The 141,720-nt window shown below is 45.0% G+C and overlaps 9 protein-coding genes and 1 long non-coding RNA gene across 35 annotated transcripts in view; 4 read left to right on the forward strand and 6 right to left on the reverse strand.

Annotated features, from left to right (window-relative positions):
• Nucleotides 1–2,712: 2,712 nt before the first annotated feature.
• LOC130198159 (ras-related protein Rap-2b-like) lies at nucleotides 2,713–5,983 on the reverse strand. Its single transcript, XM_056421276.1, has one exon. The coding sequence runs from the start codon at nucleotides 4,523–4,525 to the stop codon at nucleotides 3,977–3,979; it is 549 nt and encodes a 182-aa protein (XP_056277251.1). The 5' UTR covers nucleotides 4,526–5,983; the 3' UTR covers nucleotides 2,713–3,976.
• Nucleotides 5,984–6,074: 91 nt separating this feature from the next.
• On the reverse strand, nucleotides 6,075–54,459 carry mbnl1 (muscleblind-like splicing regulator 1). Of its 21 annotated transcripts, none has more exons than XM_056421260.1 (12): nucleotides 49,639–49,888; nucleotides 41,973–42,916; nucleotides 26,921–27,136; nucleotides 26,508–26,729; nucleotides 25,113–25,352; nucleotides 23,998–24,051; nucleotides 22,680–22,833; nucleotides 21,813–21,848; nucleotides 20,969–21,057; nucleotides 20,415–20,456; nucleotides 9,736–9,807; nucleotides 6,075–9,588 (listed from the first exon to the last, which is right to left on the reverse strand). In XM_056421260.1, the coding sequence occupies exons 2-11, from the start codon at nucleotides 42,144–42,146 to the stop codon at nucleotides 9,751–9,753; spliced, it is 1,284 nt and encodes a 427-aa protein (XP_056277235.1). In that variant the 5' UTR covers nucleotides 42,147–42,916; nucleotides 49,639–49,888; the 3' UTR covers nucleotides 6,075–9,588; nucleotides 9,736–9,750. The 21 variants fall into 21 exon arrangements, with proteins under 21 accessions (XP_056277235.1, XP_056277237.1, XP_056277241.1 ...); XM_056421262.1 differs by having other exon boundaries at nucleotides 20,415–20,438; nucleotides 49,639–49,886; XM_056421258.1 differs by lacking the exons at nucleotides 6,075–9,588; nucleotides 9,736–9,807 and adding exons at nucleotides 19,851–20,036; nucleotides 43,041–43,070 and having other exon boundaries at nucleotides 49,639–49,892.
• Nucleotides 54,460–63,411: 8,952 nt separating this feature from the next.
• Nucleotides 63,412–64,020, forward strand: LOC130198160 (uncharacterized). The gene is made up of 2 exons (XR_008832573.1): nucleotides 63,412–63,525; nucleotides 63,726–64,020. It is a non-coding gene; the product is annotated as an uncharacterized LOC130198160 (long non-coding RNA).
• A 205-nt stretch (nucleotides 64,021–64,225) lies between these two features.
• LOC130198154 (cullin-3-B-like) lies at nucleotides 64,226–73,355 on the forward strand. Of its 2 annotated transcripts, none has more exons than XM_056421251.1 (16): nucleotides 64,226–64,516; nucleotides 67,220–67,417; nucleotides 67,543–67,656; nucleotides 69,211–69,371; nucleotides 69,552–69,666; nucleotides 69,764–69,992; nucleotides 70,177–70,322; nucleotides 70,411–70,587; nucleotides 70,723–70,893; nucleotides 71,032–71,139; nucleotides 71,220–71,344; nucleotides 71,437–71,532; nucleotides 71,648–71,786; nucleotides 71,957–72,143; nucleotides 72,467–72,612; nucleotides 72,797–73,355. In XM_056421251.1, exons 1-16 carry the CDS (start codon nucleotides 64,457–64,459, stop codon nucleotides 72,926–72,928), a joined length of 2,304 nt encoding a protein of 767 aa, XP_056277226.1. In that variant the 5' UTR covers nucleotides 64,226–64,456; the 3' UTR covers nucleotides 72,929–73,355. The 2 variants fall into 2 exon arrangements, with proteins under 2 accessions (XP_056277226.1, XP_056277227.1); XM_056421252.1 differs by having other exon boundaries at nucleotides 64,227–64,516; nucleotides 71,437–71,533; nucleotides 71,652–71,786.
• Nucleotides 73,356–73,874: 519 nt separating this feature from the next.
• On the reverse strand, nucleotides 73,875–78,728 carry LOC130198543 (dehydrogenase/reductase SDR family member 12-like). Of its 3 annotated transcripts, XM_056421734.1 has the most exons (11): nucleotides 76,859–77,019; nucleotides 76,588–76,694; nucleotides 76,352–76,485; nucleotides 76,194–76,276; nucleotides 76,001–76,096; nucleotides 75,810–75,891; nucleotides 75,671–75,732; nucleotides 75,427–75,531; nucleotides 75,224–75,314; nucleotides 74,181–74,318; nucleotides 73,875–74,118 (listed from the first exon to the last, which is right to left on the reverse strand). In XM_056421734.1, the coding sequence occupies exons 2-11, from the start codon at nucleotides 76,647–76,649 to the stop codon at nucleotides 73,967–73,969; spliced, it is 1,005 nt and encodes a 334-aa protein (XP_056277709.1). In that variant the 5' UTR covers nucleotides 76,650–76,694; nucleotides 76,859–77,019; the 3' UTR covers nucleotides 73,875–73,966. The 3 variants fall into 3 exon arrangements, with proteins under 3 accessions (XP_056277709.1, XP_056277711.1, XP_056277710.1); XM_056421736.1 differs by lacking the exons at nucleotides 76,588–76,694; nucleotides 76,859–77,019 and adding an exon at nucleotides 77,439–78,728; XM_056421735.1 differs by lacking the exon at nucleotides 76,588–76,694.
• On the forward strand, nucleotides 77,263–81,041 carry ap1s3b (adaptor related protein complex 1 subunit sigma 3b). Of its 2 annotated transcripts, XM_056421737.1 has the most exons (6): nucleotides 77,263–77,390; nucleotides 78,746–78,924; nucleotides 79,075–79,183; nucleotides 79,386–79,523; nucleotides 80,200–80,261; nucleotides 80,421–81,041. In XM_056421737.1, exons 1-5 carry the CDS (start codon nucleotides 77,388–77,390, stop codon nucleotides 80,239–80,241), a joined length of 471 nt encoding a protein of 156 aa, XP_056277712.1. In that variant the 5' UTR covers nucleotides 77,263–77,387; the 3' UTR covers nucleotides 80,242–80,261; nucleotides 80,421–81,041. The 2 variants fall into 2 exon arrangements, with proteins under 2 accessions (XP_056277712.1, XP_056277713.1); XM_056421738.1 differs by lacking the exon at nucleotides 80,200–80,261.
• Nucleotides 81,042–81,171: 130 nt separating this feature from the next.
• Nucleotides 81,172–84,400, reverse strand: scg2b (secretogranin II b). The gene is made up of 2 exons (XM_056421220.1): nucleotides 84,351–84,400; nucleotides 81,172–83,828 (listed from the first exon to the last, which is right to left on the reverse strand). The coding sequence occupies exon 2, from the start codon at nucleotides 83,809–83,811 to the stop codon at nucleotides 82,012–82,014; it is 1,800 nt and encodes a 599-aa protein (XP_056277195.1). The 5' UTR covers nucleotides 83,812–83,828; nucleotides 84,351–84,400; the 3' UTR covers nucleotides 81,172–82,011.
• A 7,709-nt stretch (nucleotides 84,401–92,109) lies between these two features.
• Nucleotides 92,110–102,352, reverse strand: acsl3b (acyl-CoA synthetase long chain family member 3b). Its single transcript, XM_056421451.1, has 15 exons — nucleotides 102,116–102,352; nucleotides 99,425–99,918; nucleotides 98,435–98,612; nucleotides 98,220–98,329; nucleotides 97,919–98,057; nucleotides 96,960–97,110; nucleotides 96,660–96,783; nucleotides 96,320–96,391; nucleotides 96,001–96,140; nucleotides 95,589–95,761; nucleotides 95,379–95,453; nucleotides 95,108–95,299; nucleotides 94,916–95,030; nucleotides 94,661–94,818; nucleotides 92,110–94,464 (listed from the first exon to the last, which is right to left on the reverse strand). Exons 2-15 carry the CDS (start codon nucleotides 99,773–99,775, stop codon nucleotides 94,307–94,309), a joined length of 2,136 nt encoding a protein of 711 aa, XP_056277426.1. The 5' UTR covers nucleotides 99,776–99,918; nucleotides 102,116–102,352; the 3' UTR covers nucleotides 92,110–94,306.
• Nucleotides 102,353–113,291: 10,939 nt separating this feature from the next.
• pax3a (paired box 3a) lies at nucleotides 113,292–131,309 on the forward strand. 2 transcript variants are annotated; one of them, XM_056420913.1, is made up of 9 exons: nucleotides 113,292–113,376; nucleotides 114,142–114,377; nucleotides 114,817–114,946; nucleotides 115,154–115,297; nucleotides 124,235–124,434; nucleotides 125,558–125,723; nucleotides 125,842–126,062; nucleotides 129,555–129,818; nucleotides 131,292–131,309. In XM_056420913.1, exons 1-9 carry the CDS (start codon nucleotides 113,292–113,294, stop codon nucleotides 131,307–131,309), a joined length of 1,464 nt encoding a protein of 487 aa, XP_056276888.1. The 2 variants fall into 2 exon arrangements, with proteins under 2 accessions (XP_056276888.1, XP_056276889.1); XM_056420914.1 differs by lacking the exon at nucleotides 129,555–129,818 and having other exon boundaries at nucleotides 115,154–115,303.
• An 8,972-nt stretch (nucleotides 131,310–140,281) lies between these two features.
• Nucleotides 140,282–141,720, reverse strand: part of LOC130198425 (zonadhesin-like) — a 13,564-nt gene continuing 12,125 nt past the window's right edge. Inside the window, exons 24-25 of the mRNA XM_056421588.1 lie at nucleotides 141,089–141,218; nucleotides 140,282–140,933 (exon numbers count right to left, since the gene is read on the reverse strand). Of these exons, the coding sequence (XP_056277563.1) occupies nucleotides 140,791–140,933; nucleotides 141,089–141,218 (273 nt within the window). The 3' untranslated portion in view covers nucleotides 140,282–140,790. The remainder of the gene's footprint in view (nucleotides 140,934–141,088; nucleotides 141,219–141,720) is intronic.

The raw sequence follows: 141,720 nt of genomic DNA on the forward strand, positions 1-141,720 counted from the left end.
CATTTGCTATCACAGATTTCTAGATGAAAGGACGTATAGTCCTCGGAGCATGAAGGACAGGGGTCACGGTCACCCGGGAAACGACTGTGACAGTGCAAAATATTGCATTTCTAAATGGTTAAAACTGGTCGGAACTGCATGTCTGCTTCAACATCTCATAGATCTGAGGTGAGCTTACCGCAACACAGGAAGCATTACATCATCCACCCTTCCTTTTTCTCTCCTAAAAAAGCAGAATGTGTCAGTGAGCTGTGGCCGACATAATTGCAGGCAATGAAACGCTAATGTGGCACAGATTGTAGACAAAGAGGCTTCAGTCCCAAATGGATTAAATGTTGCAGAGGAAATACAGAATGAAAGATTGCTTTTGTCCTACATGTATTACACATGCTGTCTGAGGCCAGATCTTTGACATTCAGGATGAAGGTTGGTGTAATATTGCTGTAAGCTCACGATGGAGTCAAATGTGAGGCAAACCTCCAGCTCCAATGCACAGTAGCAGTTTGAAAACAGTATTGTCATGAGGTGTCACAGCGAGAGAGGACCCAAATGCCGACATAACTTCAGCAAAAAACAAAATTTATTCCAACAAACTAGACAGGATGACAAAAACGCTGACCAAACAGTACGAAGCCACACTGGGAAACATAACCTTCCGGCATTTTCAATGCGAAGGTAATGAGACGAACAGGGTTTACATACACAGGCAGGCGGAGGTGATTGGACAACGGGGAACGAGACACAGGTGAACACAATGAGGGCGGGACCAGCAATCACAGAAGGAAACAATCAGGGACAGGGCAGACAATCACAGAGACAGACGACACAAGGACTTCAAAACAAGACACAAAACGAGACACAAACTCCAGATCATGACAAGTATGTGTCACATATGTGGATAGATTGTTAGCGTTTCTTTACAGTTATAGAAGGAATGCTAAAATACGATTAGCTGCTTTTTCCAACAAATGTAAAGTAAGCAGCACTTTGCTTTTGTAGAATTCGCGTAGAATAGAAAGATAATCAGTAAAACCACTACAAACTTCTAAAAATGTGTTCACGGATATCATTGCTTCACCATTTTGAGCCTTTAAAAACAATTAAAATAAAACAATCGGTGAAGCTAACGGAGAAAATCGCTCTTTGATCGGAAACAACATCCAAAAAGTAATCTCTGAAAGTTGATTATATGTTTTCCTGATGTAAAGTCTTAATCTTACAGAAGATGTTAAATGAATATAAATAGAGCAAAAAGTACACTATTTACCCTCGGAAATGTAATAGAGTATTGTAAATGACAAAAACAACTCAAGTTAAGTATAATGTTGAGGTTCTTGAACTTAAATGTTCTTTCCACTGAGGCTGTGACAGCGGTCCTTTGCTCATTGAGTCACATCGTATTTTACATCTGTGAAGCAAAGTGAACCCATTTGACCACTTGCTGGGATCAAAAATGTGTAGCTAGGCAACTAAATCAGGTTGCTCATTTTTCTAACAGCTTCCTTTGTGCTGTCTGTTCCCTTTTTATCTTAAAAAAAAACTGATCTACGAATATCTTGCCCTCAAATATTGCAGGATTGTTGCTTTTAGAGAGTGAACGTTAGCGCGAGCTGTACATGTGACTCCCACATGTCTGCATACAGCCCCTATCACTGCCAGATCATCTCCTGCTGTGTGTGTGTGTGTGTGTGTGTGTGTGCTTCTGCTGATCTGTGTGCACATTTTATTCATTTAAAAAGGGGAGAATTGAATAGAATCAAACAGAAAGAATCGAAGGCCACCTATTCATTCATCTGTCATCATTAAGATGCCATATCTATCGTATAAAAAAAAGAGCAATAAATAGAAGAGGCGATCTCTTGAAGGAAAGGGCTCCGAGACGTGGATGACTCGTTGCTCCGATAACGCCGGCTGCACTGCAGGAGCTCGTGAAAACAACGTTGGCATAGCGAGTCTCCTTGAAGCGAACCTTTCTTCACATATAGGACCTGAACAGTGTGAGCATGTCATCGGATCGAATTTGGGATACTGACCTTGAATCCCTGCGGTCAGAGGGACCCTCGAGGCAGCGGCTCATTGGCCCGTCTGAGTAACGGTTTACAAAGTACCAGCCTACAGTACAGATGGAGGTTTGAACTTGGCTGCCGACACTAAAAGCCCCCTCTGTCCTCCGCGCCACAGCCGAGAAAACATGCGGCGTGTCGAGGGGAAACTGCTCCCCCCGGAAAAACACTTACTGGAAACCCTACCCGCTTCCCAAACAACTGGAACCAGAAGCTGCTGTTTTTTTGTCCCCGTGGCCCACGGACCCGTCACTCAGTAGCACGCCCAAGGCGCTGCAGGCCGATCAGTAAACATTCAAAACCTGCAACTCGTTCTCATTTTTGTCAACAAGTGTCAAATATGGCCATCCAGTGCCGCGCCTTTCACCACTCTATATTTAAATACAGAGAAACGCCTCCGCTTGTAGGACACGGTGGAAGGGCTGCAAACAACAATGGTCATATGTTGATTACTCTATGTCCTTTTTTTTAAATGAATCTGAATACTTTGTGTGAGGCGTGTGACCATGTGAGAAAAGAGGCTTATCTTCACATTGGTGAAGCTGGAACTAGAACATGTTTTTATCTTCGGCTGTTAACCAATTCTCAATCAATACAACTGTCGACTCATCCATTCCTGGACTATGTAGGGGACAATCACATTCAAAGCAGCCCAAAAAGAACTCTTTATGTCATTAGCAGAGACAAGCACAGTACACAGCGTTACGTAAAATGCTTTTTGTATTACAAGTCTTTCAAACTGACAGGTGGATGGCAGAAGAGAACTAACAATTACCGTAAGTCAAAAATGTCACTTTGAATTTTTAAGAAAAGGAAAAAAACAAATCTAGGTAATACGGACACACCTGGCTTGCCTTTCACTGAACCATAATGCTAGTAGGTTACCGTTCCTCTGTTGTTCTTCTTGGACGAGTACCTTGAGAAACAGCCTGACCCTGACCCTGACACAGCAGGTCTGATCCGGGCTCAGCTTCCTGACCGTGACATAGAAAGAGGCTCTTTTCACTTTGACACCACATGGAAGTAGATTGTTCACCGAAAACTGCTAAAAAGTTCTGATTGCCATCAAGACGCACTGCAGGAGGAGGAGGAGGACTCATCAGTTGGCACAGTCACAGGAGTTTTTCTTGGGAAGGCACTTGACATGGGTTTGCGGTGTTCCCCATGCAGCGACAGCAGCGCACTAAAGGTCCTTGTTGTGCACACTGAGGGACACCAGCAGCGAAGTGCAAGTTCCATGATAAATCCACTTTCATTGGACCGGAAAGAGAGAGAGGGGGGTTAAAAACTAGAATATAAAGTCCTAACACAACTCCACCACAATCCACAGCTTAAAATACAGTATTTTAGTCCGTACTCTTGGATCACACCCGGCCTTTTGGGGAAATTAATTGAAGAGATCGTATTTGAGTAACCTGTGCAAGGCCTGAGTGATGATTGATGCGTTTAAGAGAGATTTTAAGCGCATTCATGGCCTGCTGCTCTCAGGCGTAAAGAAGTAAACAAACCCAAAGAAGCACACCCCTCAAAGTAACCCCCCCCACCACTCCTCCAGACAGATGGACCCGGCCTAGAAGATGCAACAGTAAGACTCAACAAATAAAAACCACACACCAAAAAAAAAAAAAGTGTCTCTTAGGTTTCACAATAAGACATTCCCCTTGAGGCACATTTCCAGAGAAGTGTCATATACAAAGCTATAAAAAAATCCAAAAACATTCAAGTACTTTGTCATGTAAACACTTTTCCAGAGTATAATACATCATCGATTGTTGTCTTCGTCGATTTGTGTTTGTGTGCAACAATAAGACAACAGTGTGAGGAGAGAGAATAGATATGCAAAACGCCTGCAGGACAAGTTAGAAGCTCAAATTCAGCGCGGATGCACCGCGTCGGCCTGCTCCTCTTCTTCTTCAGAGCAGCACGCAGGCGCAGCACTGGTTGCCACCACTGGGAACAGCGGAATAGTTCATCTGTCTCACTATTTCTGCAAACAGTTCGTCGACTGAGCCTTTATTTTTGGCTGACGTTTCCATAAACGGGCAGGTCCACTCCTGGGCCAGCGCCTTGCCTTCCCCGGAGGACACCTCCCGTTCCCCCTCCAGGTCCACCTTGTTTCCCACCAGGATCATGGGCACCCTCTCGTATCTCTTCACCCGGATGATCTGGTCTCTCATCGGCTTGATGTCCTGGAAGCTCTGCTGGTTCACCAGGCTGTAGACCAAAATGAAGCCCTGGCCGTTCTTGATGTACAGGTCTCGCATGGAGGCGAACTGCTCGGTGCCCGCCGTGTCCAGGATCTCCAGCACCGACGGGGACGAGTCCACCTCGATCTCCTTCCGGTAGAAATCCTCTATCGTGGGGTCGTACTTCTCGATGAAGGAGCCCGTCACGAACTGGACCGTCAGCGCGGATTTCCCGACTCCACCCGACCCCAAAACAACCACTTTGTACTCCCTCATGGCTGGAGAGAGAGAGGGAGCGAGAGGGAGAGAGAGGGGGGGGTAAAATAGACAGACACCTTCTTTTTTTCCCCTTTTTTCTTCTTCTCTTCCGCTATGTTCTCCGCCTGTTCTCTCTCTCTCTCTCCCACCCGCTGACCAGCCCCGATGTTTGTCAATCCGAGTCGGCCGTGAAGGCAGCCCTCGCGCTCGGGTAGGAGTCGAATCGCGCGCCGTCAGATCCCGCGAGCGTGCGCTGTGGCGGCCGCGCCGAGCAGATCCGAGGAGACCGACCGCTGCGGGACATGAGCGGGGACGATTACGAGCACATTGTGGTCGAACTGTATTGTGCAACGGGGCTGGGAAGCGTGATCGCTCCTCTGCTCTTGCATGGCGTTTCCTGCCCACATCCTCAGCGCGTCGAGAGCCGAGCGCTCAGTTCCGTTTTCTTAAAGGAGCCGTCACCCGAAACCAGCCACACGACGTCAGATGACCGGCAGATACTGCGCGCGCGTGTGCGGCCCGGGCTGCGTGACCTTTGCCCCTGTGCGTATGACATGCTCACGGTCATTGCTCTCAACAAGGGGCTCGAGAGATGCCCCCTGTAATTAGGATGATACAAATGATTGCCTCCTAATGAGGTCGTTCATTTGCTAATTTAGACATGCCATCTTACTTATCTTCGCCACATGGGCCTGTGGTGGAGGAATAACTTATTATTAGTGTACAAATACTACACATTAATGTCCTACATTTAGAAACAATCTCAAATAAAAGAACAACAGTTTCAGCATGAAAATATACTGAAAGTAGGCTACCAAAAGTATGCATTATGCAGAATATCCCATTTAAGAATTATATATTTATTGTATTAACATATATTTATGTGTAAACACTTGCAGCTAAAACGTTATAATCAATGTATATTTTGCTCTTTAGATTAACCTATAGTAATACATAATAACTTATTGATTTATATACTAGAAATAACAACAGGAATGAAAGTACACTATCGACTTCCAAAATGTCGTCTAGTATAAAGCATAACATGGAAATCCTCAGATGAGGCCCTTAAGTACCTCATAATTGTACTAAAGCATAATACTTGATTATATGTACTCAATTACTATCAGGTACTTGATTTAAAGCAGTAATATTGTAAAGTACGCCATAACAAATCCTGCATCGACAATGTATGTACGTAAAAGTATAAATAGTAGTACTCATAATGCTGTAAGTATTGTACTATTATACAGAATATGTTATTATTACTGATCTATTATGTTTGACCAAATTAAGCATTTTGCTATTGTGGTTGAGGCTACATTTGAGCCAATTTTAATTAGTTGGGAAATTTAATCTATGACCCAATATATTATATAAGGTCATCATATCTTTTGATGTCAAATCTCAATCAGTAAAGTATAAAAACATGTCAAGTAGTAAAACATATACATATTTTCCTCTGAATTGTTCTGGAGAAAAAGTACATAGGAGCATGACTTGGCGTGTTAACTCGACGCACACATCCAGCACACACACACACGGAAGCAGTGACTACAGACACCGGTTGCATGAGCAAATCAAATATTGTTTTATTCAGATTTCAGATTCAGAGTCAATTATGGCAGCAATAAAATGTGCATGAACAAATCTGAAGACAGAATAGGACATTATTGTGTGGCAACTGTTAGCAAATACATAATGGATGGTTGCACTTACAAGTAAAAAGCAGTCAAAGCATACATGTGCCCCCAGCAGGGAAGAGAGACCATGGCTCCAGCCAGCAGACTGAACATCTGGCTGGGAGAGAATGGTGCTTTGGTTCTGTAGCCTCAGGCCAGAAACACGCCGGCCAGCTGACCGTTACATTCATTTCAAAGACTAATTTTCCAAATATGCATTTGGTGTGGCGAGCCTTCGCCTGCTGAGTGCACGGCTATGATAGCAGGAAGAGCTTCCCGTGAGTCAGTGTCGACTGTCATTATATGGCTATGAGAAAGTATCGGGGGTGGATGAGTGCTAATATTTGATCATTCTTTAAATAACATGTTTGCATGGAAAATATTGTTGTTACACAAGAGTAAAATGACTTGTTTATGAAGTATTATTTCCCCCCCACCGTGGATGTTATCTACTGTACGTGTGTTTTGCAAAGAAAACCCAACATATGCATGTTCTGTAATCTCAATGTGTTATCTTTCTTCACATAAATACGTGTTTTTATTTTGTTTACATGTTTTTACTTTTACATGCAGTCAAATTAAAAATGATAATATAAAACACATTTTGAAGGTTTAATGTTTCAACTGTACCATGGGAGTGGCAATACTGTGAGACCAACTCTAACAAATGATATATGGATATTATTGAATATGTCATCCCACAGGAGGGGTGGAGTAAGCATGACATGGCGATATCTATTCCCCTTCGACGTTCCCTGGCAATACTACTGATAAAATAAGACAAAAAGCGCATATAGCTTTCTCTGAATGCATTGGCCAAGAAACTAGTGCCCTTCTTTGCAAGCAATATTTTTTAGCTGGTCTTCTAATTCAAGAATTTAAATTAATCTAACAAAATTCCTTATAATTATAGATCTTTTTTTATTCAAAATAATATCTCAATATGATACACATTTTTTTCTCTGTTCATTTGACTATATACAGAAGTGCAAAAAGTCAACCTTCGTCCCTTAGGTTAGAACTCCTCATCTGCAGCATTTCTGACCTCTCCAGTCTGGAAGAGTCTTTGCTTTCTCGCTCCTCATCTCTCTATCCAACAAACATCCAAAGACCCGTCAACCTCACTGCTTGTTTTGGCCTGACATTCAGGGCAAACTTAAGAAATATTCAAACAAAAGTACATATCGTATTTTTTTTCTTTCTTTAAATGGATACAGTAGAAAATAATTTTTACTCTAAAACATGGACAATCTATATTTCAATACAATATATTTTCAAACATGATCTTGACATGTTACAAGGGAAAAAAAAGTTAAGTTGGTTAAAACATTAGTTTCTTTCTCTGCTCGGAGATGCTGATCTCATTCCTTGTATCAAAAACATCTTTCATCCACAAAATCAACTGACAATGTAACATCATCTGAAAAAAAGACATCCAGCTCTATGAATGAAGTGACTATTTAAAACCGACTCAACACGTTATCCATTATATGGTTTGAAAAAGTTATGAATGTCATACTATCTCAAAATCTACTACGGCTATATCAATGTCGTCAAGTAATAATATATAGTAAGGCAAAAAAAGAAAGAAAAATCTACAACTACATACCTCAAATAGATTCAAATCCTTAAGTAGTACATAACACAGAAGTTCAATGAAATTTAAGAGAGTATTTGTTACTTGTACACGGAGAGAAAGAACAAAACAAAACAAGATCGTAAGCGGTACGTGACAGACCTATAAAACATCATTGGTGTTCTTTACCTGCACGGTGATTGAAAGTACATTTGATTGGGCTGGGACCCATTAATTGTAATCTAAGGCTTCGTTAGGTACATTACAATCGGTAAAGACACACGACACACCTCTGTGAAAACAGACCACAGAGATGTGATCATAGAATTGATGATAAATGAAAGATGATAAACATTTTTTTCCTTAATCAAGCCTCTTGGGAGATGCTTCTTTAACCATTGGTGAATATGATTGAGGAAAAAAAAGTGTGCTTTGGTTTGTGTAGTCAGATCTACAAGTGGATGAGAACCTTTGCGTTTCTCCTTGGAAACACAAACACAACAATATGCTGCTTCTCCTCGAAAGACAAAGTTCACATAGGATGAGATGTGAAATTAAAACAGGGTGACCAGACAAACGATCATTCAAGTGCACATGCGGTTTAAATGACCTAATAGACCCTCGGGCCTGTTGTTTTAAATCCCCATCGATGGCTCAACAGTGCTTCTTGGAGGCACAGTTTTAGAGTAGCTCCTCTTTAAACGAGGGACAACAAGGTAACACGGTGTCAACTGAAGCTACACCCTCTACTTCACCACGCCTTATAGTCGACGGACTTGAGCAACAACTTAATCCCAACAAAAACAACACTAGTCTATGAAAAGAGGTACGGCACTCTTTAGGGAAAAAAAACTCCAATTGGATATTAAAAGAAGAAGAAAAACATAAACAAATGAACGAATATTTGGCGAGAACCCCACTTCTCAAACTGATTAATTAGAGAAATGAAAAGTTCAAAAATAAAAAGAAGCACCCACAATGGAGATTCTGAAAACAAAACAATACAAAAAAAGAGCCATACAAAACTTTTACCTTCAGTAAACAAATAACACTGCTGAGATAACACTCTGGTTTTAGCTGTATGGCCTTGATGGCACATGACGAGGTGAGAAAAGCGAGCCTGGCGGTGCTTTCAAGGTACACAGGTATGTTGGTTTCCCCAGAACATTCATACGTCCACGACCCTCATTTCAGCATCTAGTTTCACTAGTAGCCGTAAAAACACAACACTGTACATGCCCAATTCGTTTGGCGAATACAATTCCTGTTAAAATCATTGTGCCTTTCAGATTTTGATTCAAATTCAAGCTGCATGTTTGCATTACACTTGTAAACTATTTAAATATGGCTATCAATCAAAACATAATCATAAAGCAGAACCCAAAAAAAAGAAAAAAAGGAAGGATACATCTTGGTCTAATAAACGTACCAGCACTGGATGTTGCTATTACGCAACCGCGCTCCTGACCTTCCGTGCGGTAATGATAATAATTAGAACAAATTGAGGGATTTGATTTACTCAGACACGGAGGTGTGATGTGAACTATTCCCACGGAGGGAGAGACACACCGACCCCAGCACCAAGATATCCTCTTCTCTCAGCTGGACTTTGAATTTGACAACAAATTCTTCTTATTGATATGTGGGAAGACGGCACGGGTCACGCGTCGCACCTCTGATGTTTACACATGTGATGAGACCATCATCGTGGACCGGCTAAGAGATGGCAGACCCTCCCCGTCCTGCTGCTTGACATTCTGAAGGTTATGTACATAAAGGCTGAACTCTTTTGGCTTGGACGGTGCAGCACACATTCATTTGATCTGGAAGACATGATGGATGTTACTGGAATACATCAAATGGGTGTTTACAGAATTTCTCACACATAATCAGAGCTCAAATGATTCACTCAAAATTAGCACAACGTTGCATTGAATAGAGAGATTATGAGCATTGAAATAGGAACTCACTGTTCTTGAGAGGAACTACATTTGAGTCAAGTACTTGTGACTACTCAGATGATCTGCAGATATTATTGGAATCTGGCGGAGAAAAGAGAAACATTTAAAATCGAGCATCCCGAACCAAAGAACACTCACAGTGGACGTTGGCTGACAACACGAACGCAGAGCAACACATTTGAACCGCATCCTCTCACATTAAGACAAGGTCATTACTGGGAATGGATAAATATGACAAAATAGAAATAAATAAATGTGGCCAGAGTTTCCGTTATTATGTATCCATCATTATAATCCACAGACACGTGTGGACAGCAGGGAGGGGGAGAGGAGGGTTGATGGGGAGGGGGAGAGGAGGGTTGATGAGGAGGAGGAGAGGAGGGTTGATGAGGAGGAGAGGAGGATTGAAGGGAAGGGGAAGAGGAGGGTTGAAGGGGAGGGGGAGAGGAGGGTTGATGGGGAGGGGAAGAGGAGGGTTGATGGGGAGGGGGAGAGGAGGGTTGAAGGGAAGGGAGAGGAGGTTGATGGGGAGGGAGAGGAGGGTTGAAGGAAGGGGCAGAGGAGGTTGAAGGGAGGGGAGAGGAGGGTTGAAGGGGAGGGGGAGAGGAGGGTTGATGAGGAGGAGGAGAGGAGGGTTGAAGGGGAGGGGGAGAGGAGGGTTGAAGGGGAGGGGGATGTAAAGAATATATATTGTAGCTTAGCACAGCCTAGTATTGTTTGCATAAATATTATGTGTAAGATGGAAAACACTGAATGGAAGTTAAAATCTCCAGCGGAGCACTCTGGCCCCTGACTGATCTAACGAAGATAACGGTGACATTCTCTAAGGAAGTTTTATGCACACACACCCCCATCCCCCGCATCACGTATAGCTTAGAAGTGGTCACCGACAAAGAAGCTCAGTATACTCATAGGTTAGAAAGAGCAGTCACAGTCCTTACCTCACCTTGGCAGATAGATAAGGAAGGGTCCAGATGCGGCCATTAGTCTCCTTCAGTCATTTATGGCCCCTCATTGACCCCTCTCACACTCTCATCTACTCTCACATGGGAATAGGCCCTTTGTCTGAACGACCTTCTGGGAAGATCCAGGCCCCATCCCTGCACTGATAAGACCCCCAGAGAGGAGTGAAAGACAGCTTCAAAGGGAGGAACCAAGTAAATCAACTCTCTGGAAAATTACTTACTTCTTCCTTCTCACACTTCTCTACAAACATATGAATTCATTGGCTGGCCACAAGAACCAATGAAGGAGCGACAACGATGGAAGCAGAGGAACAAGAACCAATGAGAAGACACCATCCTCTTTACCTCCTGACCAATTAGAACTGGCCTTGATGGCTATTTAAACCGTCGCGCCCTCTTCTAAGGGGCCTCTCTCTGGTCTGAATACTCTAGGTACCAGCCGGAGGGGGGTCCATGCATGATGTCTACTTGTATCCTGATTTCTGAATAAAACGCTAATAAATGTAACGTAGAAGTCTACCGCTCTATTTTCTTCCAGTGAGTGTCATCCAGGTGGTGTGTCGCTGTCCAACTCCAACAAAATGGTAGCAAGAGAATGGTTGTGAAAACCGGTCCAGAGACCTGAGGAGGACAGCACCTGAGATCCCAGACGATCCACTGCTTCCAAGGCCCACTCCGAAAAAACTGATCAAACCGCGGTTTACAAATAAGGTAAGACTGAACCTGTTTATTTCAAATCAGTCAAATTGAACACTCTAAATTTGATCAGGAGTATTGGATGTGAGTATTGGAACTGCCACATTTTTGACTTAATTTAAATAATAAAATAAAGCGTAAAAAGGGAAATCACGATACAGCCTGGCATTAGGAGTCCTCAACAGGAGGCCAGTTTGATTAAGCTGGAAGCCGAGTTCGATGAACAGAACCCGCATTAGGAGTCCTCAACAGGAGGCCAGCGGTTAAAGCTGGAAGACGACCCCAGAAGTGTGGGCCGCATAGTGAGTCCTCAAATTTACTGAGGCCGGCCACAAGGCTGGAAGACGACCCAGAAGTGTGGGCCGCATAGTGAGTCCTCAAATTTTCTGAGGCCGGCCACAAGGCTGGAAGACGACCCCCCGACGAAGTGTGGGCCGCATAGAAATTAAACACATGTGTATGTATAAACTGTGAATGAATGTTGAATACCGGTGGTGAATAAATGTTGTCAAAGTGGAATCAACAGAGCAAAGTCGAAACCTAACGGTGACAACGAAAGCTCTGGTCTGTTGAATTGCACGAGTGATAAATAAGGATTTAGTGTTCCGAAAGACACGTTGTCAAGTAAGAACACATTGTATGGCGATTGTGTACTACGTTTAAGAGCAGTTACGAGTTTGAGATTGAGGAGGATACTGAGAAACAACGAAGTAACTCGGCTTAACACGGCAAAAAATACAAGAGCAGAAAGGAGGGGGAGATCAGCAGAGCTGCTGCGCGGCCCCGCGGAGAAAGCACGCGCCTTCACAGAACAGCAGCCCCTCCCCACTTAGCTGCACGAGCCGTTCTTCACCCTGCAGGCACTCAGAGCGAGACAATAACAGAGCAAGAACAGTGACGGAAGAATTCCTTTTGAAGATAACTATTAATTAGTAGAGTGTGCGACCATCTTTTACTTTTTGAAATGATGCTTTAAAGAAATGCATTGTTTAACCAAACTTTTAATTTTTCTTTAAATTAACTGATCAATTGCCCGGCTTGCTCAGTCGGTAGAGAATGAGACTTCTAATTCAAAGGTTGTAGGTTATTCAGTTTTAAATTGATCCCCTTTATTATTTTATATAGTCATCTATTTTATATTTTTATTATAATTTTTCCTCAGTCTCTCTTAAAGATTTGACCCCTTTCAAGCATAACTGCAGTTTTTCCCAGCCACAAGGCACCTCTCTTAGCAGTTCAGATAAAATATAAAAGAACACAACAACAACAACAATTAGCCCCCTTCCTCCCGTCTACCCTCCCCAACCCACACGGTCCCCAAAGATGAATCCCCAGCCGTTGAATAACGGGGGGTACGGACAGACTGACGACACACGACACCATAACGACTCCAACTATGTACCTGGTAGAGGAGACAGGACAACAGGCCTGTACTATTGCTACAATTGTGACGAGCCAGGGCATTTTGCCAGAAACTGTAAGAGGCCTAGAGGTAACTATTACGGAAGAGGTGGCAGAGGAAGAGGAGGAAGAGGAAGATACAGAGGAGGAAGTTATGGAGGACCTGGAGGTTATAATGGACCCCAGGGAGCCCCTGTTCAACAACAACAACAGCAGCAGACTTCCCCACAACAGCCCCCCCCTCTGCAGAAGCCACGGTGCAGCAGACTGCAGCACAACTACATGGACCTTAAATCCCGTATAGTCCGTATCCAGCCCCTCCTCCAAATCCATAAGCACTGATCTATCAACAGCCACAGCACGCCACGTTTGCACCGCTTCAAGCTTAGTTCCCTCAAACCTTATGTCCTGCAACAGGCGGGTCAGCAGCCCATAAATAGGGCCCCACAACAGAGAGATAATATGCATAAAAGAAGCCCGTTCAGGAGTAAAAGGAGTAACAACTGGGGCAACGGAGGCTTTAGACGAGTATTAATAAATGTTTAATTATAGTCAGTCTGGACATTGGGCTAATTTTTGTCCTTATCCACCACAGGGTTAGCAGTCTCAGTCAGGACCGCTTCAGTACTCCCATAATGTCTACCCCGCCATAACAAGCACCCAACACATAGCCACAGCCACAAGGCAATAGTGATCCACGGCACCAGGCCCGGACCAGAGACACACAACATTAGGCGTGCCCAGATCCAACAGCTGACAGCGAACTGTATCCACTGAACAGAAATGTGCCACACCCACTAGTCACCCAATGATTCAACTGGAGACTAAAGAGACACTGAACAGGAAGCAAAGGGTCCGGTGGGACAGAGTAGATGATGATGACATCACACCTCTGCATGACAACATCAGCAGTGGAGACTTTGGTTCAAAGTCCTGCATCCCGACTCGCCACCAGGGGACCAAAGACATTGTGCCCTTAACTACACCTTGATACAAGATGAGATCTGAGATCCTGAGGGACTGCCTGCAACACGAGAGGTTCATGAAAACCCAACTGTGGAGGCTCTGAGATCTATGCAGAGAAGCAAGGAGTAGCAGCGGCTGTTGAATGAACACCAGATTGTATGCAGTCGTTGACGCCGCAGCTCCACATCACAGTGTTTGTCCAGAGTGGAGGCAAAGAGAAGAACAATGGTGAAAGCAGAGGTTGAGGCTACGGACTGGGTGCAGACACAAAATTAACACTTTCATTACTCCACATTTGAGAACATGTAAAGAACTGCACACACATCGGAGGTCCAGTTAATATTAGAGACACATGCTTAGACACATGCTTAGCCGCACACATAGTAGAGAGAACACTGATCATGGGGACACTGACAACATGCTAAACTTATTTTCAGACACTTTTAGGACTGAAGGGTGAACTGATGTGTGACTGATTCCGATAGCTCCCATAGAGATAGAGTTAAAACCGCGTACGATTCCAATTTAATCGTCACCAGCATCCCTTAAGGATGGAACAAACTGTAGATATATATTTTTTAAACCATAGAATGGTTGTTATAGGCAGGTGTAATGGAGAGGACGAGGGCTCCCTGGAATACATTAATTAATTAATTTCCTAAACCTGGAAAATGGGCCTTGATTTGGGGCCAATAAATAAATTTGTAACCCGTTCTTTACTTATTATACCGACTTATTATGACATTCCAAACCCAAGCACAATGATGACGCTGTGAGTTCAGACAAGACATGGTTCTCCTGCATTGATTTGACAGACCACATGCATTTTTTTATTTTATTTCTCTCCTTTCTTCTAGAGGTTGACTGTTTATTAAGACTATTATTATTATTGAAAAGGACGGATTTAGGAATTCCATCCTATTTCAAAAGAGGGATATAAGCACACAACAATCTATATTGACGCCAGAGTAGACAGAGGAGGGCCAGACAAGTACAGACTAATAGATCAGATAGCAGCAGGTTTAGAATCAGTGACGCCAGAGAACCATAAAAAATAATTTTTTGAAATCATAATATGCTTGATAAATGAAAAGATGTAATCATATTTGTGTTCCTTCCATAGTTGTGGTGATAGTAGATGGGGTTCAACGTCGACTGATTCGAAGAAGAGCCGCCACTCCTGTACACACAACTTGCGAGTGTTTGATCACATCCCATATAGTGCACACATGCACACACTTAAGGTAGAGAGTTACAAGACGCATCAGGTCCGACAACGGAACACATTTTAACAACAAACTGCTGGGGAAAGTTGATATGCACTGGGCATAACCTACAAGTTTGGGTCTGTATATCACCCTCAGTCTCAAAGATTGGTTGAGAGAGCCAATCAAATTATTAAAAGGAAAATGTGCGAAGGCGCTTCCACTAAGGTACTGATGACCATGAGATCATTACCAGGGGGGAAGACGTCACCAAGTGAGTTGTTAACAGGAAAAAGTATGCCAGAGCCACCCAGAGATGGAGGTCATATGCCACCTCTGGATGTCTGTAAAATTGAAATGTCAGAATACATAAAAGCTCTAATTTCTCTCTCACCAAAGCTCTCTCAAACCAGGTTGTTCGAGCCCAGACGAGCGATCAGGAGGCAGCAGAGCAACCAAAGTAAAAGTAGGTGACTGGGTCAGGGTCAGCGTTCACAAGAGGAAGTGGACTGAGCCTAGGTGGACTGGTCTGTACGAAGTGAAGGAGGTTACTTCACACATGGTCCAGGTCAAGGGTAAGGCAGAGGCACCTTGACACCACCTGACACATTGTGCCCCAGCTACCTGTCCAACAAGGACATTGACAGAAACACAATCTGATCTAAAAATGTTGATGCCACAGAGGTCGTTCCGTAGGTGTTTCGGGGAGCCTGATAGCCCAGCTCGAAGGTCCCCCCCGCAAACCACTATAGGAACAGCTGGAAGTCAGACAAACTGTTCTAATAGTCATGGGACTAACCCTTGCCACTATCGTAGGATTAGTCATGTGAGGTTTAGAGAAGAACCTGCCAAAAAAGACATTATAATAGAAAAGATTAGGGAGAACATTGTTTTTAATGTATGTTGCATGAGAGTGACTGCATGTTAGTATTATAGATTGACGAAGCCAGTTGAATTGCGTGAAGTGACTTAGAATAACAAAGATGGGACTCTTATTTTGAAAATACTTGGTTAGCGACTTGACCGGAAGTGACGTTTTGACCGTGGGTTAGTGACATTTGACCCCTCCATTGTTCTAGCGGAACTTTGAACTAATCACTAGGTGTTAAAGGCTGGACTCACCTTTGAGTGAGGATTGGCTGATTTTGAGTCTAAGACTCTGGGGATTAGAGATAGCGGGGTCTCATCAACAGATATCTCGATGCTGGAAGGCTGAGGAAGCAGAGGAGCCGGGAGCCAATGAAGAGCACGATCTACCACCCACGATGCTGCCCATGGGAGTAATGTCGTATCCAGGGACCATGCGACACCAGTGGAAGAAGAACAACAAGCCTGACCAGGACGATCCAGACGAAATCAAGTTCAAGACCACCGGATAAAGACCCCATCGACAGCCGGAGGAGACGCTGACGCGGACCAGAGGACCAGAGGAGCAGAGGAGTAGAGGAGCAGAAGGACCAGAAGGACGAAGCAGATGACGCAGACCAGACAGGGTTGAAGCAGATGGATTGCAGCGGGGACCGGATCGTCAACTGGTTATCAGGATGCCAACCTGCTACTCACCAGCCGCTAGGATACAAGACCCAGGCCTGCCTGACCACTCTCAATTTCACCTCTTTCCTTCGACACCTGCACATTACAGATTTAACGCACACAGACCTACTGACTTCCCTAGGATGGAAGATCTAAGAGGGTGGATCGGGGTACCACATGACAGAAACCACGCCCCTGTTTCCATCCCTAACAGAGAGAGACTCTCTCCCCGAGAAATAGGTATCTTACAGGTCTTATGGGACCTTAATCTAGGCAACGAAAGATCATATTTCAGGAGACTCATTCACATCAAGTGGCAGAGCTACGACAGGACGAGGAGACCAGGACACATAGCCGCTCAGTGCGGCCAGGCCAAGATGAAGATCTGGCATAAAGAGGGAAATAAATATTCCCGGAGGAAGGGTTCACATCCAGCGGATGTGAAAAGAGGGATTTGTAAAGAATATATATTGTAGCTTAGCACAGCCTAGTATTGTTTTCATAAATATTATGTGTAAGATGGAAAACACTGAATGGAAGTTAAAATCTCCAGCGGAGCACTCTGGCCCCTGACTGATCTAACGAAGATAACGGTGACATTCTCTAAGGAAGTTTTATGCACACACACCCCCGTCCCCCGCATCACGTATAGCTTAGAAGTGGTCACCGACAAAGAAGCTCAGTATACTCATAGGTTAGAAAGAGCAGTCACAGTCCTTACCTCACCTTGGCAGATAGATAAGGAAGGGTCCAGATGCGCCATTAGTCTCCTTCAGTCATTTATGGCCCTCATTGACCCCTCTCACACTCTCATCTACTCTCACATGGGAATAGGCCCTTTGTCTGAACGACCTTCTGGGAAGATCCAGGCCCCATCCCTGCACTGATAAGACCCCCAGAGAGGAGTGAAAGACAGCTTCAAAGGGAGGAACCAAGTAAATCAACTCTCTGGAAAATTACTTACTTCTTCCTTCTCACACTTCTCTACAAACATATGATTTCATTGGCTGGCCACAAGAACCAATGAAGGAGCGACAACGATGGAAGCAGAGGAACAAGAACCAATGAGAAGACACCATCCTCTTTACCTCCTGACCAATTAGAACTGGCCTTGATGGCTATTTAAACCGTTGCGCCCTCTTCTAAGGGGCCTCTCTCTGGTCTGAATACTCTAGGTACCAGCCGGAGGGGGGTCCATGCATGATGTCTACTTGTATCCTGATTTCTGAATAAAACGCTAATAAATGTAACGTAGAAGTCTACCTCTATTTTCTTCCAGTGAGTGTCGTCCAGGTGGTGTGTCGCTGTCCAACTCCAACAGGGAGAGGAGGGTTGAAGGGGAGGGGGAGAGGAGGGTTGATGGGGAGGGGGAGAGGAGGGTTGAAGGGGAAGGGAAGAGGAGGGTTGAAGGGGAGGGGGAGAGGAGGGTTGAAGGGGAAGGGAAGAGGAGGGTTGAAGGGGAGGGGGAGAGGAGGGTTGAAGGGAAGGGGAAGAGGAGGGTTGAAGGGGAGGGGGAGAGGAGGGTTGAAGGAAGGGAAGAGGAGGTTGAAGGGAGGGGAGAGGAGGGTTGAAGGGAGGTGGAGAGGAGGTTGAAGGGAGGGGAGAGGAGGGGTGAAGGGGAAGGGAAGAGGAGGGTTGATGAGGAGGGGGAGAGGAGGGTTGATGAGGAAGGGGAGAGGAGGGTTGAAGGGGAGGGGGAGAGGAGGGTTGAAGGGGAGGGGGAGAGGAGGGTTGATGAGGAGGAGGAGAGGAGGGTTGAAGGGGAAGGGAAGAGGAGGGTTGATGAGGAGGGGAGGAGGTTGAAGGGGGAGAGGAGGGTTGATGAGGAGGAGGAGAGGAGGGTTGAAGGGGAAGGGAAGAGGAGGGTTGATGAGGAGGGGGAGAGGAGGGTTGAAGGGAAGGGGAAGAGGAGGGTTGAAGGGGAGGGGGAGAGGAGGGTTGATGAGGAGGAGGAGAGGAGGGTTGAAGGGGAGGGGAGAGGAGGGTTGAAGGGGAAGGGAAGAGGAGGGTTGATGAGGAGGGGGAGAGGAGGGTTGAAGGGGAGGTGGAGAGGAGGGTTGAAGGGAGGGGGAGGAGGGTTGATGAGGAGGAGGAGAGGAGGGTTGAAGGGGAAGGGGAGAGGATGGTTGAAGGGAGGGGAGAGGAGGGTTGATGAGGAGGAGGAGAGGAGGTTGAAGGGAGGGAGAGGAGGTTGAAGGAAGGGAAGAGGAGGGTTGATGAGGAGGGGGAGAGGAGGGTTGATGAGGAAGGGGAGAGGAGGGTTGAAGGAAGGGAAGAGGAGGTTGAAGGGAGGGGAGAGGAGGGTTGATGGGGAGGGGAAGAGGAGGGTTGATGGGGAGGGAGAGGAGGTTGAAGGAAGGGGAGAGGAGGGTTGATGGGGAGGGGAGAGGAGGGTTGAAGGAAGGGGCAGAGGAGGGTTGAAGGGAGGGGAGAGGAGGGGTTGAAGGGAGGGAAGAGGAGGGTTGAAGGGAGGGGAGAGGAGGGTTGATGGGGAGGGGAAGAGGAGGGTTGAAGGGAGGGGAGAGGAGGGTTGATGGGGAGGGGAGAGGAGGGTTGAAGGGAGGGAGAGGAGGTTGAAGGAGGGGAGAGGAGGGTTGAAGGGGAGGGGGAGAGGAGGGTGGATGAGGAGAGGAGAGGAGGGTTGAAGGGGAGGGGGAGAGGAGGGTTGATGGGGAGGGGGAGAGGAGGGTTGAAGGGGAGGGGGAGAGGGGGGTTGATGAGGAGGAGGAGAGGAGGGTTGAAGGGGAGGGGGAGAGGAGGGTTGAAGGGGAGGGGGAGAGGAGGGTTGATGGGGAGGGGAGAGGAGGAGGTTGATGGGGAGGGAGAGGAGGGTTGAAGGGGAGGAGAGGAGGTTGATGGGGAGGGGAGAGGAGGTTGAAGGGAGGGAGAGGAGGGTTGAAGGGGAGGGAGGAGGGTTGATGGGAGGGGAGAGGAGGGTTGAAGGGAGGGAGAGGAGGGTTGAAGGGGAGGGGGAGAGGAGGGTTGAAGGGGAGGGGAGAGGAGGGTTGATGGGGAGGGGGAGAGGAGGGTTGAAGGGGAGGGGGAGAGGAGGGTTGAAGGGGAGGGGAAGAGGAGGGTTGAAGGGGAGGGGGAGAGGAGGGTTGATGGGGAGGGGGAGAGGAGGGTTGAAGGGGAGGGGGAGAGGAGGGTTGATGGGGAGGGGGAGAGGAGGGTTGAAGGGGAAGGGAAGAGGAGGGTTGATGAGGAGGGGGAGAGGAGGGTTGATGGGGAGGGGGAGAGGAGTGTTGATGAGGAGGGGGAGAGGAGGGTTGAAGGGGAAGGGAAGAGGAGGGTTGAAGGGGAGGGGGAGAGGAGGGTTGAAGGGGAAGGGAAGAGGAGGGTTGATGAGGAGGAGAAGAGGAGGGTTGAAGGGGAGGGGGAGAGGAGGGTTGATGAGGAGGGGGAGAGGAGGGTTGAAGGGAAGGGGAAGAGGAGGGTTGAAGGGGAGGGGGAGAGGAGGGGAGCAGAGCTAATTGTGTGAGTGAGGTGGCTCCCCCTGCAAATACAAGTCCTCCATGTTGTTGACCTGCACACCACAGGCGTCCTGCATCCAGACGGATCACACGATGATTCATCACACATTTCCTTTTCTCTGGTACGATGACATCGTGCAGCAGAACTAACCGCTCACAAAATGCCTTCAGCAGAACCGAGCGTTGCAGATCCTCTTCTGACTCCGTTGAGTTCAGTTTATTTGCTATCGACGTCACAGTGGCATTATTGTAGGACCATGTGCACTGTGTTTAGTGTTTGTAACAGACATTATAAATATATCCAGTTCTTAGAGAACACAAGGGACGTGGTAAAGCTTTGCTTTACAAGACGGAAGCAGCAGCGGAAAAAGCAAAAGGGCACAGATAGCGACTTTGGCACAGGCTGTGCGAACGGCTCTATTAATTCAATAAAACTACCTCATACATACCAATTGCATGTATTCGTTGGTCAACTTTGATAAGGAAGAGTCCTCAAAATGAGAAAGGACAAAAATCGAGGTTACAACGAGGACAAACATTAAATACAATACAGTGTGTGTTTCCAGAAAGACAGATAGCTCTAATACACGTATACATATTGTGGTTCGTTAAAACATGTCACAGTATATGTGCACACATGTTGGACTCTGGTGAAGGCCAACAAGAGGGAGTAGCCTCTTACCCAACCCACCCCTGGCTGTAAGACACGAGCATCCCCAGAGAGAGAGAGAGAGAGAGAGAGAGGAAGACAGACAGTGAGAGGAAGAGACAGGGACAGAGAGAGAGAGAGACAGACAGAGAGACGGACAGTGAGGGAAAGAGAGAGAGACAGTTAGAGAGAGAGAGAGGGAGAGAGAGAGAGAGACAGACAGAGAGACGGACAGTGAGGGAAAGAGAGAGAGACAGTTAGAGAGAGAGAGAGGGAGAGAGAGAGAGAGAGACGGACAGTGAGGGAAAGAGAGAGAGAGACAGTGAGAGAGAGAGAGGCAGTAGAGGTGCAAACCTGATTGGTGGAGGGGGTTGCGAAGGGGTTTGTGGCAGATGAGGCGGCTGCAGACATGGAGGCTGGAGAACCACCGTGCATCATGGGAACTTTTTTTGGAGGGAAAATCATGTAAGCAAAAATACACAGAGGAGCAGTGTAGCCACACACATACCAGGCAAATGAGGGGAGGAGAAGGAGAGCGGGGGAGAGAGAGAGGGATTCAATTTAACCGGTTCCCTTTCTTCCCTCTGCCAACACCGATAAGACGTCTTGTGATTTGAGAACTTGTTGTGACTCAGTGTTGCTGCAGTGACTTACTTCCACATTTGTGTGTATTATCAGTTATAAAATGACAAATACTTTCCTCTCCTGTAAACACCAGATGAGAGCAAACATAAATAAAGTCACGAGAGTCTTTATGGCAGAGGAGATAAGAGAGAAGGTTATAATTAAACTCCTTCCAGTTTTCTAAATCTTGTTTGAAAAGTTTCAATAAGTGTCAAGTGAGACAAGCCAGAAGCCAAGTTTAGAGCGTGTATGAGGAGGACAGGGCTCAAGCAAGATGTAAAAGGTGCACAGAGAATTATAACAAAATAAAGATCAGTTAAATTGATTATGAATAACTGTCATGAATAACATTTAAATGTCACAAAATGTGTCTTTCCTTATGCGGAGGACTCTTGCTTATGCTTCAAATCACGCAACCAAAACAGCGACTCTCAGGTCACCGAAATATCATTTCAAAATCTCAAAGTCGGCAAAAATACAACACAGTCAATTTCACAGGGCGGCTCAATTTTGATGACGTGCGAGTCACAGACACGAGGTTACAGACAACGGGAGAAGGAAAGCTGGAACCTACCAATGCTGGCTGAAGGTGTCATGCACAATATTGAGCCTGCCCATCATGCAGTGCAACAGGAAGTGGATTGGATAGGGAAGAGAAATCAAAACAGCCCATCACATGGTTCGTTAGAGTAAGGGGAGAGATAAGGTGGGGGAGAAAAGGTTAATATCTCTTGGACACAGTCATCAGTGATTGGAAACGGCGAAGTGCTGAACTCATATTTGCGAATCAAATGCAAGTGTGAATCTTAACTTTTGTCTGAAGTGCACTGCATCGTGAATGTGTAATACAACCAGAGTGATCGTGTGGTTGTGATCGGAACTATCAAGTATTAAACATCGCATACACGCTGGAGACAGAAGTGAGGAGAACAGCAGGCGAGGACAGAAGCCAGACCGGCCGCCTGCTGTTCGGGGCGGTTAACCCGTTGATCTGAGCCCCAGCGAGGGTTTGTCATCGCACCGCGGACACTGTCCTCTCGCTCACTGCTCACGCAGCTCTGCGCTCCCTACAAACCTCCGTGCCTGTTGGAGGAGCATTTAGCTATGTGGTGTTTTATTGAGGCGCTTATTCGACTCCTAACAGCTAGTTGCCGTGCAACGCACACTGCAACGCATTTGTTGACGCATTCTTAGCTTTTCAACTCAAATGTTTGACCCTGCGATGAAATCTAAAGCTTTCGAGTTACGTGCGTGACTATCTTCGCAGGTTCTCTCTATCTGAGGACAAAAGAAGTTGATAAACAGTCCACAACCGAACTGCTCTGTTTCCCGCAATCGACCCCCTTTGCCCGTCTCCAGACAAGCAGGGAGCCAGGTCAGAGTGATCCGGGCCTCCTCTGGGTGGTCAGAGCACTAGTGGTGGTTGCTTTGGAAGCCATACCTGATGGGAGGAAAGCAGCCTGCTGCTGAAACTGCATGCTGGCCAGGGCCTGTTGGTACTGGAGCATGCTGGTGTTAAACATGGCAGAGGCCCCGTTGGCCTTCTCCAGGGCTGCCCGCTTGGGCATGGGAGCCATGATACTAGGGGCGATACCCTGCCCAGCCAGACGGAGGGAGGGAGGCCAGTGAACAAGAACAGAGATAGAAAGAGAGAGAGAGAGGGGTGTGCGTGGAAGAGAGAGAGAGAGAGAGAGAGTAGGTGTGTTGGAAAGAGGCAAAAAAAACAGGAAAGAAAACAAAAAAGGTACACACGTTAGAGATCATCATATGAACAGCTCCACAACATCCTTGTGTGTACAACAACAATATCATCATATCATCAGTAGCAAGCAAGCAGCAGTCTGACACAAGGACTAGACAAGCAGGAGCACGGTGCCTACTGGAGCGACTGGCTGACAAGCATTCATAGATTCAATAGACTGCATCTGGAAGCTAACTTGCATTATTTACTTGGTACTGCTCTGAGGCTGACTAAAAGCAACGTGAGCAAGCATTATCTATCAAAACAATAAGGCTGCCAACAGGAGGAGGAACAGGGAGGAAGCACAGAGAGAGGGAGGCTGCACTGCTAGCTCCATGATAAACTGTGGAAGCCGTGTTTAAGTGATGGTTCACTCGCAGACACGGATCAAACATGGTCTCAGGCCAAGGGACACGAGTCAGATGGTGAACAATATTTTTTCCGGTGTGATTTACACCGTAAAACGCTCTGAATGTGAAGGTTGGTCTTGGGATGAGGCCATCCTTGAGGTGGTGGAGTGGACTACCATTTGAACTGTAATCATCTGTTATGGCGGGGTCACGTCTGTATGGTTTTAAAGCCGCTTCCTCTTCGCCCCACCCGTATCCCTCTCACATGCACGAGTAACGCAGACATGCAGACATTTGTTTGAGCTGCTCCACAACACTGACCACTGACTTGGACGTAAGACTGAAGCCATGCCACCGTTAAAGAAGCTCTACTTCCCTAGCCCTCGCTAACTTTGGTTAAATAGGCGACAAGTGATGAATTGATTGTGGCTTCTCATCGCAAATTCCACTTTAGAATTTCCACATGACGGTAGTTGTTTGGCGCTGGGTGCAACCTGAACCCAGAGAGCCACAATCATTTCATCACAGGCAATAATGACAGATAAACAGGAGGAAAAAACAGACATTGCACTGAGACGACGACAACAAAAATAGCTCGGTATCTTTGGTTAAAACACTGCTCAGCAACAAAGCCACATGCCAAGCTAAAAGGTGAAAGGTCATAGTACCAGGTCAAAGGTTGCGTCGAGGGGTCGCTTCAGTGATTTGACAGCCGACTGAGTCTTAATTAGCAGGCAGCGAGCACATGATGGCAATGGGCCAATGGGGTTCAAGCGCATTAACATAAACCAGCAAGCAGAGGTGCATCATGGGGGCAGCAGTGCAGTTTGGGTATAGGTGAGAAAAAACAAAAACAAATAAAAAAACAAATCATTGGAATGCAATATACAAGGGGATAACAGGACTAAGGCATGCACAGTGTGGACACTAGCTCTACTGCTCAACACTTAAATGCTCATCAATTATCAATGATAACTACCAATCTACATTAGTTATTGTCACACAAAGATGGGTGAATATAGCGGTGAGAATATTATTCAAACATTTCCTAGAGTGGTTCTTCAGTTATCGAAGAGGACAGACACATTGACAGAGACGCACGATTCACAGGTTTGTGTTTCTGTGTGCACATCATCGTCCGCCTGACAGCTCTCGGCCTCGCTGGGTCAATGAGAGCGTGTCGTAAACACTGCGTTCAACGGGCAGTGCGTCTCGACTATTGTTCACAGGTCCTGCTCCTGTGACACAGCCCAACGGATAGTCACTTTTAATAATGTCAAGAGGAAGAGAAGTGATAGATAGGAAGTACAGAAACAATGGGGCCATAAATAAGACCAGACCATGAGAGAGGGGGGAGGGGGGAGGGGGAGGACTGACTCTCTGCTTGTGGTCTGGGATGAGATGAACAAGGAACAAGACAAGTCTCTTTTTTTTCAGATTAGGATGGAAATGAACGAAATGTAATTTATTGAGACATTTCCCTGAGACATCATTTGCGACATTGTCCGATTCCTTCTTCGTTGCATCCTGTTCTGAGCAGATTCTTCCCAAACCAAGTCGCAGCCCTTTATAAGTTCACCTGGCAAAAGCAGAACTGCAAAAGCTACATTACACCAACCGGGAAGGGCAGACGCTTTAAAAAAAATGAAAAGTACGAGAGACACAGAACCTATTTCCCACTGGGCGGCTCACAGTAGATGGCGCTTATATAACGGCACGAACTTCCTCTCAGCCTGCTGTGTGGGTGTAAACGAGTGTGACCACGCGTGTCCAGACTGCTCACCATGGCCGCGGCCGCTGTGGCCTGGTTCACCTGGTGCTGGGCAGCCTTAATTTTGGCCTGCAGGTGGGCTGGCGGGTGGAAGTACTTGCACTTTTCCCGAGAGCATCGGCCCTTGATGTAGTCCATGCAGACGGTGACGGTGTTGTCGTTGGTGTCGATCATGGTGCTGTCTGAGGGGTGGGCGAAGCGGCAGTCGGTCTCCCCCCGAGAGCAGTTGCCCCTCTGATATTCCCGACACACCTGGGAACAAAGTGAGGGGATGGAACTCATGAGAAGACATGGAAGGCACACTCACAGTATGTGTGTCTTCATGTCGACTGCTGTGCATCGAGTGCGACTCATCAAGCTTCCCGTTGTCGTTATGGAGAGTGTGTCGTAACGAACATCGCTTTATCTGAGCGGGGTCGTGACTAAATATCCCACTGAGGAAGGGGCTGAAGCTTCAACCCTATAAACATAGAATTTATTTGGAAATATATGTGTTTATTGGAGATATTTTCTAAAGTCTATATGTGAGACACCAGAGGGCAGCACCTTCTTTTAAATCGGATGCAACATGAACACGTGGGTATTACTCATCTGCTATCCACCTTCCTTTTTCTGCTCTTAGTGTGTCAGCAGTGTATGTTTGAACTCCATAGAGACTTAAACATAACAGATTTAGCATTTATAATTTACTTTGACATTTTACTGATGTGTTTTAAAAGAAGAAACATATTTTTCAACATGTATGCTCTACAAAACACAGCATTTATGGGTCTAGACGAACACACCACCAGCTACGGGACAGGAGGAAGACACAGGAGACTCCATAGACCAGAATGCAATGCTGCCACAACAAACGTTACGTTTTACTTGACTAAAACGAAAGCGTTGCTTGACTGTTGATACTGTGGAAATCCTGACTGCTTGTTCTAGCTAAATACATACGAGTCACTTTCAGGCTCACATCTGCTTTCTGACGGTATTTTGCGAAACACACAAACTGTAGGAACCAGATAAGTTTATGTGAGTGTGTTCATGAAAAAAGGAGTCTTTAATACAAAGCAACTCCTAGAATGCCCTCGGCATCATCGTCTTATGAAATCTAACACTTTAAGAACTTCTGAAGGTTTTATTTTCATTTTCAAATAGCTTCTCTTTTGAATAATGGTACCTAATACCAAAGTAAATTTATTTGAGTTTATTCAAGTCCAGTAAACGGTGCTGTTATTCTTCTGCTCGTCAAACCACTTTTTAACAACCCTTGTCTTGTTTAAAGTTTTATTATAATCCTGGGCATCTCCCCTTCCCACTGAGAAACACATCCTGAAGTCTTCCTGGAACTTTTAGGAAGCATTAACTCAATGCTTCATAAAATGACAATAAAACCAGGTTATATGCATCCTCTGTTACCTCAAGTCTATCGGTTCTCAGCAGTTTCTGGGCTGCAGCAGCGGCAGAGTTGGGGACTTGGCCGACGTTGGGGTTGGAGGCCATGAGGACCGGGGTGCTGGACATCAGCTCTTGGGGCATCAGGCCTGGTGACATGGGACTCAGGTAGGGATTAAAGGCTGCGGCTGCAGCTGCTGCTGCACTGGCGCTGGTGGCCATGCCTGGACTCATTGAGAACATGGGCTGGAAGAAGAGAGAACCAAAATAAAAGCAGGAGAATGAAATGATCATATGCACACAGAAACCACGAACTGCGTGCTTTTTGTATGGATAAAGGTAGGGACTGACGGAAAGACAAATCAAAAGACTGAAAGAGCCACGCAGACAGCGAAGGAGCTGTCGGCATGTCAGCGTTTACATGTGTGTGGTCTCACCATGGGCAGTAGCTGTGGCATATTCATACGTGTGTGTCCTCTCACCATAGGTGATAGTTGCGTGCCAGGCATCATGGCGTTGGCGAGATGCATCTGTTGGGCGAGCATGACCATGTTCTTCTGCTGGATCAAGTTGTTCCTGCCATTGATCTCCAGCTGGGTCTTTAGGTGGGCAGGGGGGTGCAGGTACTTGCAGTTCTCCCTGGAACAACGGCCCTGAAGGCAGAGGTGACGACGTGGAACCGTTAGCATGACACAAATACCAAGATTTCAGACGACGGATCCTCATGATTGTGATCCCATGACTTTTTCCCCAGGCGCCACCATGAGGTGGACATGTCAACTATTGGATACATTGATGTGAAATGTGGTCCAGAAGTGAATCTCTGACTTTTCATCTCGAGAGTCAACATTTCCACTTGTCTAATACTTTGGTTTAATGATCAAACACTTTGCAAAACGTTTACCATTTCCATCAGTGTCATCTGTACTTTGTGTTGAGTGCCAATAGGCCACTGTTAGCATGCCAACCTGTTCAACTAAGATGGCCAAATACCTGCTAAACATCGGCATGTTACGTTGTCCCAGTGAAGAGGTTACTGTGCTGAGGTCAGCGTTTAGATCAAAGCAACGTTGCCCCTAAGTACAGTATCTTTCGTGGTCTTCAGGGACTCTGACAGCCCGTCATCTTTCCATGCAGACGATTAAAATAATACATTGAGAATCAACAAATCACGTTGTGAACATGACAGAAGCAAGTGTTTTTTTTTTTAATGAAATAAGTGAAAAATGGCAAAAATGGTGTCTATGCTTGATGTCAGACACTAAACTTCCCTTCAGGTCTGGGCTGAGTCTCTCACTAACTGGTGACTGCGTGTTCTTTACGTGTGTGTGTGTGTGTGTGTGTGTGTGTGTGTTTGCTAGTCCAAGTCACGCCGGTCCCCGTAGTGCTGCTCTCCAGCCAATTTAGCCACATTTACAACCCATGCTATATACACTGTTCCCTCGTATGATATGTATATTTTGTATCATCAGTCACGCAAAGGTCAGACCTGTTAAGAATATAAAAATACATACATAGTATAGCATACATAAGTCTTTGAGTAATCATTTAAGACATGGGTCCCCTTTTGCTGCCTGCTGTGAGTATCTAATTCAGTCCGGAGAGGAGGGGTCTCGTAAGAAGTTTAACACACATGCGCACACGAGCAGGCAAGAAATGCGTCCGCATCAATGCGCGCCCGTCGGGGTCATGTTCGGCTAACAGGTGGCGGAGACGCGTCTCGCAGACATGCGACAAAACACACACACAAACACATCCACAGTTTAACCCTCCTGTTACCTTTAGGGTCAATTTGACCCCACTCAATGTTTAATGTCGGTGTTCTTTGGGGTCAATTTGACCCCAGGCTGTTTTTCACTGTGTCAAACATATAAGAAATATCAACTTTTTATATATTTAAAGGGCTATTTAGGTAGTCAACAAACAAACATAAAGTACCTCACACTTAAACTTGGAAAACAATATTAATTCTAATAATTTTCTGGAGGTTTTAATTGCTGGGGTCAAATTGACCCCGAGGGTAAAATATGGTAGTAAATGTGAAGGTAACAGGAGGGTTGTGCGCCCTCGCTGACAGAGCGGCCCCCACTGGGATTCATGTTCATCCCCCGTCATGACTTCATACCCCTTTCCCATCTCCTTCACTTTCACTGACACTGGAGCGCCGGACAGGTGCGAGGAGGGAAGGGGGGGGGGGGAGAGAGGGACCCTTAAATGGCCAGGGGGCCTCTTTAAGATTTTTAGTTTCATCCACTTTACTAAAGTTGCCATCGCCGGTTCTTATTTAATCTCCTTTTTAGAGCCACTGCGCTGTTCCCCGATTATCTCTGCTCCGGCCTCATTGAACAGGAGGGAGCACACGGCTGACGGGTTCTGTTCTGTAAGGTACGGAACAGAGTCGACTTGATGTTAACGACTGTATGGATCATTTAAAGGAGCGCTTCAGGGGCAATGTTCATTGTTTGAAGCTAAATACAACCGAAGCAGAACTTCCCATGCCGAGATGACGTTCCCTTGCTTTAAGATCAAGGACTGCAGCGGCCATGTGCACATCAGCTGAGCCGGCACTCAGAAGACTTCTGACACTGACAACACTCGGAGGTGTGTGTGTGTGTGTGCGTGTGTGCGTGCGTGTGTGTTACGAGAGGAGCTGAAAGCAGGTTCTAATAGCACTCATCCAGAGAGCGACAATGGCATGCAGCTAGGGGGGGAGGGGGGTTGGGGCCGTGTGTGTTTGTGTTGCGTGAGCCTGAGTGTGTGTGCAGAGGGAGTTGCAAAGGCACGGAGGATCAGGTTGCGTTCACCCCATATGAACCCGTCTGTGGAGAGCTTGGGTTCACAACTGCGGCAGTTTATGTGTGGGTTCCGGTGGGAGGGCCATGCTTTGAGAGAGAAACATGTGGCTTTGGCTTCGGCTGCATTTGACTTTCTGCCGAATCACGCGACGAAAGATGGCGTGAACCATAAGGGCAGCCATTTTAAATGAAGAGTCGGGTCCCAGAAGAGGAAACGCCAGGCTGCATAAGTGGAAGAGAGAGAGCCATCGTGACTTAGAGCCGCGTCAGGGAAATTGTAGAACTTGCTAAGAGAGAGAGAGAGAGAGAGAGAGAGAAATGAAGATGCAGACGGAGAGAGAGAAGGAGAAGAAAGACACTGCCCCTTTCACATCATGTTTGTGGCTGTTATTGTGACATCAGCGGCCTTGAGGAGCAGCTAGAGACGGTGTCCACGGCAACAGAGCCGCCAGACACTTCTGCTCCGACAACAGCCTTTGAAGGTCTGCAGCCCGTGATTTGGGAGACAGCTACAGATTCACGATCACCGGCAGATACCGGAATGCAGCAGAAACGACAGATACAAGCAACCCGGTAACCACAACTGTTCACAGAGTCGAAGGCCTGTGTGTCTGTGCTGCCAACACAACCATCGAGAGCAAGCTGACTCTCACATGTCTCCATCGAGGGAGTCAACACTGAAACAACCACACTCCGTTATTATGCCAACCTTATTGAAAGGTATTTATGCAAAAAATAAATGCGTGTGCTGCGGAGAGCCACGAAAAGCCCAGTGAGAGAATAACCTGATCAGAATGTGGTTCGCAAAGAGACGTTTTTCATCGCTCCATGCTTGTGCCAGAAATGATGGGGGAAATGAAGCGAGCAGCTTCATGGTGATTCGTGCACAGCCTCAGTGGATTGCCCAGCGTCGGTGCAGGTTGAGCAGCATCGAGTAATCTGTGAATCCAAATGACGACTGATATGCACACATTTGTAAAATGACTAAATAAGTTGTGGATAATTGTTTTTAACAGCAGATTGCATTCAGACTAAATAACTTAACATCCAATTATTTCAGACCACTTTTTGTAAACAAAATGTAGATTTGCTTGCCATCATTACTTTGGCTTCACAATAATAAGTTGACATGTGAACGTCTCCTGCCTTCTCTACGTCCGGACGACGTTGTGTATTAACAGCGGGGGTGACCTGTGTTCTCCTGGTGGGGACTTGCCAAACCTCAGGGAACCGGGAACAAGAATCCCACTGGCTACCGTGCAGTCTGATTGAGGATAAGTTGTAATAACATGTCCCACCCGGTCCGCTCTCTCTTCCAACTCTGCCTCCCACCCGCGCACACACACACACACACACACCCGCCTTTTGTGCCTGTGTGGGATTTACACAAACAATGAACCAATGCGTAAAGAATGCAGGGTGGGGCCGCATCCCATCCCATTTTGAGGTGAAGAGATGAAGCATGTGGCAAGATTTATTAATGTGCATGTGTGTGTGTGTGTGTGTGAGAGACGGGAGGAGTGAAAGGCGCCGAAAGGAACGTCGACTTCTTGCTGTTGGTTTACGAAAGCGCCGAACGGTTTACGGCCGTACACTTCTGATCTGCTGCTCGCCATCGGCTGACTTCAAAATCAAAAGTGGTGATGAAACATAAGTAGAAATATAAATCTCTATTCATTACCTTCGCATTGAAAATGCCGGAAGGTTATGTTTTGATCGCCGTGTATTTATTTATTTATTTGTATGCGTGTTATTCGCAAAACTCAAAAAGTATTGAACCGAATCGCATGAAATTTGGTGGGATGATTGTTTATTATCCGGGGACCAGTTGATTAGATTTTGGGATCGGTCGGGTCAAAGGTCAAGGTCAAAGGTCATGAACAGGTCAAAATCTTTCGCAGAACTCAAAAAGTATTGAACCGAATCTCATAAAATTTGGTGGGATGATTGTTTATTATCCGGGGACCAGTTGATTAGATTTTGGGATCAATCGGGTCAAAGGTCAAGGTCAAAGGTCATGAACAGGTCAAATCTTCTTGCATCACATGGAATTTGGTGGGATGATTGGTTATTATCCGGGGACCATTTGATTAGATTTTGGGATCAATCGGGTCAAAGGTCAAGGTCATGGAAAGGTCAAAAAAAATTTTTTTTACCATAGCACGATAAATTTTTGTCCAATTGGCATGCAACTAATGCCAAAATGTTCATAATTCAATGCCCAATCTTGTGATATGCGAAGGTATGCGCTCTACCGAGTGCCCGTTCTAGTTTGAAGGATGTGTCGAGGTTGTCCGTGTATCCTGCGTGTCATAACGTTTACATATCTCTCTCAAAATGCAGTTAAATCAGCTTTCCTGCTGCGTTGTCGTGGGGTGACGTGATGGTGTGAGGCTCAGTTGTGCTGGCTCTGCTGTGAAGCGACTCTGTTCTCTGCCCTGCGTTCCAGAAGCTACGGTCCAAACATACGCAGAGATGAAAGCCCTTTCTCCTCACACACACACACACACACACACACACACACACACACACACACACACACACACACACACACACAGTGAAAGACACTTTGTTTTGCTGGTGAGCATCAGAGCCTCAAAGGGCCCGGCGGTTGGTTCTTTCTACTCGGTGCTCAAATATGACACGTAAACATAAAGCGTATCAGTTCCCCGACATGTCTCGGCAAACAGGAAGTAGCATGCAAATGACTGACCGAGAATATTCAGACGTGGAGGTGTGGTCTCGTCGTTGGTTTATTTGCATGTGTTAAATCAGTAACAAAGCAATGAGCAATCAATACTCTCCTTTTACAGTAAAGTACAATTGATTTTATTTTAGTTTCACGCCACTTCATTCTGCATTTCATTAGCAGTATAGTTTTCTCAGCAAAGGAGGAAGACATTAGAGAGCGACGCAGTCTCACTTGGTGCAGGAATGTTTCTCGCTGTGGCTCGCCGTTGTATTCCTCTCGTAGAGCACGAACGCCCCTCATACACTTGTAATTATGTCTCCCTCCGTGGGACTCAGTGTACACTGGGCTCCATGCTGCACAGCTTAGTGGTCGTGGAGTTGGTGGGACTGGTGGACCTTATTGAGATATGAAGGGAGTGTAAATCTGTGATAATAGTTACAGTATGCCCCCGGTGACACATTGCCACCCTCACCAATGAGGGAGACGAAAGGATGCAACACCGACCACACAGAGAGCGACAGGGTGAGCCAGACTTGTTACGGGCACGATCGATTATTACTCAAGAAATAATCTCAAGAAACACTCTGCAAACTGGAAATGACAGCGGTCCCAGATGATGTTTGGCCATAAACACACATGTGTGTGTGTGTTTAGTGGCAGCCGCACAGACCTCACTGTTGACACAGACACAAACAGGCCGGCGCACACTCAGCGAGAAGTTATTCACACTCGAGAGGGTGTTGGTTCTCAGAAATGCCTCGGTCAGATGTCACGTACACAGGAGCCTTCGCTCCAAACTTAGACCGCTCTGTCCCCCCCCTCCCCCCTTCTTTCTCTTGTCATCCATCTTTATCTCCTTTCACACAAAAACACACGTTCACGTGACTTCATCTTCGCCGCCAGTGTTTCCTCAACAGTCTCTGCTTCCTCTCCTGGACGGGCTAACGCGGTCAGTGCTGTGCTTTTCATTATCAGTAATAACTGAGCAATCTCCCAGGTATCGATTTGAGAAGCAGTACTTTATGAAAGCCAACCGGTGAATGCAGTGCGAGTACGCGAGGAGGCGTGGGAACGCTGATTTAATCATCTCTGGGCCTCCTTTTCCCAGAAGGAGAGAGACAGAGGAGTCAATGCGCAGAAATGACGAGATCCGGTCAGCAGCGAGGCGTCGATGACATCGCTCGTGTTCCCGAAATGACCGGCGTGAAAAAGACGCCGCTCATGGCGTGCCTCACAGGCCGGCGCTCAAAAGTCGGCCATCGATCTCAATGATCCATTTCGTGAACTTAAAAAGATTCTGGGGACATGTGATACTAAAGGTTAGACTTCGCTTCCAGTGTCTTAGCAGAGCATCCGCACCAAAAGCAAAAGAACATTTATGAATTTGAGTACCATTGTATTTTTTTAACCCTCCTGTTACCTTTAGGGTCAATTTGACCCCATTCAATGTTTAATGTCGGTGTTCCTTGGGGTCAATTTGACCCCAGGCTGTTTTTCACTGTGTCAAACATATAAGAAATATCAACTTTTTTATATATTTAAAGGGCTATTTAGGTAGTCAACAAACAAACATAAAGTACCTCACATTTAAACTTGGGAAACAATATTAATTCTAATAATGTTCTGGAGGTTTTAATTGCTGGGGTCAAATTGACCCCAAGGGTAAAATATGTCAGTAAATATAAAGGTAACAGGAGGGTTAAACATTGAATGGGGTCAAATTGACCCGAAGGTAACAGGAGGGTTAAATCATTACAGAGATGCTTGAAGGTGAGGACGAGACCCTTTCAGTCCTGGATAGCAGTAAGAATCACCTGAACTTGGTCACAGACGAAGGAATAAAGCCAAAGACGAGGGGAGGTGGCACCAAAAAAGAAAAGTCCTTCGAACAAGATAAAAGAAGTGTGTGTCCCCTGAGGCCCCCTCAGTTCTGGGACACCTGGATTGTAGAAGCACACAGAAATAGTCTCTTCCATCCACGGCCGAGAAGTCACCACCAGGCAGACGATTTGTTTGGTTTGCAATCACAGATTTAATCTGGCATGTTTTTTGCCAATCTGATCTCACAGACTGTAATACGACCCAAAGACCTGATCCCACTGTCAACTGGTCTAATCCTGTGTCAGCGTGCGATTATCTCCGTCCAATTTGGAATCTGGCACAAGCAGGGGAGGAGGAGGAGGGGGGGGGTGTCTCTACTTTAACTAGTCAAATGGTTTCTCTATTAATAGATAAGGAAGAAAGAGTGTGGTGGGATAATTAAATAGATTTCCGAGGATACGTGACTTTGTTTCACAAATTCTAATAATAACAAGACGAAATAAGGGATGCTTCTCTTCTCTAAGTGTATCGTTTCCTAACAACATAAATGGTGCTTTTCCCAAATAAATAGTCTACAACAGATGTAATTAAAGTAGAGTAGCGACAGCAATCATTGACGTCTACCCCACAACTCAGCCCAGACTTTTAAACAGGCAGTGTGTAAATGCAAGTGATGCTAATGCAAAGTGCTCGTACTGTTGATATATCGAGCAATAAATGATGAACCTGGTGCCAGAATGAGTGAAAAGAACTAGGTCGGGGATGCGTTGCAGTGTCAGGCGGTGCCATCAGAGCCTCCAGCAGTCGAATCAGGGCGAACACAGGTGGACCACAGGTGGTGGCACCGGTTCAGGTAGAGAAGAGACGAGGACACGCGATGGATCATAAGTAGTGAGGGTGTTGATGATGTGTTGACTTTAGCTCAATGTAAGAAGAGTTCAAAGGGAACTTTATAAAACGGATATTTAATTTGAAGGTTTGGGTTGGAATCAGAGAAAAGGAAAAGGTCGTGGACCAGACACTGGGATTTTAAGAAGGAAAGCATTAGATGGACGGCTGTCAGCTACGCCTCTCCTCGTTTCCTTACATCCTCGTGCCCTTCACCGCCAGCGGGCTTCTTACCGCGTAGCTTCTCTTGGATGTTTTTGCATGAGAGGAATGGGAAGGTCGACTATTAGACCTAACAGCTGGAGAGAGGGAGGAGCAGCGCGAAGAGGTGTTGAGAGAGTCGAGACAAACTGAGAAGCGGTGCCCTCGAGCTCCTCTCTCACCTGTCTCGTGGGAGGATAATGGCTGACTGAACGGCGATGTAACTGTTCACATGGCAGAGATGAAAGAGCTGATAAGAAAGAGAGGGAAACGAAAGAATGTGAGGGACAGAGATAGATGGAGGAGTTCAGGAAAGGCCACATCAGTTACACGCCTGAAGGTACATTGGGATTAACACCAGTTTACCCATCATTCATCCACTTTCCACTTTTTCCACTGAAGTAGCTTTAAAGTTCCTTAAAATCAAATCAAATCTATTTGTGATACTATGAGTGTCTTTGGATTTTCAGCAATATAAATTAAATGTATTCACATTGAATATTTATCTATGTATATTGGACTTAGCAAAGTAAGATTTTCACTGTCTGATAATATTTAATTCAATTCAATTCAGTTTATTTGTATAGCCCAATTTCACAAATTACAAATTTGTCTCGGAGTGCTTTACAATCTGTCCACATAGACATCCCTGTCCCAAAACCTCACATCGGATCAGGAAAAACTCCCAAATAACCCTTCAGGGGGAAAAAAGGGAAGAAACCTTCAGGAGAGCAACAGAGGAGGATCCCTCTCCAGGATGGACAGGTGCATAATATGACAATACAGTATCTTGAATCTTTAGAACAGTTAAACAATGTGAGTTTGTTTGGCTACACACATACACACACATATATATATATATATGTATGAAAAGTATTTGATCAGCGAGTGTTTATGACACTGTATATTCTGTGGTGCCTTGTTAGCGCTCTTTATTGAAGCTTTACGTCGTTTACACAAAGTAAATTATTCAAACCCAAGACACGTTGAAGCGCCGCATCACCAAATGTAAATATCTGAATTCTAGAAGTGAAAGGCTAGATTTACATATTATAAAATGACATTCATGCATTGCATCCATTTAGACACAAGCTTCATGAATACATTCCTAAAGTCAGTTTGATGTATTCGGTGTTAAAATAAAGTTCTGTGGGTTTGAGCAATGGCTGCGTTTGGGTTCAAAGTGCTGAAGGCAGATATGTTTTCATGTCTGCAGGACAGAGACAACCGTAATGACTTGAAGTTGATACTGAGACCGACGCAAAACTGGTTTGTATCAAGCTTTCATAAAAAATAATGCGTGACGATGGTTCATACCTTTCTCCGGTATGTGTGAATATCAAACAAAGCTTTGCCTTTGAAGTGACAGGTGACATCACCAACACCTGCTAGAAATGCATGCGGCAAGTAGTGTATGAGTTTTAGATTATGTAATACTGCAATCTCGGAGAAGCAAACAACCCTCGGGCTATGTACAGTAGAATATGTCTATCAGAAAGAGAGAGAGAGAGAGAGAGAGAGAGAGAGCGCGAGAGAGAGAGAGAATTAATCATTGTATCAGTTGCGTGATGAAGGGGCCCAGTGTGACGGGAGGGACAGGGACGGCTGACACCGAGAAGAAAAGACTGTTGTTGCTGATCTTCCGTCACATAGAAGACGCACAGCTAAACCGATCTGACGAAGATGCACACACCATCAAGGCATGAGCAGACCGAGGAATGTCTGTGTGTGTGTGTGTGTGTGTTCAGGCCTGGATTAGACTGGTCCAAACACAAATCTCTCCAGCATGAAAGTGAGAAGGACGTAACAGATCCCACTCGCTCAAATCAAAGCCCCTGCAATGTGACTCAGCTCTTATCTATTGAAAGCTGCTCATTTCAATCGGAGCGCAGCCAAACAGACAGCACTGTGGTATGAATAGCTCTCTTCTCGTAAAAGCTGAATGTTATGGATGACTGACACCCGGCCTTGTTGATTTAAAGGAGAGACACTTCCATTGTGAATGCACACACAGAAATCCCATTAAAAATCCAATTAGGGAGTTCCCACACGCCGACTGCAGCGGAGACGAACGCACAAGGACCCAGGAAACAGAGATCGTCTGAACTCCATCGCGTCACTGCAGCGCTAGCGGCACGAACGCAGAGCTACTCTGAACGAAGTCGCTGATCCCAGGTCTGACGAAAAACTTCCAGAAAACACATCTGTCCTTTACACTGTGCACAGGCGTCTTACTTCGTACTCCTCTCAAGGTTTTGGCGTGAAGCCATTAATGCAAGCAATATGAGAATAACACGACTCGATTCCGATATCATCACAACAACATGCAGATAAACCAACTCAACTTCATTTCATTTATTTATTCGTACAGGGACCGTACACATTAATCAACCCATGGGTAAATGTGTTAACATTAGCGAAGGCTACATTTTAGCTTTGGTCCCTGTGGCCAGATGTTACAGCCGATGTTACAACTCAACGACTGGCGCTTGGTCAGCGCCCCGTCGGGGCTTCCCACTGAGTCCAATGAAAACCCACCAGCTTCATTATTAGACGGTCAGAGCGAGATCGTCCACACAGGGCCACGCGCTATTCCTTCGCCTAACACGTGGGTTTGTTGCCTCAACCGAACTTCCTGTGAGGACAGAAGTTCATTTGCAAAAGACGCTCTTTGTAACGAGAAACTGAGGCGCTGTCCCTGGCCTGGAGGAGTTCGTAGAGCGCCACAGTTTGACCGAGCGTTGGGAGTGAATGTGTTTGAACTTGTGTCTGAATGTGACTCACACCCAAGGAGAAGTTTGATCTACTGTTTAATATATTTAAGACATAGTGTAACAGCATAGTAACTTAAAGAAAATAAGCTTAAAACTAGGATACAAATAAATCTACGCTTAGAAAAATAACACACCTAAACTAATTCTATTATTGTTGCCCTGGGTTTTATAAGTTGGGCAATGCAGCCTTCACCTGGCCACGTGCACAGTGTGTGACAGGAGAGTCAAATAGGCATTTACCCCACATATAGGTCCAGTCCGCCATCTCTCAGTGTGTGTGTGTGTCTAACCTTACGACTTCCATCTCACCGCTGAACATAAACATGCTGTCAAAATATGATCAGCCAAATGAGAGAAAAGACAGATAGGAAGACCAACAGTGAGAGACAGAGAGGAATAAGTGTACCCGCCCTCTGCTCTGCAGGAATGTAATCTTGGCTAAGACCCGCGTGGCAACACAAAGAAACCCGCTGCAACAGCGCCACTACAACTGAGACAACGCACACATGGTCACGCGCATGCACTTGGCCTCGTTTTATTCAGAACACAGACGTGATGACACTGGGTGTGTCAGACTGGCAGGTAGACAAAGTACAAAGTCTATGCTGTGTGTGTGTGTGTGTGTGTGTGTGTTCAAACTGTTATCACTCATAATTGTATGACATGGACAGCAGTGTGGGGGGTGACGGACATGCTGCTGCTTCTAGGTTCACACAAAGTCTCTAGTTGATGTCACTCCAGCTCCTAAACTCATGCTACATGGGTTTATAATGTGTGTGTGTGTGTGTGTGTGTGTGTAACAGGGCGTTATGTGAACCACCCTGTCCAGGGATGGGTGTGGCCTGAAGTAAATGAGGCAAAAACCAGACTGAGCAGGAAATCAAGTCGAAGGAGTTACCAAGACGGGAGGAGAATGAAAACATGCAACGGTGGACTAGAATAGGCTTGCATCAAATAAAAGTGGGATGGTACAGAACTTGAAATAAAGCTGGCAGTTTACCCCTGTGTGGGTGGAGCTGCAGTGTTACAGTTCATTTCCTGTCAAGCGTAACCTATATGAGTTCAGATTCATCCTCGTAGAAACCAGTGAGGCAGGCATTCGTGCGCTTGCAACCGGAGCCGATTACCATACTCCCAACGGACTGGGAATACTTGAGTGAAGCAAGGAGAGAAGTCAAGAGATTGTAACTACTGCCGGTTAAAACTAGGTTACTTCCCCAACATATTATTTGAAGCTCTTCCTGTAGTTTTGTGAGACTCGGTGCCGCACCACGCGTTTCCACCCGTCTCATCGGTTATTCTGTGAGCGTGTCTCTAAGGGCAGATCCCAAAATGTTGCCGGAGATCGTTTAGACGGATTTAGAAACAGCGTCCGCGTGAAAGTTAATCATTGATCGACAAAGTTACAGAACTGACTTTAAGCCTGGGAGCTCTGGCAGCCACTGCTCTTCTCCAAATATTTACCCTGCTCGGACATAGCTGGTCTGTCTGTGCAGCACCAAGCAGATACACCGGCAACGGAAAGGACTGCCCTCTGAGGTTAAGGCCTGTAGGTCGGAGGCCAGTGAACACACACACACACACACACACACACACACACACACACACACACACACACACACACACGCACACACACACACACGCACGTGTTGCTTGGAGACATGCACCCACACACCACCACCACCACCACCACCTACTTTCAATTGCATGCCCTAGATGTAAACTTGGTTTGGATTGATTGTCTTGCTTCGGGGTAGAACATCCACATCTGATTACCGCCATGAACATCTTCCAATGAAAAATGGTGATCTAACTCTTTTTTTTGCTATTTCTGGTACAATAATATTCCCTGCTCTAATTCCCTTAGCATTGACTCTACTAGCGCGGTTTAGTTTAGGTCACATGTGTATCTCTGAGGGTGATCTCTGTATGATAATTGGTGTGTGTGTGTGTGCCCCATGTAAAAAGAAGGGCAGAGAGAGAGAGAGAGAGAGGCTGTTGGGGAAATGACTGGGTTTGGGTGTGACCTGCTCAGCTATGCACTGGTGATCATGTGAGACCTGTTCTAATTATACACTTCTCAAGAAGAAGGCCGATCCTCTCTCATGGGCAGAAAGTGTGTGCATGTGTCCAAGAGGCTGCAGTGTGTGTGAGTGTGTGTGTGTGTGTGTGTGTGTGTTTGGGCGTTCGGGTTGAAGTCGAGTAATGGGGAGTGATGTGGCTTCATGCAACGCAACTAAATCTATGTGAAAAGTAGAATACCCAGGTGTGAATATGTGGGTCAAAGTAAGAGGAGAACTAAAACAATGTTGTGAATGTGTTCGTGTCTACATGTTTGTCACGACAAATTTCCCCTTGGGGATTAATAAAGTATATATCTATCTATCTATTTTAGGTATTTTCCTCTGTATACGTGACACTGAACTGCCGTTGCTTCTGTTTCCCTTCATTCTTCTCTCTCTCACTCTCTCTCTCTCACGCATGTTCCTTCTGTTTCCACTGCGAGTTCTTAGAGACCTGCTCTGTTTTTCATTACCAGTGGAAAAAAATGTGGCGTACAGTTAAAAAAAAAAGTATCACCCATCTCCATTAATACACAGGTCCTAGTGGAAAAATGAGTCCAAAGTACTAAAATAGGCCCCTTGGTTCCCTCAAAAAGCCTCCATATGTCTGCCAGCTACTCCTTTCCAGTGGTTGACCTTTACCTCAGTGTGAGTGACAACTTAAACGTACGTTGACGTATCAAGATCCTGCTGCCTGGAGATAAAAGCTCCGCTGTGTTGTCAGTGGACGTCTGCATGTGGTCACCCTAGTGACGCGAGGGGCCCGTGACATCTCAACAGGAGAACAGCTTGTACATGTGGCCGCCATTATTATCGGTTATTATAACATTTAAATAGAAATGTTAACATCACCGAACACAGCTTTCTCACTTGGACAAAGATAACATAGATAAGCATCCAGTAGAGCAGGTCGGATCACAGGTGGTACCGACTCCTTTACGAGGAGGTGAAGCCGAAAAATGAGCGGTTGGCTGAATGTCGGCCATCATCCCTCGTTGCAGAGGGAAATTGTTGCACCCGAGAAGTGGTGATGGATGGTCACGGATAATTTGGGCAATCATTTCATGGTCTTTGTTTTCTCTTCCTCATAATTGTCTGGACTGGTTTGAATCCTGTATCATCATGTGAGTGCTTCAGGACACAAGAGAAGGACTGTGGCTCTCTCCACCGATAGGAAGGAGGAAAAGATATTAAGACGTAACAACCAATAACGACTTCATCTGCTTTATGATTTTGACAATCAACGCACACGCACGTTGTGAGGAATCTCGGGGTGAGTTCAGCCCGGGCTCGACAATGTTCCTCTGTCCACATCTGGCCATCAACACTGTTCTCCGAGTCGACACACACACGCTGTCCTCATCCTAACCCTGCCTTGTACGCACACTGCCAAGGACCACGAGTCACCGGTGGCTGCAGGCGGAGAATACAAACAGAAGTAAAGCACGCACTCACACAAACACACAAACACACACAGCCAAACTTGGGCAGGGTGTGTGTCAATGCTGTAAAGACAGATTGTGAAAGAGAGAGAGAGAAAGAAGAAGAGGTGTTTGCTTTTCTGCTGCTGCCCGAAAATGGAGAAATGACTGCATGCGGTGCCCCAAATCTGCACATATACACATATAGAGACACAAACAAACCGCCTCCAACTGCCCCGAGGCCTCTGCACGGGAAATAGTTTGACTGACTGAGAGCTACGCGATGACGCTATCGCACGGTTCCTCGTGCTGTCGAAACGCGCTGTGCTCAGGGCGTCCATAAGGGTTTGTACGTGTGACCGCCTATTCGTCGGTGTTTCTCACTCCCAGACGGACTGTGCTGATACGGTCTTCTGCGTTTGCTGATGTGCAGTGTAATCAGTTGGAGATGTGGCTGCTGAAGTAAGTGCAGTAAATACCCGCCAAAACACTCCAGCCTGTCCGAAAAAAATTCCACAGTGCAGTGTTACAGACGCCCGACTGCTGCTTCCTGAATCTAAAAGGCTGCAGCCGCCCCGCCCCCCCCTCTCTGCACCCTTGATCACATGTTAGAGTCACCTGACCAGAAATAGGCGGGATCGACTGAGAGCACATGCCGTATCCAGATGGTGCGCTCTCGCGTGACGTAGACGGTCGACAACAGCTATTTCCAGTGTAACTCCATATATTCCCTCAAACTGCCGAGCCGGCAGTACGTGCTCAGTCTCGCATCTGTGGACAATCTGTACACGCGTCTCAGATTCTACTTCCTGTTTTGCACTTCTCCTCTCTTACCTTGAGCGAGTCGAAGCAAGCGATGACCCGTCCGTTGTCCACCTGGCAGCTCTTGGCCGGATGAGCGAACTTGCACTCCTGGTCCGAGCGCGAGCACGTGCCCCTCTGGAACTCCCTGCACACCTCGAGCGTCAGCCACTTTGTGTCGCGGATGTGTGCCATGTTCATCGCCATGGCAACACGCTGGCAATAGTTATTCCGAGCTGAAATATGTTTGAGCGTGAGTAAAGTGCGTGTGTTTTTAATCCACAACTATAAAAAGGGTCTTTTGCTGATTTGTCAGTTAAGTTAAAGACATGGAAATAAAACACTCAAACTATCGGGACTATTGTTGGAAAGGCCTCCTTTTCCAAAGTGAAATGTTGCAGGACGAATGTTATCGGATATCTTTCCCGATCAATCAACCGCCGCAGACGTGTTTGTATCCAGAAGACGACTGAGCCTAACAACGGAGCTGCTGCTCGCGGCCTGACTCGACGACGACGTTCACAAGCCGACGAGGCAAAGAGCCAACCGGGCCGAGCCGTGGGCCCCGTGGTGAGGGGCCGCGAGGCAGGCAGCAACGGCGAGGGTCTGGGCGGAGCCGGCTACAGGGAGGTCACGGGCGCCGAGGACCGAGCGGAGGCCCGGCGGGTCGAAGGCGAAGGTTAAAAGGCAAGGTGGGTGAGATGCTGGCGGCGTGTCGGGCTGCTGTGGTAAGGCTGCGCAGCTGGTGGAGGGCAGATGGCAGAGCTGAGGCTGGAGCCCCTGCTGCGAGGAGTGGGTGGCGGTGGTGTTGGTGGGAGATGGACGAGCAGGTCAGAGCGTAGGCCGCGAGGTGGGCTCGGCCGCTGTCCTGGCACTCGTGTTACCGTGGCAGCAAGCGAGCGAGGCAAAGGGGAGGGTGGAGCTTCAGCTGTGGAAGCAGGTTGAAGCTGCAGCAGACATCAGGGAAGGCACTTCCTCTGGGGAGAGAGAAAGGAAAGAAATATAAAGAAGGGAAATAAAAGATGAGCGTTGGTGAGACGCATCCAAAGAACACTTTCAGGTTTATTACTCTTTCATTTATCTTTCATAGGAGGTTCTGACCTGCAGCATTTTTTAATCTGTTGCAAGGCTCTGTGGGAATTAATAAAATGTAAAGATTTCAGAAATGCAGGGGTGTCAGCTAAAACAAATACAACTTTCACCCGCCCTGCACTCTAAACACACATGGTGCGCACACACACACACACACACACACACAAAGCAGCCATTTACAACTTTCCACCTCTCCGTGTCAACGCAGGAAAATCTGATCTAATCCCGTGTCACTTACAGTCGAGTACAGCAAAGCCGGCCATTGCAAATGTGTTCGGAGGTGAAAGAGAAGGAAGAGAGTGAAAGCGGAGGGGAAGTCGAGGCAGGGCAGGAGGGAGAAGAGGTTAGTCATTTCCCTTCTTGCAAAGCGGTGTGAGAGTGGGGACCAATGAGAGTTTGCAGAGTTGCAGCAACATTCTGGGCTGAGCGCCAGGTGAGAACAGGGGGCGGAGCCAAGAGGAGGCTGACCTGCCTGCTGCGAGCGAGCGAGCGAGAGAGAGAGGGAGACTGAACTAATAATTGTACTCATTATTTCTACGACTACCTGATTTCACACAACTTTCATGAAAGATTCCAGATCATATGATTGTCCATGAACTCATTTCTAAATAAAAAGCCCCATCATGATCACTGCTGCCATGAGGCCAAACCGACAGCAACGTGCCGACTGTAAAACATACGTGCAGTACGCTCATAAACCAAACTGTTTTAATGATTACATACAATTTTGGCAGACGATTGTATTTCTGGTGAATCCGTCGTACGGGGGCTTGCGAGGGGAATTTGAACGACTGGGCTCCCGTGGGCCGAGTCGGCTCTTATCGCACCGACGGGGCAACTCACCACACCCTGTGTCGAGAAATCGCTTTTCCCAGAACAGTATTTGCACCTTCAGCAGCGCTCTGAAGCGCTTCTAGCTTTACAGCACTGCAACGCTGCAACGCTGCAACACACCACATCGGAGCCCTGCAGCAGTGCAGCCCAGGTCATGATGACCAAGCAACACGGATATATGTTACAGAGTGAGGGGGGGGGGGGGGGGCTGCTTCAGTTCACCTTGGGTGACCCCTGCGATAGCAAAAGTAGCATGACTGCTAAACGTGACCTTTGGAGCGCGAGCGTAATCATACCACAAGCTCTACAAATACCCGAGCCCAACATACATCTCACACACACACACACACACACACACAATCCTCCATATCATGCACTTTAGAAGGTAGACAATACTAATTGGACAAAGTGTGTCCAGATTTAACTTTGGGTTCTGAAATTAGCGTTCACAATTTTATCTCCATTGCTGTGAAAATGCCGAGTCAGCCCGGTCTAATCTCTCGTGTAACACTGTATGCCCTTGAATAATATCACACCATGTTGATGTTGCGTGTGTTTATCGCTACAGCTCCGTCTGATAGGGCTGATGGCAACACCGTTATACGACCCAGATATACTCTGTAAGAAGTTGAGTTCAGGTGAGCAAGGATCTGTGAACTCAACCCACAGCTGGACAAGAACTGAAGGATGAGAAGTATCACAACATGTTTTAAATTGAAGGAGCTATTTGATTTGTTATTCAATCAAATGAGAAACTGTGTTGACTCTGAAAACGCCCCCTGCGTTCTGTCTGGCTCCCTAATCTGTTTCTATGGTTTCTATTAGAGTCAGATGAGCACACATATCTGTGAGAGAGACAACGTGATGCGGTATCAGAGTGATAATCAGCGCTCATTATGATCCATCATGTCTGGACACGGGTGTCCTTCCCCTATTGATTTCTTCACCTCGACGGTCTTTGTCAGTATGCCACTCCCGCTATCTAATTCCACTTAACTGCTGGTGCTCTTTGCGCTCACAGCATCCATTTCAAATAGATGACTTATTAATATGATCTACTTATCTACTCTAAACCGCAGGATTTAAACTGCTTTAACCAGTGGATCCGCTCTCCCCAACTCCATCCACGCCTCTGCCTTTGCGCCCTCGACGTAACTGTCTGGCCTGCATTCTCTTCGAGCATCCTCAGCAGCAACTCCCTCAGACTCCAAGGTCTTGCAAGCTGGTGCAAGGTCGACCACACTGGAGAGGGCAGATGGCGTGAGAGAGAGAGAGAGCAAACGGCCGTATACTTCCTCTCGACCTTTCGGACATGTGGCAGAAGCATGACATGGCTGCGAGAAGAGGAAGTGTGTGTCGTCCATACCAGCAGATCATCATCAGCTGACGGTCATGTGACCCCACCTTATGCCGAAATGGCACAAACGGTTTCTGATATGAAAAGCAAGCTCGCCCGCCTTTTACTTTCTGTTGGTTGTGAGTCACAAAACAAATCGGTTGTGTAGAAACACACGCTTAACCTCCACTGAAAGCGCAAACTATGCACAACTGCCACCGATTTGGACGGCGGACGGTGACGGATGACGCAACGGACATTATAATGTTTCCTTGAACACAGGCATGTCTCAACCGATTGAAAATGTTTGAGCAATCAAATCGAAACGCGTGTTTCGAACCTGCGGCCTGGTGTTGACGTTGTGACTAATGACTGGTTCACAGTTTTGGTAAGACTTCTGGAAAAATGGCCGAGTGCCACGTTATGAGTCAAGTTTAGCATGTCTTAACACCACAGGTCACGAGTTACTTGACTAGAGCTTAAGATGAAATGATACTCGTAACAAACCATCGCTTCCAGCCGGAGCGCCGGTTTCCAGCTTAGACTGCAGAGAAAGGAGCCGCTGGTTTCAGCATATCGACAGAGGTGGCGTCAGGGTGACAGAGTGCTGAGACAGGTCCTCTCCGTGGAGGACGATGGAGGAAATGCAACGCCACATGCCCCGCTGCTCCATGTGCTCAGAATATAGCATGTCGATATTGCCCTCACTGACCTTTACATACACATCAACACTCGCACATATATGCAGGGTTCTTACACATTTTGACCAATGGATTTCCAGGACTTTTCCAGGACTTTAAACCAAATTTCAATGACCAAACTAAAATCTCAGTATAAACATGAAAACTGTAGGAAATGTTGCGTGTTGAGAGCTATCGCTGGCTTATATTTTGAGCGTCTTTCTTTAAAAAATATATTCATTATTTCAAACTCGGCGTAAATGAACATGTGATTATAACACATTTCCATGACTTTTCCAAAACTTTTATGATTTAAGTTTTTTCCATGACTTCTCCAGGCCTGGAAATGACCATTTTAAAATGCCATGACTTTTCCAGGTTTTCCATGACCGTACGAACCCTGTACATGGTCAACGGAGCGTGTTCATCCCTCTGTTTCTTCTTCCTCCCTGACGCATATCGAGAGGCTGCGTCTCGATCCACCGCCGCTCCTCTGTGCCAGTAAAACAGCGAGGGCAACAGTACATTGCCTGCATTAAAAATAAATTATTGATACACGATTCATCTATATTTAAGTTTGGTTTGTTATCAGTGGAGGTTATGGATGAAATAAGTTCACAAACTTCTCAAATATCATCTCAGCTCATTTTCTACCAGATTGAATGACGTGGTTCTGAAAGTGAGTCTCAGCCGAGGAACACGCAACAAACAATGCCGATTGATTCCTCTGGGAGCAAACCTCTGAGACACAATTAGATCTCTTGTTTAGCACGCACACGCACACACACACACACACACACACACACACACCTATGTGTCCTGACAGAGGGTATTCTCAAGCTGTGGTGAATATCTGACTGTGTGCAACACTGCATGTTTGTGTGTGTGTGTGTGTGTGTGTGTGCGTGTGTCAGGATGTTGTGAAGGCAATGAGGATAATGGCTGGCCTTATGGTTTGATGAGTGTCTCATTGGCTCACATGTATGTTGTCTGTGTCAATGTGCCGGGACAAAGTGAGGCTGGTTTCCACTGACACAGGCCGGTTGCACGTTTTAGGAAAACTTGAATAAATGAGAGGAGAAACATAGCAAATGCCAGGGGTGATTAGTTTGAGGAGTACTGATTTTTCCACCTGTACATGCAAATAGAATATTTTCATTCCTGGACATACGCCACAGTGGTTATGTATTTAGGCTCTGTGCATTGTGGGTTTGGCGTGATTAGACATGTATGTTTAGCGTCTCTATCAGCACATTAGATGCAAACATACTTCACCAGTGATCAATTTTATCTTTCGAAATAACTATCCGTATCATTTCAATTGAGTCAATCATTTTCATGGATGACAGGCCGTACTAATGTGCCCACCACATCAACTGTAGTGGGACCTGCTTCTAACACGCCAAGGCCGACAGACCCAGAGCACAGACTCACAATCCTAGAGAAAAGGGCTAAGCAGCGAGGTAGAGAATGTGACTATTGGGGCCGGAGTGTGTTATTAAATGTTACAGGCATCCATCTCTACTTCAGAGATGGAGAGGTTTAAGATGACAGGGCTCTAAGCAGGAGCTCATGCAACCGGGGGGAAGAAAAACAAGGGCAGGCTTGTGTTGACAGGTGAACCTCTGGACACAACACAATGAAATGACCAGACACTTATTACTGACTCCACTGCTCGCCCTGCTTATTATCACTGTTGTGTAGTCCAGGCTTTATTCAACTATACTGCAATATCTGATACACAAGTATCACTGAAAAGAGTAGAAAAAGGGAAACATCCTGGCAACTTCACGACGTTACAGTGTGTCTGACCTTGGTTGAAGTCAATTCATTTTAGCTGAGCTTGGAATTACGTTAAGTGGAAGATGTCTCACTCAGCCAAAGCCGTGTCAAAGTGTCGCTCAGAGGGGTTGAAATGTGGTCATAACACAGTAGGAACATACAGACGAGCACTCGTCAACCTGTCAGCGCAAATTCAGCCATGCGTCTAATCCTGTCTGTATGGCAGATCCTAGATCAGGGGAAACGACGTAAATGTGGAGCAATTTGCACCCGAGTTTACACACGTCAATACGCGGAGAGAGCAATACCATCTTTGGCATTATTAGCCATAATATTTGTGTTATAAAACAGCAGCGCATTCCTCAAGCGTCTGCTCGTCATTAATTGATAGTCTACCAACAGCAGAGCCGGCGTGGGGACTTTAGAAGTCCCCACAATGCAGTCTGCCTCACATCTGCCTGTGCTGCGCATGGTTGCATGTGTGCACATACTTGTGTGTGTGTGTGTGTGTGTGTGTGTGTGCTACTGTCTGAGCCACCCTGAAACCCACCCCAAAGTCACAACAACAGCATTCCTCATCATCGCCCCAACCACGGCCACGCCACCAGGAGGAAACCCAGAGAGGCGAGGGGGAGGAGGGCAGAGGTGGTGAGGAGAGGGACAAAGAGAGAGGGGAGGGAAGGAAGGCGAAAGTTTAAAGCTCTGAAGATCCTCTGGCTCTTCGCATACCATATGGATTTGACCAGAATCATGCCCTGCAGTTATTCAGACAGTTTTTGGACTCTCCGAAAGAATAAATGCCTGCAAAATGATTACTTTTGACGAACCGTAAGAGACTATCGCAAATTTAAAAAAAACGTTCAGTCCGTTAATCTTAGCTTGATCCACACAGACAAACTAAACTCAACTCACGAAAGAAAAGAACAAAACAACAGAGCAATCACACGTCATCCCCCAAAGCCTTAATAAAGTACAGAACAACTTACTTTCACTCCAGTTTAAAAATCGAATCGTAAAATCCATTAATTTACTGGGTCTCCTTCCCCCTGTCTCTCTCGTTCGACCCCCTCTCTCTTTCTGTCTTCAACTTTCTTCCTCTCTCTCAGTCACTCCCCCTATATGTCAGACGCATGAAAACACTCACTTAGTCACACACAAACTAAAAGTACACACTCCCACAGACAGTCACCCTCTCGCACACTCTCGCCTCCCGCGACCCGGAATGCCTGGCAGGGTCCAACTGGACTGAAATACTGTGCTCACCATATAAGGTAGCAGCAGCCTCACATGTCACACGTAATTTACATGCAGCGGGGCGGGAGTTTGCTTTGCACACATACAGAGAAACACACATATACAAACGCAAAACCATGCTTCCCTCGTTGCACTGACGCAGCAGGGGAGGGAAGAGGTACAGGAGAACCACATGGACCGTCCTCCTTGTGAACCAAGCCCTGCCGGATAACTCCGAACATGTCCAACGTTGAGTCAGGCGGAGGGAATGAAGGCTGAGTGGGCGATCTATTGATCCTCTTCACTGCTTCCTGGAACAACCGTGGCCCTTCAAACACATACAAACGCGCGCGCACAAACCCCGGCACGTTTTCCTGTTAACTAGCGCAACCCTCAGGAAGTAGCTATTGTGTGACAGCCTGCTCTGAGCCAAGAATGTGTCTTTCTGTGCGTCTGTATTTGAACGTGCATGTGTGTGTGTGTGTGTGTGTGTGTGTGTGCATATATCCATAAAACAAGCCGTAACAAAACAAGGTTAACCCTGTGGGCCACATACTGAACACACACACACACACACACACACACGCAGCAGAAACTAAAGCAAACAATCCCCATATCTCGACCTATGGTCCAATGCACAGGCGCTTACTTTGTAAAGTAAGGACCGCAGCACACACACACAGGAGGAAAGATCGAGATAAACCAATGAGACAAGGAGGAGGGTTACGAACCAAGCTCTTACCTCTCACATTGCTCTCCAGTGTGTGTGTGTGTGCGAGCGCGAGTGTGTTTGCTTCCGCGTGTCGACCGACTCTGTGTTTTTGCGTGTGTTCAGACAGGCCGCGACGGCAGACCCCCAGGCACCGGCTGGACCATTCTCAGGCAGGCAGGCGGAGCGCAGCGAGGCAGAGCGACCGGCAGAAGACAGGCAAGCGAGTGAGCGAGTGAACCGACAGCGAATGAGTCGAGGAGCTGTGCGGAGCCGAGCACCACAGGGAGGGAGAGAGAGAGAGAGAGAGAGAGAGGGAGAGGGAGAGAGAGAGGAGGAGTGTTTGTCTGTGTGATATTGTATGTGTGCGTATGTGTGTGTGTGTGTGTGTGTACGTTGCAGCATTGGCTGTGTGCGCTAGTGTCTCCCCTCCCCTGCCTCCTGAAGTGGCTGTACTGAGCTGCGCTGAGACGGCTGGGCTGTGTCTCTCCTGACTCACCAGCCTCTGGATTGTCCGTCTGCTGCCCGAGGAAAGTGGCGCTCGCTGGGTGGCAGTAGCAACAGCTGTGGAGGAGGAGGAGGCGGAAGAAGAAGAAGAAGAAGAAGAAGAAGAAGAGGAAGAGGAGGGAGCCCTGACTGCACTGGTAATACAGATCCTGCAGTCCCCTCTCCTTCCTTCTCTTCTTCGCTGAAGGCTGGCCACGCCCCCCCCCCAAAACAACACCAGGAAGTGCTGGTTCAGTTACAGCAACACTGCCCTTGATTATCCAGTGAATACTGAGGAAGGAGAGAGGAGAGAGGGAGGGAAGAAGGAAACATTGGGAGGGCATAGCAAGAATATAAAGAAAGAGAAAAGAAGGTACGTTAGTAGGAGCATTAGTAACAGAATAAACATAGAAGTCAACTGAAGAAGGGAATCAGAAATAATAAAAAGCTGGCTTAGTGATGATAAACACTGCCAGAGAGGAAAGAGTGAGACAGAAACAAAGGATGCACTGAGGTAAGAAGAGAAAAACAGCAGCTGGATAGAATGAATAGATTCATTTGTGGGGAGGAACTAAATATGGACATTTACAGAGAGTTGTGAAAGATTAGGTCTGGCTTCTGTCAGGATCCCTTGTTCTGCTGTGGCATGCAACCCTCAGACACCTCAGCTCAGCCTCACACTCCCACAGCTCTTGCCCACACTAAAAAGCAGGACACACTAAACAACACTTAATCACAATGGACTACGATAGAAAGTGTGAGAATAATCTGGAGATGGCTTTTAGAAAAGATGCAGCCAGTGCAGTTCGGTTGCAGGTAAGCAAAATATGATATTTCAAAAAGGCTAAAGGAGTTGCCGACGTTCCTGTATTGCTGTCGACTCGAGGCATCTGCCGCCACAACGAGTGCTTCCATGGGAAAGCCCTAGAGGCTAAAAGAGCCTCCAAGAATTAGATTTGGACCTGATGCCGCAATAGTGAGGATAGTGGCCTTGGCATCGGCAGCAATCTTTACAGCCTTTGAGCTGTGCACTGAAGCCAAGTTTTCTGTCTGCTCCTGTATATTGTGGCTGACTTACTTCATGTGACTTTAATCAAGGAGAAAGGGCTTTGTGCATAATGCTGGCTGGACTTTACAAAAGAGACACAATTCCACACACTGCAGCTGAAAAGGGAACGCAAGAACTCGGTTCTGTTTTTGCACTTCATCATAGTGTAAACAGAGAAAACGTCATAACCCATCGCTTCTCCCATGTACGACTGTCACTGTAACACCCTGTTCTGTTTCTCCTGTGTTTCGTATCTCCTTTGTCTCCTCTGTGTCTTCTCTGTCTTAATTGTTTAATTCCCTGCACCTGCCCTCAGCCACTCTTGTCTCGTTACTGTCTGATGTCGTACACCTGTGTTTCCCTCCCTATATATTGTGTCAGTCTTTCCCTTGTCTGCTGTCGGATTGTCGTCTCTAGTTCCGTGTCTTTTTCCCGTCGTCCTGTCTGTCGTATCTGATCCTGCCTGCCTGCCCTGACTGACGAACCTCTGCCTGCCCCTTTTGGACCTTGTTTTTTTGTTAACTGTTTTGCCTCATTAAAGAGTGATTTTTTTTGTTATTTATATTGCGTCCAGCCTGTCTCTCTGCGCCTGAGCCTCACCCCGTCACAAAGACCTGACCGTCACACCCGTCCCATCCCTCTCTGGAACAGTGTGTATTGCCGTTTAACATACAGCTGGTGATAAGCTATCTCTAATTTACACAGCAGGTCCGTAAACCCCAGGTGACAATCTGTGGTGGAGCCTCCAGCTGCAGCGCTAACCCGTAACCTCGCCATGTGCCCGTGTACTCGGGGTGAGCACTATTTCGCCGAGTTGATTTTGATAGACGGTGCCATTATTAGCCCCAACCGCAAAGTGCACGCCTTGATCTATTTCCAACAGTCGTTCGTTGGTGATAGGCGGCGATCTATTTCCAACTCTGGAAAACAGCCCTGCTCGAACCCATAGTGTGTCTTTTAGATGAGCAGACCGATCAGTTGCTGATCAATGAAAGCAGCAGGTCACTCTAACCTCCAAATAGAGGTTTCCTTGACCCGTAATGAAGGAACATGGTGATTGATGTTGCGGCTCAACAGGAAACTCATTAGCCAAGCCGCCAAAGATCTGGGCTTTCTGCGAAACTCAAGACACTGACGTGGAATTTCCCCTCTGCAGCTCAGTGTTTGCCAGTCCTCTGCTCCTCTCTGTCTCTGCGTCTTCCTTTCACTGCTCTGTGCTGATGGTCCAGATTTCCTTTTCATTGTCATTCTTCGTCCACTTTGTTCTCCATAAGTCAGTGTTTTCATCACGAAAGTCCACTCAATTTCCCCTGAACAGCCACGACCGTTTGTCTATTTGTCACAACCATCAGATCCATTTTCCCCGAGTCCAATCAGAGGCATGGATATAGAGCCGGCTTTGCAGTTACCAGATGGTTTGCTCATTCACTTCTATTATTCTGCATATAATCTGATCTAATGTACAAGAGGGGCCCATCTCTCCTTCTCTAGGTTTCTTTTTTTGAAGTGAAACAAGTCATACATTTTCGAGGATGGAGTGACTGTCATTCTGAGAGGAGATTAAAGAGTCCGTAAGGCTGTGTAGGTATGAGCAAAGCACAGGTTGAGTAAACTATACACATACGTAGCCAACCGAAAACAGGAAGAGGTCCGTACGTGGTGGAGTTAAAGGGGAATTCCACCAATTCCACACATCAAGATCAGTGAACTAGTCACAGGGAGAAATTCTGAGGAAATAACCCTTATAATGTTATTAATTTGGATCATTCTTTTTTTATTATCCGCCTTTCGCAAGTCATACTAATAAAAGTGAGGTGCTGTATTGCTGGAGGGTAGAAGGGGGCTCCATAACCCTTTATTCTGTATGGATCACATTCACCACAAACCGACACAGTCTGGCATGGGCGACCCCTCTGCAAGCCATCAAATCACAACTCCTCACCTTCGTGGATCTATATTTTCTCTCCCTCCTCCCTTATGAATGCAACTTTCCACCGTTTAGCTTCCCTATCGTCTCAGCGCTCTGCTATTTCCCAGCACTCTGCAAATGTGACTGGCTGGCTGATGCGAACTCTCACTCCACTGAGGAAATGTCCCAGAGCTGTTGTGTGCCAAACTCTGACGGCTCATCTATCACGAAGGCCGCAAATACACATTACACTCCCATTACAGACCATCACAGCAACAACTGCAGCAGTACACAGTGTTGCGGGAAGGCCCACAGCAAGGAGCCGCGTTCAGAGTCGGACATTTCCCCGTCGTTCATTTGCTTTGAGGTCATTTCTACTTCTGCTCACGTGTTGCTTCAGAATACGCCACATACTCAAAGATGTTAGAAATGTGCTACACATTAGTCAGCGCGTCCATAAAAATGGTACAAAATGTGTGTGTGCTCACAATAACTCGTGTTCTCGTGAGCACACTTGCGGTCACATTGCCCTGCTGCGTACTTGTCGTCTTTTGGTTTACTCTGAACTTCCCTCCACGTTGACGCAGTGAGGGGAAGCAGGTGCAATGCAAGCTGTCAGGTTTGAGACACAGAGAGAGGAAATAGCCGTTGTGTCCCCATCTGACACCATTGTGAGTCTGTGTGTGTGTGTGTGTGTGCGAGCCATTCAAGCTTGAAGCTTATCTTGGAGATACGATAAAAACGAATGGAAACACCCTTCGCACGGAGGCCTTTTCACTCCAGCTTCGAGACATTTTTCGGACGATATGTACCCTGCAGATATATTCTCCTTCCATCCCAAACTTCTTAAAAACTTGATATCTCTTTACAAATGTTGATAAAAAGAATAATACTCCAAATGGCGGCTTTTCCAAACACCCTAACGTACGTATTTGCAGAATATCAGAGATAATGTATCTTGTAAAAAAGAAGGGACTCATTCCTAATTGCACAATTTTGAAATTGTATTGAACAAATATATACAAAACAGAGAATACATGCAAAAGTATTTTAAAGTTCGCAACAGAAATCAAACTGACAGAAAGCCAGGGAGCTTACCTGTGTGTGTGTGTGTGTGTCTGTCGATTGCTGACGCGCCACTGGGACAAAGTCACTTCAACATAGGTCACACTAACGCAATGCACCATGGGATGAACTCACATCTTCATTTCTCTGTTCTTCTCCTTCTCCCCCTCTCATAATAGCACCTTCTGCTTGGCAACGGCCATACCGCAAATGTGGTCAGGTTTACAACGAACCATCACTGCGCAACGCCAGGTCTCCATGACAACCACTCTTATCTCATTTGCATCTCCTGCTTGCATTATCCACCGATGCCAAATATGGTCACCTTGTTATTCACCGCCTCTCTCTGCATCCCCTTTTTTTCTTTACAACTTCCTCTCCCCCCCCCCTCCCCTCCCCCATTCTCACAACTGTTTGCACGTTGTGTCTAACGTGTGTGCGCACACAGACCCACGGACGCACGCTCGCAGCCTGCGAGTGTGTGAAAAGAGGAAGTGCCTGTGACATGAAGTTTGCAGTCCGAGAGATAAGCAGTGAAACGGCTTTTTGAATCAGGAAGTGGGCAGCTGCTCTCGAGGTGCTTTAAAAGAAACAGGACTTGCACTGTTATCACAATCCAGCCATGGATTTCACTTACCCCCTCCGCACATGGACTGTGAAGTCAGTGCGGCCATTTGGCCTCCTCCTCCTCCTCCTCCTCCTCCGCCTCCTCCTCCTCCGCCTTCTCCTCCCCCCAAGGTCTGTCGATCAAACCATCACTGGAATGTTGAACCAGGCCCCTGAAGCCCGCACACACAGCAACACTCAGCAGCACTCAGCACCTTGTGTCTGACTGCCAGCACGGAGGGAGAGACGCGGTCAATCACCCTGGACAGCACAGCAAAGAGTCAAGAGCAGCGGAGAGTGGGAGGCGGACAAGCATTTTATCAGCAGAATAATACAAATGAAAACACATACTGAGCAGGTTGCATGTAATGTGCCACATAATGGCGAAAAGCACTTCATTTGTTGAAAGTGATGCATCGTGATTAAATAAATGATGAAGCCGTGGCATGTTTACCATCATCAAATAAGGTCAAGCCAAGTTGCAGCCTCTGACTCATGCCACATATTTTCACATATTTAAAAACATTCTGCATGTTGCTTCATGTTGCCCGCATAATGGCACTACATAGTTGAAGCTTCTCATAGCGATGAGCTGGATATGAGGATATTTCCAGAGCCAATAAAGATGAAGACATCTTCGAAGATTCATTAAAAGATTATTTTTGGACATTTTTATGCATAAAATGTAGCAACATGTCACCATTACATTTGATACCATCAAGCACGTGTTCCCAACCCAGGGGTTTGGACCCCCTATACACTGTATATTTGAAGAGTCAAAAGAGATATGAGATTAAAAAGATCTTGGAAAAAAAGAGCTGACGTGGAATCGTGACGAGGAAACATTCGGGTCTTACTCCATCCTCAAAGTTGACCATTTTCTCCACCTATCGCCGTGGTTGTGCACGGACAGAACCTCTGGGAAGGGCCGTGTCTGATGGTGTAACATCACGTTGGCGGCCTCAGCACTCTTCACGCCTCACACCCCTTCAGGCTTCTAAAGATCCCGACAGGAAAACTATCCGAGAAGGAAATCATGTCTCGTCAGTTAATAACGTGTCCACACTTAGGCCAGAGTCACGTTTTAAGAGCTAAAAAACCAAAAAGGTTGGGACCCCCGCCATACAGCAGTAGAGCTGAATTATATTTGCAAAAAAAAAAAAAAAAAGAGCATTTGTGTTGTTTGTTTACATAATTACAACTAAAGTTAATCTGGTGATTTATTGGTTTAAAAATGCTAACCACCACCTTTCATGTTATCCGTGTTTATTTTCCATTTGCTCAGAAATGTATCAGCAACGTCTCCTCTCAAGCAGAGCAACATCATCCCTCCATCTGGCGCTTAAACCTACTCAGGCAGTGTCTGGAGAAGCTCTGAGAGCATCAGGGGCCCTGAGCACCATCTCTCCTCCGCCGGGCTGCAGGGCTGCTGAGACTCTGGGGATTGGAAGTCAATGAAACCAGGCCTAATTTAGCCTCCCCTGCTCCACAAGCCGCCAGGAATCAGAGTGAGACTCCTTCCCTTTTTAGGACTCCCTGGACTCTGCAGTCTGCAAGTGGCATTACAGCATTCCAAGCTACACTCAGGACCTGGAGAGAGAGAGACAGAGAGACACAGAGAGAGAGAGAGAGAGAGGTGACAGTCAGAAATGTGTGATATTGACACTCCATTTGAATCATTAGTTTGGTCTAGAAGACAGAACATGCACTGTGGGGCCTATTTAATGATCGTAATGTTATTGTTATTACTCCCATTCTACGCCCATGTAAGTCAGTTTAGACACTTTTACGATCATCTTATCTTTGGATCTTTCAGTAGCTACATGTGCAGCTTGCAGTTAGTGACTGAGACGTATTGCCCACATGACAACAGTGTAATTAGGTGTGCGACTACATTTGGAGGGTGACTAACTTACACAATCTACCGAGCCAGGGCCTGACACTGAGTCGTGTAATCTTTAATAACCTCGGTCTGCACTGATACGAGATGCTGTCAGAGAGGAAGTGTATTCTCTCTCCATCGTGATCTGGCTGACTTTCATGTGATAGAGAGAGAAAACACTCATATTTCACGAACACAATGCACATACAGTCGTTCATTATCTTCATAGGTTTAAGAAACAAATTAATTTCCGAGCAATTCGTTTGGTGCAAAGTACACCTATAACTAAAGGAATATGATTTATCACGCCAATTGAATCACCTTGAAGTGAAATCATCACTTTAACAAAAGCGCAGATTCAAAATAATAATTAAATTCAACATGTTAATTGTGTTTTCTTAAAAAGACTAATAAGTACAAAGTAATAGGAGGCAAGTCGAGGCTGTGGTGCTCCGGGAAATGATGGACACATCGCTATTTATTAACCGTGGCAGCCCATGTATTTTAAATAAATGGATTAGATGAGGATTACTCATTGAGCATCCACTCCTTTCCCACCCTCTTGTTTTCTACTTGTGATATGACAACACGTGTATTATAGAAGACAGTGGCCACGGTATAGAATACACAATAGGATTATCCATACCGGAGAGACTAAGTCTCATCTTCGCCTCCCACCGACTGCGGCTGCCGTTTTACTGCAAGTGTGTGAAATACCCTCAAACTGACGCTCTCCCATTAGTCTCCTCAAGGTTGGACCACCCTGCATAATGAGGAGCTAAACGCTACGAGGGCGAGCTCCATGCGTAACCGCTTTCATAAAGAGAAATATTCATGTAAGTCTCAGTGTCAGGCCCTGGCTTGCTATCCAGCGACTCGCAGCCCACTTTGGCCTTCTCACCTCCTTATACAGTAAAATTCACTGGAAGTCTTGGCAGCTCCCTGGAATTCTGTCTGACATCATCGATGTGAATGATGAGCTCACTGACCGTCATCACCTAAACATGCAATTAAATCCTAACTGGAGGCTATTGAGTGACATCAATAAAACATTACATTACAGTCTTCTGGTGGTTTTGAAGTTGTACCTGTGTTGTTGGCACATTCAGATAACAGCCAGTGGAACAGACATACATTAGTAATAAATAACTATTCCGGTTGTTTGACACCACGTTAAGTCATTCATCTGCTCTGGGAAATATCATCTTTTTCAATAGTTACGGTTTGCTCATTTCTTTTAAGATAACTTTTAATGAAATCATGCGTGAAAGTATGATTATGTTTATTTTTATCAATTAAAACGATCTGTTTTAATCAATTAATTGTATCTCTTTTCTTTATGAGAAAGATTATGGCTGGGAATTGTATTTAAATGTATTATAGAAGTAGTCAAATATAAAATGCACACTATTTATCACAATGCTATATATATATATATATATATACATTTATATATATATATATATATGTGTATATATATATATAGTCTGAATATATATATACTTATATATATATGTGTATATATATATATAAATGTATATATATATATACACATATATATAAGTATATATATATACATTTATATATACTGTATATATCTAAATATGTGTATATATATATATAGTCTGAATATATATATATATTCAGACTATATATATACTGAACATGTGGCTGTATTTAGGAGGTGCTTTAGGAGATAATTAGACACACAAAATTGAAATACAAGCTAATGGTGTGTAATGCACCCTCGGGGCTAAAAGGCGTGTGTAGAGGTTAAAGGACAATTAACAATGTTTTCTAATCTGTCCTAAAACAGGTCTGAACAGTGAAACTGTGTCTGCTTGCTGTAATCATGCGTCTGTTTAATTATTGGTGTTTAAGAGATCCCCTTCAAAAGCGCTTTCAATCTGAGTAATGATGGAACAAAATTCACAGTCCTCATTTAGTGAAAAATTATCGGTATCACATCTCATGTAAATCAGTGATGAATTATTATCTTATTTTACATATTATATTCCCCAGAGTTAAGTAACCTCATCGGGCTGAGGGTTAATAAGGGGAAAAGGCTTCAACCAGCAGACACAGGTATATGTCAAAAACATTTTCCATACAGTACAAGACCCTTCACTTAGTATCATAGCAACCAGTGAACTCGACGTGACACCTATTGTAATTCAAAAACCAGCTAAGCTGAGTGCCAGACATAATTATATCTCTCCTCAACCAATCACAGAAGCCTGAGCCATAAATAACAGACTGCTCTCCTACAGAGCACCAGTCTGTGCCGAAAAGTCAACAAACACTTTCTCCAGTAAGCGGCCGTTGCTCACTCACGACTGGATTGGTCATGCTCAGAGGAGCACACGCAGAGGGAGTGAGAGACAGAGGTCCATGGGTTCACAAAAAGAAAAGAGCCAGAGCGATCGACGGAGGGGAGAGGAAAAGAAAAACTAAACGTAGCCTATGATTACGGAGTCATAATGAAGGCTGCTGGATGGGACTGTGGCCATGAGCGGTGTCATTAAAGAGCGGCTGGAAACGCTACAGGTCTCCATGGGAAACGCGGCAAGACAAGGACGCACAGCGAGGGATTCAATATAGTCCTTTCAAACAGATTCTTCAAAGTTATTGCAACGTTTCACAAATATAACGCACATGATCTCAAGAGCAGCAGCTGGAGGTGACGGCTCCGCTCTGGAGCCGCGTTGCCCCGTGTGTGTTCCTGCAGCAGCGCTCTGGGAAACAACTCAGTCCCCGCGGCCTTATATTTAGATTTTACGACCAATATTGAATTCTGACCCGAGATATTTTCACCCGGGTGATTTAAGATGTCGCCTCAACAGGCCAACAAGTCACGGCTGCAATTATGTTCACATCCCATCACATGACCCGCGGAGGACATTGGTCCATGTGTTCCCTCTGGGTGGCATTGGGAATGTGTCTGCGCGTAGGAAATATTTAAAAAAGTAACTCAGGGCTTTGAGAGTTGAGCCAACCTCATCGTTTCCCTGTCATTTCATCAGTGACACGTCACAGAGACAAAATGGCAGCATGAACACAAAATGACAAAGCAATTTCTGAAAGATCAGTTCATGCCAGGCTTTATCAAAAACGCGTCAGGAGTTTCAGGAACGTGATCTTATCAACGGAGATGCCAACGCGTCAAACTACCGCGTCTTGTCACATACCTCGTGTGATTGGCAAGCATGACAAGAGAGAAATACCATGAGACATCCGTGGCATGTCTCACATCATAAAAGAAGATGTGTTCTACTTGTCTCCTGCCCTGTTGTGCCATTTGTTTGATCGAGCGCCTCTCATACGGGGAGGTGATAGCTTCTAGACTTCAGTGTCACATATCCATCGAGTCATACTGTTATCTTTGTTTGTGACATAAAGCTTACGTCGGGGTACGTCTTGATGAGGATGAGCTCATGTTGGCCTTTTATGAGGCCAGTCAGATCATATGTTAACTGAGTTTCTCACAGCAACTAGTCTTTTTTTATTTACTATTGAGGACTGAGAACTTTGTCTGTTGTGGACTGGGGGAGGACGATACACCGGGCCACTCACACACGAACTTCAACAAACTGAAATGCACTCACTACCCCCATCCACCGCCCTTCTTTGCCTTGCCCCCAGGGTGACAGGGGTCTAAGGTCAGCGTCAGCGCCGTGGCGGCCGGGCTGGCTGCTGCTCTTTGGTGGTGCTGGTTTTCTTGGCCCCCGGCCATCGGGCGCCTCCCCTACCTCCCCTCTCCCTCCCCTTCCTACTCAATGTCTCATGTGTAAAGATGTGTGTGTGTATGTGTGTTGTTTGTTTTTGTTTTTGTACCCTCACACTGCATAGTCGGGGGGGCTTTTTTTTTTCTTTTCTCTTCTCTCCCTCCTCATGTCCATCTTTTCATCATCATCCTTTTCATTTCTAGATGGGCGCGCGGGGCGGCTTTCTCTTTGTCTCCATTCTTTCCTTCACTTAAAAAGTTCCCTCTTTTGTTGTGAAAAAATAAAATTTTCTATGTTCTGATTCTGATTCTGATTCTGATTCTGGTTCAATATTTTGGAAAAGAAAAGCACTGCATACAAATTGTTCAGATTGAATGACATGAAAAGGTCAAGATTTAGAGCAGCACCAGTATTGGCCACTAAAGTGTTAGCCTTGACTGACATTTTTGAATTTGTGTCATTATGATGTTGATGTAATAATTACAGATGGTTCGGATCAAATTAAGCAATCAATTGGTAATATGATCGCATTCGCTGTCACAGTGCCTTCATACCGTCAAATTCTTCTTCTTCATGCAAAGCTGAAGCACAAACGTATTCCTGCGGAGGGGAAGCGACTGTGTGTGATGCTACAGGAAGAACAGCCTGACCCCTATTTCAGCTCCCTGGATGTTTTCTTCAAGCCACCCTATTGGGATTCTGGTAGCCTACATTTATGCTTCAAGGTCGGCAGCAGTGGCAAATTAAATTACTTGTCCTGTTTTGTGGCGTTGGCGCCGGATCAACAGCAACTTGGCTAAAATGATGAGTGCGGAATTCTGAAGGGAGCCGCATTTGTCCTGAGCCTCTGGTGTCATGTTTGCAAAGCAAGACGCAGCAATGGAAAGAGCTGAAATCAAAAGCAGTGTATTAAATTCTGCTTCTGTAATCACTTGCAAAAAAATCAATTACCTCTGCTTTAAAATGCACCACTTTATGCTGGTGTCCTTTGGGTTTATCCTGCCGCTGGGGGGACGATGTCATGTGCTGGAGCGACACGACACGAGGCCAAATGTGTCCAACTCACACCACAGCAGACGCCACCTGCTGGGCATCTCGGGTATGACATGTGGCCACAAGAGTTCAACCATTTTTTTAAATTAGTGCTGGTGTTAATGCATTTGCGGTCGATGACGTTGTCACAATAATATCACAGTGAATTAAACATCACACTACATGTGGACACGTCTTTCACTCAGCAGAGTCTTCATTTCCACCGCTAGCATACATTTCTGTCACGTAGGTTTCATTATCTGGTGTTAGCTGTCTCTACGGCAACATGCAGAGTTTATCTCTGAGTTGATGAGGGGCTTGTTATCAGCAGACAAACAGCTTACATACCACACAGTGGAATGGGAGGAACGTAGAGCATGTGATGTGTTGTCGGGGAAAAAAGGCACACAAGCAAACAGATAAGTTGATATTGTGCCGCACTCGGCTGCTCAAATACGTGACCCAGCGGTCTGTTTGCAATGTCACCAAGTGAAGTTATAGGACGATGTGTCACTAAATATTTCACTGTCAATGTGTTATCTTTTTGGATAAGATATGGTAATATCTAATTAGCCCATGATATAAAGTTTGCTCACCTCCACAATAACAATAACATGACCTCTGAACACACACACACACACACACAGGGGTGGTATCTGCACTCTTATGCAATGTTTACATTGCGAGCAACAAAAGAGAGCAAACGGCAAAGCGTGACGAGCTACGTCAAGCGGCCCAAAAGCGGCCCAAGGTTTTTAAGATGACTGGACTATAACAGGAAGTTATATAAATATAACCTTCCAGTTCTGGGTGTAACATTACACGATAAAAATGTTCTCTGTAGAAGCTCACATAGGGGGTTGTGGGTGGAACCTTTCACAGATGGGTCTATGTATAACCCTTTAAGTTGAGTATTAGGTAGAACCCTCGGAAGGGCTTATAGAAACACCCACTGGTGAAATGTTTAACTGCATTAGATGGTGCGAGAAAAAACGTGTAATACTGGCAAAAATATCATCCTTCCAATATTATAATTTGTTGTTTTTGTCAGTAAGATGTTGTACATCTAAACAATACTACCTTAATGAGCTCATAACCTTAGCGAATAAACTTTAATTATTATTATTATTATTAACGTGTTAATGTGTCTCTCGCACACATAAGGCCATCTCAAGCAAACCTATGGAAGGTGTGCTAGAGAAGTGATCAGAGTGTTTTCAGCTCAAGGAGTGACGTCATTGTTAGTTGTAGCCAGAGGTCCTACCGACTTGACCTTTTCAATTTAAGTTTTAACCAGAAGAGGTCAGTAAAACATTGATTTACTACTTTCCTCCTATTAAGTTAAACTCTAAGCATAATGCTGTAACTACTCTACACTAGAGAACAGGAGAGGAGTGCCAAACACACACACTCACCCTCACCTCTAAATACTGCACATATGATGCAGAGGTATTCCTAATAAAAAGTATCTCATAGATAGAATATGTATAGCTATAGTATGCACACATAAATACAAACACGCATTACAGCAGCTATCTGGTTATGTATTGCACGTAACTGTATATGTGTGCACTTTTTTAAATGTGTGTAATTGCAGTATGGCTGTTTGTGTGAGCCCTAAAATGAGGATATTGGTGTGAAAACGAAGAGGTCTGTTTTGATATACCTCACATACTAAACTAAATCGGGGGCTTTTGTGTCAATGTTAGCCATATTGAGAAGCAGTCTGAGTTTAAAGGAGAAGCAGATCACCCTTGGCAAAGGTTACGCCTCTCCCTATTACCTGTTGTTGCTTAAAGTTGACAAAGTAGATGAATATTTAACAGCAGGAAAGAAAGTGGTAGGCATCAGATCACGAAGAAGAAAATAACACTCTCCCCGTCATGTGACCAGATGCTTTTGATTGGCTGCAGATTCTTATTTGTTGGCCCATTATTGTGCTTTAATAACAACTTTAAAAGAAAAGGGGCAAGTCTACTTGTAGACTACTTGTACACAAGTTATATGTTGGCTTTGTGTGTAGAGGTCAGATGAGGTCGTTGGGTGTGTTGTATTCCTCTAAGAGAGGGGTAAATAAAAGGGCTGGAGAACATGGGCCTGTGGAGGAACACTGGAGCTCATCTCAGAAATAACACAACAGTTTCCATCATAACACCAGAATGCAGAGGTAGACCAACTATTACTGGCATTGTGTATTCTATAGAGTGTTTGTGGCGGAGGCCACTGGGTTTAATATTCTGATACTCATATTTGTAATTACAATGTTACTTTAAAAATGAATCTCCTTAAATGTAAGTGTCTTGCTTTTCCCTGGACTCACCCATGTGCAGTTATATGGTGTTATTGTTTGCCCTTTTTTTTTTTTAGAGGCTCGTGATGACAGTGAGAAGATATTCCATCTTCCAGAGGTTGGTCAACCATCGGAATGTGCAGTTGGACAACGATAAAACTGCAACACAGCGAAGATGAAAGTTAGCATGTTACACGAGGCCCCATCTGACAGAGTGGTCGTTCTGCTTTCTGTCATAAGTACTATCTGTTGGGATGGCGGCCAGGCCTATAGTCAGGCATACCGTCATGGCGTTAGCTCTATTTTGGCATTTAGGACAACATGTTAACACGGGCCTAACTATCACCAAATAAAGTTTTCATCCTCCTTCAATGCTTTTTTTGTCATTCTTTTTTTTAGTTGAAACGGTTATATTTGTACACAACAAATTGTTAAATACTTACAGCTTTTCGTCGAAATATTAACATACAATGTGAGAGTTAGCTTATGCAAATGTGCCCACGACGACATGATATCAACCTGTGGAATGCACCTGTTCGTGAAGACTTTTCTCTCGCGAGATTTCGTCGTTGCGCAGTGGAGTACAGCCGTCCGCCATCACCGCACACAAGCTAGCATTAGCTAAAAACCACTGAGAGGAGAGCGAGTGACAACAACATAACAGACACACAGACCGACCTCATTCTTGGAGGGGAGGTCACTGAGTGTCCCTGCCGCTTTCCTGGCGTAGAAAGCAAACTAGCAACTGCCTTTCATGTAGTCTTTTAAGTCAACTTAGAAACGAAAGTCGTTCTAACTTACGCTAATCATGTCCAACCTGAAAGGCGGCCCCAAGAAGGACACCAAGATGAGAATACGAGCCTTTCCTGTGAGTATTCCCCGGCTCTGTGAGCGCTGATATGCTAACTGTGAGACTCGAGTCCCGGGGATGACGGGTCTCTGCTAGCAACTACCTCCGAGCGAGCCGCTTAAACCAGAAAGACATGTCATTGTCAAGCGAAACAAATCACCCGGAGGACTTTAGCCAGACTAGCAGTTCGGTTTATTTGACGTGTGCTCGCTCCTCGGCTTGCCACCGTGATCGTCGTCTGACGTGAGCTAGTGTTAGCATCTGTACCGTGACGGAAACTTCCCCGGTGCCTTCCGAGCTACGCGACTGCTAAGCTCAGTCGCGTAGCAGGCCCGATGTCGGCTAACTTGACGCCAGCTAAGTTGCGGTCGGTCGGTGAGTTCCTTTGAGGCTCTTTTGGCTCACGGGGCTTCGCTGCACCGCGCATTTGGCGTCGGCTGCTCTACATGGCGATCGCCACAGTATCATGCAGCGCTTCAGTCTTGGGGAGCTAACGCAGCTTCAGCCTGACGTGAGACTACAACACAGCTATGGTAACGTCAACCAGGCTGGTTAATGTTGTTGACGTCCACCTAGCAACCTGCTGATGGTAACGTGCCACTGTCAACGAGTTCATCACGAGTAACGTGAGCGCAGTTGTAACGTTGTGTAATGGTGTCTAAATTGACGAGCCCTGGGATCATCCAATTATATTCCTCGTGTGAAATACGGAGCAGTGCTTTTTCTTCTGTTGGATATCCAGGCGTGTGAGTGAAAACAGTTCATCCTTTTTCAAATGTTGCGCTTCCTTGCAAATGCAAGACTGGCCCATGAAACCAGATTGTAGCCACTACCTAGTAGTCTTGGTCAATATCGTAACACACTTTAATTATGGGATTATATGAATGTATCCCATTCCACACCTTGTATTTCTTGTTGCTATTGAGACAAGCTTATCTTGTGATCTGAAAATACTGACTAATGAATTCATTTTTTGAATTTGAATATGAGCCGGTCAACTGTCGGTCCACAGTTACTCTTCACTAGATATGCTTAACTTTTGATATACTAATTACTAATCAATAACCAGATGTACAACCTGTAGCTCTACCTCATACATGGAGCCAATCAGAATAATTGATAGATAGATAGATAGATATATACTTTATTAATCCCCAAGGGGAAATTTGTCGTTACAAGTAGCAGCACCAATAAATCAAACGCACAAGAATAAAAACAAAAACAAAACACAAATATAAAAAAACAGGGATGAAAGATATAGAAGTATACAAAGTAAACAAAACAAAATATATATGTACATATACAACACACATGCATACACAACACACAACATCAATGACGAATCAAATCAAATTCAAAAATATTAAATATAGACAGTGTGCAAAATGCAGAGTGTGTATATGTCAACTTGACAGTAACAAGAGGCTAAAAACTAAATTGGTGGGCGGCCTTTGTTCCTGAATGAGAGCGATACAAGCTGAAATACTTAATTTGACAATGACTTTGACAAGGAAACTGTATTTATCTGGTTGACACCTTATCGTCTTCCCTTCAGGTGAGGTCTGATCAGGTTCTTGATCGAGTTTAAAGAGTGAGGAAAGAAGTAACATAATGCACTGTGCGTCTCGTCAGTGAGATAAGGGGACATTGACATCCACACACCTTCATTATTATTGAATATATTGTGAGATAACTAGGTCCTGGTACGTTGGCAGGAAATGCAAAAAAATCAGAAAGTTGAACACGGTCGTTGCTTGACACACTTGGCGGTTGCGTCTCTACCTTCTCTACATTCTTTATACGGCTTTGGTCGTACAGTTTGAGGGATTGTTTACACCAAGGGTCTTTATGTCTCGTTTTACTGACTTGGGTTTGTCGTTCCCTGTTCGCTGGAGTCGAGCAGCACATGCTTCGTCTTCAGGATCGTAAAGCTTTGAATGCAGTGTGGTCAACACAACGGCTCATTCTCCATGGACGCGAATGTATAATGCATATTTTGTTGTGGGTTTTTTTCTGTAATAATGTTGATGATTATAATCTTTGTTACTCTTGATATGACTACACAAATAGAAAATGGTGATTTAATTATGGCTTTCTGTTGCGCCTATGCTGCTTCATTGAGATCTTTGTTTAAATTGCTTCTATATGCTTGCAAAGTTATCTGAACTCGGGCAGAATCATCAAGGCATCACCTGCATTGTATCCCCGGGGGAATTGAAATTAATAAATGACGAAGGTGTACATTCCGCCTACACTCAAGTACCCAATGTTTACTGCGAAAGTCATCAATCAAACATCTGGGCTTTCACAAGGTTATACCTTCCCTGTCCACACCTCAATGTAGAAAGGGATTGCTTACTGTGTAAGTGTGTGTTCATATATATATATATATTTAAATAAATATATATATATTTATATATATATATAAATAAACATATATATATATTTAAATATATATTTATATATTTAAATTAGACGGTTTCTGTAGGCACCTTTTTAGAAAGCTGCAAAACTATTAGTAATTAACAACGTACAACATATTGAACCTGTGTTTTTGCATATGGATCTTCTCTTTTAACAAGTGCTTTACTATTTTGTATTCACTAGTATTGCAACACACAATCCTTAGCATTACTTTTGTCATCGACTTGGAACAGATGGGAATAATACAGAATAGACATTGTTCAAGTAAAAACTCTTTCATCTTTCTTCCCCTCCTAGATGACAATGGATGAGAAGTATGTGAACAACATATGGGACCTCCTAAAGAACGCCATCCAAGAGATCCAGAGGAAGAACAACAGTGGGCTCAGCTTTGAGGAGCTGTACAGGAACGCCTACACCATGGTGCTCCACAAGCACGGGGAGAAGCTCTACACGGGCCTGAGGGAGGTCGTCACAGAGCACCTCATTAACAAAGTAAATCAATACCCCGAAGCCCTTTCAATAATTTCTCAAGTGTCCTTATGAATATGACCTGAAGTTTATCAGTAACCCCAGAAATAACTTGATGTGACATAAATTCTTTCAATTTGTATTTTCAGGTCCGGGAAGATGTCTTAAAGTCTCTAAATAATAATTTTCTGCAAACACTGAATCAGGCGTGGAATGACCATCAGACCGCCATGGTGATGATCAGAGACATCCTCATGTACATGGTAACTAGGCGGTTGTGCTTTTTTTGTCATACACATTTTGCTTGAAATATTCTGTAACTAGAACGGGCACTCGATAGAGGGCATATCACAAGATTGGGCATTGAATTATGAACATTTTGGCATTAGTTGCATGCCAATTGGCTATAAATTGATCGCGCTATGGTAAAGAGAAGATTTTGACCTTTTCATGACCTTGACCTTTGACCCGATCGATCCCAAAATCTAATCAAATGGTCCCCGGATAATAATCAATCATCCCACCAAATTTCATGCGATTCGGTTTAATACTTTTTGACTTGTGCGAATAACACGCACACATACACAAATACACGGCGATCAAAACACGACCTTCCGCATTTTCAATGCGAAGGTAAATATCTCTAACATTTCATAATGCAGTGGTTGCTGATTTGTATTGATTCATGTTAAGATCACGTCTGTGTCTGCAATGAGTTGTGTTTCCTGTGCAAGTGGACTCTGGGGCGTGTGTCATTGTAAAAGTGGAACGAGCGGCTCCTCTTCCCCTACATCCTATTCTGGACTTTGTACGGTGCTGTTTTATTTGTGGTCCTAACAATGAGCCTCTGTTGCTGTATTAACTGCTTTTGGAAAACTGGCCGGACTTGTTGATTCACTTTCGCAGCAAGTCCAAGATGTCTGTGTCAGTGGGTGACCGAGCGAGCCCTCAGGACACGTGTCGGCTCAACAATGTCTCAAGCAGTCCAGAGACTGGACGGCCCTCATGGGCTTCTTTTGTTTTGTATTCTCCGTGTTCCTGTCCTGGCATCACCCCGCTTCCGGGTGTTTAACGAAGACAGACTTCCTACTTCTGTGCAATGAGAGCAGCTTTCTGTTCCCACCCGCCTGCTGACCTCTAGCGGAGAGCCGGACCGATACAGCAAGAGTGACTTCACTGTTCTCGGCTGGTGTATTTACCTGTTCTGGAAGGCACCGTGCCTCTCTTTAGGCCCTGTGGCGGTACTTATTTTTCTCTGAGAGGCTGAGCAATTGTACCTTTTCACACACGATTCATTCATGTTATTGCTGAGCATGCTCTGTATGGTTGTGTTCTTACATCTATGCTCCCGTTACCTGGTATATACATTTAACACGGTAATCTAATCTCAGAAATGCTAACTCATTCATTACTCGGATGAAGAAAAAGAGAGAGGTATCATAAAACAAGCATTTTGAAATGGTCAGGATTAAAAGTAAGCTTTCTTTTACACAAAAACAAAGTAATTCATACAGCCACCAATCCTTTATAATGAAAGGTTTGCTGGCTTATCCAACCCCAATAAAAAGTACTTTGCACCACTTTGAATCACAGTGATGGTGTTTCTTTTGCACTCGTCAGCATACACATCCCTTTTTTAAATGCATACTTGTAAAGTAGTGGTGGGATAAATACCATTTGTACCAACCTAGTTTAAATTTAAAGGATAGTTTTACATGTGATATACAGTGTTCTTAGGAATCGTTCAACATGCATATGTTATATATATATGTGCTGTATTCGGGTCTTTTTCACCTCCATTCTCTCTCGTTTCCCAGGACCGTGTGTATGTTCAACAGAACAATGTGGAGAATGTGTACAACCTCGGCCTCATCATATTCAGAGACCAGGTGGTGCGCCACGGTTGCATCCGAGAACACCTACGTCAGACGTCACTGGACATGATTGCTCGGGAGAGGAAGGGCGAGGTGGTCGACCGGTATGCAGGAGTACAACTTCACTGCTTGATCTGAAGGATGACTGTGACTCCGAGTCTGCTCCAGGATGCCTAATATTCTGGTTGAAATTAGAAACTCGGGTGACACGCAGCAAGTTCCCCAATCTGTCTTGATCCTATACGATACGTTTCAGCTCACTTTTTTTTTATCGTCCATTGCAGGGGCGCCATCAGAAACGCCTGCCAGATGCTGATGATTCTCGGCCTGGACGGCAGGTCTGTGTATGAGGAAGACTTTGAATGTCCATTCCTAGATATGTCAGCGGAATTCTTCCATGTAAGTCGTTGGTGGGTTGTCGGTGTCTTTTTTTCTTCTTCTTTGTAACCACTGAAAATCTTTGTCAGGCGTAATCGCACACTATCTGCTCTTTCAGATGGAGAGCCAAAAGTTCCTCGCAGAAAACAGTGCCAGTGTGTACATTAAGAAGGTCGAGGCCAGAATCAATGAGGAGATTGAGCGAGTTATGCACTGCCTAGACAAGTCAACGGAGGAGCCCATCGTCAAGGTGGTGGAAAGGGGGCTCATTTCTAAGCACATGAAGACCATTGTGGAGATGGAGAACTCTGGCCTCGTCCATATGCTCAAGAACGGCAAGACGGAAGGTAAACATGTTGCTGATTTCATGTTTCCCTTTCAATTAATCGTGATTTTGAATTGAGGGTCAAACCATTGCATTTAAAACATTTTTTTATTAAGAATGGCACCGTTGTGTTTTCTCAGCCTGTCCTCGACAGTTTCTATGTGTTCCTCATAAGTTCCCCCCCCCCCCCCCTGTCTCCCTCTCAGACCTGGCATGCATGTACAAGCTGTTCAGTCGTGTGCCAAACGGCCTGAAGACTATGTGCGAGTGTATGAGCTCTTACTTGAGGGAGGAAGGCAAAGCTCTCGTGTCAGAGGAGGGAGAGGGCAAGAACCCCGTCGACTATATCCAGGTATGCTGGTTGAACACAACTTCATGTTTCCAGATCTAGGCGAGCCCACCTTGATATCGTGATTCTTGTTACATCACCTCTTCAACAGGGCCTGCTAGACCTGAAGACACGATTTGACCGCTTCCTCCTCGAGTCCTTCAACAACGACAGACTCTTCAAACAAACCATAGCGGGAGACTTTGAGTATTTCCTCAACCTCAACTCCCGCTCACCAGAGTACCTGTCACTTTTTATTGACGACAAGCTCAAGAAGGGTGTCAAAGGGGTGTGTGTCTCCTTTTGAAGTTTCCTTCCACGGCATCACTTACAGTTCTGCATTTGTATGCCCAGTGAGACGATTCAGCGTTTTGCGTGTCCCGTACATTTCCTCATTCTGCTTCGCCCTGTCGTGTTCGACCAGTTAACAGAACAGGAGGTGGAGTCGATCCTTGAGAAGGCCATGGTGTTGTTCCGGTATATGCAAGAGAAGGATGTGTTTGAGCGGTACTACAAGCAGCATCTGGGCCGCAGGCTGCTCAGCAACAAGAGCGTCTCAGACGACTCGGAGAAGAACATGATCTCTAAGCTCAAGGTAAGAAGGGACCTTTTGGTCCCCGATGCACGATATGCGTATCTCTGGTCCTGCTCTTCTTCTCTGCTATTGGCCGTCGCCCGTTCTGAGTCCGCGTCAGCAGTTTCAACTCGCTCCTCCGTCTTTCTCCTTTTGCAGACAGAATGTGGCTGTCAGTTCACCACAAAACTGGAAGGGATGTTCAGAGACATGAGCATATCCAACACTACCATGGATGAGTTCAGGCAACACATACAAACCACGTCGGTAAGACAGTCGGACCCCTTTGTTAGGGCCAAATGCGTTTTGAGAGAAATTCTGAAAACAGGTTTATTAATCTCTTCCAGGCATCTCTAAGTGGTGTGGACCTCACAGTCAGAGTCCTCACTACTGGCTACTGGCCGACGCAGTCGGCAACACCTAAATGCACCATCGCCCCCTCTCCCCGACACGCCTTTGAGGTCTTTAGAAGGTAATGCTCTTTAAATCAATTTCAAATGTTTTCCTAAACAAAGGGAGACGCTGTGGTTCCGAAAGAAGTTGTCCGTGGCTTTTCTTCTGCAGGTTTTACCTCGCTAAGCACAGTGGTAGGCAGCTAACACTGCAACACCATATGGGCGGGGCAGACCTGAACGCAACTTTCTACGGAACTATTAAAAAGGTAGATGAAAAATGCCATTTGCCTTTTTTTCTCATGAACAACTCCAATCAAGGATCCGTGGTGTTGTGGAGTATAATTCCTAAATTTAAATTCACCTTCCCTTCGACTTCATCTGCAGGAGGATGGCTCAGAGGTGGGTGTGGGGGGTGCGCAGGTGACCGGCTCGAACACTCGGAAGCACATCCTGCAGGTCTCCACTTTCCAGATGACCATCCTCATGCTCTTCAACAACAGAGACAAGTGCACATTCGAGGTGGGCACACGTGACGTACAGTGGCTGTTACAAGCTCGCTCTCCTATCCAGTCGTCTTGTCTTTCGCAGAGGTCACCTTTGCTTACTCTATGACCTGCATGCATTCTTTTGGTCCTATTCTCTGTCCCCCTATTTCACGACCTCATCGCCCACTCTGTGCCCGTCTATAGGAGATCCAGCAGGAGACGGATATTCCCGAGCGGGAGTTGGTGCGAGCGCTGCAGTCTCTGGCCTGTGGGAAACCAACACAGAGAGTTCTCACCAAGGAGCCGAAGTCCAAGGAGATTGAGAGCGGCCACCTGTTTACAGTGAATGATCAGTTTACTTCCAAACTGCACAGAGTCAAAATACAGACAGGTGGGCAACGTGTGTGCTCAGCGTCTGGTCTTTCTGTCCGGTCAATGGGCCTTTTCTCCTGTTCTTGTTAAAGTTGGTCACCTAGTTGGTCATTTTCTTAACCAAGTAGCTTTTCCAGGAACGACAGTTCGTGTTGAGTGGTAGATATCCATTTAGCATGAACAGAATACCCGAGCGTCATGTCTCAGCCCTTCAGAAACATGAATAAAGGATTCCCCCTCTCCGAAGGCTTTTCCTTTCTGCTAATCTAAAAAAACGGGACCTTCAGAGAGTGACTATATTTGGTCCCTGAACTTCATCTTGTCTGTATCCCACTCTGCCAGTTGCTGCTAAACAAGGGGAATCCGACCCCGAAAGGAAAGAGACGCGGCAGAAAGTGGATGATGACCGGAAGCATGAGATTGAGGCGGCCATTGTCCGAATCATGAAGTCCAGGAAGAGGATGCAGCACAATGTCCTGGTGGCTGAGGTAAGGAACACCTCATGAGGATGTATGTTTCTCTATAACGATGGACGGCAATTAGAATACGGGCATTTCCCCGTCTTCAAAATAATTTTATGGTGACGTAGTTCTGCAAATAAATGTAATGAAAAAGGTCAATTTAATGTTGAAACTGTGCATCTTCTTACATGTTGTGGTTTTGTGTCTGCAGGTAACTCAGCAGCTGCGGTCACGTTTTCTTCCGAGCCCTGTCGTAATTAAAAAGCGTATCGAAGGACTAATAGAAAGAGAATACTTGGCAAGGACGCCAGAAGATCGCAAAGTATACAACTACGTTGCATAGAAGACGAACTGTGGATGGGAGGAGGAAGAGACTGGATGGACGGACGTGGGAGGGGGGGGGGGGGATTTGTTTGTTTTTCTTTGGACTGTTGTTACGCATGGACTGGAAGTTTCTTTTAAAGACAAATGCTGGGAACCTGATTCATCCTCCCTTACAAAAACAGTCAAAGAACATGACTAGGAATAAAATGTTGGCGCAGAAATTAAATCCATCAAAACTTGTAGATGATTTTTAAATCAGGCCCTGTCTTCCTATTCTCTGAGTTTTAACATGGATGGATCCAGCTTCAAGCTTTTCACTGTTTTACCCTTGTAGAGATCAAACTTGCAAAGAATCCCTTGGGAAAATGTGAACGCACCACATTATTTTTTGTTTTTTGTTTCAATACTGTATAAAAATAATAAAATTATTAAAAACAGCAAATGTGGATTGTTACAAAATAATGAGTATCGTTGCTCCCTTAGTTTTTCACAAATAGTCGGCTCATCGGCTCTGCGACGTTTGACTCGTTAAGCATTTCAAATTTCAGTCGGTATGAAAGCATCTGATCTGTACAGAGTTTGGTTGTCAAGAGCTCAACGTCTTATCTGTTGCGGTAGATGAGTACACTATTGTTTTAATTGGTTCTTTGTGACTGAGAAATTTGAGTGGGAGCAGATGACTCAAATTAAATACATTTTAATTGATGCAGGGGAAGCAGTGATTCTACGGCACATCTAAAATAATAAACGACTTCTAAATCTCATTCAGCAGACAAACCAACAGATCTTGCTTTATATAATAGACCAGCTCATTTTTACATGCACTCACTAATGAGACATTAAATTCAAATCAATTACTTCTGTCTTTAGGTCAACAGTGTGACGTCCAGTTACTGTTGACATCACAGGTCACTGAGCGATGCACTGTCCTGAACGCGGCTGAAGAACAAGGAGCCAGACGACACTCAACACCACATTATTTTTCAGAGATTGCTGTTATTGCAACTTGTGCTTTAATGTGTCGGTCACATGTGGCGTAACATCTGTATCGGGATATTCAGACAAATAGAGGTCCGGAAGAGCCGGTAAGCATCAGGTTTTGAGTGAGAGGTCTGGCCAGAGTCTCCAGCTGAGTCATGAAATCCTGAATTTCTTCAGCAGAGCTGTGAGTCCAGGCCAGAGGCAGGTGGGCTGGAACCAGCGTACGATCTGCAACACAAACGGTCCATCAGAACTCGCCTCAGACGATTGAGGGAAATAAAAAAACTCACCTTGAAAGAAGAGCCCGCTGCGTGTCCTGCCAGCAGCTCTGGACACGGCCAACCACACCACAGTGTCTGCTCCCTGCTCCACGCTGCGCAGCCGCTCCCCCATCATCTGGTGGAACTGGGGCATCGATGTAGAAACAGCTGGGAAAGAGGAAGAGAAAGGGTTGGTGCTGAGGATGTGTGGATGTTGGGTTAACACTGCATTACTAACAAAGAGGGACTAAGTGTTGGGTTTTATCTACTCAAGCAAATGTGAGAGAAGCACGTTTTATTCATGTTAAATCAGGTGAAAGGGGAAAGAAGTAGGGACTCACTTAAAGTTTTTGAGTGACCAAAAAAATGCAATTATTTCTTTTAAATTCTTTCAAAGTTTTTTCTCTGTGAATTTCTTTAAGCATACTCAATTATTTATTCATCCCAACTATCAATTCAAAAATGGATAAATATGTAACTTGATGTACTCTCTCAAAATCCCAGCAATTATTTAAATATGAATTTAGTTAATTATATTTTGGGTGTTATTTGTGGGTGTTATGGTCGAGGAGGTAGAACAAGACGCCTGCACACTGTCCACTTGCATTCAGAACGTTAGTGATAAATAAACCTTTTGAAAAGTAGTTTGATGGAGGTGTTTGGACCGACACGTTAATAAAAGTGTGCGATGGGTTAAAATGTTGCTGAATGTTAAAAACAACCAGTGGACAAAGTTTTCAAGTCTATTGCTTACGGAGAAGTTAAAATATACACAATTCAATAGATAAAGTATAAAAGTAAAGCAGCCAAAATGCGCGCTGTCATTTTTCAATAACTAAATAATGTTACTCATTTGTGTGTGGCAGTATTCTCATTACAGCGATGCCTTACATCAGATTGTTATTTATATGTAGACATTCACTGAAGCGTCACCATTAGGAGCATTGTCGCTGTATTTGAGTGACAAATACGGTCTGCATCTCATTTTTTTTGAGGGACATTTTTTGAAATGTAGAAAAATGACCAGCAACAACAACAGACTTTATGACATAGGGTCAGCTGCCTATCAGTACCTGGAGTATCCACCCAGCCTGGATGCATGGCAGAGAAGTGAATGGCTGGCTTAGCCTTGGCCCACTGTTGTGTCAGCACCACCTGCTGCCTCTGAGAAGAAACAACACATCATGCCTACTTCACTGTATTTTATCACTATTATGTCTCTTTTCCTCTGTTCAACTCTTCTTCCATAACCTGGATTACATTCTCCTCCCCGTACCTTGTTCTGGGCGTAGACCGTGACGCCGTCCACGTAGCCCGTCTCTGACTGCAGGTCGTGGACTCTGAGTTTCTGGACCAGCATGCCTCCTGAGGACACAGTGATCTAACCGGCCGGGAGAAGAGAGGCACAGTGTGCTTCGACCACAGCCACTCCAGCGAGGACAAAAGTGGCATTATGCTGTCCACATGATGCAGATGAGCAATGTGTGTGTGTGTGTGTGTGTGTTTGTGTGTTTTCATACCACCCTTGGATCCCGGCTCTTCTGTAGAAGTGGTATGAGAGTCTGCGTGAGGATGTACACTCCTGAAAAATAGATGGAGAAGAGGCAGACTTAAAACGGTGCTGCTGTTCAGCGGCACCCCGCCAGCAGGAGGGCTCACCCATCGTGTTGGTGGCAAAGTTCTTCTCCAGGCCCTCGGCGGTCACCTCTCTCGTGTGCACCACGCACCCTGCGTTATTTATCTGTCACGAAAGAGATGACATCGAGACGGTCTGATCACATAGCAACGGAGGTATCGATTCAGAAAGACAGATTTGGGATGAAGATTCAAAGGAGAGCGCTGACACACACCAACACATTCAAGGCTGGGTACTGACTCTTGAAGGCCTCCGCAAACTCCCAGACGTCGTGCGTCTCCGACATGTCCACGATGTGGACGTAGACCTCCTAGAATCACCAGGAAAGCGTCAGTCTCACAGACCCGGGGTTTTCTTCGTCCCATTGCGTGTGAGGCGTGTTGCAGGCGAACAACACGGGGACTCACCGTGTTGCCAGACTCACGGACGATTTCCGACCGGGCCTCCTCTGCTTTACCTTTGTTTCTACACACCATGTGGACCGTCCCACCTGGAAGCAAAGCATCAACGTTGGTTTTCTATCAATATAGAAAAGGCAAAGACACATAGCGCTGCGGTGTTTGACCTTTCTTGGCGATAGCCATAGATGTCGCTCTGCCAATTCCACTGTTGGCTCCGGTGATCATGAAAGACCGTCCCACCACGGACACGTCCAGGGCTTGGGGCTCAAAGTTCTTGAACGCTGCCTCGTATCCTCTCCTAAAGGCACACGGGAAAGCAATATGAGCAGTTTTTAAAATCTTTTTTACGATAAAGTGTAAGCTTCAGTAGAGTCAGGTGATGTCCTCCATCAATACACACCAGCTGTCAATGGAACTACTGTGTTGTGCATAAAGGCCCGTTTGTGTCGTGCTGTGTGCCATACGGTGATCAGACTGGTGATATTCCTCTGTTCAGCCGTCTTTAGGCTTAAATGAATGACACAAAATGCATTTTAAATGTAGACAACCAACAAGCAGGACGAACAATTTAGACTACAGCCGACTCAGACTGACAAAGCATCATCTGCCAGATAGTTCCCCTCCTCCTCCAAACAACCTCCTGAGTGTAATGACTCGTTGTGATGACTGACCTTGTATATTCGTGGATTCCATTCAAAAACCAGATGCCATTTCGGTACAGAGACATATTATCAAGTGAATAAAAACCCACGGAGTTGTTCCAGCTTGGCGGTCAGCGTCCCATGAATGAAGCAGGCGCACAGAAAGGGAGCGCTTGCTGCTCTCTGCCGACTCCGCGCGGGCACAACACGTAAGACACTCACCGCCCCCCTCCACAGCAACGTGATATCAAAGAGGTACTATCAGCTCATTCACGAAGAGAGCTCTGCACACATCACGTGGTACAAGTGTAAAGATTGTGGTGGGCGGGACCCGCTGCGAACAAATGGACAGTAACCAATCCAGATGGTTGCGAGGAGCGGTGACGCGTCCTGCAAGGGGGCGGAGTCATAACCAACTTTCACGCCGACCGGAGTGAGCGACGGGTTGAGAATGTGTTCAGCCGGACCTGTTGACTCTCTGTGAGAGTTGAAGTAGTTTATTTCCCCTTTATTTGTCTTCTCTTTTGATCGCGTCCACAGCTCCTGGTGCGGCGTCACAATGGTAAGTGTGTGAGAGTGTGTGTGTGTGGGACGGCGTCAGGCTGTTCACCTGTTGCACCTGTCAGGTAGTTAGAGCTCGAGCCAGGAACTGCACCTCGACTCCACTTCCTTGTCCATCGAGGGCAGCTGTGTGTTCCTGTGAGGACGCCATGCAGCAGTGTGTGGGGTCTGAAGGGCTTCGTTGTGTTTATTGCTTTGTGTAAAGTTTAAGGCGACAGCCGGAAGTAAGGTGTACGTTTCCTCAACCGGTCGCCTCGGTCGAACAGGTTTCGTCACTTTGCATCGAGTCCTCCCCTGGTGGCACTTTAGTGCTTTACATATTGATTTGCCTTTGGGTTGACACACACACGCACATGCACGCACGCACGCACACGCATGCACACGCACACACCAGGAAATACCAGTCGGCCTATCGGACTGTTTTTCTAGCAGCCTCCAATGTGAATTTATGTCAATGTTCTATGTGGTTTTAATCTTTAATCTTGATGCTTCGCTCAAGCTGCATTGTTCTTGCCTGCACACTTTGCATACAACACCAATTACATTTGACATTTTCCTAAAAACACATTCCCCCCCCCCAACAATTCATCAGATGTACAGTATATGTTCTGTTGGCTGATGCATTGGACCCGAGGCATCCTTTTATGCGGCTGCAACATGAAAGCAAATAGTCTTGTGCATGATAATGTTGACTCGACTTCTCAGCTCTTTTTTTGTGGGTGGAAACGATCCAACGTGGCTTGTTGCACAACCTGAGCTTTTAACTGATCTCTGCACTGTCTGTAAAGGCTGAAGATGTTAGTTATTTCCTTTTTTTAAACTTGTCTTTATGCCCAAATTTCACTCGGGTGCAACACAACCCCTTTAGCCCATTAACAATACAAACTCAAACTATTCTTCTGGCATCAACAATGAGAGGAAGACTCGCATGTACCAGCGTTTCTAATAGAAATAAGGTGGCATTCAAATTGATACGTGGCCATATGTATTTCCAATGCCAGAAAGCACATTGTGTAAACATCCAAAACCCAACTCCTTGACTCTCTTGAAAGTCACAGTAGGAATTCAAAACTATTTGTTCTTCAATCGTTTGTTGACCTTCACATTTCTGCCGGTGAAGCCCTCTCCCCCCTTGTGTGATGTGTGTGTTCAGTGCAGTTACTCTTGAATGAGCCATGCCGACAGCAACATACTCGTTTGACCCATGCTTGGTGTGTTAATAATCTCAACTGCGAAGATGTTGTGCCAATGTGTGTGTGTGTGTGTGTGTGCTTGTTCATAAGAGCCCCCCCCCCACTCGCTCGTGTAGGCATCACAATTCGCCCTCTGACCCCTGCGCTCTGTCCTTGCCGTTAGATACGCTTCCTGCTCCTCTTCAGTCGCCAGGGGAAGCTGCGTCTGCAGAAGTGGTTCACGGCCATTTCAGAACGCGAGAAAAAGAAAATCATCAGGGACTTAACCACAATGGTGTTGGCACGGCAACCACGCTCCTGTAACTTCCTGCACTGGAGAGATCTGAAGATAATTTACAAGAGGTGGGTGCTGCTCAACTGACTCTATCTGCTTCTGAAGCGGCAGGCTTTTTATTCTACCTATAGTTATACCTGCTGTGTGTGTGTGTATATAATTTATAACTGTATTATTTGTTATCAGCTGGAAATCTTCACGGTCTCCGTTTTCCTCAGGTATGCCAGCTTGTATTTCTGCTTGGCGATAGAGAACCAGGAGAACGAGCTGATTGCCCTGGAGGTTATCCATCGCTACGTGGAGCTGCTGGACATATACTTTGGCAATGTATTACCTTTCGTTTCACCTTCTTCGATTTAAATATTCAGCTGTAGCCTGAAGTGTAGCTGTTGACTGGTTTAGCTTCCATTAATGACATTATAGCTGTTGAACTAGTCAGTATATCTCATATCAAAATGTCCGTTTTTTAAAAAGGTAATGTGAGTACATTCTGCACTGTTTTGTAACCATGGCAATAACCTCCTCTCAGGTGTGTGAGCTGGACATAATATTTAACTTTGAGAAGGCCTATTTTATCCTGGATGAGTTTCTTATCGGAGGGGAAGTACAAGAAACGTCCAAACAAATGGTGAATCGCTCCATTGAAGCCTCAGACATGTTACAAGAGGTGAGAGGTGCCGGCACACGCACACACACACTCCTACACAACACACGGCGCTGCTTGCATCTGTGTGTGAGCATGTGACATCTAGTTGCACGGCTCAACATGATACACACAAACTGTGACTTGTTTAAATTTAGTTTAGAAACAGAAAAAAAGAAGCTCATCTGTGGGATACTTGGACATATCCAGATGTCTGAGATGAGTTTCTCATGAATCAACTCTCATCATGAATCAAGCTCCATTCTGGGTTTCATTTTATTTGTGTGTGTGTGTGTGTGACTGAGTGAACTCGCCAGCAAAGGTCAAAAGTAGTGTCGTAGCGAGTTCAATTAACAGTGGTGCTGAGTCCCTGGTGTGTCTTTCTTTCTTAGTAGCCTGTCGATATTGGAGATTTAAATGTGTGCTGCTGATTTCCCACCTGTCTGTGTGTGTCTCTCTCTCTCTCTCTCTCTCTGCTAGTGTTATTGCGAGTGAGAGACAGATTTCCCTGCAGCGTGTGGCGTAGGTTTAGTGTGTGGCTGCCGCTTCCCGCTCCCCCTAGTCCATGGCTCTGTGTGGTACACTAGTTCACTGGGTGTGTTGTTCTGTGCTTGTGAATAGGGCTGACTAACACTATTTAATCAAGAGTTGGATGATGTGCAGCGTAGCCTCCCATTGATTTTGACCATTATCGCTTCAGGATGACAGCAGTGATTGGTTTGAGGTGGAGCTGTTTGGATGACCTTGAATATGGACAGAAAGGTTAGATGTTCTGTTTGTTAGTTGGTGTGCTCAGCACTTTATAATGAGTGATGTGTAGACGTGTGCCTGTGAATATTAATTGTGTTCTAATGCATTTTTACAAGGCGTAGAATGTGATTTTTTTTAAAACTAAACTCGCTGTGCTTTTTATCCTCCTAGACCATGGAGGAGTATATGAGCAAACCTGCATTTTAACCCCTGAGATAAAGAGCACGACAAGGAACCGCCGGGAGGAGGAACACAATCGGAGTCAAAGACGTTTCTGGATATGGAGTTGTGTCTTTATTCTGTTGAACATTTTCCAAAGATGAAACGGGCTTATTGAATGTTGTCTTCCCTTCTGTCTGAAGCTTTGCTGCAGTGTAACTGCATTTAAGTCTGATATTTGTTCAGCCGTTCACTCAATTTAAGGAAGGTGGGGTGGGGGGGGGGGCTTTTGCTCACATTGATTGCTTATTGTAAAGGAAGTAGACATAGGATATGGGGCGTATTATAGGTTCGTACATTTGTTGTGTTTTTCATGTATTAATATGTTGGAATTTAATGATTTTATTCCAACAACACTAATGATAATATGCAACTCCAGTTAATATTTGAAATAGATTCGGACAGATTGGAGTGAGTCTGATTATGATGAATTTCTTACTCTTTTTAAGCTTCTTTAACATGTGTGGAAACACTCGTTTTTAAAAAGAGATGTCGCTTTTGTGAGTGAATATCCCTATTTATCATGTGCAATTCATGACGTAATGATTAAAGCGTGTATTTTGATAAAAAGTCTGCCTTTCCACAATTGTGTTTTTGAAATTCACCAAACATCCACAGGTTTAAAAAGGCTTCCTCTGATTGTATGGCATGTGTAGGGTGGGTTTTTAATAAGGCAACACAACTCTGCAAGAAGGAAAAATAATACAGCTGATGCTTTATTCATCTGTGATTCATCACACATTATTGAACATGTACAAAATGGTTTAAAAATGAGCATACATAGCACAACCACTGGTAGGCTGACAATACAGAGCTTCGCAGTATGAAAGGGTTGGAAGGCAGGCGACGGTCTGATATTTAGACTTGGAAATAATGATCCACTATAATAACATTAAATCCACTAACCCTGAATATATCACGAGGCACAACAACACTCGCTCTCAGCCCAGCGCGGTGTCCTAACGAAAAATCCCTAATGTTCCCCTCTCAGTATACTTACTTGTGTTTTAGAGGGCCAGTCAGCATTATGCTTAATAATTTACAGGTGTATTCACATATGTAATTGAATAGGATGACAGATGGAAAAAATAAGCGTTTTTACATTACTCAGTTGATTATAATTTAAAATATAGGCCTGTTTACGAACACAATCAATCTAAACAAACCTTTTAACAACATCACAAAACTTTAATAACTGGGATATCACTGGGATTTGATATTATTCGGCCTAATTGGCAATTTGAGTTAAAATCAAAAGTGTTTTAAGGATACTTGTTTTCTCATATGTGCACGGATTGCACCTTTTTTAATCTCCTATGAAATCAATATATCTGTATAATGTTCTTGCAGCAAGTTAGGGACTCATATATTTTAAAAATGGTTTGAACTTGTAAGATTGCTATAGTTCATTTCCGTTAGGGTGATATTAGTTATACCAGCTATATAATATACATTTGTAAACTAGATCACGTCCACCAAACTTTATTTTTGAGACAGTATAAATACTATATTCATTATTTCGTGCGTCTTGCAGGGCATCGGGCTACATCCCGGCCACCTTCTTCTCACGGTGCTCCTCTTCGTTTCCGGTCTGGGGCGCGGAGGTCTTGGCCGTTATCTCCTCCTGCATCTCCGTGGGCTCTATGTTTTTCTCCGGGGGCTCCTCGGTCTCCCTCTTGGCCACGGGCCTCTTCTCGGTGTCGGCTTGACCCATGTAGTCCTTCATGACCCGCTCGTACAGCTCGTAGGGGAACTGGCCCTTCAGCTGGGCCTGGGTGTCCCTCTTGGAGATGGGGTTGGGGTACTCTGTGAGGATTTTGGCCGCCAGGTAGGTCGTCACCTCGTCTTCCACCTCGCCTTCATCGTCGTCTTCATCATCGGAGACATCCGACTGACGTTTCAGAGGCATTTTGTTGAGCTCGGATAAAAAGAGGTTCTCCCTGCGCCCGGAGGAAGGAGGGATTTTAACTGGTCCGGGGTTCGCAACGGGTTTGGACGCCACCGGGATCCGGTCCGAGGAGGGGGAGGTCTTCGCGGGTCTCTGCAGCAGAGGGTATTCGTTGCTGATGGTCTCCACGCCGATGATGTCCAAAAAGTCCTCTCTGTCCATGTCTTCGGGGACGGGCTTGCTCTTCACCGGCAGCCTGCGGCTGTAGTACCGGATCTTTTGGGTCTGGCTCGTCGGGTAGCGAGGCGCGGAGGCTGGGGGTTCGCGGTGGAACTTCCTGAGCTCCTCTGTGAGCATCATGTCGATGAGGTCCTGAGGAGGGACGTGGAGCTTCAGGGACAGCTGCAGCAGCTGCTTCACGGTCCGAGAGTCGACGAGGGAGGGGCGGATCAGCCTCTTGCTCTGCTCCGCGGTCTTCTCCCTCTTCTGCGTCTGGTCGCTCATCTCCAGGACCTTCAACAGGTAGTAGTCTACCAGCGTGGTGTCGTCGTCGCTCTCCTCTTGGTTCTGGCTCGTGCGGCGTTGCATCTCCTCCCTCTCCGCCTCCTCCTGCTCACCGAGTGCCCTCTCCATTTCTTCATGGCTCCTATTGATAATCTCCTCCGTCTCCTCCCTCTCCTCCACGGGGACCCACTCATCTCCCGCGGCCGCGTCATCGTAGGCCGGACTCCTCAGGCTGAACCCGTCCTCTTCCTCGTCGTCGTCGTCCCCGAACACGTCTCTCTTCTGGCCGGAGATGGTGGGCATCCTCCCGAGCTCCTCGAAGATGGACCGTAGGTTGGCGAGGCTCTGGGGCGTGTACTGCTCATCCAGGTCCTCCGTGGCGCGTTTGGAAGCGTCGGTGTTCTCCTCGTCCTCGAACATCAGAGGGTATTTCTTATGGGATCTGGGGAAATTACCGTAGTCTGCCGGTGCGCTCACGGGGACTTCGGTGTCTTTGGTGCGGTGCCTGTGCGTGCGGCGGTCGTTCCTGGGCGCCGACACTGGGCTGGGCTTCGCGTCTTTCCCGGCGCGATCCTGGAGAGACTGGAGAAGGACTTTCATCAGCTGCTCCGCGGTAATGTCCTGTCTCTGCGCACCGGGGGCTGGCTGACGGTCCCCGGGACTCTCGTCCTGCTGCGAGGCGAGCTGGAGCAGGACCCTGAACTTGTCCACTTCGTCGTAATCCACGGGTTCAGGTCGGCCCCCGTTCCGCTGCTTCAGGTTCTCAATGTACTCCAGTGCTTTGATCATGTCGGAGCTGGGCGGATAGGCGGCCGGCTGCCCCTCGCCCTCCCCACCTCGGAGCCTGTAGTGGCGGGGGACAGAGGCAGCCTGCACGGCGTATCCATGGAGGAGGAAGGCGAGGAGGACCACGGCTCCCCTCGCGGGCAATTTGTGGTGGAAATGCAGCATTATAGGCACGGTATTACCTGTACGAGCAAGAGAGCATATATGTTAGGGGGGAACTGGAAAAACAAAATAAGCCAAACAATGGATTTCTATGTTTCTCCTGATATATTTTGGCCAAAAACGTATTTGAAAGCAAGGTGCATAATAATCATGGGAGAGTCTGTTTTTATCCGGGGATTGTAGTCCTGGAGTTCCGCTCAGCAAATGGACTGATACGATGCTGTGCGCGAGGAGATGCATTCACATCACTGGATGAGTCATTCCCCGCGTTGTTATGGGCAACCTCAAAATCCGATTACCCATTAACAGCACACATTCATAAAAAAAATACTAAATTGTTTTCTCTCCTTATTTAACTCTAGTAACAACGCATTTTAATCATCCATTGTTGCGGATGCGCGTTTTGTCACATTGATAATTCTACAAAGTGTCGACATCTGCGCAAAGAAAACGTGGCAGACCATTGCCTTTCAATCCGAGGCAATTGGATATTAATTTAAACTAGAATATTAGGACAACATTGTTTTACATGCGTGTCTTACCTTTGGCAATAAAGCTCAGACAGCAGTGAAGGTGTTGGGCATCTCCTCCGGAGCGGTGCTGGTCTCTTCTGTTTTCAGCACTTGGACAGCTCCCCTCGTTATATGAGGCAACACCTGACCACCGCGTCATCACACAACACACGTAAGAGCCGGTCCTACAAAATCCATATCAATGATTCAAGTGTATATGGCAAATGCTCGCTGCATTAAAAATAGTTATGCTTGCTGTCTGTGTTGTTTCACATCAGCACTCTAAGAAGCTTTTGACTGGAAGGAGGATCTGTCTGGAGCAGAAGTGTTCAGGGCTACGGTGTGTGTGAATTCTCCTTCATTGCATGAGGAACTTACATTTAAAAAAAACTATGAAATCAGTTAAACAACATGACAATGGTTAGGCACAATTAAAAAAATACATTCCACTCTTCCCCATACATTTACTTTCACGCAGACGAAGAACTTTTGGACAATGTTGGTGTAAAACATGCAGGTTTGCCATCCCTTCTTCCCTCCTCTTGGCACGTGAAGAGTTAACCCCTCTAGCGATGACTCACAGGCTAAAACCACCGCGGAGTTGCTGTCGCAGTTGCTTCCCCCCCCCCCCCTCCTCTCCTCTCCCCTCCCCCTTCTGACAGAGACGGTGATACACACCGTCCTGTGGGCGTGGGGCCAAAGCTCCGGCATCCCGCAGGTCAACGAGATGAAGGGACCACATGCAAAGAAAAGGTCACGGCTATCACCACACGTATATATGTGTGTATGTATACATTTTAGCTTGAATAATTATTGTATTAATATTTAAAGTTGCTATAGACAAAAACATTTTTTAGATGCACCTTCTCTAGAAAATGCAAAATTAGGAAAATAGTCAAATAGCTTTAAAAAGATTTCTAATTAAGATTCTGTACATATGGTGTATCCATATAAACTGGCAATACAGCCTCCATTTCACCAATGTGGCAAAAAGCGTCAATTGCAGAGGTTTTCTGATCTCACTTTCCAAGACATATATTAAATATTCACATTCCAGAGCTCTTGTTTGATGCGTTTAATGCTCTTGTCTCTGTTGGTATCTCCCTTCAAGCCAAAACAATGGCCAGTCAACTACATTAGGAATGCAGCATCATCTCAAGTCTCTGTGCCCTCTAAAGTGATTCTGACTATTGTTCATTGCCCTATGACACCCTGTACAGCCTATAAGTGCTCTTCCATTTCCATTGCACATCTAATTGAATCCAGTGTGTTTCTTATTTATTCCATGTTGTAATCCCATCATGTCCATTAAACTAGTGAAAGAAAAACATTGCCCTCCTAATATTTTCATCGAGTGGAGACGGAAAACGTCGGAGCTGCTCAGTAGTTGAAAGCTCCGTCATCGGCAGCTCTGCAGAGAGCCTTCTGACGTGAAGAGACGCATCCATCTGACCGGCTGCTGATGTGTGTGCTGCACAAAAGAGAGGGAGGAAAAATATGAATCACAGATGAAGCGACGGATAGAAAGAGAGGTGTGGTGTTGTTTTTAAGATGTGTTGTATAATCGCACAGCATCACCGCTCTGACATCAACCCTCTCCATTCAGAAGAGCCATCGGCCCGTGGGACGGCATCAACTCTAGAGGTCAGGACAGCCGGCACACCGTGGTATTAATCATGTAAAGGTTACATTCTCCACGTGCCCATTAAGGGATGGATGATGTAATATGCTCATCGGCTGCAATCAATTTGATGGAAAATGAACAAGGGCTATTCAAAGGTGGATTGAATTGTTCAGCTCATTTTATATTCATGCAGGTAACTGACTGGTCACACTTCTTGGAAAGATTAAGATGATATTTGTCCAGCTCAAGAGCTCTTTAATCTTTGAGTTGTGTCCGTGTACAGGAGCACACTCAAGTGTAGAAACACACCCTGTTTATTTATTTATTGCTTGTCTCAGTCAGAAATGTTTTTTTTTCTTCTAAAAATAACTTGGCAAACAAATGGTTGTTGTGACGTCAAAGCAATGAATCAGTTCGGGGAACAGCTGTGTTCGTGGGATGGGCATGATGTATAGAAGTATTCAGAGGTTCTGATTAAGTAAAAGCACCATCGTATAAAGATACTTTACTGTGGGTAAAAGGTCCTTCATTCAGAATCCTACTTTGCATTATCAATAGATGTGCTTATTATATCTTTCGTCATATGATATTTAATAACAATGCCTCAACGCATAATAACAAGTTCATCATATGCTTTGTTTATGAAGTCTAAAAAGTACATGTAGCGGAGTGAAAACTTTAACATTTACTCCCTGAAAATTAGTAGAGTAAAAGTATAAAGTACCTTTAATGTACCCTAAACTGTACTTGGTAGTAATCTGGCAAAGTGTGTGTCAGAGGAGAGTTTTCAAAATTCCATTGTTCACATGTCACAGAATAAAGTAGAATGAAACCATTAAAAGCCATTTCATGGATCCATCTGTGTGTGGACTATCAGCGTATCTGAATGTCCAGAAGTCTATTGTTGTGGAGGCTACATCAGCCCCTGGGCACGATGAGGAGTAATACATCACGGGTTTTTAAACTCAAATCCCAGCAGGTTGCTGCGGTGGAAGATTCTCTGTCTCTGTGCATTGCTCCATACAGACCCTCGCAGTTATTTCAGATATAGAAAACAGGAGAGATATTCCTAATTGTTTCTGCTGCATCCCATTCTCTCTCTCTCTCTCTCTCTCTCTCTCTCTCTCTCTCTCTCTCTCTCTCTCTCTATTGGATGAGAATTGCAGCGAGGAAGAGGGAAAATCCTCGTAATTAGATGAAGTGCCTGTACTGCCACTTTTACACTCAATGGTTTCCTGGTATACATTACTTTGATTAACTCTCTCTCTCTCTCTCTCTTTCTCTTCAAAGAAGCTTTATTGCTATATTTATTGCATTATTAGTTGACAGTATTGATGTCATGTCTTCTCTCCTTCTGTTGGTATTTTAATATTGAGCTCACTGTCACAGAACAATTGTTCCAGTGAATGGATTGAACGGATTCAGCCAGATCCATATGAGCATTTTTAATTTGACTCTATTTTTCCCTCTCCCCCCCAAAAAACACTTGTTTCATTTTGTCTCTTTGATCATTGTAAAAATAATGTCCCACTTTCCCCATCCCTCCTTCTCTCCATTCTCTAAACCCACAGCAAACAATTGGGGACCCATCTGTTGTTTATCCACATGTCAATCAAAGCTTTGGGGCGAGAAGGATAAGAGCTTGACGACGGCTTGTGTGCGTCACCATGGCACAAAGGCACGCGCCCATATGTGCACGTGCTCACAGCTTACTGCACAATTATAAACACTCACAGTTACTTAAAAAACCTGCATCTCAGGTCTTTTTGATCTTTTGAATGTGCTCAGATTCTGGATTTATACTTTATCAGCTCAAGGACGAGTGATTCAACCAGCCACGGTTAAACATGATCAACTTGTGAGAAAAAAACGAGAAAAAATACGTAGATCCCTAAGAAAGAAAGAGAGAGGCTTCATGGCCACATGTGGTCGTTCTCCTTCCGCTCCTTTGTTTGTTCTCCTCCTCCTCCTCCCCCCATCAACCCTTCATGAGGCGGGGAGAGAATGACACGCCCGTTGTCAAGGCTCACCTTCTTTTCAACCAACGTCTCCATGGTGACGCTGCCTCACAGCCTTTCCTCTGCTTCCACCATGTCTTCTCACATGTTGGCATCCACCTCCTCTCCTCCATTAGTCGCTTCCTTTCCTAAGCTACGTCTCCCCTCCGTCGTACCCATCCAGCTCATCTCAGTCCTTGTGCCAATTACTGTGGTTAAAGCGTGGTCCTTGTCTTCAGGGGGCAGGTGGTTTCAGCCAGGAACCGGGATGGGGTGATTAGGGATGGCCTATGCAGCAGAAATTGGGGTAGAAGTGTGCTGGCTCGAGCAACAAGGAAACCGAAGAGTGTTTGAAAGAAATGAAGGTGGAGATTTGAAACAAGGCTGGCCTTTTTGAAAAGGTCGCATGTCCTCAAAGACCTGTGGGAGTGTGTTTTATATCTCTGTATAACTGAGCTTTCAACTTCTACTAATGGCCATCTTTTGGTTTCTTCTGGAAAAGTTTGACATTTGGGACTCATGTGTGGCCCACACTCTCAATGTCAGCTCAATGAGAGGATTAATAATGCAACATGGAATACATTTTCTCATTTAACTTGGTAGAAACATAACTCATTGTTATCCATATCCACACATGCCTTTCAATTTGCAGATACATATATTTATTTTCAATTCATTAGATTAGTCAGTGACAGGAAACAAGGAGAAGGAAAGATTTAGAGTCACAAGCAACAAAGGTGCCTGAAAGCTTTTACACAGCCACCCAGGTGTTCTCACTTAACCCTCTGATTAGATACTCAAGGCTGTATCCACTCTAGTTGATTGACATCTCCCTGAGTCTGCTCTTAGCATCGTTGCACCTGTTAGGGCGGGACAAAATACACCTTTATCATTCTTATTGGTATAGATGGAGATTCGTGACCTCATAAATTCCTATGAAAGCGTCACCTGAATACCTGTGTGCACTCAAATAGAATTTCTTGATCGACCAGGACTGAAATCTTAAGGATGGACACTTTTAAGCTTATCTTCTACATTCCAAATTATGTTCAATACAGTCGATATTTCAGTCACACCACCAGCCATCACCATCACAAACTGGATTGTCTCTCTCTTTCTCTCTCTCGTTCTTTCCTTCTTTCTCTCTCTCAAACTTATCTTCAGTTTCAGCTTCTTTCCCCTTGTTTAACGGCTGCAAGTATTCACCTTGGGGCTCTGACTCATCCCTTTTTAAAAAAACGACAAGTGTGCTTGTACGAGCACACATGCAGAGATTATGTTGGTGTCTATGGAACGCAGCGTGACGCATTTCAGAGTCAGAGGAAGGATGTGACTTTTTTAAAAAAAGAAGAAAAATCTTGTCAATGAAGAGAGCGGAACTGAATGTGCCGGTGATAATGTACATATTTGCAGCATGAACTTCATACAAATTCCTCATAATTACATTCATGTGTTAAATAGTGCATCTCTAATTGGATGTTGGTCTTTTTGTCTCCCTAATTGGCTGTGGGAGTATAACAGCCTTGTGTGTTACTTGAAATGTTCAGTGTCTAGGCAACCGTGGTGATCTTTATGTTCATTAAAGACCCCTCCTGTCCTCCTCTGCATGACTCCAGAGACATTGTCTGGATGTGAGGCTGCAAGGAAATGTGTGTTTTATCAAATGTGTTAAGATATTCATCATAAAATAGCTCTGATAGAGATATCGCATATTTGTTTTGCGATTTCCGAAACCCAATATGTCCAATTCTTTAGTTTGTCCTCGTGTTCTGATCGTGTTCACAGCGTGGCTCTCCCAGCAATGTTGTTTTTTAACTGAGCATCTTATGTAAATATGCTCTTTCTCGTGTGGATGCCATTCTATTTTTGTCTCCCCTCCTTTACTTGACAGTTCAACTTCTCATCTTTCCAGTATGCTCAGTCTCATGCATCCACCCTTCCGCCCCTCCCTTCCTCTCCTCCGCTTTGTTTGTTTTCCAACCTCTTTCTTCGTCCCTCCCACCGTCCCCCTCTCCATCCCCTTTTCTCGTCTCCCCCTTCATCTCTGCGGTCTCTGTCTCTCCTTCCACGACTCCCTGTCAGCGGGGCGATGATGCTGTCCTGGCAGCCTCTCAAACTGCTTGCCCCCTCGTTCCTCCACCTCCCTCCATCCCTCATGATGCTATAAATATCCAGCATCGGTGAGTCATCGCCCAGACATATCGGTTGCCTCTCCCTCTCCATCTTTACCCCCCTTCCACTCTCTCTCTCTCTCTCTGCCCGAGCTCATTGCCAGACGTCACACATTTCCCCACCTCCACTGTGGCCCTCACACCATGATGACCCAGCTCAGCTCGACTGGGGCGTGTGCCTGACACGGTGTTACCAGAGAACCAGCAGGAGGGGGAACACTCTGGGGGAGACAGTCAACCAGAACTGACCGCATCACATTCATTCATTTCCCAATTATGTGACGGGGCTCTCCTTAACGCCCCTATAGCTCTGAGTCAGATTTCTCTGTACCTGCTTGTCCCGGTGCTTGATGGCATCTATATCACTCTTAAATATACAGTGAGTGAGAAAGTCTCGTGTTTTACGCTTTTCTGTATTTCAACACAACATATTTGGGCTCTTCGTATGTCTTTGGTTTCTGCGTGTTTGAACGATGCTTCGCCACACAATATGAGTTTGTGATGTGGACCACACGCTAAGCCTCAACATACAGTACCTTAGAGTGTGTTACAAATAGCTCCAACAATACAGTGGCCCAGTCCTCACCGGACCCCCATCCCTCAGCCTCAGATGGAATCATTCTTAGTGTTCTCCACCCACCTCTCCAGAGTTATAGGCAGCTCCGGTTCAGCTCCTCATCCTTGGGTAAACTCCACTGTGTTTTATTGGCTCACACGGGCATGTGCGCAGAAAGAACAAGCACAGATAAAAGTTTGTGCGCACTTCTGAGTCATAAGTAGACAGGAAGAAGGAAAAGGGAGGTGCGAGTGGAAGAGAGGGAGGGTAGGAGACCGAAAGAGTTGGAAGTGTCAGAGAGCAAAGACTCACACACTCCTACACACACACACACACACACACACACACACACACACACATTTGCACACACAGCAAACCATATTCAAACAATATGGAAGATTTCCTTCAGTTTCTGGCTGCTTGGTGCTGTTGTTGTTGTTGTTGTCTTTGTGGCAGAGGCTCTCAGTGTGTATGTGTCTGCGTCAGAATCGTTGGGCTAATGAAGGCAGCTTTATGCCTCTGACGCACTCTCCAGTCCCATAGGGTGGGATGGATGGAGCGGAGGAGGGGTTAGAGGAATCGCTCCTCACTCTGTGGTCTTACTGTTTGCTCCGCTTTGCATTGTGTTGCAAACAGAACCATCACGCAGGACTTTAACCAAGTCTTTTTGGTTTGGTATCATGAGCTATAAAGAATAACGTGTATACATTGTATTCATTTTCATTTGTCTACACTGGAAACCATTTCTAGCTAATTGCTGAATTACAGCTTTAATAATTAGTCCATTAATCAACTCGTCGGTTGAAAGAAAACCAATTAAATTTTGATCAATTAATTATCTTACACTTTGTAATCTTTTTTGAGGATTTTAATACCATGGTTTCTCTTATCCAAGCTTCTCTAATGTGGATATTTGCTGGTCCTCTTTGATAGTAAACTGAATATCTTTGTGTTATGGTCAGAAAAAACAAGCAATTTAAAGGGGAAACTGCAAAAGGCAATTTTCACTATTTTATTAAATGTTATGAACCAAACAATTGATTGAGGAAATAATGTGAATAATGGTTAGTGTCAGGCATGCTCTTGATGTATGATCAGGGCATAACATTCAAGTTTATTCAATCATCTTCAACCAATTCACACACTTTGCTAAAATGCTGGCCTCCTAAAAGGACACAGAAAAATAACCGTGTTTACTAGCTCTGATTGAAGGTCGACTCCAAAGACTGCGTGCATGTTTCTTATGCGTCCACAAACCACACAAGTCTTTCGCAAACCACACGCACTCAAACACACGCGCGCAGACACACTGGCCTTTTGTTGCCATAGAAACGCTGGTTTCGGGGTTGATTCTAATCAAGCTGCTGATCGCATGTCACACGTTGTGCCTCGCCGATTGCATTCAGGCGTGAACGTAAAACAAAGAAATACCGTCAGTAAATACAACACACACTTTTTTTAATTTTCATTTCATTACAATATTGTCAAGGCCAAATCACAAATAAATAAGGAAGGAGACCCGACTCACAGGGTAACCTTTAACCGCACGAAACAAGGAGGAGACCCCCAAAACTAGACGGTAACAGAGATTATTAAATATGTTTACTGGAGACTTCACACCTGTACACGTATTGGTAGTTTGAATGAACTTGAACCATTGATCCCCTCCCCTCTCAACCTAGCAGTGCACGGCATCGCGCGCTTCCAACCAAACATGGGAAGTGCTTCACATTCTTAAGACCCCTGAAGACAGCTCATGTGTGTTAGAAGGCCACTAGCCACCTCTCGCCAGGCGGAGGGAAAGCAGCACACAGCACAGAGAGCTACTGACCTTCCACTGAAATGTCAGGAAAAACAACCGTTTTTAAAGAAACGGGAAGGGAGGAACGGCTTCCCCTTCCGTGATAGTACTGTCCATATGTATTTATGCTAACGTTATGCCAGTAGACATCTGATAAAAGAAGGAGATAGAGTACCCGACTGTACCTATGTTAATGCTAAACGTCTTCAAAGCAAAGCAAGGCTTGAATTCTAAGAGGTCAGCTGTGGGAGCGAAGTCGACCTTACAAAAGAACCATTGACAACACACTTTATACTCTTCTGCTCATTAACCTAACGAGAATAACCACGCATTTGAAAACATACAGCAATTAATGTGTACGTCATACAGGAGATCAAACAAATGGCAGTTGACCCTTTTATATACATTGCACATACAGAATCATACAGCAATACCAATTTGGAGATACAACGGCTCTCTATGAGGTCTGGTGAGTTTATGTATACTCACATTTCAATAAGGAGTGTATTTATAAACAATTTCTTCAGTTTTTTGACTGGAGTGCGATCCTCTCATTTCTCTCTCAAATATATATATTCAAGTGTTTTGGTACAGTTGCACACTTTCCACCATGCAATTTCTACAATGCCAAGTGTTGTTTTCCACTTTGCAGTCTTATTAAAACTCATTACATTATTAAAGGACTTTACATTGTTCAGCAAATATGTTCAAACGGGCTCCATCAGTGTCTCTGGACCCCCCCTCCTTTATTCCTATGCTTGTCTTCCTACGGATCGTCCCACATGAGCAAAAGGCTTAAGCATTCATACACTATGCGGGGCTGCTGTATGCGTGGGCTTTTCTGCTTCTCCTTCCGACATACTTCAGTTTAAAATGTGTGTATCAATATTGCACATTGATTTTGGAGTTCATATTCATAAGTAAAAAATACAAAAGTAACAGTAACTAGACCGATGGCAAAAGAAAAGGATAACTCGTGCCAAAATGTAATGGGGCCAACTAATGGAACAATGTTTGAAGCTGGGGAAAGTTCCCTTGGAGACCTCCACAGTGCCTCGGGGCAGGGCTCGGTCAATGAACCGATAACATAACCAATACGACACAGGTTAGGACGTATCTAGGGGCTGAGAAGATGGGGGAACAAAATGAAGCTGGGGCCAAAGAGCAGGATGGAAACGGTCCCAATGGAGCCTTTGATAAAGGCGAGAGCAGAGGGGACTGACCACTGGATGGCTTCTACGAGTCAGTCAACACACTGACATGTACACTGTGGGACACAGGCAGAAGGGGAGGGAAAGACAACAAACAAAGCTCATCGACAGACATTAGCATTAACAAATTGGCAACAAAGCAACAAAGAGGGCGCGCTGACATTGATCCAGATACACATCTAGCCTGACATTTGTTTCACTTCGAGTCACGCGGACGTCTGACTTTGTGTGCCACCTCAGTTGTCGCGGCGACGCAAAGGGCTGAATCCATCAGAGGGGAGCCGGTGAGTGTGTCGCACCGTGCACATCCGGCCGTTTCAGTGTTCCTGTGAGGGGCCTTCTGCCTTCTGGTCTTCACAGGGAGCATCGAGCTGGATTCCAGAGCGTTCCCCCTCTTTTGATCGGAGCTGGTCGGAGGGACGCTGAGGAGGAGCGGCGTGAGACTCGTATGTGTCTGGAATGATGTGTGCGTTAGCTGTATCTATAGTATAACTCCCCTCCAAGTATTCCAAGTATAGTGGCTTCTGGGCTGAACTTGAGTACAAGTATATATATATACACACACACATGTATATATATATGTGTATATATATATAGACATGTTGCTAGGAGTGTGTCTGTGTGTGTTATTTCCCCCCGTACATCCTCTCGATGTCGTCTTGGTAGTGTGTTTTAAGCTCCTTGCGCTTCAGTTTGAAAGCGTCAGTGACCAGCCCGGTCTCCGGCGTCCAGGCCTCAGCACTCAGACGGATCTTCTTCGGGATCTCAAATCGCTCCATTTGTGCTGGTTGTGTGGGAGGGAGAGCAGAGTCACAGGTTAGAGGGACATTTACAGGGCGAGACTGGTGCAAGTCTGGGGTGCGAGGAAAACGCCATGACTGAGCCGTCTAGTCACTGCACAGAGAACCTCCACTCGGGGTTTGAGTGCAGTGGCAGAACGAGAAACGAGCGAAGAGGACAGACGGGCTTCGTCTCCCTACCTGAGATAGCAGCCTCGGTAATGATGCGTAGGACCTCCTTCTCCATCTGGGAGTTGTTGCACATCTCCTCCCATGTGCCCCTCACCTGCATCTGCTCCGCCAGCACCATCAGCTGCTTGTGGTTGGGCACCACGAAGCTTATCACGTACGACTGGTCGCTAAAGATTGAGCACGAAAGAGGACACGGGTTTAGTTGGTTTCCCCACGCCATTCGCAGGAGAGGAAGCAGAGAACCGGACCGGCGCAGGATTCTACCTGTTGGCGTAGGCACAGATGTTGTCTATGAGGGAGCAGTTCTTCAAAACAGCCTCCACTTTTCCCAGAGAGACGTACTCGCCTGCCTGCAATTTCACCAGGTCCTTCTTACGGTCTGTTGGGGGGGAGGACATATGTCACAATCCTGATCGATGTTACGCTTGTCCAACACACACACACACACACACACACCGATGATCTTGAGGCATCCGTCAGCGTGGAACTCTCCGATGTCTCCTGTACAGAACCACCTCTGGCCGCGCTCATCCACAAAAAAGTCCTCGCGGTTTTTGGTTTCATTCTTGTAGTAGCCCATGGTTACATTCGGACCGCCAATCACAATCTCCCCCCGTGGGTTGGGCTTGTTGGTGCTGTAGTAACCACCTAGAGGAGCACAAACACCATTAGAACATCAATGCATTTGTTGCCTTCTCTCACGTTGGGCTGTTGCCAATTGACTCACCCTCCTCCCAGTCCTTCAGTCGGATCTCTGAGCAAACCAGTGGAGCACCAACCCGTCCTGTGCTGTAGTCCCAAACTGAAAAACAAGAAACTCAATTAGAGACTAAATTAAGGTAATGACAACAAATCATTTTTTCCCTCTTTGCTAGTCTGTTCATTTCCCAAAGGATGGTCGAAAAACATCCGCTGACATGGACATGGAGTCTCTTACTCTCGCTGATGGTGCCGGCTCCACAGGTCTCCGTCAGGCCGTAGCCCTGCCCCACCGGGCAGCACAGGCAGATGTTCATGAAGCGCTGTGTGGCGGCTGAGAGTGGAGCGCCGCCAGAAAGCAGAACCCGCATGTTCCCTCCCAGGAGTGCACGCACGCGTTTAAACACCAGACTGTGGGGGAGGAGGAAGAGGAGGAGGAAGAGATGAGCACCAACAACAACTTGTTGCCATTCAGACTTTTACCACGTTATTGATTAGCACGAAAGAATCCCCCCCGTATAAACACAACATCAGCATCAATATCATGCAGTGATTCACATGCGCTAGAGAATAAAGCCCTCCCCCTTTTGTAGAGACTCAGTGTTGACATGAGGTCATGAGGTCACCAGGGAGGATGATGAGGGTTTTACCTGTCGCAGAGAGGTGTGCTGTAGCCCTTGGAGATCTGCTCCATCTTGTAGTTGTAGGCCAGCACAAAGAGCGCCTTCTCGAGTTTGCTCATCTCCTCGACTTTGGTCATCACATTCTTGTAGATCCGATCCATGATCTCCTAAACGCAGCAGGTGGGAAAACTCTGTGAGACATTTGAAGTCGATACTCTGTGGCTGTTATTTAGCACTTATTTGATGGTCCGACTACAGTTTCAGAATGTCAGGAATGTTAGTTAGAGGCCGTGTGACTAATAATGACCGGACTGATGCGTTTTTTGAAGTGATACAAAAGACTTACTGGTACAGCAGCCATGAGAGTCGGTTTCAGGAGACTGGTGTCCCCTTTACTGCCCTTCTTTATCTTGGTAGACTATGCAGAAGACAAAAAGAAGCCAAAATACATCATTGATATATTTTTTTTCCTCAGCTGTATTTACAGAGCACCCAATAAATCTCACCAATAAATGTGACATATGCTGGCTGAGATGTGTCAGTACCCATACTGTGTACTGACACCTCCTGGTGAGTCTAGGTATGCACCTCTACCCAGAGGAACTGTGCAACAATGTCCAATTCAGGCACCGCGTATACAACACCTGCTGTCCACAAGGTGTGTGTGTGTGTGTTTATACACTGACCTGGTCAGATAGAGTCTGAGGGGAGGAGTAGCCGATGCGACAGCCGTGAGAGATGCACACAAGTTCAGCGCTGAGCTCCAAAACGTGGGCCAGCGGCAGGTAGCCGATATACGTGTCCGTTTCACTGCCGGCACACAAACATTGCAGGTTAATTTCCACAATGGACACGCAAGATAACCGAGTGAGGCGGTGGTGATTAGGGGTGCGAGGAGAGATGTTTCATTTCCGAAGCAGTCGGAGATATCTTGTAGATTGCAGAACACAAGAAACAGAGAGGAGGGGAATCTGGTATTGGCATACTTGAGGTTCGGGAGTCGCTCAGCCATGCCAGTGATGCCAGCGATGATGTTGCCATGGGAGATCATGACACCCTTGGGAATGCCTGTGGAGCCGCTGGTGTACATGATGACCGCGAGGTCTGAGTTCTCTGGCTGTCTGCGGTCAACAGCTACTGCAGAGGCAGAAGAACCGAGGGGTGATTGTTGGAGAGGAAATGGATAACACAGTAATATACACGTTAATTGTAATAATACGTTTTTATGAAGAATTCTCTGCTCACTAAAGTACAGAGATGTAAGAAGATACTTTTCTAACAGCAGTATGCTATTAAAGGGTCAGAAAATAAGGCGACAACTGTTATCATTGTCATTTAATGTATCCATAATTTTACTAATTTATCATTTAGTCTATAAAATAGGAACGAAGACCAAGATGCTTGTTTTGCTCGAACAAACCAACCAAAAGCTAAATATATTTTATTTGAAATAAAAAAATAATAGCAGCAAATCCTCAATTTTCAGCCGATTCTTGATCAAATATCGATTGAGCATAAGATAATTTAGGATTTTGTTCTACCTGATCTCCTCTTTTAATGAATATTAACGCAAACTATTGCACCGTTTCATGGAATTCTTTCTACATGATTGTGAAGGAAACTTGGCTAAAATGAATTAAAAAAATATTTTGCATGGACGGTATATTGTGTTGTATTTCCAATCTTTAATAATATTCGAGTGTTTTCTCTATCGAACACGCTAAGAGGAATATCATGAATGTGGCTCAAGAGAAACTTCATTTCAGTTTCTTCAGATTTCTCATTCTGACATTGGGTGCTTGGCAAGTGTGGATTTGACCTCTTCCTGACTCCAAGCACAGCACATCACTCCAATTACACACCAGGGTGATGGCTTTATATTAAGCCTCCATTTCCCTGACAAAATAAGAAAACCTCTTTAATCACAATGCTCTCAGATACTCACCGTTTTCAGGCTTGGATCCCATCTCCTTCACCGCATCCATGCTGTAGACCATGATGCCCCTGGGAATGTTTGGCCAGCTTGCGGGTTTGTTGTCGACTAGAATGATGTACTGCAGCCTCGGAACATCGCACACTATGGCCTGGCACATGGAGACGGGTGAAGGAGGGAGGGAGGAGGGCGAGCGAGAGGAACCATTTGAATCACGCAAACAGAACCGAGCTTCATCGCCAAATGTTGCACACGATAAACAACCTGTAAGTCAGAGAATGGCGGAGACACGTGACGACAGCAAAGCAGCTACCTTGAGACGGCTCTGAAGCAGCTCTTTGCTTGTGATGATGTGCGTGATCTCCGTCTCGTTCAGGCCGTGCGCGATGGCCGTGGGTCCGAGGGTGGAGTACAGGGTCACAACTGTCAACATTCAAAGCCAGTTAGATCGGTCAGTCGTCTCGAGGCCTTTAACGCGCATCGGAGATCGTGCGCGAATGCACATTTATTCGTCTTCTTGTCACTCACGTGGGAAATTGTACATGAAGCAGGCTTGTGCCGCCACGATCCACTCTGCTCTGGTCTCACAGAAGATGGCGATGTTACACTGGGGCTTCTGGCCGAGCGCTGCCAGGCCGCTGCCAAAACACCTCGCCGCCTCGTAGGTCTCCTCGTAGGACAGCCAGTTATAGTTCCCGAGTATTACCTAGAACAAGCAAAGATGATATGCAACACTCAGGATTATCTCAAAAATACTACACCAACCAACATGAAACCTGATGCATGTAAATACGTTCTCCATGCCTGAGCATCTTCTCCGGAGGTCATTATGACAAATATAATAGTGCTCAAATGATTTTAGGAACCTTGCACCCATGGTATTCACGTCTATTGAATTATTAATATGATCACTGTCCATCGGTTTTTACAATATAATAAAAGGTCATGTGCAGTATTGACCGTTGAATCTGAAAGAGGTCTGATGTTACCGACACGTCGTTCTTCACAAGCAGTCAGTTAGCGCCATCTACAGGGCGTTGGAAGCCACGGCGGCGTTAACGAGGAGACAAAGCAGCCAGAACACCTGCTCTTCCTCACACGGTACAGAGCGGCAGACGTCTCCGTCCGCCTCACACACACAAGCAAACACCCTGCCCTCCCACAGACTCATAGACAGTTCCACACCGACACGTGATGAGCGGAACCACCCACCCACCGGACTATATCCTGACAACAAATTTAATTTGTCATTAGTATTGTATTGTGTATTCATATATGTTGTATAGATACATATATATTTTATTTTATATTTTACTTTGTATACATCTTTATCTTTCATCCCTGTTTTTTATATTTTATTTTTATTCTTGTGTGTTTAGTTTATTGGTGCTGCTACTGTTACGACAAATTTCCCCTTGGGGATTAATAAAGTACATATCTATCTATCAACAACAAAGGGATGGCGTTGACACACAATCTGCTGCAAGTTGGCAGAAGGAAGCGGCCAGTGTCTCTCACCTTTTTGAAGACCTTGCCGTTGGGCTGGAGCTCATCCTCCTCACTGAGCACCTCCCTGGTGCCCAGACAGTCTCTCTTTGGAAACCGACTCGCAGCGTATTCAAACATCTTGTCCAGGGTGTCCACCTTCGGCTGCAGCCACGCCGACAGCTTCTCTTGGCTGTTGACGGCCCTGTACGGCCCGGCTGGGTTGCCACAAACTGAGGTCGCCTTGATCCGGCGGGCCCGTTCCAAGTTGTCGCCCGCCCCGGAGAAGAAGTACCAGGGTATGAAGGTGATGACCGAGTAGACCCAGACGACGGAGCGGAAGACCTGCAGCAGCAGGGGGTTCATGTCCTCCTTCAACCTCATGTTTGGGGGATGACGTCAGCGCCGGAGGTGAAGCAAACCAGGCGGAGCGATGAGGCGCTCGTCACTGATCCTCAAGTATTGGGACGGCTGCTGTGGCTGAGGGTTGCAGGCGGTGGTTCTTTGGCGCAGCAGGCCAACCAGACCTGCGACAGAGAGGCACAACATGACATTTTAGAAGTAGAGTCTGGAATGAAAAGATGCATCAGCACATTTGGAAATATTGTGCTGCATCAAATGCGTGCTCCTGCCGTCTGGTAAATGAATCCCTGCTTGCCTGAAGACCATCTCTTTGTATTCTAAGGCCGGTTCTCAGTCAGCCCTTTCTATTTCACCAGATCCGCTGGCCTTGTTGATCTCATCCTTAAGGACAAAGCATGATGCGAGGATCCTGAACATCAGCAACATTAAATAATAGTGCTGGGATGATGAGTTATTTAGTTGCTGGACAGAAGATGAATCGTCGCTGAGATATGGGAGAATTTGCTGCTTTGTAATTTCCATTTTGTTTCACATGAAAACATTGCTTCTCTAATTTTCAGGAATTATTCATATCCTCTCTACGCCTCACCACTGGCTTGCAACTCCTACCACAAGCTATTCTAGTGTTTACTAATGAAGTATTGCAGCGTGTGTTACTCTCTCATTTGTTTGCCGATACCACTAAAACCTTTGGATCGCCTCTGACCGTCATCCCAGTTATTCTTAGCTTGGACACGGTGAAATTTGCAGTGTAGCCGTGCAGCATCCGAGCCCGAGCATGGAGATAGTGACCGCGACTCATTCTGCTGCGTCGAGGTCATGTGGGAGACAGATAATGTGACAATACTGAGAAATAATCCAACACTGACCGACGAGGTTGGCTGCTCCTGGCCTTGTGCAACCACAAGACACAAGAAACAATCTAAATATTACTAAGAGTGTGAAACTAGGCCACACAGCACCGATCACCTGCACTGCGTCACACTCTGCTGCTCCCGGAAGGACTGAGACACTATCGCATTATAACACGACACAGCAGGCAAACCATCACTACCCCTCGCTGTTCAAAGCATCATGTATATGTATATGCATGTGGATGTTCATGCAATCAAAGAGTACAGGTGTGTATATATATATATATATATATATAATTTAGAGTCCAATTAACCTGCATGTCTTTGGACTGTAGTAGGAAGCCGGAGAACCCGGAGGGAACCCACACTGTATATTTCAAGTGTTTCATGGGAATGCAAACAGCCACTGCCTTTACTATCAACTACTTGAATACATGCTGCGAAAGCCGTCCCAGTCCTACTGGTTGAACATGTTTCTCCCGTGAGACTGGCTAATGCACCCAAATACCAAAACCAACTGACACTTTTCTATTGTACATATCTGGGAAGAGAAAACTGGACAAAGCATCACAGCCACGGGCAAATCAGGACGTATGACACAGGTTTAGTCATTGGGTTCTTCACTTTCGGGGAATTGGACACACCTGTTCTGGATAACTATTTCAACAGCAATGTGCCACATGAAGAAAAGGACAACAAAGCTAACTGGAGAAGAAACTAATATTACTGTGACACACAGTTGTAATAAGCATAAGCAACCACATATTTGGATTTTAAACCAACATATCAGCATCATTGTAATGCCAAGTAGTATTAAACACACACACACACACACACACACACACACACACGTGTAAAAGTACTCAGTGTTCAATAATGACAGAGACAACTGAGTTTGGAGATAAACACCACAGATTAAGACAGCTTTCAACAGTCCCTGATGATTTCATCTCCAAGCTCTAATAATAAACACACTTGATCCACATTCCCCTCATCTGAACGAGAATCGGGATGCTGCTCACTGTCTCCCTTTTTTATTTGAATATTATGATAATATCTCAGATACTTTATTAACCCAGCCTCCGCCCACTGTTGAGTTTACGTGTTTCAACATCGTATCCGCGTGGTTAGTCCTGAGAAGCGCTGGATACGCGTGTGTGTGGTTTCGACAAGGTTTTGGTTCGTGTGCGTCGACATCTTAAAATTCCCCACTCGATAATCCACGCGAGACACGAGGCAGCAGGAACGGCGATAACCGAGAAGCGGCGCCGGGCAGCGGGCGGGCGGCTGGTCCGGGGCGCTAGCAGCTAGCATACCGGGGTCCGGCTAACCACCGCAGCTGCTGACGTCGTACCAATCAGTCACACCGCGAACAGCCAGTCCACAGCCGAGCGGCGGGACTCGCCTCGGGCTGAACACACATGGAGGCGAGGGGTCGCGGTGACCGGCGGTAACAGCCCGTGCCTCTCATCAACATCTGCAGAGCGCTTTCCATTCTTATCGTTACCTCGTTTCTGCGTCGTCGGAGGGGTCGTATCCGGTCTCTTCGCCGTGGTCACCGGTGATCTGCCATGATATCGATACCGTCTTATTAACGGGGGGCTTTCGGTTCTGAATCTCAGCTGCTCGTCTATTATTAAACGTATGTAAAATTAAGTGAAATTCTAAATTTGAGCATCATCTGCACCAGCGCTAGCAGCCCGGAAGCTGTGGGATGACGTCAGGGCATTTCTCCGTCAGCGATTGGAGCGCTGGAGGTGGCGCGTGCTCGGAGCAGCGGGGACGTCAGGGAGGTTACTAGCGTTCACGAGTGCGAGGACAGTCGGTCTGTTCCGCACAATGACCCGGGTGAGATACGGGCTGCCGGTCCCCCGGTATTCGACCCCGGTATTCGACCCGGAACCGTGACCACAACGCGGTTTTCGTCGGATTCGCTTCCGTGTTTATTCCAAGTTGTTGAGTATTGACTGCGCTTTGGCGAGACAGAGCGCACGAGGTGTGCTCACGAGACAAAGAGAGACGAGGCTGAAACTAAAAGTAAAAATGGTAGCCTCGCTTCAATATTAAGAGCAGTGTCTGTCACCAGCGGATCTCCCCACGCGCGACTCCTGTATGCAACATGGTAGGGAAGTGTTTAAAGAGCAAAACCACCGAGCTAAACTCTGACTGTATGTATATACTAGTAGTCTATGGCCCAGCTAGCTAGACCCGAACCACCTTCAACTATAGCCTACGTTATATTCATGAATGAATTCCACTCATACATATACACGGCCGTGAGAAACTGCAGAGGTGCAGCTCAGTTGTAGGCTTCCGTTCAAAAACAATAAACAAAGGTCAGATAAAGGGAAATAAACAGAAAAAGGCCAAATATATTCAGATGAAAAACTGCTTTCTTAATTTGTAGCAATAAATGTGGTTATTTTTCATTAAAGTGCATTATTTCAGAAATAAAGACAACGTCAGACGAACTGTTTCAAATAAGTTTATTGTATTTGAACATGTAAAATATCACAAGGCATACAACACACAACTTATTATTTATAAATAAATATCAGATCCAATTAGTTTTACTGTGACTACCTGACATGACTCATGGCATGAGGATATTGTGTCCTGCCCTGCTGTAGGAGGTCACACAGAATCAAATTATAACCCCAATATTTATCAAAGAAATTCAGGAAGAAAGTACTTAAACACTTTTCATTGAGATGGCAATCAAAGTTATTTGAACACTTACAAAAAAAGATACTAGTCTAAAAAAGGACTGCCAGCTTTAAGCTAATGAACTGTTGCCATGATCCTTGGTTCAAAGCTGCAGTATTGGTAGCTTCATGTATGGCTCAGTTGTACATTGACCATTTCCAAAATGAATTTTGGTGCTGCTAATGTATGTTTTCCTCATCTTTATTCGGTATTAACAGTTTCTCTCCCTGCAATCGCTAATAGAGCCATCGGCAGCTCGTCAATCTGAATAGTCTGGTCCCCTAACTGGCGGTCATTTGAATAAAGAAAGCTACCTGAACTATCATTCGTCGCCTAGTACATTTGACCAAGACTGACCATCACAATATTGGTAATATTGGTCGGATCAAACCTGAGACGGATATGTACAAATATGTTATATTTGCTTTATTCCTACTTTATAACCGAACAAGTTCATTTTACTGAATAGAGTGACGGCAGAAGGTTGAAAACAACAAGCAAACAAATGATGTTTGAATAGAAATCAACATATAACTAAATTAAATAGGTGAAACAAAGTGTCATTGTCTGCAATCCTATTTCTATACACCAGAGGGAATCATTGTGCATTTCTTTCATGAGGGCTTTGCTCGACACTCTAATAATGCTATTCGTGTTGACTTGACAGAGAGAAGATCCATTAGTTAGAAATAGTCTTCTTTGACATCTGAAGGGCTACTCCATGAAGTTAAATGGCTAGGTAAGCCATGTTTGATACGTTGACCCTGGACATTGATCCCTTCTCACTGGTCTTTTGAGTGTTTCATGCTCGTTAGGCCATATGTCTGCATGGTTGACTAATACATGCATGCAAACACACAAGTTCATGCCCTCTTCTCGTAAACACATGCCATTCAGCCCATCATGTGATCACATGACCGAGCCACAGCCGAGTGGTGATAATCGCTCTCCTCAGGCCATGTTCGAGGTCATCTTGATAGGACGCAAACTATCAGAGGGCAGATGTTATGAGCAAAAGGAACACTTTCATCTCCTCTGTGAAATTCCTGTGTCCAATCTGATAATTACACAAGGACACACTTTTCACACTTAAATTCAAGACACAGGAAGAAAGGAAATGCATCCTGGAACTGTCTGTCTCTGGGTGACCCCGTCTTTGTCGACAGCATGCACAGTGGCTAATGGCCGGTCCCTCAGGATCCACCTATGACAACCACTGAACACTGTCAGGTGACTTGCTGGGTATTTGCTTGATGATATGCTTCTTTTAAATTACAATGCTCTCAATAAGACTTCCAAACACTAAGAAGTGTCAACATATCTTTTGACAAAGGTGTCCCAACGAGACATCGCTGTTACATTCCAGTCTTTTAAAGTAAAACAACTACACTAATAACTTTTGAGCCCTTGGCTGATTATGAAGCCCCTTGACGTCCAGTTGGATTTATTGGGAAAGGGGGAGGGAGGGGGATTGTGTGGGGATTAGGGAACAAAAGGATCCTTCTCCGTCATCAAAGAGGATCTGCTCCCAACTCATCCCCTGCTCTGTGGCGACAGCTTTTCATTTTTTTGGGAGGAGTGATGGCTGGAGGGAGCAGGGAGGGAGGGCTGTATAGCAGGAGAGTTTGATGGTCGGGGATGCAGATTTCAAAGTAATCTTTAACTTTAAACCCTGCAGTGCCTGTGAAATGAAGCCCCCTGCCCCAGACACAGTGTTGCCTGTGGCTCCCAGTGGAAGCCTGCCACCCCTCTTTTTTTCCCAAGCTTTTGTCACGTGGGCATTTAAGTGGCATTACTCACCGACTGGATGACCAAGTGAAGGAGTCCCTTTGAGGGACCTGAAAGAGATAGAATTTAACTCCTGAGACCAGTGTTGCCTCTTAAAACAACACGGTGTTGTTGTGATTCAGCTAAATAATGGAGACATCTTGTATCATAACTGATCTAATAACCCAAAGATATAGAAATATATTAAAGGGTTAGTTTCATTATGATTTTCTCAAACATGGGAAATGATGACTAAGAAGAGACTATTTTAAAGAGTGATCTGTGTGTGAACCAAGTCGTTAGTGGAGTTTATATCTTCTTGCAGTTTATATGACTGAAACCAAACTTAAGCCCATCATCTGATTTAAGACCCCATAGGAGGTCTTCTGCACTTCCATTGTCTCACTACTTTACAACACTGCTTATTTTGGCCCCATACCCCAACGTTATTTCTCTCATCTTGTGAAGGCTCATGTCCCCTCAGGGTCATTGGCTGGGGATCCCCTGCTGACCTGGTCAACCACAGGGAGCCAGTGTAATTACACAAAGGTGATCATGGTGTGAGCTGGTCCTGTCTTTGGGAGAATAGGTCCCGTTACAGTAGTAATGTCGGCAAAATGTAAATCACTGACATACTGGTCAAACCTTACAACCCGGCACGTTCACTCCGCTCGGCAACAACCAATCGACTTGTGACTCCTGCACTTTGAGCTAATCACTTGACAAAATCCAGACTGTTTGCTGTCCTGGCTCCTCAGTGGTGGAATGAGCTCCTCACTGACATCAGGACAGCAGAAAGTCTCTACATCTTCCGCCGGAAACTAAAAACACATCTGTTCCGACTATATCTGGATTAAAACACAGATTAGCACTTCAGTAGCACTTAAATGGCTCTTACTTATGGTACTTTTGTTGTTTGACTTTCTTGAAGAAACGTTACTTTCTTGATTCTTGTTGTTCTGAGTTTGTACTCTGGTTGAATGCACTTATTATAAGTCACTTGGACAAAATCGTCTGCTAAATGACATGTAATGTGATGTAATAATACTTTACACAGCTTTACACACAGTACACGTACACCTGGTTGCACCGCTTCTTAGCTCCTTTATGAGGCCTGTCTTGTTTGCAATGAAACAAGTGTGGGAGGAGAGAAGGGAGGGATACTGCTGAAACAAACCATTATTCAAGTCTGTGTTTGCTAATAGTTCCATTTGCAAGACAAGTCCAGCTCTTTCAATGATTTTTAAGCCGTCAGCGTATATATATATATATATATATATATATTGTGCACATTATTACAGTTGTATTTTACTGTAGAGAATTCCAAGGGAGTAAATATAAAGAACATATAGAGTTGCATACAAGAGGTGCATTCCGTAAGAAATAGCAAACAATATGGGAAGGCATTGAAGCTTCACACACACTGTATCCAAAGGAGTTGTAGTTCACTTATGCCACAGATATTGTTTACATGTAACACGTGACGCTCCTATACGACCGCCCATTTATGTAATTATAGGCTTTTTTCCAGAGCAGCTATTTGAAGTCAAAAAAAGTATATGAATTTATATAAATTAATATATTTTCTGTTTCATTACGCGAGGAAGGCTAAGCTTGTGTATCTTGCAGCTCTAGAATCACGCGAGGGAACCGAAGTTGCTTGTTTCCGTTTCCGGTCGGTATATACGGTGAGCCACGTGAGGACGAGCGACAGATGAGCAGATGGGGCCGACGGGCCACGCGGTGGTCTTTAAGTTGTGCACATAGATGAGGCCCGGAAATAAGAGACAGGAAGCGTGGCAGATGGCGCACGCGCAGCCGGTCACGCGCACAGCTCGTCTTGACAGCTGGCGTCGCTCAATCGAGAAGTGGCCGAAGAGACAGCGGAGTGCGTCTGGACAGCCGTGCCCGACGAGTCCTCGGCCCCGTGCTCTGTGAGCGGGAGCGATTCGGCCAACGCGCGGTTGTCGGGTAGGTTATGAACCCGGTGTTGCGGCACCGGAGTTCGGCGGCGACACACGGCGAAGCCGGGTCTCCATCCTCGACCTTCCCGGAAGTGCAGAGCGTCGAGACTCTAGCGGCGGAAGGCGTACACTCAAAGAAATGACTCATTGGATGAACTCAATTAAATTGTTGGCAGGTTTTCCATCCAATAATTATATGCAACTCCAACTCAAATTTAGCACATCAGTGCAATACAATGTAATTAAGTTAGTCCAACTCATTTGTATCAAATACATCTAAAATAAAATAACGATATTCATTAAATTAAATTAATTTGTGTTTGTCCAACTCAAAATATAAACTGATATTGTAAACTTTCCAAATAAAATAAAAATGAAAAAGCCCAGATGGCAATAAAACGTTTTAAAGTGAGAAAAGAAGAAGATCTCCGTGTCTTTCCCGGTTGAGTCAGCCCCGTCAGATGTCAGGATCCATCCGGTTGTTCCATCACAGAGACCCGGGGCACAACCCGGAGACCGGGGACATATCGGCTTCACCATGACTAAACTCCAGTGTACCCACATTATTCAAGTCATTCAGGCAATAGACTTGTTCAAATTGATTTCCTAATCTGGTCTGTGTCACCTGGTTGATTTGTCACAAGTGTGTGTGATGTATATAAGGTCGATTTAATAGCCCTATTTAACCGTATAATTACAATTTAGCGCCTGCAGCGACAGTAAAGAGCACCGTGTGTTTTGGTGCCCTTTTGCTTTTCAGCACCTCAGCAGTGGACAGCGCCGAGCGGCGGATCAGCGGTGACACGTGACACCCTCTCAGCTGCATCTAAATACCAGATATCAGTCTGTGTGTTTGATGTACTGACCTTCTGGGATTTGTTCTATGCAGGTCAGGCATTTGCATACGTCCGTTGCCTTCCATGCTGGAAGCGTCATCTCCCACATGCTTTCAAAGTCCCTGTACTTCCAAAAGATATAACACTCCGATTAAAACGTGATTGCACATCTACACAGATTATCTGACCAGTAAATACAGATTAATTTATTTTCTATTCACATTTGTTCATATTAATCTGAATTATTGAATTGGACTATCCTGTCTAGGTCCCTTCAAACCTCAGAATAAGCAGCACGCAGCAGCTGAAGTATGTGCCAATAGGTATTGTGTCTGCCTGTCGAAGGTTAGCCACTCAGCCTCACCCACACCAAGCCACACCTCTACGAGGTTGGACACAGCTGTTGTCCAGAACAGTTTTGACAACAGCATATCTCCACCATATACACGTCTGTCGCATTACATCTGGATATGTCTTTGTGGGCCATAACAATGCACTCCGACATATTCTCGTGAGAGCAGAATTTCGAAACGAAAGCCCTTCTCTGCTAAGTGGTGTTGTAATTATGGTTGTGTACAGACTAATTGGCTATTTCTATATGGATAAAAAAAAAAACCTGCTGTAATAGTATGATGTCATCACAAACAAGTGAAGGATTCTTCTGTTAAAGACTTCCTCTTTGTCAGGTTAGATAAACATCCCTTTAAAATGAGGCTGGTGGGTTTCATGGCGTCAGAAGTGTCACAGTCGATTGAGCTGTCGTGCGCCCTCTTGTGGCCGAGTGTATGTTTGCACGCTGGAGCGGTGATGATGCTTCATGGGCTCGGAGCATATTGTCAGACTAACTGGATTACAGTCGCATACAATTACATGCAGTTCGTTTTAGCAGTGTAGAAACTGTAATGAGTTACAGTTATTAACAAAAACAATATGTATGTTAAAGATGCACAAAGAAAGACGACAATTGTCCTTTTCATCTTATTCATGCAATTAATGTTAAATCTGTACCTTTTATGAATTAAACAATGACATATGAACTAAATGCAATTGGAAATCCCGCAAGCCATGTAGAATAAGACTGTTACATATAGCCAAGATCTTTTCAAATAAGATCCAACGGTTGACATGTTATATTATGTTTTGTATGCTATATTTCGGATGTATATTTAATAAACAAAACTTGTAGGTACAAAACAATGTGTGATCCTTTAAAATATGTGCAAACACATTCAGTAAAGAACCTATCAACTTTCATACAGTGGCGTTCACAATCCACATATACTCCTTTACATAATATTGGGCTGGATATATCTCATATCTGAAATGTTATATTGGGTTAGATCATAAGGCATCCAGTGTTCTTGGGAAAGTGCGAAATTCAACATCAGATATGCAGTCTTACTCACACACACATACACACACACCATTATTAGCCCACTATTTACTCGCTTCAACAGCTTATTAAAGTGTCCCTGCATGCCCAGAGGCTGTCTGGTTAACGAATGTTGCGCTTATCTTTTCCTCCTCTCTCTCTCACCTGGTTGCACCTTGTGGCTCTTTGTCATGATAACTGCCCTCAGTTTGAGTTTCCATGAGAGTGTTGTGGGTCATATGTATTTGATAAGATCAAACACATGAGAAAAACAGTGTGTCTTTTGGAAGTACCTGGTAACAGTAACATCCTAAGGCTATAATCACAGAAGGGACTTCCTTATTCTGAAGATGCAACGCTTTCCGAGATGCTTATCTAAATGTCGGCCTGGCCATTCTTAATCTGTTTATCTTATTTCACACAATGTCTTTGTGATGCAAAGCTCATTGAACTGCTGCAGGGGGATAAAGACAAAACATCAAACATAAATGACGATATCGCAAACATTAAAACTAAAATCGGATGCAGTCCAATTATTTTTGAAGGGCATAACCACACTTTTCTGGTTCCCTCTTTCCAGTGTTAACATAATACACAGTGCGTTGCAATAAAACAGAAGGAAATGCATAACACAAATATTTTGACACATTTACACACACAAATCAAAATAATTGCAGATTGTTTAATGAAGGCTTTATTCCAACGAGTGCAGCTTTATGTCTGCATAACATGTGGCCAAGAAATACTGCACTACACTATGTCCCAATCTGAGTTTGATATTGCAAAGAGAGAATTTGGCAGAAGTAATCGTTCTCTGTGTCAAAGCCTCCACCAAAGTTAGATCTCTGTGGGCGGCTGCAGAAACAGACATTATTCAAAATTCCCTCACAGCAGTGATTGCAGCATGACTCTCTGAAGACCAATAAAGGTTAAGCACACTTTGTTTTACAAGCGACTGTTGTTCTAACGTTCTAAAAGCTTCATACAAAACAATGAATGATGCTAATGAAGGTCAGCCTCTCAAGGTATCTGTCACTCTGCTTGTCACAGTAAGCTCGAGCTGTAATTTGCCTGCTACAGTTACAGTCGGCCTGTTTACAGTTAGGAACGCATGACTGACGATTTGAATGTTGAGAATGACTTGAAGTCCTGGAAGTCTAGTCCCTCATGTCAGATAATCGCTGTGATGATCTTATTGCCTCGCAAACGTCGATCTGTATTTGATCCGATGGCGTATGGCGTTTATCATGAATACTGAGCAGTATTAAGCTCTGAAGAGAATGGAGATTGTTTCCAGGGCTCTAAGGCCGTGTAGTCGGATGCAGTGCAGGGCCTTCACGCTCTGGGCCACAGCCAAGACCAGAACTGCCTCTGGGTTGTTTGGCTGTTAGAATAACTTTATCTTTAGTGGATGCAGAGCTAATTATTCTTTTTTTTTTTTACGTTTGGTTTTAGAAATACAGCCTCTAAAGCCCCTGGCTTGAGCCGTGCGCCTGCCCAGCAAATGCAACCCAGTATTTATTTTCAGGGGCCATTTTGTTCTTTATTTTTTGTGCATTTTGTCCACCACAGCGCATTTCTGACTCAGCTTACCCCGCTTAATTGATTTGACATGGTAGATCCAATATCCTTTTCATGATAGTCAAACTTTAGTATGATAACTTTCTTCCTCTCCCCCCATTCCTTCTTTTATGGACATATAATGTTTCCACATGTTCTGTGTCAACTGCACCGTTTTCTTCGACATGAAGTCTTACAGGAGGATAAACAATATATTGGGCCACATACTGCGCAACAATCAAAGGGACAGAAGGACGCCTCTCCGCTGCTATCTTTTTGGGTAAAATCAAACTTGGATAAACAAATATCATCTCACAACCCTTGTGTCTTATACATTTGGTGTTTATTTCACTTTTTAGCAAACAAAGACATGTCACAGCAGTAGCACCAAACAGCTGGCGTTGCTTATTGCATGTATGAGGCTTTATTCATCCTCCACACAAGCTGCTGTATCGTTTCTTGATCCTCGTTGTGTTTTGACAACAAGGCAACAGGTATTGACTAATCGGATGGTGATCAATGAATTGCCTGCTAGAAGTCCCGAGTCAGCTAAGAAGCGGCAGTGGGTTCTGATGATGCATCAGTTGGTCTGAAAGAGGTCATGACCACAGTCACTCATGGAATGCAGCTTGAGGAGGCCTCAGCCAGTATGATCTTATTTCTGAGGGGGGGGGGGGGGGGGGAGAATCGGTCTATTAAACACGCCTAATTATCATAATTATCACAACTCCACGAGCTTCAGAAAAGTCAAATGATCCCTCATGTGGTTCTATGTGTCTATAATCGACCATTTGCACGGGTGTGTTACACTGCCGTGTGGCTGAGCCACGGGTCCGCGCGCACCTATTGTTGAATTCATTCAACGACTAGATGACCGTGCAGAGCTGTTGCGTGGGGTGAGCTGGACACAAAATAGGTCCTCCTCTCCCCCGCATCCGCGCCATATCGCTCTCCTGACGTGGACTGTGTGTCGCATGTCTGGAAGGAACATGTTTTAAATGTTTATACTTTCATTGATTAAAGAAGAAGAAAACATATGGACTCATGTCGTCTCTGTCTGACGTGTTTATTGCTCATAACATGTCAGTATATAGACACCTCATGCAAACCAATCATATTAGTTATCGTCATATGTCATGCTATTCTCGTGGCATTTACTGAAGTTACCAATTATATATTTTTTTAAACCAATGCACTGACTCCAGTGGAAACGGAGTGTGTGTCTCAATAGAAAGTGACGTGCAGGCTAAAGTGTATTATTAATGGCTATAATAATACTTTTAATAATAATGATTTTACTAAATAATTATAAATTCAGGATATCATACTTTAATCCACGGTAAAATAATTTTCAAGTGGCAAATCAGTAATCACATATTTAAATCGATGATATACAATTTCCAAGATGCTGCTGCCTCTGTGCGCAAAACAAATGAGCGCCATATCACAACTGTATCAATAATATAGGTGGTGTCCATGGATTCTTTCTAAAAAAAATATGGACTTAAGTAAACGTCCTGACCGCATATTGGTTAAATCTAACTCCATGACAAGAAGAAGACACATTTGTCAATTAGCTTATTTCATGTCATTTGTCTTTTCTTTTTTTTAACGTACATAATATAATAATAACCAATAAAAAACACGCTGGCTACAACTTTAACAAACACCTACTATTTATGCTCATGTAATAATAACAATAATGACTGTTTCTTATTATGATGGAGTTAGGGAAATAATAATATGCAAGATTGAGTGCATTTCGGTAAGTATATGTTCAATGTTTACACACAGAAGGCGATATGAACATTTGTATGTAATTTTCTGTATTTTTTTTCCTCTCAATCAACATGCAGTGTTGTCTTATGGTCTGTCGGTGAACTTTCTTCAATATACACCCAACAGTGTCCTGATACTAGCGAGACAAGGAGCGCAATTACTATTTAAGAACAGCCAGGGACATATGAAATAATATACGTAATAGTTATTTTATTGTTTTTAGTCAACGTTTCTTATTGTAAAAAGTGTCGTGCGCAGCATTGGAAGCGTGTGACACCACACACTGACCTCGTGGGGTCAATACAAATTGCGGGGAGCCCCTGCTGTCCAATCACAACGCTCCTCCAGCCTCCGAACGTCCGGGTCTTTGACCAATCGGGAGGCGCAGCGCGGAGTCAGAGGGGACAGCGACTACAGATAAAACCTTTGACTTGCATCCATCCTCTCAATCCTCGCAGGACTGTTAGCGACCTGCTCTTTGATTTAAACTCTCACCTCGGCCCACATCTGCCTCTGGATACCCGTCGACGACCTTCTGAGGGGTGGTTCTCCTGGCGACTCAACCTGTTACTCGAGGGGAAGCGGGCTGCGGGGAAGACGACGCGTCACAACTCACTGAAGAGTATATTTTATTGGGATTAAAAGGGACAAACAAAGGCAGCTTCGTTTAAACTGTTACCTGACAGACCGTCAGGAACCATGACAGCGCTTGCAGGAGGTTTACAGAGAATGATGAGGCCGACTCCTCACCAGAACTACCCGCGGGCAGGATACTCTCTGGAAGGTAAGAGGCGGCCACCAGTTGCGGATCCCGAGCTGAGGAAAATACAACTTTTCGATAACTTCAGCAAAGTTGTCAAACTCGAGTTCTGCAAAAGATTTTGACCTGTAATTTTTTTAATTATAAAAGTCTTGTTTAATATTATTGTTTTAAAAGTTTAAACCTAATTATCTTTTGGAAAACAAACTAAATAAACTATGTCGGGTTAAGTCGATATTCAGTTTGAACACGACGTTGTTTTTTTGTGCTGTTTAAATGAATGAATTGTTGTTAAACGTTTTAATTTAAAGTAATTATTTATGCTATTATTTTTATATATTTGTTGTTATTAAAGTGGTATCACGTCTGAATTTATCACATTAATTGGGAGAGACGTGACTGACTTGTTGATACATACATTATTTTGTTGTCTTATGCCACTTGCAATACATTTATATTTATTTGAGTACAAATGTAATTTAATATACCGCTTCTAAGATAATATTCTATATTTGATGACACTTTATCAGAAGAAAATCAGAATCAGAATCAGAAACAGGTTTATTGCCAAAGAATGTTCATATTAAAAAAACAAACAAAACGACTTTTTTTTTTTTTTGCAAGAAGGAAAGAAATCGCACCGAGTGTTACTGCTCGTGAACGATATCCATCAGGTAGAGGGTCAGGTTGAAAGTTGTTTCTCACCACTAAAACTAAACTATAGTTCTTGTACACAACACACATTGTTATGAGCTCTCAACTAACTGAATCCCACGCACGGCCGTGCAGTCTCCACTCCGTTAGGACAGGGTCGGGTCAACCAGCTCGGTGGCGTCTTCATAAACGGCAGACCTCTCCCCAACCACATCCGACATAAAATTGTGGAGATGGCGCACCACGGCGTCCGGCCGTGCGTCATCTCCCGTCAGCTGCGCGTGTCCCACGGCTGCGTCTCCAAAATCCTGTGCCGGTACCAGGAGACAGGCTCCATCAGGCCGGGGGCCATCGGAGGCAGCAAGCCAAAGGTGAGGGACACGGGATGACGTCGCTGATGCTTTGGGGAATTCACATGCAACATAAATATGGGAAGAAAGTTATTATAAAATTCGGAAGTATACTTTGAGAAGAGCCATTTGATATTATGGGATTTCAATTACAGATTTTCACATGAAATCACATTTAAAAAGCCGACAATATGAAACGCAGAGGCTAAATACTGTGACATATCATAATAATTTAAAAAATCCTAAACAAAGTCATGAAGTTTACGAGACCTTTGTGAATAAGTTATTTGACAAACTTGAACACGTTTGACTTGAAGATCCTCTACTAAGTTAAACAATCTGAATTATTGTTTCACAACAAATAATTACATTTTGCTGTCTCACTTTGTAAAAGAAATCTTGACTCTAAAAACAATTAAATAAATGACAAACTTGTTTCCCTTCCTTCCTCCCATCGAAGCAAACCTCTTCTCCAGAGGTGGACAAGAAAATCGAAGAGTACAAGAGAGAAAACCCGGGCATGTTCAGCTGGGAGATCAGGGACAAATTACTGAAAGATGCAGTGTGCGACAGGAACAACGTTCCCTCAGGTAGGCGAGAGTTTCTGCAGCAGCAAGAAATATAACAAATGTTTCCTCTTAACTTTAATTAAAATAAACGTTAATACAATAATAATTAATTAGAATAAATGTTGTGAACATATCACTTCAAAGCACGTTTTAATATTGTTTCCATGCGGGACATCTTTTGTTTTCTTCTGCAACTCACATTTTTCTTTTCATCCCTTTTTCTCGAAGTGAGCGCCATCAGTCGCATCATGCGCTCTAAATTCGGCGGGGCCGGTGATGATGAAGAGGAGGATGACGATGTGGTGAAGAGAGAGATGGAGGAAAACGAACCGCGGACAAAACACAGTATCGATGGCATCCTGGGAGACCGATGTAAGTGCAACATTATAATTTATAACTTCATAAAGAGGACGTCTTGCTGTATGCGTTGCGACCCCAAAGAAATGACGCAAACTCCAAGAACGGGAACTCATGTGGATGGTTGCGTTCTGATTCTCAGCGTATCGACAGAAAACGTTCAATAACAACACTAATGATAATAATAACAATACAAAAATAATTGGCAAAGTACTAATTTAAATGATATTTAGAGCTATGGAGTGTATCCCAGCCAGCTGTTTGTTGTCAACCTGCACAAACACCTTAAACACATTAACGTTCCAGGTGTTTACGCATGCGTTTAGGCTTCTGAGATTTAACAAATGTGCAGAGTTTTTTTTCTAAGTGGATAATCAAACATTTGTCTAACTTCCAAGCCTGAGAAAGTTTTCTCTTTTTTCTTCTTTTTTTTACACACAATTGGACACTTGAGGATGAACTTCAGGGGACAAAGCACGGAGAGTCCATTGAGACTCACACCTCAGTTTGACGAGCACAAAAGCCAAACTCGAGTGAGCGGCTCAGTGGTGTACAAAAAGACGCCAGGGCCTTTCAAAACGGGGAAGAAAGGGAGAAAAAACTGTGCTGACAAAAGGCCGGGAGAAGACATTATGAACCCGCAATGAGCGATGAATTATTCAGACCCACCAATAGGCCCGGTGCGTCCTGGTTTATAGACTGCTCCAAAAAAAAGTTGAACATTTTGGGGCCTTTTCCTCACTGCTATCAGTTTTTCATTGAGAAAAAAAAAAATCACGGAAAAAAAACAACCCGCGTCGACTTTAAGCAAACACCTGTTGATTTACGACCTGTTGGGGTCTGAGCAGTGTTGCCGTAAAGGGAAAGGTTGCTGTTGGAGACATGCGGCAGCCTGTAGTTAATTATTGATGACGAGACATCTAGAAACACTTGAAGTATTGTGGAAGTATCACGGAGTGACACTCATATACATTTAATGGTACCAATTGTTCGTTTCGATTTGGTTTAATTATTCCTTTTTTATATATGATAACGGACAAAATCCGCAAGCAAGACGCTCGTCAGGCCTCGCGTTATTACAGTGCACGGGGCCGTTACTTTGGCGCACGGGGCTTTAGTCACAGTCTTTGCGCAGTGAGCGTGACGCCTGCAGCCAGTGAGCGCAGGGAAACCCTTCTCCCCACTAGATTAAATCCAAACCTTTTATTTCTCTCCACTTTCATCTCGGACTCAGTCCGCCCCTTTCCTTTCCGCCCAGGGCGCACACATTCATGCGGTATCTGTGGCACTTCCCTCTCCTTCTTTCACGCAGACACATCTCCAGCATCAGGCCGCGGACTTCTCTCACTTTTCCAACTCATTACTGCGAAAACAAACCCAGCACTTTAATGAATACCCAGATGGCTGCAATCGATAATTAGGATGCATCCTATCGCTTCTTAGAAGAATCTGCGCGGCACTTTTTTTTATCCTCTTTAAATTCATTTGTTATTTGTTCAAAAAGCTAAAACCGGAGTGTGTTTGACACAACTTTAAGAAAAAAAGAGGAAAAAACGAAACATTTTGAAATATTTTTTAAATTAATACTTTCAGGCTGGTATGAATTTGTATAAAGAAAACAAACAACATTAGCCATTTTACATCAAATAGGTGACATCCTACATGCAAACAGCTCTGAGGCACTTTCCCCCATTGATATACAGAGCAGCACTATTTCATTCTTGTGTCTCTTTGTGGAAGTAGTTGTTGTTTTTCTCTTTTAGAGCTCTTCATTAGAATGTGAAAAGGGTGGTTTGGGGACTGAGAGAGTGTCTTCTGGCCAAATATTGATTAAGTAGGTGTTTGCAGAGGCTATTGTTGTGGCGGAGAGAGGCCTGTTGCTCTCTGCCCCTTTCTCCTGGACCACTATTGTTGTCTTTCCTTAAGTGCTAAGATCAAAGCTGACTCATTTAGATTTATTTGTCTGGGAAAAGGACTGCTAAGGTTTGTGGGATAAAGTATATGGGCAGCCCCAGGTCTGCATGGCATTAGCAGACTGGAGCATTGTGGGAAAAGGATGCTTGCTGGGATGAATCTGATGCTAAGTTGTTTACTCCTCCTTTAACTGTTGAGTTATGTTGGTGCAGTGTACTCCCGTGCAGAGAATTTAAGCAGCACGCATGGTTGAGCTGCGAGCTTGAGAAGAATTATTTCTGACATTTATCACATTTGCCCATAAAGCTGGACGACTTGTATATCTGATACTTTTAATCTAAATATTAAATGATGCAACAGTGCCAAGATTTATTTTTATTGTGTCGCCATGAGTGACACTCAATTAATAGATAGCATCCTTCCCTCTATTTATTATTGCTAGCACTTTAGCCTCATTTAACTAATTAAAGTAACCAAAGTCATGAAAGAGGAGTAGCTACTCTCGCAGGATCCATTTATGGCAGTAGGGGTGAAAGGGAAAGAGAAGAAGAAGAAAAAGAAAGCTCAGAAATACAAACAGTCAAAGGGACAACTTTTCTTTAAAAGGGAATCCTGCGGTGCCAAATTGAATGAGCCCAGTTCTTTCAAATCTGCCATGGTGAACGCAGTCAACATGTAATAATTGGTTTCATTGAGGTGCATTCCAACAATCTGCTGCCATTCTCCTGCCTCTATTGTCCGCAGGCAGGCAAATAGCCAGAGGGACAGGAGGAATCAAGTGCTGACAAAACATGAAAGATTTAGCTGCTTTTGTCAAAGAAGCTGAGTAGGACTTTGTTTGTGTAAATAAACTGGGTTACTGGCTCCCCGTGACTTTGGCTTGGATTTACCGTGAGGGAAACGGAGTAATAGGAGAGCTGCAAGATCATATTTGTGTTTGAGAGTTTACCATATTTTAAAAGCAATTAAAACTTGTTGGCAATATATTCCGAGGGGGGGGGGGGGGGAATGACGACGGCGGCAAACTTCCACGAGCAGCTGCCACATGCATGCCATCTAATCCAATTTGAAAGTTTCATAATTTAAATTCCCATCAGACATCTAAGAATACACACACCGATCACTTTCATGCGCATGGGAGCAAAACCAACCGAGCATGCACGGCAATAACTCACAACTGTAAACGGAGATGAATAGATGTTGAATTTCTTCAACTTGTGTCTTTGTTAGGGGTCCTTGCATTTCTACGGGAAATTGAGCTGAAGATTGGAGGTTTAGCGGAGACAGAAGGCCTCAATGTAACCAGAGGAATGTCTGCTATACAGCCACGTCTCCATTTTCCATCTCAGGCCTGGAGAATGGAGAATTCTATACGTGGGCCTCCCTCGCTGCTCTCCTGTGTTAATAGTGCATATAATGCCAGTTTAGCCTAGTGGAGTGTTAAGTGAAAAACAAACCAACGTCCACCATATATACCCTCTTCCCTTGATAGATCGACATATAGACAGATAGCTCGCAGCCCCTTTTCTGTCACCCTTCTCAGATATAAATATCATCACTTTCACGTTCTGTGTTGGCATGATTCAAAAGGCAAGAGACAAAATCCACATTGGCTGATCTGCAACTGAATGCCGACTCTCTGCTTCATTAAAGCCTCTTTCTCTGTTGGCACCCGCATTGTGATCCTCCGATATTAATTCAAAGGACAATTAATGAATGCAGGCCAACTTTGAAGTAATGGGCCGGGGTCCTGCCCCTCGGCGCTGATGTACTCTCCACATTCTCCCCACTAACCCCAGAGACACTGTGAAGTGACTGAAAGAGAAGCAGTGAGCAATGGAAGGTCAAGGAGAGGAGCCCCAGTGGAAAAAGAGCTCTCTATTTCCTTGGAAGTATTAGCCAAGCAAAACTCTGTGATGGGGAGGATAAAGGAGTGTGAGGAGAAAAGGGTCGGGGGCGAGGGGACTCTGCAAAGAGGAGCACAATAGGATAGTTAATTGAGTAAAGCCAGACAGCGTTGTCAATCACTTAACTTTGTTTAGCCTCAGTTTTTGTGGAGCTGTTCCGTCCAGCACATTGCACATTATGGACACGCCACACAGCCCTGTTTCTGTTTTGATTAATGTCTTTTTCCCCCCTTTTCAAAGAAACCCACCAAATAACAGAAATTGAGGACGTAAGATATTTCAAAAATACATGTTCTAAATTCCAGAATTTATTTCCTACATTTGTCCAAACGCAGGTGTTAAAGCCACAGATGAAGTAGAAAATGTGCACATCAAGCTGAAATGAGCAATATAAATACACCTTTTAATGACGGTAAGGTGTGAAATAAACGAGTGGAATGTGAGGATGTCTTCTTCTCTCCGTGTGTGAGGTTTTGTTGCGCGTTCAGTGGCGAGGTCGTCTGTACTGCAGCGCTGTGCAGTAGCTGTGAAAAGGTCAGGGGCTAACCTCGGGTCACTTGACTGTTAAAACTATCAGGCCCCAGGAAAGAGAGGTTACAATAATGTTTGGGGAAAGATGACAATTGACAGACTCCCTAAACTCCGATCAGGGAATCAGTGTTTTCAGTAACCTCCACTTTAACACGCACACGTAGGCTCACTTCTGGCCAGTGAATTCAAGTACAGGCGGTGCCCGTTCTTTGAGGGTGCGCTGGTCATTCTGAGCGAGGTAATTGGCTCGCTCGTCTGTCTGGCCTGAACGAGGCCGCGGTGGAGCTCTGCTGGTTAGTGTCCGTTTGACTGGAACGTGCGGCAGACTGGCCTGTTGCTTTGTCCCTGCGTGGGTTCTGTGCCGTTGCTTTGTCCATGCCCCGAGGGTGGACATGCCACCGTGAAACTGTCACCTAACTGCACCCCGGTGGAACTAAATAATAACCACCGCACACTGGGCACACATAATACCCATGAAGGACCATTTTGTGGCTTTTTGTCACCTCACCAATATCAGACAGAGATACATCTTTCAAAGTCATATCGCCAGCTCTTTCTTTTGTCCCTTAAGTGCCAACCTCCTGCGCTTATTCACTTCATTTTTTCCCCCTCCATCCATCCCGTCTCCATCTCCGTCTCCATCTCCATCTCCTGCTCTCTTTCTCTATATCTGCATCCTCGCCCCCCCCCACCCCGCCCCCTCCTTCTCTTTTCCCAGGCAGCTGCGGGATCCTGGGGGCTCTTTAGCAAGTCAAGTGAGCAGCCCACTCACTCCCATTTTTCCCTTAACTGTTAACCCCAGCTGAGCCCATAAGCTGTCAGTTAACTATTCTTTTTCTCCAGTGCATCTGCTCGATCTGGCTCTATGTAGCATGCCACTATTTTATTCAGTGGCCCACTCGCACTGTGCTCTGTGGCCTGAAAGGGCCAGATCTACTTCCCTGGGCAAATAACTAGTTCATTTGTCTCTTCTGCCCTTTGTTTTGTGTTGCGAACACATGTCACCAGCTCAATTACCTTCTCTATTAACAGCCCCTGGAGGAAGGGCTAGCCAGCCCCTACCAAGACAAGGCTATAAACTGCCCCATATGCTCCGCTTCTCTTTCTCTTTCTCACTGAGGCTGTTCATCCCTTTTTTTTCCTTTCACTGTTTCTCTCCTCTCCCGATGTCTTGCCTCTTTCCCATCCTTTTAATATCTATTCTGATTCTCTCTCGCACTTTCTGGCACTCTTTCCACCTCCATTCACTTTTTTGAGTTATGAATTTTTGCGCGCATTTATATGGCCGTGTGCGTCTGTGCACGCCTCTTCATATTAACGTCACTTGAGCGCGTGGGAGGCGGGAGGAGGAGGGGGTGAATGCTTGGCAAGGCGAATCTTGGCCGATGTAGACTACGCAGTAAACAAGAGCAGTCTTTATCCTCGCAGTTGGAATCTTCACTGTGGTTTTTCTTTTCTTTTTTCTTTTAGCGTGTTGGAGGCTGTACTGCCGGGGCAGGTGAAGCTAATGGGACTGGACATTCACATCTGTGACCCTCTGAAGTTTATCTTCCCTGCCTGTCAGTCTCCTCTCTTGATCAATACATGGTTCTGTTTACCCCGGGCGGTTGGTCTGTAGCGCTGTGCTTTTCCTGCTGGCCTCTGAGTGTGTGTACATTGTGTTTGTGTACACACAGACACACTTGTGAATGCACGTTTAATTACTCTGATCAGGGAAAGAAACCTGTTGAATTCACTTGTTGAAGACTCCGCTCCTCTAAACTGTGCTGTACCCTTCAAACTATGTTAAATAACTCCATTATTCTCAACTACGTTATCTTAACTAGCTTGTAATTAGTCTACACCTTTCTTTGTTTTGAAACGTATGTTTCATGGATAACTCTCCAGCAGCCCCAATTTCCTCTTGAGGGATAATAATCTATCTTTCTAAGATTCTTGTCAGGGCCACGGACAAACTGTGAGCAGCTTTGGAGTATTTTCAGCTCCCTATTGCTTTAGCTGCAGCGTAAAATTTGATTTGGGTGTTTAAGTAAGGAGGTCGAGGCCTCCCTTTGTGTGTTTTAGTATCCTCTTCTGCCATTTGTCGCGGGGAATGTGTGGGAACAACCCTTTCTGAGTCCGCTCTGCATCAGCTTGCCTTAACATCAATCCACGGCAGCATAAGAGCCCTGTTTGAAGATGTCAGAGATGTGGATGCAGCGACGGGTGAGCGCACAGAAAGAGAGAAGTGAAGTGAATGGATGAGATGGAAAGGACAGGTTGGCTTTTATGAATGACCAGCACCCCCATTCTCCTTAGCTTGGCACCCTACACCCCTTCCCCAGCATCTTCGTCAGGTGCCTTCGTCCTCACATCTCCTCTCCATGTCAACCTCTTCAACTCCCCCATCCCCCCCAGCCCTGTGCCCCTCGGGCCGTGGAGGGAGGGGATGAAGGGGTGCTCCCCTGCTGTGCCCCTCCACAGCCCCCAGTGGCCCTTCTCTGGACCCTTTTGTGCCCCCCTCCCCTTCTCCCTCCCACCCTTCATTCCCCCGCTCAGCCCCTGGCCTTACAGCCCCCATCTCACCCTATAGCCCCCCCCCCTCCCTCCCTTTGCCCCGGACTCCCCTGCTGGGCAGGTGACAGACCCCTGAATGCGGGCCCGGGCGTCCCTGATGGCTCCTACAGATGGAGCGTGGTAATCGGTCCAACAGAGGCCTGCCACAGGCTTTTCCCTGCTAAGATACAAAGGCTTGGCTTCATCACTTGCAAAAAAAAAAAAAAAAAAAAAAAGACAGCGAGTGAGAGAGGAAGAGAGCAAAAGAGAAAGTGCAAGCCAGAGGATGACAAAGGCAACAATGTCATTTGCCATTAAGGGAGAGTCTGTGACGGAGTGTTTTCTCTGTAGTTACTAATAATAAAAACAGGGAGGGGAAAAAGAGAGGGAAGGACAGAAATAAAGGGGGCAAAACAGGAGAGATCCACCCCCAGCCTGCAGTTAACATGAGTTACAGTGCCAATGGGGAGCTTTCTCCTCCGAGTTTTATGAGCTCTCCTTCCCTCCCTCAGGAATCTTTTGGTTTCTGCTCCGTCATTGGTCCTCCCTGCTTTCTTTCTCTGCCGTCGTCATTAAAATGGTAATGACATTGCGTGTTACTTTGCTCGTCGTTTGTGTGAGGCTACTGCTTTAGGGTTGTTTACGTGCTGATGAATGGAAGTTTGACTTAGAATTAAACAATATTGACGTGCAGAAATGTGCTTATAGGAAAAGTATCAACTGGCCTTCCTGTGTGGCCTTCTCCTTATGCCTGTTGCACTTCTCAAATGTGCTCCAACGGGTCTCGGGCCACGTCGTTACATAAAGAAAACCACATCCTAACTCTCAGTGCAGGTTCCAAGAGTATCTCAGCATCCAGCCAATCCTCCGTGAGACTGGATGCCAGCGTGGCGCCCTCGGTTCGAATGTAATAAAGAGCTCTTCTCAGCATCAGAATCTTGTGTGCTGGCGGCCTGGAGCACAGCAGCATTCCCAGGGAGCAAATCCGTGTGTAATGCCTGGTCAGACACACACTGGCAACCGGCACAAACATTTCCTGCTCGGCTCCAGCGGCTCCAGAGGCAAAGGGAGATCCCTGCAAACCCCCCCCCCCCCCCTCGTGTCTGACTCTGCACTTTTTAATTAAAGCTTTGGATCTGGAGGGCAGAGGGAGAAAGAGCAGTCTGGGGAAACAGATGAGCTTCAATCCTCTGCTGAAGCTTTTTGCGTGCTTACACCTGTCTGTCTGCTTTTGAGTCTCTTATTTTGTTCTCCCTCAGCTTAGGTGTTGGCCGCATAGTCTGCGTTTCAAAAAGGTGCAGTGAACCTTCCTCGTGAGGTTTAAGAGGTCCCTCTGGGGTGGATTTGGGAGTGGATTCCAACTCTCTGTCTTGTGTCCATCTGTGTTCGACGCATTGTCATAGACTGCGTTCGCCCAGTGAAAGCCCGCAGCCGAGACGCAGCAGATGCATGTTGGTGAGTGTGCGTACGACGGAGAGAGAGATGGGGGATTGCAGACATGTAATGGCGCACAATGGCCGGCTGTCACGCTAGTTTGCGGAGCCTAATCATTATTTAATAGATGGGTAACCTCCCCCCGAAAGGCAGCAATAGTCCTCTGTCTCGAGTCTCAAGCCCTCATTGATTCCCTTCTTCTGCTGAATTAGATCCCAATGGCTGTCTCACAGTTAGCCAGTCGCTTTCTCCTGCCTTCAACCGAACAAACAGATTAAGAAGCACCTGCGAAAAGGCGGCCTGCTCTTTACTATGGGACCCTATCGGCATAGCGCACAGCATGGCTAAGACTGGGAGAGACACACTGTCCCGGGGAATAGATGCCCCAGAGGGATCTAGTCCTCACTAATCCATGTTCAAGCAGCTTCTGGCTTTTGATCCCCTCAGGAACCGCTGAGGAGTTTAAGGGAGCAGGAGGACACAATCAAAATGTGCTCTGTGCCATGTGTTGTACTCAGCAGCCATTGTCTCAAATCCATCCCAGCTTAGTATTCACCCCAAAGTTTTATTATATGCGAGTCCCCCTGAATGTCAAAGTAACGGACTGTTGTTTTTTTTGTTGCGATTCCAGCCAGTCACTCGGACGAGGGCTCCGACGTGGACTCGGAGCCAGGCCTGCCCCTGAAGAGGAAGCAGCGGCGCAGTCGCACCACCTTCACGGCGGAGCAGCTGGAGGAGCTGGAGAGGGCCTTCGAACGCACGCACTATCCCGACATCTACACCCGGGAGGAGCTGGCTCAGCGGGCCAAACTGACGGAGGCTCGAGTTCAGGTTCGAGACGTGCACTCAACAGTTACCGAGACCCGATCGAGATAATAATGTCGATCCGTCACGGCCAAGTGTCTTTTGGCCATTAAATGGCTGTGGGTCGTTGCCACACATTCCTTACAGCCATTAGACATGTCCCCCCGCCCCCCACCCCAACACCCTCGACCCCACGCCTGACCCCTATCTCCACATGTACAGACACAGGAACACTCAGATACACTGCAGCGACTGTGCATGAAGACTGCAGCGCACTATTTCCGTCAGACATTGTACACAAATGTCTATGTGTTAAGATCCCAAAATAGATGTCTCAGTTAGATAACGTGCTAATATTGGCTTTAACTGTTACCCTCTGAACCCATTGACGTGCAGTAGCACACAAAGATGTCTGTGGTTTTACTGCTCCAGATGTTAAGATCTCTATCAGTTCAGCTCCCTGTAATGGGTCTGAGAGGCCTCGCACACACACGCATACACGCACTGACACACTTGCACACAAAGCTTCAAAAGCACCAATCACTCTTCCATACACTACCGTTTAAAAGTTTGGGGTCACTTAGAAATGTCTTTATTTTTCAAAGAAAAGCACTGTTTTTTCAATAAAGATAACATTAATCAAAAATACACACTATACATTGTTAATGTGGTAAATGACTATTCTAGGTGGAAACGTCTGGTTTCCAATGAAATATCTCCAGAGGTGTAAAGAGGCCCATTTCCATCAACTATCACTCCAGTGTTCTAATGGTACATTGTGTTTGCTAATCGCCTTAGAAGACTAATGTCTGATTAGAAAACCCTTGTGCAATTATGTTAGCACAGCTGAAAACAGTTATGCTGGTGATATAAGCTATACAACTGGCCTTCCTTTGAGCTTGAAGTTTGTAGAACAAAATTAATACTTCAAATATTAATCATTATTTCTAACCTTGTCAATGTCTTGACTATATTTTCTATTCAATTTTCAATTCATTTGATAAATAAAAGTGAGTTTTCATGGAAGACACGAAATTGTCTGGATGACCCCAAACTTTTGAACGGTAGTGTATATGTGAAAGTTAACTGATTAACTTATTATCTTGGGTTTTCACGTGAATAAACACTCTCGTTTCCGTTGTTCTCTCAGGTGTGGTTCAGCAACAGAAGAGCCCGGTGGAGGAAGCAGGCAGGAGCCAATCAGCTGATGGCGTTTAACCACCTCATCCCCGGGGGTTTCCCTCCCTCAGCTATGTCCGGCCTGCAATCCTATCAGCTGTCAGACAGCCCCTACACTCCCACCTCTATCGCCCAAGGTGAGTTCAGCAGAACACACCCAGATGTACTGGAGACGGACGCCTCAGAAATGTGTTTTTATTTGATCATTTGAAGCCTGAATGGGATTTTGAAGTATAAAGTTGATATTCTCTGCAGCATCCGAGCAGCCCAGTACGGTCCACCGGCCGCAGCCTCTGCCCCCCACCTCCGTGCACCAGAGCGGGCTCGGCTCGGCTGCCGGCTCCCAGGACGGGAGCTCTGCGTACTGCCTGTCGGCTGGACGCCACAGCTTCTCAGGATACTCGGACAGCTTTGTGAGCCCGACAGGACACAGCAACACGGTCAACCCCGCCATCGCCAACAGCCTCTCACCACAGGTTGGTCTCCACATCCATTGTTACAATGCAACATGGACATATGGAAACACGAGGAATACCTGCTTACAAGCCCGTACTCAGATATACACATACATTCTGTCTAAAACACACACACACACACACACCTATCCACACACACATTTTATCATACCATGAAACGGGGCACTAATGGTTCTTCATGGCGTTTATGAGATGCACCTTATGGAGGAATATTGACACACACTGTGTGTGTGACCTATGAGGTGTCATTGCAGTGACATTGATAAAAACCTTGTTAGGCGAAGAAATACGGTAGCCTTTAATTTTTGTTTATTCTGATGGGTTGTTTGATGAATTTAGAAGGTGGCAAACGTCAGTCTTTGGGGAGGGGAAAGGGACCAGACACGAGGAAGGATGTATGAATGTCGGACGATGACACAAATCAAAACTGAAAAGACAATTATGGTCGATTACACAGTCATCAGTGGCCATCAGTGGCTCCCTACCAGCCCAGAAGATGGACTAACAGGCGTAAAACGAGCTTTTAACCGTCACAAAGGGTGGCCGGCCCACATGCAATGCATGCTGGGTACTAATTCCCATGAGAGAGAATCTCAGACTCCTGTCAGGCACAGATAAAAAAACTGCCTCAGGCACATGTTACGATGTGAATGCCTAAGGATGGTATGTATGTTGAAAAAAAAAGAAGGAAGATCTTTGTTGTGGCTGCCGGCGTGCACGGCCAGAGAGTGGTAGGTGGCACCATTGTGGCTCAGGATAATTGACTGCTTTGATATATGACGTCTAGTTTAATTGGTTGTTTCCTCCTCACGAATCAGCCACATGTACTTTTCAATTCTTCGGGTATTTTTGTTTTCATTGGGCGGGTTAAAGTCGGTGATGTTGACGAGAGGAACACTGCGAGTGTCTGGGGTTGACGGGTTTAAACTCTTAATTTGTTAAAACACCAGTGGTATGAAAACCTGCCTCCCTGTCTGTGAGCGCATAGTTGCGGTGTGAGTTCACACACCCGCAGGGTCACGGCGAGGGACTTTAACTCCAACACAGAGGCCAAAGGTGCCGCGGCCTCACGGATGGTTTCAGCATTAACCTTCGCGGGCAGCTCCGCACAGAGTGGTCGTCTCATCTTGCGAAGGGTCGGCGGGCCGGCCTGGAATGTTTTCTCAGTCTGGAATAGCAATCACAGAATGTTCCAGTGTCCTAATTGATTGGAATGAAGTGATCTATCCCCTTGTAACAAAGTGTGTAATTTATGCAAATGACTCACTTTGTTGGCTAATTTGTTTTAATTCATGTATTCATTGCAGCTGTTTGAATGTATATTGCAATACAGTTCTCTCTATTTCAGATGAGGAAAGAATTAATTCCCTGATTTGAACTTAATAAGAGTAAGTACATTAGAATTGATTAAACTCTATGACATTGATACTCGAGACATGAAGACCTCTGCACTTTGGAAACTTTACAGTTTACATTTCTTTTTAAATAAGTTATGCAGCTTGCTCTATTTTGTGTTAAATCCTCCCTGGAATTATCCGGCGATCTCCAAATCTGTCTGTGAAAGCTACTCTAACTACGACTGTGTTCAACAGGAGAGCTTGAGTTAACTCTCGCGATGGTGTCTTGATATGGATAAGGTTGACTTTAGAGAGGCGATATTGTTGTCTGAGCAGTTAGCTCTGTATTCGGAGCTCCAGTCAGACCGGTGGTTTCCCTGGGGTGAGGGGTCTCTGGCGTCTCACCGCTGATCTGGTGCATACCAAAGGAACCCTTTCTCACCAAGCAAGCGAGCGGCCGGGATTTGCACCCCCCTGAGACCTAATCCCCGGAACAACCTCAAAACAGACACCATCGGGAACTGCTGCTGTTTCAGTTGCAGACACAGAGTGCACGGACACATGAGCATGTCGATAAACACAAGCCCTCTGACACAGGAATGGACTCACACACACACACCTCACATCAACGTGTGATGTTGTAAGGCTAAATAACACTCGATAACCAAGGGAGAATTTTTTTTAAGTTTAAGTTGGTTTTTAGCAATTTTACTAATTCAACATTTCAATAAATAATAAAAAATATTCTAAAACGACATATTTGCCTGTTTGAAAGCAGCATGAAGATTTATGAGCGGCTGAATTAAATGTGTATTTTCTGGAATCCATGCTCCTTACATCAATAAATACTCACATTTTGATGGGACCCTGTGCGCGACAGACTTTGGTATTTTATTGTGTATCACACATCCTAAGCAGAAGGAGAAATGATGTCTCGGTGTCGGTCCGCACATCAACGCGGACCGACAGGCCCAAGATGTGCAAGCTCAGATCACTAACAGACCGACTGTAAATTATATACATTAAAGATACCTGAGGTTGCCTCAGTATTGTGTGCATGCACATGTGTGTGCGCCAGCTGGTTGTCAGCTGGGAAAGATACTTTTTTATTTTTTCACATTACTCATTTTTTCTCATTCTATGCCTTTCTGATTTTTTCAGTTTTCTTTTTCTTTACATTTATTGTTTTGTATTTTTTTTGCTTGGCTTAAGATCTACTTTCTCCTTCATGGATTGTAACTCTTCTTCTCCTTTTGTTCGCTCTTTAACTTCACTTTTTAGACTTTTTTGTGACTTTGCTTCTCACGCAAACCTACGCGCAGCTGTTCACGATGTATCACCGATACCCCTACACCCTTGACATCAGAGCAAAAAATGCTTATATTACACATGACCGTGCGCGCACACACACACAGACAACCCCCCCCCACACACACACACACACACACACACACACACACACTTACTGTTAAATACACAACTAGGAGAGGTAGCTCTCTCACACATACACAGACACACCCTACCCCTTGTTCCCACGTAGCCTTTGGCCTCTTCACCCTGGCCTCACAAGGACACGGTGATTTTAGGGCATCAAGAGAAAGTGAAGAAGAAAAGAGACCCAATACATCAGTGGATACATACCAATCTGTTGGAATCCTTCTTATCATCCATCGCATTCTCAAAAATGTGTCGTTAAGATATCTTTCTCGTATTACGATCATCCAAAGTCTCGGACTCTTTGCTTATTTTATATACCGACACCGTTGGCAAAACAACGCTAGAAGCCAAGTGTCATGATAAGGACAAATAAAAGTGGAAACAAATATCCTCTACATCCATAAATTTGACAGGATAATTCGAACAGAAACCACTAGTGGGCTAAAGGATTGAACTCTTTAGCCACCCTCAGGTCCCTAATCAGGCAAGCAGAGCGAAGGGAAACCACATGTGTGAGGGAAGCCAGTAATAATGTATTTCAGACGTACCGCGAGGAGGGAGCCTCCACTACAGGCCACCTAAGTGGAGGGAAAAAGATTGAATGGTGTAATGAAATAAAAAAAACGTTTTAATAAACAAATTGTCTATGTATTCTTAATAAAAGTATTCCTCTATTTTCAATTCTCATCACCGAGTTTCCCTTAATTCCTCCCCTCAGGTGATAGGCCTGTTGAACCCAGGAGGAGTGCCGCATCAGGCCCAGAGCGACTTTGCCCTCTCCCCACTGACCGGAGGCCTGGAGCCCAACGGAGGCATGGCGGCCAGTTGTCATGGTTCCCAGCGTCTGGAGGCTCTTCCGGGCCTGACCAGTATGCCCACCTTGCCCAGCACCCAGTCTTACTGCCCACCTTCCTACACCACCCAAGCCTACGCCATGGAGCACCATCCGTCCTATCAGTATGGACAGTACAGCCAGAGCAAGGTATGCTTCAAATAAACTTCATTCCTCGGGTGTTAACGGTTGTTTTTGTTCTGATTCATGGGATTCCGTTCTATATTTGTATTTAAATGATCTATAATTGATTCGAGGTTATGTCCCTCTATAACCTCGGCTCTGGCTGTGGGATTGAGATTATATTCTCCAACTCACAACCCCCTGTTAATTGCGCAGACCCCTCTGATGAGCGAGCTTCTCGAATCACCCTGCGCTGCGCTACAATTACATGTATGACAGAGAGCGCAAGTGGCCAGGTTACCTCAGTTTACATTACCATCATCCCAGTACTCACGTGGCCTGATGCAGAGGCACGTCCGGGTCCCATCCCGACACACACACTTTCACTCACTGTCCTTTCATGACCCCCGTATGATGAGCTTGCCCATCAAACCCTCCGAGTAGCCACGTAATGACCCCTGTGTAACAAAGATAGCCGCCCAAATGAAAGGAGCCACTTCCCAAAGCGTGTTTGACAGGAGGGAGGGGAGCGTGCGGTGTGTTGCGGGGGCTGATCCGAGGTACACTACCACATGTTGACCGGCCCATCAGTGGCAACATCTTGATTTCATTAATTTAGCCAGTCCTGGGAGAGACCCATATGTAGCTTTTGGGGGTTTGTGGAAATGTGTACGTCTGTGTGTATCGGCATGTATGTGTGTGTGTGTGTGTGTGTGTGAGAGAGTATAAAAGAAGGGGAAGGGGCTCTTTAACAGGGGGCGATTATGGCCCTTGGCAGGCCAGGATTAGAACCATGTGTCCCACTGGAGGTCAGATTTTGAGTTGTTATTGATCAGTGGAGCAGAGACACAGATCCAGGCGAGGCTTCAGTCTCAGGCTATTTTTCGCGACCACATTAGGATCAAAGAATAAGGAGATTCACAAAGCCGTTCACCTGTTTTTACAGTTTTGTCATTTAACCTGGGAGCCCAGTTTTTATTCTCACCTGCTCTCAGACGCTCTTAACCCTTGTGTTGCCTTAGGGTCATTTTGACCCGAATCAATATTACACCCTCCCCCCGCCTTTGGGTCATTTTGACCCGATTCAATGTTTCACCCTCCTGTTACCTTTATATTTACTAACATATTTTACCCTTTGGGTTCAATTTGACGCCAGCAATTAAAACCTCCAGAAAATTATTAGAATTAATATTGTTTTCCAAGTTTAAGTGTGAGGCACTTTATGTTTGTTTGTTGACTACTGAAAGAACACCGACATTAAACATTGAATGGGGTCAAATTAATCCTAAGGCGGGGGGAGGGTGTAATATTGATTCGGGTCAAAACGACCCTAAGGCAACACAAGGGTTAAACACCTCCTCCTTCTTATACACAGGTCCTCCTGTCAACAGCACACACCTCATTTAACTGTTGACCGTCAGAGAATTTAGAGCAGTTGGAGCCGAATACAATTAAAAGAGTCTTCTCAACCGTCCTCCTGTGTTTCCTCGCTCTCCTCAGGTACCTTTCATTATATGAAGCCCACCCCCCCCCCAACGCGGCCGGAACAGGAGGCTTTCCCGGGCCACTCGGACCTTCATGGCCAGAGAACACCTCCACCCGCTGCCTTTGCCAAAGCTCCGCAGCCCAGAGGACGGCAAGAGAGAGGGGTTGAGGTGTTGTCCTTCAGCAAGGGAACCAGTCGAGGTGGAGGTGTAGTAATGGCGAGGGGGTTGACTGGAATCATTTGGACCAAAGGCGCAGCCGCTCCTGTTACCTGGCAATCGCTTTGCTCATGCATCACGGACAGAGGACCAGGCACCGCTCGCTGGCCCTGCTTCGAGAGGAAAAGAAGACCAGACTGGGGAGAGGGGGGTCAACACAGTCTAGATTCTGTATTTGATTTTTGGGGACGCCCCCCCCCCCCCCCCCCCGTGCTTCTGGGGCCCAACTTGATAAGGGAGAGGCATATTCTTACAGCATCAAAAGGCTGGATGATAATAACGTGTTGTGCTCAGCCACGACGTTCTTCTAAGGATCTCTTCATCATAATTTTGTTTGGAAAATAATATTCGCTGTACATTGACTTGATGAAAATATGACTACACCATAAAAACCAGCAGAAAGGCATGAGTCCACGGCGGAGTGGAGTCACAGTGAGACCACTGCAACCCAAAGAAAGTGCAATACATTCATACCTCACGTGGTGTAAATTAACACGGATCAAATGTCCCCGATTATACCCGTCAAAAAATATGCTCTCTCTTTTTAATGTAATTAATTTTGGGTTGTGTGCATTGATCAATCAGGGGAAATCATCAAGCGATGAAAAATAGAAAACCTAGTCGTGATGTCATTAAGCCAAAAAAATTTCTCTGCCAGTGAATACATTATTCAGTTTGACAGGTAATTTTTTTTATTTCATATGTTAAATTAGATTTCACCAGGAACTGGCAAACATTAGTTCCATTTCTTATTTATTTAGTGTTGGTCAACTGTTATGTCTCTCCTGTATGTTTTGTATTAAGTGCGCTTAAGTACTTAAATCCTACACAATGTTCATTATACATGATTTCTTTTTTGTACGATTTCCATTTCCATTGGCGTAAAATGATTTTGTTGTAAGAAGTTTTGTGTACAATACAGCACTATTTACTATTTATAATAAACTATATAAAAATGTAGAAAGTCGTGACTTTGACTGTCATTTTTACGGGACCATTGAGATGACTGAGGTCATGCCCTCATTTGTGAATAAAATAAATAAATATTTAATTACAAACATAGACCTGGTGGTTATTTAATGAAGTAATTCTTGCATTTTAAGATCCAATGTATCAACAAACAAATATACACATAAATAAATAAAGCTGTTAATAATAAATCCCTCACTATTTTCTCTCCACAATTGTATTCCTTGAAATTAAATTGAGAGGAAATCAAATTAAACAGGGAAGTGAAAAGTAAAAATGAAAGTTATAAAAAGATTACACAATTGTTTTCTCTTGACACACTGGGATTTAAATGAGAGACTGTGTTTCTTTCTTTCCATTTTAACCATGCCAGCTGTTTCCCCAGCTCCCATCTGAATCCAGAAGAGCAGGGTAGTGACACTATACCTCCTCTGAGGGCTGCACCCCTCATGCACACTTCGTGAGCACTAAATTATAAATATATCCCCTTTCATAAACACTCCTTTTGGACAAATTCCTGCTCCCTAGGGGCTCCTTCACACCCCTTAATGACTAAAGCAGAGCTGCTGTAAATTATATAAGCACATATAGTCACACCAGGACATCAGTCAGGGACATGGCTGCACGGGGCTTCAGAAGGGTTACTGCTCTCACTGCCACACAGAAATGAAAACACGGATCTCCCAGTTGGCCGACTCCTCAAGAGGTTACAGATATCACTGGTGCACTTTTATCACTCCCCGGCGGTTTTCCTCTTCTCTCTTTTCTTCTGAAGGTTGAGGGATCAGGTGCAGCTGTCCATGCCATACATGGAATAGGCATAACGTTAGCATGCATGAGATACACTGACTGATGTTTTTCTGTTTTAGTAGGTTTTTTAAGTACTTTCTTTGTGTGCATTTCTTTGTGTGTTATCATATTTGTTTGTGTGTTTACGCTTGGTGTTCAACGCAGTCAACAGATAAGATCACGGCAAGATCACATTTCACTATTTTCTTTACTCTCCACAAAATTAACATTTTTCTTTTTTCTTTTTTTGTACAAGTGCTCAACTTGTAAGACACAATGAGTGAAAAAGCCAAAGGGGTTGCTTTGGTGCGGAGTGTCAGTCAAGCAGCAACACACTGGAGACAACTTAACCTCTGACCCCTGCACTCTTTGAAATAAGTAGACTACTTGACCGGAGCTGACAACAATCCAAGCGTCTCTGCAGCTTCCAAGACCCACAATTGAAAGTGAAGGAAGGAGTACAAAGAGGACGTTCTGGGATAGGAAAAAATAGAGTTAAAAGGGAGCTTTAGAAAATACTTTGAGCCAGAATGTGCATGCAGACTAGTATTCAGAGCGCGTACGACCGATTCAGTCACATTTGTGATGAAAATGACGGAACATTTCTGAAGAATTCATCCTCAAAAGGAGGTATAGTAGTTGTGTTTTTACTATAATTTGGCTGCATCGGACAGAAAAGGAGGCGGCTTTATTTCTGAAATAGCACCTTATCAAGCCTGGTGAAGAGTGATGACTCACAGTGTGCCTTTCCTAAAAGTGGCGAATGCCCTTCACACTTTCCATCTGTCGTCCTTTCTCAGTCGCCCTGGTGCCTTTTCTGTCAAATCTTTACTTTGATTTTGATAATATCACTCAGTCTTTCGTTTTGATATAGAGCAAATGAACCAGATCCTCCTGCTGTCTCTTCTCACCGGACGCCATCAGATCCTGGAGCACTGGGATGGACGTCAATGAACGGCAACTCACTGCAGGACAACATCCAGCCCCGCCGCGAGTCCTGTGTCCAGCACCAGTCCAGGGAGACTTACTTCTACTTCCTGTTTGTCACAATATTCTACTCTTTCCTCGCCATGAGACTTTTTCAGTGCTTATAGGCGGCGACGAGGAGCAAAAGGACCCCAACGAGGAGTTCATAAGTACACAAAAATTCAACACAGGCCGCATGGTGGAGAAGTTTTACTTTGAAGAGGAGAGCAGCTTGTGAGCTACAGGCTCTCTAAGCAGAAGGAGGGAGGGTAAGAACATAAGAACGGGCGGGGGATTGTTTTGACAGTCACCAAGCCAGAAAAACGTCAGGGCCGACTACTCAGGCAAGACCTGCTAGTGATTTTGCAAAAAAAACCTGCAGTAAGTTCATTTTCCTCCCTCTCCCCCTTCCATCTGACAATCAGAAATCTCAGGAAAAGCAGGCAGGCAGGAGGAGACGGCTGCCTCTGATGATCTGAGAGAAGGGTGGAAACATGGAGAAGTGTGGGTCAATGGCAGGCCGGAATCTCCTCCTGTGAGGCCCAATCAGGATCAATAACACCGGTGCCTTGGACATGCACACACCACAGGGAGCCGGGGGATAACCCGGGCAGACTGATGGCGTGGACACCATGGACACTGTGTGTGTGTGTGTGTGTGTATTTTTCCATTCTCTGAGATTTGATTAGGGTTATATGCATTATGTGTAAAGCCTTTGCAAAGCATTTATTCTAAGACTGAATGTACACAAAACATTCATACAAGTTTATTTAAATAAGACGATAGTGCGTTTTTTAAATGTGTCATTTCACTACCAAAGAGCACATTATAGAAAATATATGTGCTGACGACACATAAATGCACGCAAACAATGTTCCTGAATGAAATGACATGTCACTCTCTCAGATGGGTTCTAATGAGAGCTGAACAGGCCCCACGCGAGAGCGCGGACGGAGCGACATTCCTTTGCCATTACATTGTAACTGATCTTCGGGAGAGTGGACGCACCGCTACGGGGCCGCGGCAACCTCCCGGTGACCCCGCATGATCTAAGTTTACAAAGCTGTGGCGAAACGTGAACCCCAAACTCACTCTGTAGATTTAACTTCAATTGCGCTGCGGGATTGTGGACAGGCGCGTACAGGGAACACACGCTTCTGATTTGCGCCACACATCGCCCGCGTTATGGCGCATGTGTGTGCGTGTGTGTGTGTGTGTGTGTAGGTGTGTGTGTATGTGTACCTTTGCGGAGGAGGCGGGGAGGACGTGTCAGATTAGCAGGTACAAGCGTGCACAAGCAGACGCACGCGCATCAGTGAGAGGAAAGAAAGGACAAAAAAGAAAGAAACCTCTTTTTATTTTTTTTGTTGCATTAAATTTAAACATCCGGAGTCAAATGTGGGTCTCGACTGACAACGCATGGTTTAATTTGAACTATCCGCTCCCAGAGGTTATGCCGGTCCCCGAGGCCATGTGGACCTGTTTCTTCTTCTTCCCTCATAATTAAATCTTTGTCTCATCCTCCCCTTGAAGTGCTGGGGTCACCCGCATATAGATCCAGCCAAACAACGCCGCCTTGAAGTCTTTGGCCCGAGCTTCTCCAAACACTTAACTCTGACCAGACTGAATAGCCTAACAGGTAGAGAGCCACAAGCGGGAACCGATGGTTTATGTTGTTCCACAAACAGTTGTAGGCTATATATATATATATATATATATATATATATATATTCTACAAGTCTGATTGCCACCCCCGGAGACAGAGAAATCATTTTAATTATTGTATTTGAATTTAAGCATCCCTTAAAATCATTAAACAAGACAATGAGGAAATCATGGACATTACAAATATTGTTCTGCTTAATTTCCCAATTGTCACACATTTCATTTGATATGCAGCCTGCCTATAACTTGGAGGAGTTGATGAGGTTATTTTATTTTTGGAGAGGCTTTTGCGTCATGGCTTTTGCACATATATGCGAGCACTGCATTTGTGATTTAGCCACTAACCACAGCATGTCTGTCACTCTCGTGCGCAAGACTCGCAATATTGTAAATCACATATTGACAGCACGTGATGTAAGTAAAACAATATGACAGTATATGAAAACCGCAGAAATGTCTGCTTTAGTCATGAGTATGCTGACATCACAGCCTCATGACTAAACCTCATCTTATAAGAGCTGCTGTTGGTTAGAAGCTGCAGATGAAGCCTATATTTATGCTATAGAGAGGCTGAATATGGTCCAAACTGGCATGCCTCAAAAGATCAAAAAGTCCTGCAGACAAAGACTACAGTGCACTGTCCTAAATAATAAGTCAGCAGGAAAATAAAATAAAATAGAATCTTTCTGAGTTTGATGGGTCTCATCTTCAGGATGCAGCATGCAGCTGGAGAAAGGCTTGAGCCTACAGGATACAACTTGTTCTCCTCATGGGATGAAAAAAGATACGTTTTAAATCCCTGTTTTGACATCTGACAAGAGAGAGGCCTGCCAAAGAAAACACATTGTACCTTTTAAACTGTCAATTGGGTGACACACATATATGGTGGTCCTGAAGTCTACTTTGGTGGGACTCTGTGCATATGACGCCATCTGTTGCTGAAGATGTGACACTACTGGTAGAGTTGAACTACAGCCAGCAGCAACAGTAAACTGCCCACAGAACAGGGTGTTATTATTGATCATACAGAGGTGGGGTACAATGCATTTCTAGCAGCAATAATATATGTAGAGTTTATGTAAGAGTTGTCGTATATAACATCATAATTTCCATGTGCAGAAGTGGAGACTGTGTATGCTGAAGTCCTGCTGTCATCCCTTCTGGTATGTTTTGATGCTGGAGCTTTGCCGCCGTCCAGTGGTGCATATGTGGCACTGCGTTCTGTTTTACTGGCTCCATTTGGCAGTGCAGCACTGAAAGCTGTATTCAAGAATAAAAAAAGATAACAAATAGTATATACCTATATACTATTTAGTTTGTCTGTTGTATTTGTATTTTACTCTATTTTTTAAAAGGTGCTAAATAAATAAAGTTATTATTATAATATTATTATATGCAACTGCATATTTTGAAGTCTCTCTGTACGAATTGAACATTGATAAAGTACACAATTACAAATTACAACAGTTGTAAGTTACCAAGAGGCTTTGTTTCAGTTTAGATTCAACACTAAACACAAGATGGCATGCTATGACACTGATGTCTTACTATTTAAGCTTTATTCATTGATGATGAGTCACACCGACAACCTGTGGACACATGTGAAGTGTTCTTGAGTCGCATGACTCGCTTAATGTTGAGCATTGCTGTTAGTCACAGGAGAGAATCTTCTATAAGCATTAAAACGCACATTATGAGAGAATGTCAGAAACATTTAATTTACCATTTATTGCACATTGCATTTTTATTCCAAAATGATCAGACAGCAATGTATATTTCCTTTAGAGTTGTGAAGCCCCCATTTGGTTCATAATACGGATACTTATGGACAGCAAGAATATTCTCCTTGAATAAATAGGGAAACACAAATATGAATATCGACTCTATTACACACAAATAATGCTTTGAAGTAAAACAATGAACAGATGAAGCAGGGACACACGAGTGGTCAGTTGTGGTATGTATCGGAGTATAAGCTTCAGAGTACAGCGTATCTGCCAAAAGGGTACACAATAAACATGCAGTTTATAAATTATGTCATATCTTATAACTATATTTTTAGCCTATTGTTTTCAAATCAGTTTTTTCTCAAAATGTTCAGCTCTTTAATGACTTTTCATGTTTCTAAACTTTAAAACTTTTGAATTATAATTTTAAAATTATTTTATTTTACTATTATTATTTTCCCACCAATTACACCATTTTCGCTCTGCAGGCATCAATTGAAGATACAAATGTATCTATAAAAAACATATATTTTATATCTAGCTACTTCTATGAAGGTGAGTCACATCGTGTTTCCTCGTGTTATCTCGTCAGCAGCGAAAACGCAGAAGATAAGAGGTCACAACGTTCTGATCTCAGGGTGAATGAGGCCATAGGTGGAGACATCATAAACCAACCTTTAACATATGTTGTAATAAAAAAAATTATAGACAGGATTCCTGAGGGTTTGAACATGTGTGTGTGTGGGAAAAAAGCTAGTTTGAGCAGGAGATCATGGTGGTCTTTACAACTGGGTCCAGTTCTACCTGCAGGACAAACATGACCAGGTAGATCACATGAGCACAAAGCAAGAGACGCCATAGATAGTTAGAACATAGAGTGTCATCGTATGGATTATAAAGCAACTGAGTAGAACATTAACAAGCTTATCTCGTCATCCTGATGAAGATGACCATGTCCTGAACCAACAGTTGGAAAAGCTTTGCCAGATCTTGACAGGCCTTATGATTACCACACTTTTAGAGACAATGAGTGAATGTGAAACCAAGATAATAATTAATCGATTGATAAAATAATCCTTTGCTACAGCCATAGTTTCTTTGTTTTTCACCACAGTGGAATGCTTCTACATGTCACGGTGCTGTTAGCATGGACCCAAAAGCACGACTCAGACAGGACTCAGACAGGAGTACAAGCTGGGTCAAAACCGGGAGATCAGTCAAGGAAGCAAACAAGTCCAAAAAGGGGCAGGGCAGAGAATCAGAGGTCAGAACAGGCAGGTCAGGAATATATACTAATAACGCTGGAGAACTTGGCACTAAAACACAAGACAATCTGGCAGAGGACAAGTGGAAGTGAGGGAGCTAAATAGTGAGGGACTAATGAGGGGATGGGCTGCAGGTGAGAAGGGCGTGAGGACCAGGTGAAGGGAATGAGGGACTAACGAGGTGATCAGAGGCAGGTGAGGGGAGTTGGATTGACGAGATGGTGTGTGTGACAGGATGAAAACAACTCTAACAAAAAGGAAAGCGTGGAGCTAAACTGTTACACTACACATCTGACTTGAATTTCTTGTGCACATTTCACATTGCCTGACCCTGTTACTCATTGACCTGCCGCCGGCTCCGACCAGCACACTTCTAAAACGAGCACTTGGTTTCGGAGCTAATTTAACTGAACCCCGCGGTTTAAATAGGCCATAACGCCACTGCCAGCATTTCATTAAACCTTTGGCTCATCCTCCTCCTCTGGAGTGAGGGAATAACAATCGCAGACCCGATCCCGCCAAACAGCACGGCCTTGATACGTATCCAGTTCACTCTCAATAGATTTGATATGATTTCCTTCCAACGTATGATATTGTTGTTTCTAAAGAATAGTGCAGCCTGGTGTGACATCACAGCTGGGAGGGAGAAGACACTCACTGATTAGTCAAGAGACAGAGGCGTGAATAATATGTTTTTTTTTGTGGTACTGTAACTATACTGTGTATTTTATGGTTTGTTTTCCAACTTCAGCTAAAGATCATACAATTCTTCTCATTATTTGGCTACAACAGATTTATTTTGTTTGTGAATGTACCCATGTTGGGTATCTGTAAGATGCAAATAAATATGTACATATTTTACCCCCCCCCAAAAAAATTTTTAACATTCAAACTGTTAAATGCTTAACTGAAGTTCAGAAATCCACTCCTCTGACTGAACCCTGAGCTAATGGCACTCATGACACTTCTGGTTTCTTTGAGTGTCGTCCCAGCAATGAGGACAAGAAAACACTTGAGAGCTCATTCACTGAGCTCGCCAAGGAGGGTTAATCTCTGAGGGTCATTGTTTGTCACTTTTATTTAGATAAGAACATAATTAGTAATGTGCTATTCTTAGTACACCTATGTGGATAATGTTCACACTGAGGTCATTAAAAGTAGCACTGATAAATGACCTCTCACCAACATGCAATATGAGGATGCCGTTAAATTGAATTGCTTATAACCGAAGCCGAGTCCACGTGTTGTCTAAAAACTAAATTGAGCACCTGAGGACAATGACCTGATCCAGCAAAAGTTTAAACATTTTTCTTTTAAATTTAAATGGAACTTTTAGACTGTATGTCAAGAACACAGTCGTAGCCACACATGAGACTGAAATAACCAGAATAACGTAAACACAAATGTAACCACACTGCATGTTTATTAGAACAATGAATATTCAATAAAAAACCTACCAATGCACATTTTAATACACAGTATGACCAAGTACAAGCAATATGTTGAATACTAATGTATCGCACATTTAGGGATAGCGATAAATAACCCCATGTTGCACAATCATAATGTTTTATAAAGCACATGCTCAGCTGACTGATGTGAGAGCAGGAAGGAACAAAAGTTATGTATTGTATCTCGAGATTATATGGCTATAGACGTACACTATAAAACAGTTACAAAGTGTCCATCGTCCTGTATTTATTGTCCTAAGAGCTGGAGGTAAACAAGGCCGGACATCAATGCCACTGGTCATGTACATGTTAAGGTGCGATTGAGAGCTTTTGTTTAGGAGAGGAACTGATGTCTAACGAAAAGATTTATTTCTGTTAAGTGCTATAGTGAAGTATCTGCTAGTGGTCAAAGTCTACACGGGGTATTTCTATGTGCCATGTCTCATCCTTCCATCATCTGATGTTCACACTCTCCAGCTCTCTCCAAACTCTTCGAGGCTTCTGGCCCTGGTACCATCTGGCTTCGTCCAGTCGTTCATTCGGCGCCAGTCAAAGTTCCCACACAGACCCCCCACCCTCCTCCTATATAAGTTTGGTAGAATGATCTCTGTGGAAACAACATTAACAATACACTTAGTTCAGTGTATAACTCTCTCTTAGAGAAAATAACTCACTTAATGACATGGGATGGAATGATACATTGAGATTGAAATCCCAGGACAACAGTGACTTATGTGGTTTAATGAGGTGAAGATGAGTTACCTGCTCTGCTGTGACCATCAAACTCCACTGAGAGGCCAAAGTCAGTCTTCAGGTAGATGCGAGAGGAATGCTCCCAGATGTTTAGACCAGCCGTCGGTGAGGCGGGAGTATTGGTTTCCCTTCCATCCACCTGGAGAGAGACAGAAGGGGGTGTATGTCAATGGAATGGATCATCTTTAAGTAAACTGGTCTGATCTAGTCAGAGTGTGTGCAGGAATTCATAAAACATAATTTTTTAACCATACTATCAGTGGGATTGCTGCTCTGCTAACACTCAACTATTGAATGGATTCCCATGAAATTTGATACCGACATGCGTGGTCCACACAAGCTGAATCTTACTGGCTTTGGTGACCCCTTGACCTTTCCTCTCATACAAAAATGTTCCTCTTTATTGAAAGATAAATAACACTATCAGTTTGAGAATAACTCAAATTCATGAATGTTGATGCACCATAAATAATGTGGGATTATTATTCCCTGCTATGATGCATATATGATGCATATATGCATATTTGCATATATTTATATATATAAATATAACAACAACAAAAAACTTAAAATACTGATTTGGACGTTGATTACAATGTCGATAGGTTGAAGCTTCGGAGCATTCGTGCCAGCCTTACTTC

The sequence above is a fragment of the Pseudoliparis swirei genome, chromosome 8 (genome assembly GCF_029220125.1).
Source record: "Pseudoliparis swirei isolate HS2019 ecotype Mariana Trench chromosome 8, NWPU_hadal_v1, whole genome shotgun sequence".
In the NCBI taxonomy this organism is placed as follows: Eukaryota; Metazoa; Chordata; class Actinopteri; order Perciformes; family Liparidae; genus Pseudoliparis; species Pseudoliparis swirei.

Excerpts from the sequence above, each read along its gene's own strand:
- LOC130198159 (XM_056421276.1), bottom strand. The coding sequence starts at position 4,525 with ATGAGGGAGTACAAAGTGGTTGTTTTGGGGTCGGGTGGAGTCGGGAAA.
- mbnl1 (XM_056421259.1), bottom strand. The coding sequence starts at position 42,146 with ATGGCGATGAACATGGCACACATCCGCGACACAAAGTGGCTGACGCTC. Across the intron at positions 25,353-26,507 it reads TGAGAACCGATAGACTTGAG|GTGTGTCGGGAATATCAGAG; the intron begins GTAACAGAGGAT and ends CTTTGTTCCCAG. Across the intron at positions 22,834-23,997 it reads TCGACGCAACCTTTGACCTG|GGTATCGCCCCTAGTATCAT; the intron begins GTACTATGACCT and ends CTGGCTGGGCAG.
- LOC130198154 (XM_056421251.1), top strand. The coding sequence starts at position 64,457 with ATGTCCAACCTGAAAGGCGGCCCCAAGAAGGACACCAAGATGAGAATA. Across the intron at positions 64,517-67,219 it reads TGAGAATACGAGCCTTTCCT|ATGACAATGGATGAGAAGTA; the intron begins GTGAGTATTCCC and ends TTCCCCTCCTAG. Across the intron at positions 72,144-72,466 it reads CAGAGTCAAAATACAGACAG|TTGCTGCTAAACAAGGGGAA; the intron begins GTGGGCAACGTG and ends CCACTCTGCCAG.
- LOC130198543 (XM_056421734.1), bottom strand. The coding sequence starts at position 76,649 with ATGGCACACAGCACGACACAAACGGGCCTTTATGCACAACACAGTAGT. Across the intron at positions 75,892-76,000 it reads ACCCAGCCTTGAATGTGTTG|ATAAATAACGCAGGGTGCGT; the intron begins GTGTGTGTCAGC and ends CTTTCGTGACAG. Across the intron at positions 75,532-75,670 it reads AGAGCCGGGATCCAAGGGTG|ATCACTGTGTCCTCAGGAGG; the intron begins GTATGAAAACAC and ends CCGGCCGGTTAG.
- ap1s3b (XM_056421737.1), top strand. Across the intron at positions 79,184-79,385 it reads TGGACATATACTTTGGCAAT|GTGTGTGAGCTGGACATAAT; the intron begins GTATTACCTTTC and ends ACCTCCTCTCAG. Across the intron at positions 79,524-80,199 it reads CCTCAGACATGTTACAAGAG|GATGACAGCAGTGATTGGTT; the intron begins GTGAGAGGTGCC and ends TTATCGCTTCAG.
- scg2b (XM_056421220.1), bottom strand. The coding sequence starts at position 83,811 with ATGCTGCATTTCCACCACAAATTGCCCGCGAGGGGAGCCGTGGTCCTC.
- acsl3b (XM_056421451.1), bottom strand. The coding sequence starts at position 99,775 with ATGAGGTTGAAGGAGGACATGAACCCCCTGCTGCTGCAGGTCTTCCGC. Across the intron at positions 97,111-97,918 it reads GGGATCCAAGCCTGAAAACG|TAGCTGTTGACCGCAGACAG; the intron begins GTGAGTATCTGA and ends CTGCCTCTGCAG. Across the intron at positions 95,031-95,107 it reads CGGATGCCTCAAGATCATCG|ACCGTAAGAAGGACCTGGTG; the intron begins GTGTGTGTGTGT and ends CCCCCCCAACAG.
- pax3a (XM_056420913.1), top strand. The coding sequence starts at position 113,292 with ATGACAGCGCTTGCAGGAGGTTTACAGAGAATGATGAGGCCGACTCCT. Across the intron at positions 114,947-115,153 it reads CAGGAACAACGTTCCCTCAG|TGAGCGCCATCAGTCGCATC; the intron begins GTAGGCGAGAGT and ends TTTTTCTCGAAG. Across the intron at positions 115,298-124,234 it reads TGGCATCCTGGGAGACCGAT|CCAGTCACTCGGACGAGGGC; the intron begins GTAAGTGCAACA and ends TTGCGATTCCAG.